Source organism: Bidens hawaiensis, unplaced genomic scaffold (assembly GCF_021521415.1).
Source record: "Bidens hawaiensis isolate Kalapana, Puna unplaced genomic scaffold, B.hawaiensis_p1.1 tig00029602_1, whole genome shotgun sequence".
In the NCBI taxonomy this organism is placed as follows: domain Eukaryota; kingdom Viridiplantae; phylum Streptophyta; class Magnoliopsida; order Asterales; family Asteraceae; genus Bidens; species Bidens hawaiensis.
The window spans coordinates 73,027-217,205 of record NW_027494900.1 but is presented as its reverse complement, the minus strand read 5'-3'; the positions used below and the strand labels follow the sequence as shown (position 1 = coordinate 217,205).

Here is a 144,179-nt window from a genome sequence, read left to right as displayed (position 1 = left end):
TACGGTACGGTATGGGTGCGTTATGTTGTGGTACTGTACGAAGAAATGTATGATATGATATGCTATGATTGGATATGACATGATAGGGTCGGGTTAATATAAGAAGTGGAGTGTGTCTAAAAAGTATAAGAAGTAATCTTGTGCGTTAAATATGTTGATCTGACGGTGGATATGGAAGGTATGTTTATTGTGCGGTGTGCTTTATTTTAGTTGTGGTGTGTTTATTGTGTGGTGTATTTTATTAGATCTAATGGTGAAAATACACTTCCTACACTTAGGAAAAATCTACTTTTTATTATAACCTTGCTCTGACATGATATTATGTGATATGATACGATACGATTATTATGTGATGCGATACGAGACGAGATTATTCGATGCAATATGATATATACAATATAATACTATATGATATGAAATGATGTAACATGCAATGACATTATATGATGGAATATAATACGATAATAACCAGGGCCGGCTCCGAGAAAGCTAAAAAAAATTGGGCCGAAGGCGAAATTTTTTTTTGGTCTCAAGTAAAAAAGATTTTTTTGGTGAGCTTAAATAATTTAATTTTTATATGGGTTTACTTGAATATAATTGAGTTGTGTAAAAAACCGAGCGAAAATTTTTTTTGGTCTCAAGTAAAAAAGAGTTTTTTTTGTGAGCTTAAATAATTTAATTTTTATGTGTGTTTACTTGGTTATAATTGAGTTGTGTAAAAAGCTTTTGTATAAAATTAAGATTAAGCATGCCTCAAATGAGAGTAGAACTTATGACCTTTAGGTTAAGAGTAATACCCATTTGCCACTAGACCAAGCTAGTGGTTATATAATTGACTATAAACACTAAATATATACATATTGTTTTAATATAAAAAATATATAATTTCTTATATAAAAAAAATCGGGCCTAGCGGGGTGTCAGGCCTGTGGCCGTCGACTACCCGGCCACACCTTATGGTCGGCTTGATAATAACATATGATGCGATAGCATTTATGACACAATATATAAAACATGGAGTACAACATTGCCTGTGTAATATTCTTAGTTACAATATAAAACATAATTTAAACAATTCAATGAAATTATAGAAGTAAATATACCTTAATCATCCATGTAATTCGTGTAACTTTCGAATTTCATCTATCATTTAACTATTTACATAATTGGTCTATATTTTTATTAGTGGCTTTCACGTTTTATCTCTCTGACTGACTTAAGGGTGAATTGTTTATGTAATAGTAACTGTAGGTCCCAAGCCGGACAAATGAACATATTTGTTCTTAATAAACGTTCGATACGGGTGCGGTGAAATCAAACGATCGAACGAACACAAATAAAGATAATATAAAATAATTATTTCGTGATTGGATAAAAGATTTATAATATTGAAAGAGCACCAACCCCACCATGGTGAACTCCCCATGGGTGGGTGATTTACACTATATAAACACACACATAAATAAAACAATAAGGTCCTATTTATAGCAAAAGACAAATAATATTCTAGAAGCCTTTTATTCGTCAAAGCTAACGTGTGAACCGAAGCTCTCGTCCCGTATCCGGATTTCTCGCCTACTTTAATTATTTGCTTGACCATAATATGATTAACAATCGTCATGGATCTACTGAAATATAAGCATTTTAACACCGGCTCTCGTCCCGTATATGATTAACAATCGTCATGGATCTACTGAAATCGTTTCCCGGATCTAATCAAATCAATCGTTGTTATCAAATAATGGACCATTCCTTTTATCGTCGATGGCCCTTATTTAGCCGAACTCCGGTGTCGATTGTATATGAAGGATCTAATGAAATCATTATCCGATTGACATCAAATAATGGCCGATTGAATGGAGGATTTCGTTGATTAGGTTAAAAGGTTGAGTATGAAGGAAAGTGTGTATTGAAGTTGAAACAATTGAAAGTTGGAAACCGAGTTTTGGTTAAATGCATACATTAACTATTTTAATTATTAGTAATTAAATTTATTTTTGGTTAAATGCATACGAGTTTTGGTTAAACCTCTCTATTCCTACGGGGTAGAGGTAAGGCTGTCTACATCTTACCCTCCTCAGACCCTACCATAGCTTTGCTATTGGTGGGATATACTGAGTACGATGATGATGATGATGATGATGAATTTATTTTTGATTTATTTAATTGGTAAGAAAAATAGAGAAGTGTAAGATATATTTGGAAAGAAAGGCAATCGTCCAATTGAAAAGGGCCATGCGGGGGCAATCTCATTTGTTTTAATAGTTTAGTAGAATGTATGTATTTGATGAACCTACTTGTGAATACCACATGTGCTATAAGATTATGTGAATTTTCCTATTTGAGGTGCAACTTTGAAAGGAAATTTGATTCCTATCTAAATCAAAATGAGCGATCTTTCAATCAGAAATATCTACCCATTATAATAAAGTAAAATAATGTAGACACATGTCAGTTTATGGTTAATCCTCACAATTGTTTTCCCTCCAAAACTAATTTAGGTTAAAGATTAATAATTATTCACTTTCCTTTTACACACTATATTTATATTATATCTATAACATGATTAAATTATTTATTTTTCTTTAAACTCTATTTATATTATGTCTATACACTTTTATAATAATAAATATTTACATATTATACCACTACTCATTGTTAAATATATTTCACAACATACAAAAATCAACAACAAATCGTTAAATATTGAAAAGAATATAATTTTAAATGTTATCATTAACATATTACACCATGTATATTGTTGAAGATTGTAAATAAAAAAACACTAATATGCTTTCAATTTACGAAGTAATTTTTTTAATTATTAAATTATAAATATATGTTTAAAAGTTTATCCATTTTTTATAAATAAATCCATTTATCTGTTGTTTTTTATACATTGTCATATAATTTTATAAATTATAAATATATGATTTAAATCAATCTATTTATTTTTCCTATTAATTTAGTAAACTATACATATATGTGTTAAATTGTAAGGAGAGTATATATATACCAACACTTTCAAATATATTAAAGTTTATCACATTTAGTTTCTTGTGTTTATTTAATCAATGATTGTTGCGGGTTTTTTGTGGAACTTAAGTTTGATTGTTACGGGTTAAAAGTTGGTTAATAGATCATTTGGTACAAATTAACTGCATCTGGCTGAAATTTGTTACGGGTAAAAGGGGTAATCTGAATATTTTAAAAATTTTGAGAATGCAAATAGATTTATTGTTAAATTTGTTACGTGTTCAAAGTTTTGACTTAAAAATGTAAAACAAATTAAAGTTAGAATTTTAAATGTGATTGGGTTTCGAATTTATTTTTAAGGACATTTTTGGAAATAGTCAAGATTCGGGATTTTACACGTTGGGTATTTTTCTCTTGACTATTAAATTTAAGAAAAAATGACAAGCACTTCCGACATGCCACCTCAAGGCCTGTAAATGCTTTTAACTTTTATCAAATTAGAAAAAAATTGTGTCAACACAGATTTTTCCTTGAATAGTGATCAGAATGTTTTATGTGAAGCATCATAAATTATGTTCAAGTGAATCAAAACATTCACAAAACTGAACGAGTTAACATATTTTTTTGTCAATTGCCAAAGTCGAGAAACCCCTCAAAATTATCAAAATCTTTATTATGATGTTACTCAAAACTATTATTATATGAGAAGTATTCTTCAAAATTGGTTCATATTTATTTCAATTATACATATATGATACTGAGAATAAATTTTCAATAGATGGAGTATTCTTTAGTATGTTTTTGCATGTGCATTATTTTTTTAATTAAGTTCATTTTTCTATTTTTTTTTTAAATTCATTTTGTGATATAAATAAAATCAATTTATGTATAATGATACAAACATAGATGTAATACATTTTTCTATGCACATTATGTATTGCTTTATTTGTAACTTAATTATTTGGATCATTCCGTGTGCTACACGGGCTTTAAAACTAGTTAATTTTATAGAAGAGCAAATGTGTAGATGCCAAAAAAAACTATGAAGAAAATAAGAGGGTAATCATTCAATTAAACATTTTATTTCAATTAATATCATTAATAAGTTTTCGTAAATGATAAGATTAGAAAGCCAGATGAACATAAGCGAATAAACAAATGTTCATGAACTTAATTGAACGAATAGTCGAATACAACATCTATTCGTGTTCGCTCATTTATTCATTTTTATTATATACAACCTGCCTTTCCACCTAAGCAGTTAATGTGGAAAAATATCAAATATCGGTCAAGAACCGATACTGAGATATCGGTTACGCAATGAGATATCGGTATTTTAATATCATGTAAAATTCATATATATAACAATTTAACGTTAATAATTCAGTATAGTTTCATACCGTTAACAAATTAACCTTTTGCAAATTGCAAAACACTAACAATCGTAGCAAGTAAGAATTGATTAAGACTTAAAAAACTAACATTGAACACTAAAAGTTGATAATTAAGACTTAAAACATTGATACCAGAAATACCGGCCAAATATTAGTCCTATATCGGTCATATCGTTGATATTATCGGTACTGATATTTTGAACCAATATTCTGATTTATATATCGCTAATGGACCGATAACCGATATATCAATGATATATCGGTGGGATCGACTAGCTTTTCAGTGAAAGAGTACAACATCGAGTGCACGCCGTACCACCACCTATATTACACTGTTTACTATTTAAGCTTAACATCATCGCTGCATTATTCTCCGTCTCCATTTCCGTAATAACCGCCAGTACTCGTCTGTTACGAATCGTTATAATAATAATACTGAAATCCGATACGTGCGTATTTGATCCGGAATCGTTATAATATTTATTACATTACACTGTTGTTGTTATATGTCATGATTATTTCGGATCTAAATATTGTTTAATTTCATAATAATGTTGTTGATACATTGTGCGATTATAGGTATCTAATCATCATGTCAAGGAAGATGATGATTGATGGTAAAGAAGAGAATAATAATGAGAAGTATGATTTTGATTTGTTTGTGATTGGTGCTGGTAGTGGTGGTGTTAGGGCTTCTAGGTTTTCAGCTCAGTATGGAGCTAAGGTATTACCATTTATTTATTTATTATTGCTGCTTTAATGTGTTTATGCTTAATTAGTTGTATGTTTGAATATTATATTGATTTCTGTAGTGTGTTCTGAGATTAGAAGTAGGGCTCTGTACACGAACCGAACGTTTGGCAAAAACTGTTCGTGAAGGCGGGAAGTTTGTTTATGATCAGGGCCGGCCCAACCATTTTGGTGGCCCAAAGCGAATAAAAAATCCAAGGCCTTGATAATTTATTGTGAATTCGTACCTGTCTATATATTATTCCTTTTGGTTTCACTATTATTTAAATGAATAGGTTAGATATAAAACTAAAATAGTCCCCTTTCTATTTAGTAGAGGTGCACAAATCGGGTTTTTTAAATACCCGGGTTCGGGTATGACCGGGTATTGGTAATAGTCAGGTCGGGTTCGGTCGGGTATTGTCTCTAAAAACCATACCCTATGCATCGGGTTCGGGTCGGGTATAGAAACGGGTATTCTAAAACCGGGTATTTGAATACCCTATTATCGGATATTGGAAAACCCCTATTTACGGGTTTTTTCGGGTTTTTTTCCGGTATTTTTTTGGTATAGATTGGATTTTTTAAAAGTTTACACTTTTTAGAGGTATTTTTAAGGTATTTTTCGGGTATACATTGGGTATTTGAAATACCCGGTTTCGGGTATTGGAAAACCCCGGTTCCGGGTATTACCGGGTACAAATCGGGTTTTCGGGTATTACCGGGTACAAATCGGGTCCGGTTCGGGATCGGGTTTTAGTGCCAAAATGCATACCCTATCCGTACCCTACGGGTAGGGTCGGGTACGGGTTCGGGTATTAGAAAAACCGGTTCCGGGTATTTATTTCGGGTCCGGTTCCGGGTTCGGGTTTTTTGTGCACCTCTACTATTTAGAGGCTTTACTTTATAACATAATTATTACATGACAAAATTAGATTTGTATCATAAACAAAACCAACCAGGTTGCAAACGTTTTAAGAACAAAACACAAAATTACTTGATTAGAGATGTTAAAAATATATATATTTGGACAACACCACACACTCAAACATATATTAACATGGATGTTTACAATTATAATGATCCCATATCATCATAATTGTTAGAAAAGAAAAATGAGCGTAAAGTTTGATTTTAATCTTTCAAACTTTGCCTACAACCGAATACAAATGTATATATTAAGGTTATAAATTAATATATTAATCATCATTTTAAGATAAATGAAATACACTTGAAATGCTGGAAATTAATATAGAAGGAATACTTTTATCTTGGATAAGATATAAAAAACAAAATTTCTGGGTGGGATGAGTCTCGATCTCAGGTCAAACAGAATAGCCCAGTTGCACTTTACCATCACGATACAGCAGCAACGTTTATGAAGTTCATTAACTTAATAATTATATATAAATGACAGTTTTTTTTTATTTTATAAATTGAGGCCCAAAAAATGTGGAGGCCCAAAGCCCTAGCTTGGGTTGCTTATACATACGGGCCGGCCCTGTTTATGATTGCTCGTTTAGTAAATGAATGGAAATGAATGAGGAATTTTGTTTGGTTAACTAAATGAACGAACACGGACAGAAGCTATGTCCATTCAATTGTATTCGTGAACGCTCGATAATGTGTCTGTTTTACGTTTGTTTATGTTCGTTAATGTTTGTTTGTTTATGTTTGTTCATTAAAGGTCTTTTAATACTTTTTAGTGACTTTTCTGATCTTATCATATAAATTTAAGCAAAATTATTTACTATAAAATAAAATTATATACGAGTTTTTTGTGATTAGTTTATGTGTAAAATTAACATACCAATATGACTGTTAAAATTACAAAAATATTTTGGGTAGACAAATCAAATAAAAGCATTGTTTGTGTTCATTTGTGTTTGTGAACTGTTCACGAACAAGCTCAGTTCCTTAATGAATGGACATAACTGTTTGTGAGCCGTTCATTTATCCAATAAAAGCTTAACGGAAGAATATGAGCAAAGCCTTGTTCGGTTCGGTTCGGTACAGGCTTACAGCCATAGTTACAAGGGTTTACCAGACAGAACATATTTACATTGAAGTTTTATCCAACCCTTCATTCAGCTTGCACTTGCATCATAAAATAGTGTATTAAACAACAGTGAACAGCCTATCGTTGGATAATTTCTGATACTTATGTTAAATTTTAGTGTTGTATCAAATATAAGACTTGTCATTAACCCTATTATTAATCTATTTCACAAATTTTATTGCAAGGTTGGGATTTGTGAGCTCCCATTTCATCCAGTCAGCTCAGAGGTTATTGGGGGTGTTGGAGGAACGTAAGTTGTCAGCTTTATGTTTAGAGTGGTACCTTTAGTAATATATCATTTATTATTTTTACATGTATTTCATATTTATCTGAATATTATTATGGGATGATTAAGGATCACACACTTTAGTGGTGCATGTATAATGTTTACATGTGGTGCAGGTGTGTGATTCGTGGGTGTGTTCCTAAAAAGATTCTGGTCTATGGAGCAAATTTTGGGCCTGAAATTCAGGTATTTTTTAGTTTCTTTAAGAAATCACTGAAATGGATTGTTTCTTATATGATGAAGTTTTGGTTTGATGTTATGTTGTGCTGTTACTTAATATACTTTATAATCTTTCTTTTTACAAATATTTTTTTATTTACCTCTGTTTCATCTTGTGTAGGATTCAAGGGAGTATGGATGGAAAGTGAATGAGAAGGTTGATTTTGATTGGAAAAAGTTACTGCACAAGAAGGTTTGTTCTGAAGAGTTTTTTTAAACCATTTTAAATTCTTTGCTAGTTTGTTATTCCTTTTCATCAAATTAAATGGATTAAGGTTATTAGCGAATTTTGCATTTCTACTATCATCAAATTTTAGCATTTATGTGTTTTTTTACAACATGAACTGACATGTGCTTGTTGAATAAAGTTTTCATCTACAACCCCTCAATATGTAAAAAGACAGAATCGTATGTGTTGAATATTTTTAAAAATTTATTGCAAGATGTAAATTGTAGAAGTTAGATAATGTTTTTAAACAACTTTTTCTCTTCTATCTTTATTCTGTCATTTGATGTCCTTTTTTCGAAGAAATGATCGTCAATATTTGTGTACTGATATTGTGATACTTTTGTCATCCTTACGCACTGGAACTTATTTGTTTTGGTGTTTGTATTAAGATTAATGAGCATTAAATACTCCATAATTTAAATTGTATTTATTTTATTCTTTTATCTACGCAATCTATCTTACACATATTTTAGTTGATTCAGTTTAATCCTAATTTTCTTCTATTTTAGTTTTTAAGTTTCTATAACATTAGCATAATTGATATTTCTACCAAGCTTTTAATCTTTACTTGCATGCTTGTTATCTGGCATTCTTTCCATCCCAAATTAAACGAGCCTTAAGACTTTGTTAATCCTATTAAGCAAGCTTTTTGGTTTTTGAAGACACAACTGCATCCTATATTATTAAGTGTTATAAAAATGTTATAAATAAGATCAACTACATGTACATTTATTGTTTTTCTTCTCGTGATCATCTTTAGCCAATCAAATGAGTGCCTTCAGTTGAGTAATCAAACCCAGGGCTGTGCAACGGTTCAGAACCGCGAGAACCGAACCGGAACCGAAAATGAGTGAAAAATAGAACCGGAACCTATTATAGTAAACCGGTTCGGTTCCAGAACCGCTAAAGCCGGTTCTCGCAAATCGGTTCTGGCTAGAACCGGTTTGATCGTTTATTTATCAAATGAGTTATGCAAACTTTGCAAATTGCAAAACAAGTTTATACAATTGTATGTTTTATTTCACGGTAAAACTAATTTAGATTACAACATTAACATCCGTTATATTTTTTATTAAAACATAATTGTTGAAGTTAAATAAATCATTAGAAACGATAGATTAATGGAAGATCATATCATTTTAGATTAAATTACCTTCATAGCTTAAATCAACATTGATCATGGTTGTTAGGTCTTGAATGCAAAGAAAGAAGATTTGAATGAAAAATAATTGAATGGATGCCGATTAATAAGTTACTCTATAAAAAATGGGGATTGGTAAATTTATTTAAAACGTTTTTAATATTCCGGTTCTTCGGTTCCAAGTCTAGAACCACCGGTTTTACCCGGAACCGAACCGGGAACTGTTTAATGCAAATTCTGAGAACCGAGAACCGTAAGGTAACACACATTAGCGGTTCTCAGGCACCGGTTCGGTTCCGGTTCCTCGGTTCTGACGGTTCCGAACCGTTTTTTGCTCACCCCTAATCAAACCTATAAAGTTTCGTTTATTATATATTTGGTAGCAAACGTGTTCCTGTTATTATATCATAGTATAGTGAGTTGTTTTCATTCTTTCATTTCCTTCCTTATTATAACCTGTAAAGTCAATTCAATTCAACCTAAAGAAAACAATTATACACATTGCAGCACACATGGGTTTTGCTAATCTTATAATAATAAAATTTTCCGTGTTAGTACCATTAATAGTGTTAGCTTTGTGCTTCTACATCGATCTTGACTTGTTATGTTAGTAGACATTGTATGCAACTACTTTATAAACCAACTTATGAGTAGTTCATATTATACTATTTCGATCTTCAATGATCTTCAATAAAATTTTAATCTTCTATTATTCTGTATATAATGAAAGTGATTAGAAAAGTTATATCATTTCAGAAGTGCATGGGCTGAAATTGCTACTTTTGCTTTTTCATCATCACATTTTTTCTGTTTTAGACTGAAGAAATACTGAGGCTAAATGGGATATACAAACGCTTACTTTCAAATGCTGGAGTCAAACTTTTTGAAGGTGAGGGAAGAATCGTGGGACCCAATGAGGTGGAAGTGATACAATTAGATGGGACCAAATTGTCCTACTCAGCAAAACATATACTGATAGCAACTGGTAGCAGGGCACAACGTCTAGATATCCCGGGACAGGTAAAGCAATAAAAAGTTCAGATAATTTTCACTTCAGTATTGGTTATATAACGTAATTATGTATAACATCTAATGATTTCCATACATAATATTGTATTTACTTTTTCCGTTTGTGATTTAGGAGTTAGCAATAACATCTGATGAGGCTTTGAGCTTGGATGAGTTACCAAAGCGTGTTGTTGTACTTGGTGGAGGGTATGCTGACTTATAAACAGTTTTCAGCTAAGGAATGTAATTTAGATGACGGATTCTTGTATCCAATCAGGTATATTGCGGTTGAGTTTGCTTCAATTTGGCGTGGAATGGGCGCCACAGTGAATCAATGTTTTAGAAAGGAACTTCCATTAAGGTTATAATCTATTTATAATATAAATAGTTTACTTCATCTTGATGAAGTTATCAAATTGACATCTTTAGTAAACATTTTGACTTTATCATTACAGGGGTTTTGATGATGAAATGAGAGCTTTGGTTGCAAGAAATCTTGAAGGAAGAGGAATAATTTTGCACCCACAGACAAATTTGAAGCAGGTCTTATTACTTCTTTTAGTTTAAATTTGTACCACTAATTTATTGAATCTTGAATTTATTTAAGTTAAATGCATGCGTTTCAGCTGGTGAAAACAGCGGATGGCATAAAAGTTACTACAGATCATGGTGAAGAATTAATGGCAGATGTTGTACTTTTCGCCACTGGTAATTTTATATTCTCATAAAAGAGTCATTATTGTTAAACGATGCAAAATTTAAATTTCAATCTTACATTTTGTCTTTGTATGGCTGCAGGGAGAATCCCTAATTCAAAGAGATTGAATTTACAAGCTGTAGGTGTTGAAGTTGACAGTATAGGAGCAGTGAAGGTTCTTCCAATAAATCCTTATACTTCATTTCCCTAATTTTTTATGATGTTTGGAATGTGCAAAGCTGAGCAAAAAAAAACGACAAATTAACAGACAAAACAAAATAACCGACTGTTTTGTTTTGTTTATTAACAAAAAATAATGGTTCGGGTTTGGTTATGCATCGTTCGGAAAATCAAATCACGTCGAACCGAACTTGGCAGTCGAATCACACTGAACCTGAGCATCACACCGAACTTGTTTGAATGTTTGTTTTTGGCTTTACGACTCAATTTCATTTTGTTGGGCCAAAATTTCAAGTCTGAATTTATTAATAAGCAGTTAACAAAAATATTAGGCTAAAAGTTGCAGGCGCATTTCATTATTTTGAACCAGAGTTTTCAAGCCCAAATTCATTAATAAGCAGTTAACAAAAAAATCTAAGCCCAAAGTTTCAGGCCCAGTTTCATTTTAGGCCAAACTTTTCAAGCCCAAATTCATTAATAAGATGCTAATAAAAAGTTTAGACCAAAATTTGGCCTCAAATGAAAAACCGAAACTGACCCATAGCCTAGCTAAACCATACGTAAAACCAAAATCTAAAACCAATCGGTTTCCTAAAACTGTATTTTCAGTTTTGGTTGGTTTTAGCCAAAACAGACCCAATCTGATCCATTCACACCCCTAAATGTGTGTAGCAAGATAACTGTTGGATCTGGATTAGCACTATGAAAATAGTTAATTGTGAATTTGAATTTTCAGGTTGATGAGTATTCTCACACCAATGTGCCTAGCATTTGGGCCATAGGTGATGTTACAAACCGTATGAATCTGACACCTGTCGCCTTGTTGGAGGGATCTTTGTTTGCTGTATGTGATTTCAGTCTTCTCTGTGGCTTCTTTATAAATGCAATTATATAATAAACAGTTGGTGATTATCTAAATTTCACTATTGTGTTACACAGAAAACTGTCTTTGGTAATGAACCTAGCAAGCCTGATTATAGCAATATCCCATGTGCCGTTTTTTGGTAACATATCATTTTTTTTTCTCTTTTTTAGGTGTCAAATGTAAAAATTTCACAATTTCAGAATTTATTTTTCATTTCAGCATACCACCGCTCTCTGTTGTTGGACTAAGTGAAGAACAGGCCATAGAGCAAGGTAATGGAGACATTTTGGTGTTCACATCAACATTTAATCCTATGAAGAACTCCATCTCTGGGTAAGTGAACATGTGCAACTTCTTTGTCATAAAGTGAATGGGGCCCATATACGCGTTGGTTTGGGTTGTGTTTTATTCATCCTCAATTTGGTCAAACGGGTTAAATCACAACATAAACGTATCTAAAATGGAACTGATGAAATCTGTCAAAAGTGTATTTTCTATGCATACCTTTAAATAACTTTCATTGAATGATTGATGTTATTGTTATCGTACTTTCACCTGTTCTATTTTTACCTATACCAAAACAGGTAGCTCATTTTGATCCATTTCCTGACTGACAGATGTTTTTGCCACTTCTAATGATATGTATCAACTTTAACTCGTAATCTGCATTTTTATATGTCTAGACGGCAAGAGAAGACACTCATGAAGCTTATTGTCAGTGCTGAGACCGATAAAGTTATCGGTGCATCTATGTGTGGGCCTGATGCACCAGAAATTATGCAGGTAAGTCTAATCACTCTTGTAGCTTTAAATGATCACAAGTACATAAAACATTTTAAATGTTCTTTTAGAAAAGTTTGACTATTATAGGAGTAACTAGCAGTGTAAACAAGCCCAAGCTCAGCTTTTAAATGCAGTACAGCTCGAGCTCAGCTCGTTTATATTAATTTATTTTATTATGAACAAATATAATTAATATATATTTATAACTATAATTTTATATAACAAATTAGATATTATTTAGGTATTTGTATTATAATTTCATGTCCAATAATGTTTGTTATACTATTTACTTGTTATAATAAAATAAAAGTTATTATACTTGTATAAAAAACAAGCTCGTTTAGGCTTGCGAGCTTAGCTGAGCCTCGGGTTGAGCTTGAGCTCGTTTAAGCTCGCTTCACTTTGAGATTTTAGCAAGCCGATTCGAGTAGCCCATGGATCTTTTAGCGAGCCGATCTCGAGTAGCCCACGAACGGCTCGACTCATTTACACCCTTAGAAGTAGTATAATCTTTCCAATCGTATGTGACTCACTAATTATAAATAAGTTTCTATAAATATTTTCACATAATGTATCTAGGTTCAACCGGTTTGTGTTGAACCATACCCATAGTTTCATATTTTAACCTTTTACTTAACCCACTCGGCCCGTCCAACTCAGCAAGACCGCTTTTATTGATGTTAATATTTCACAGGGAATTGCTATTGCACTCAAATGTGGAGCAACAAAAGCACAATTTGATAGCACGGTGAGCTTATACCAACTAGATAATTAAATATAAATTGTATGATCTTATTTTTATAAATTTGTAAAAAAAATGATTTTTTTTTGTCAGGTGGGGATACACCCGTCGTCTGCAGAGGAGTTTGTTACAATGCGATCTGTCACAAGGCGTATTGCTGCAGCTGGTAAACCGAAGACCAACCTTTAAACTTGTTTCAGTTCGTTGTTCCTCACAACTCACATCCATAGAGAAAGCGGGTAAACATTATTTTGTTTCTACAAAAATAGTTTTTCATGCCACTGCGATTTATGTTAGCATGTGATGATGCGGATTGTGTTTGTTTTCTCACATTTGATTTCTCGAGATTTTTAGATATTGATGTTAATAATGGAAAGGAATAGGAAAGGCAATGGAAATGAGTAATGGGGTTCTTTGTTCGATTATTAGATGGTACATTTTTTGTGTCCTTTTTTTCCACCAATTTTACCACCATGTCTCAAATGAGACTAGAACCCACACCTTTGCCATTAGATAGTGTGTTTGGTTTGCCTAATTTTTTTTATTTATTGTTTGTTAAGGAATTAAAATTTGCGAAAGAGTTGGAATAGGAAGTTGACAAAAAGATATGGAATTCAAAGTAATTTATAGGAATCCGAATCTATTAAAGGATTTTAAATTTGTAACAAGTTTGGGTGACAAAACAATCAAGTATTTGGAATAATATATCACTAGGACAACCACCTATTGGTCACAGTCACACCACTATTGATAAAACTGTTTCCCACCCTGCTCTTGCCACTTTAGACGCCATCACCACAACCATCTATCGGTCACCACTTCTATCATCGCCACCCCAACCTATTGAGTGCAACCTTAGCCCCATTTGCGCTCACACCTTGCTGTTATCAGTTGGGGACACCCTCATCATCCTGCCACCACCATTGATGATGGAGGCATGGGTGGTTTTTTTTGGCTTTAAAGCTGTTTTTAGTTTAAGTTTTAATAAATCATAAAAATTTTATATTTGTACTTAAGCATTTGATATTCCAAGTTGTCTTTGAAGTTAATTTAAGGTAAGGTTCGGTTTGGATCGAGATCATCAATAAGTAATTTACCGATATAATGCATAAAAAGAGTTCCTAGTACCCATAATCACAGGCTACCCAAGAACCCAATAGATAATAAGTAATTAGCCACGAGATTAGAATCATCAAAGCTCATCCTACGTACACGTTAATAAAACTGATCGGTTGCTACAACCTTTGCATTGTTGAATCTTATCTTCCCATCTACTCTATTGTCCATGGTATCAATGTCATCCCTTTATTTCTAGTGACAACTTTATGACACGATTTTAATTCATTATGAGTGCCCCTACACCATTAAAAGATATTTGCATCACACAAGAAACTTTAATTAATTTGAATGAGATATATGATAATATGATATGACATTTTATTGACAAAATCAACAAGTACATGAAACAAATGACACTAATCAAACATAAACCTTAGTTTGGGAAACATTTTAAACAATACAACTCTTAACTAGTACAAATGCAATCAAGGATTTTGTTGCAAATAATAGAATAGATTTCTAAATGTAGTTATTGACTCCATCATTACATGTAGTCATCTACCGTCCACCACCTCCAAAGCCTCCACCTGCTCCAAAACCTCCACCGGTACCACCACCTCCTCCAAAACCACCGCCACCACCACCGCCGCCTCCGAGACCTCCTCCACCACCAGCGCCTCCACCAGCTCCAAACCCACCACCAGAACCACCTCCAAAGCCACTACCACCACCTAGGCCTCCACCACCACCTCCACCAAGTCCGCCACCACCGCCTCCACCAAGTCCACCTCCACCGCCAAGTCCACCACCGCTGCCTCCACCAAGTCCACCACCACTACCTCCACCAAGTCCTCCACCTCCTCCAAGTCCGCCACCACCGCCTCCACCAAGTCCTCCACCACCGCCACCGCCTAGCCCTCCACCACCACCATATCCACCTCCAACGCCTCCCCCAAGACCTTTATGGTGGTGACCTAGGCCACCTCCAACACCTCCTCCAAAACCTTTATGGTGACCTAGTCCACCACCTCCACCATATCCACCTCCAACACCACCTCCTAAACCTTTATGGTGGCCTATCCCACCTCCACCTCCCAGTCCACCACCACCACCATAACCTCCACCACCACCTCCTGTACCTCCACCACCACCAATGCCACCACCTCCTCCATAATCTCCACCGCCACCAATGCCACCACCACCTCCTAAACCTCCACCACCACCTTTACCAAAATGCTTAAACCCCTTCTTATATATCCCATGACCTAAACCTTTCCTAAACCCGAATTTCGGCTTCCCAAACAAATTCTTCTCATCGTTCACACCCTCACCCGAATCACCCAAAACCACCCCAACAAAAGCAAACAAAACCACAAACAACACAAGCAAACCACGTACAGTACCCATCACTCAAAAACAACCAAGTAACCTATGAACCATGCATGCAGATAACACATGTATATATACACACAAAAAGCTAACTCACAAGCACATGGTGGGTCAAAACTAAACACCCCACAACTGTCATCTACAATCAATGCTGCCTTAAATTGAGCCATAGAAACACATACCACCACAAAGATTTGCTTTCTATTAATGTGACAGTGTTCGTTGGCTTCCTTTTTCACCTTTCCATTAATGGAACGTACATCATCATCTTCTTTAATAATTGATCACCTTTTATTAATCTTCACCTTTTTCGATCGTCCAGCCGCGTATAATTTGATGATCCTAGGGTGTGCATTATTGCCCTCGAGTACGAATTCAGTTAGGGGTTGTATGTTGACTTAAGTGGCAAAGAACGTGAACTTGTCACGAGCATTGAAGATGATAATAATATTGTTGTTGTTATAAGAGTTGTGATGAGCTGGCGTGAAGGGTTAGTTCTAGATGGATAGTTCTTTTTATAGAGTTAGGTTTGCTTATTTTCCATGGAGGACAATATACATAAGTACATAACATAGGTTATGTTGTTCCCTTCTTTTTTGTTTCTAAAGCTATGCGTAGTAGAGGGTCTATCGCGTTTTGCGCTGTGTGGCGCCCAGTCAGCAAATGATAGGAAGTGGTTTTTTAGGGTGTAATGGTGTAGGGGCTACAAATAGTTTTATATATATATATATAGGGAAAGTTTAAAATGAAAACCCACTCCAGTTGAGAAAACCATGTAAACCCTATGCTAGCCATTGATCTTGATAAATGGATGGTTGAGAATGGATTATTTAAAAAAGTCTTATTTTGTAATTAAATAAAACATAAAAAAGGTACAAAAGGGCAATTTGGACAATTTACAATTCTTGCTTTATGTCACTAGTCAAGAGATGTAGATGAAAGACCCCTCTCTCTCTCTCTCTTTTCATTATTCGAAACCAATAATTCAAAACCAAAACTCTCTCTCTCTCTCTCTCTCTCTCTCTCTCTCTCTCTTCCTTCATCTTTCATGTTCCATTTTTCTCTATCAAAACCACGATCCAAAGCATATCGGAGCCAAGATCCAAGGTGATGACGGCGGCGAAGGCCTTTGTGTATCGGAAGGTGATGACGGCGGCGAAGGCCTTGGTGTATCGAAAAGTTCCATGTAGCGGCGGTCGATCGTTTACCATTTGATCCGGTGGATTTTCTCTACAAAAGGTTCAGATCTGAAGATTTTATATTGACAATGTTCTGAACAAGATTTTATGGATGAAAGCTGCTGGGATCTCGTCGTTTTTAGTTTTTTTTTCTTCTATTTTTTAAGGTACTATGTCGACATAGTTCAGATCTGATCGTTTTAGTATTTTTGTTTTTTGAGATATTCTTTAAAATTTTGTTTGGATTTGAATCTTATTTTATATTTTTTGAAATTTGTTATTTTAGAGTAGAAAAATAGCTTCATTCTTCTGTTTATTGTTGGTCCTTAAAAAGATTCCAACTTTTTTGATTTTGTTGCAATTCTTGAAGAAATCTTGAATTTGGTAATAAATCTTCATCTTATTTTTTGCTGGAAAAATAAGACAGTGGGGTGGGGTGGTGTTTAGAGTTTGTACTGGAAAATATTATTATCCAGCTTTTTAAAAATATATACGTACATTTTTAAAACATATGTTACGCTTGTCTATACATGTATGTTTTAATATGCAAAACATATGTTACACTTTTCTATAAATGTATGTTTTTATATGAAAAAACGTATGTTTTTTTTGTATCGAAATATTATTATTTAAGTGGACCATTTACACACTTTATTTGTATCGAAATATTAATAAACATATGTTTTTTTGCATCGAAAACATATGTTACATTTGTCTATAAACGTATGTTTTAATATGCAAAACATATGTTACACTTTTCTATAAACGTATGTTTTAATATGAAAAAACATATGTTTTTTTGTATCGAAATATTAATACTTAGCACAGATATTAAAATATGGATTTCGATATTAAGTTTGTTGATACCATTATTTAATTCACACACTTTTTATGAATCTTCCTTAATTACTTAATAAACAATAAACATAATTTGATAAGACTAGATGAATAGTAGACCCTTAAAAGTGATGGTGACATAAATTAATAGAAAATAATATATTTTATTTGTTTAATAATAGTACACACTTAAAAATGATGAAAAGTACAACTTTTTTACTTTTGATACATTTTAATATTGAGTATTTAAATATTCAAATCCCTATCATCCAACAAGATATTTAATCCGGCCAAGATTTAAATTTATATAAATTATAAATAATAAATAAAATATAAAGAAAACATAAAATATAAATAAATAAATATAAAAAAAGGTAGTATGCCCTACATATTTTTTTCTCGTAACATACTCTTTTTCCTATGTGCTTTTTCTCTTTCTATATTTTTATTTCAAAAAAAAGATTGAATTTAAATCTTCATATATTCATGAAAACTTTTATGTCATTTATCAAGAAAACTTTTTTCATTGGTATGATTTAACAACTCATTCTTCATCTTCCAAAATATATATATTCGAGACAAACCAATTATTTGGATCTCGAACATCCTACCCCACCTTAAATTCTTCAAAATCAAGGATCTTGAACAACGAAATCGAGACATTCAATCGAGATCTCGACTCATGAGAGCTTGACTAGAAGACCGAAAGGGTTGCCAAAAACTAGTCACCATCATCGGAGGCGATATTTAGGCCTTTGAACTTCTAGTTAGCAAGGATAAATAAATTGATTGTTTGATTAATTAAAAAAGAAGATAGAGATAGATGAAGATGAAGAGAGATAGATAAAGAAGATATGAAAAGATTAAAAAAGAAAAGAGATAAATCTATATATTTGTTTGTCAGGAGAGAGAAACATTTGGGGTTAAAAAGACTAATTTGCCCTTACGAATTTTGAATTAAAATAACAAAAAGTATAGAAGTGGCATTCTTAGAACCACACAATCAAGTTTCTATGGTTTTCTCAACTCAACCAAGTTTTCTATCTATACTTTCCCTATATATATATGTATATATATAACACATAACACACACACACACATATGCATAAAATAATAATATATTCCCCCCCCTTCCGGTGACAAAAACATCCCGCCCCCGCCCCAATTCGCCCCAGTATCGCCCGGGAGGGCGGTGTTCCCCCCTAAAATCGCCCCCATCGCCCAAATTCGTCGCCCCATTACACTCAGCCTAAAGGAGTTAATGGGATTAATATAAAACAAATTTTCATTTCATTTTAAGAATTTTTTTGTTACTTAGTACAACATATGCATATTTCCTATGTATTATTTATTAAAATCAACTTGTGTATCATAGTTATTGTTTCTTTGTATTTGCGCTCTGAAATTGTATCATATGCTTTATCTAGTCTATTTCTAATTAAATATTAAAATACAAGTACCGATTTCTAAGCAGGTTTTGTACAAGCTTCTTATGCTAGATAACTTTATCTGCCACGAGTTCACACGTACAAGTCCATGTCTCTAGCAGAGCCGTTTTCAAGATTTCAGATGTCCCATACGAGCACAAAAAGGGGCTTATGTATAATATTTAAAATAAAAAGCATCTTGCAGCAAACCAAGCTTATATTTATACTTATAGAAAATAGGCTTAATTAACTTATAAATGATTATTAATGTTATAACAATAAACATGGCTTGAAATATAGTATTAAAATGGCATTAATGATTTAGGATTTTAACCCACTTTGCTAACCTCCACGAGATGTGTAGAGATACAAAGTGAACAAGGATCGTGGAGATGCTTCGATGATTTTTTTATAATCTACATCAACATCACTGGTTTACAATTTTTTGAGGATAACTTTTGAAGACCAAATGTGACCTATGCATTTATTCTCACCATACATGCAAATCCTAACAAAGCACATTTGAATCGTGTAACCTAAACACTATTTTATAACTCGTTCATCTAAACAAGTTGTAAACTAGTTAAATTGGTTGTAAATAATTGGTGGGGTACGTGATCATACAAAATATACATTTATTTATTTTTTATTTTAAACGGGTTAATAGGTTAACATGTTTTATTTAAGTGTAACGTGTAAATCCAAGTGCATGTTTAATTAAAAGAGTTAAACATGCCAACGTTAACATGACCGGTTTATTGATTAACTGGGTTAGAAATTACATACAAAACCTAATTATTTGCATAACCCATCTATGGTCGTGTAGGGAATTACTATTCTAATACAATCAAATTAGACCACTTAATGTAACATAAATATGTACTCACACAAAAATATAAAAACATATTGCAACGATAAATGAAAGGATTACCCTATAGATCATCCATAATCCGAGGTACAAGTACCTAAATGACACACAAGTCCATAACCGATGGCCTTAAAACTAATGGGAGACAATTCCCTTTACAAAGCACGAACTCCAGTCTCCGAGCAAAGCCTATGACACATGGTCGTACAAAATAGGTTGTTAGGCATATCCTATAAGAAGGAAACGTGACCAACTGACGTGGAAATCATGATCAATTCCCTAGCAAATAAAAGGTGAGTCATGTAAACACCAAAAGAAATTGTCTTGACATATCTACAAGAGATTTTTTTCGATTAACATCCTTCTATACAGAAAAAATAAATTAAAAATGAAGTACGTAATGGTCACTTTTATTTATTTTTCGTGATCAAGTATTCAAGATGACATAAATTCTTCGTTCAAAAAATAAATAAATACAAAAAGTATGCTATTTTTTTTCTAATGGTCATTGACTCACCCGATCATCTTCATTCCACTCTAATTAGAAAGCTCACCGGCCCAATCTGAAACTCCTCTATCTTTTGTCACATGTGACTATCTGAGACTTGAACCCAATACATCTCACTTTTTTACATGTAGTCTTTGGGTGCCTCACATCAATCACTTATGCTAGGGATCATTGACAATATAAATAACCATGGGCGGATCTACGGTAGTAACGGGTGGTTCCGCGGAACCACCCGAGTTTCGAAATTATAGTGTATTTATATATAGAAAATAATAAAGGAACCACCCTATAAATTATACAGGAACCATCTTAAAAACATATAAAGTGCTTGCCCGGATGGTAGTTTGTGGGTTTTGTAACCCGGAGGTCGCAGGTTCTATTCCCGTTTTTAACAGTTTTTTTTTTTTTTTTTTTTACTAAGTTACCCTAAGTCCTGTTAGGGTTTTTTATAACATAAGCTGATAAGCAAAGCAGGCAAACCCCTGAACCAATCCGTGTCCTCATGGTCCTCAGCAGCTGCAGCCGCCTCTGTCCTCTGTCCACCGCTCCACCCTCAGGCTCAGCTCAGCCACTCCGGCAGTGGCACACCGCCGTCCGCCTCCGCCTCTGATTGAATCAGTCACTGGTTTCAAACCCCTGAACCAATCCGGCAATCCTTGCCCCCATAAAAATCAATTCCAACAAAAACCTTTTTTTGCTTGCTCTGCTCACTAGTCCGGCAGTGGCACACCGCCGTCCGCCTCCTGTTAGGTATTTTTTTGCTTCTTGTATGATTCATTTTATTTAATCCATTCGAAATGATTATTGAAAGTAGTTTGCTTTGTGAAAATCTTTTTGAAAGAGAGTGTTGTATTCTAGTTATCCGATTCATGTTGATCCAACCCAGTCCTTCTTAATTCTTATGAGTTATGACGATTCCCGAATCCAGGGATGCCCTCCACCTGTTCGACGATTTGTCTGAGTGAAAATTTGTTTTGATATTTGTAATTGTAACTTTATTTTTTATTTATTTCACTAAATAAACTTATGTGAATACCTTTATTTTTTTTATTTATTTCAAATAAAGCCTTAATGATTATTGGTTTTAATTTGTTAGTTTGTTAGTTTTTGTTAGTTTCTTAGTTTTAAATTTGTTAGTTTGAAATTGTTGATTTGTAGGTATTTTGAATATGAAGAGAATGTTGACCCGAGATTTAAAAGAAAGAAGACCGGTATCACCAATCGTCATCATTATGTGGTTAATAATTTCAACACGGTTCTCGACATGCAAATTCAAGAGCTTGGAAGCCGCTTTAATGAGGTAACCACTAAATTGCTTACTAATATGAGTTCTTTGAGCCCGTCTTGTAATTTTAGTGCCTTTAGTAAAGTAAACTTGATAAACTTGGCCGAGATGTATCCATGTGATTTTGATTTTGATGAAAAGGAGAAGCTTGTATATGAACTTGGCCACTACATTACTAACGTGAAAGAAGATAAGCGGTTTGCCAACTTGAGTGGCTTAGGCGATCTTGCTAAAATGATGGTGAAAACAAGATTATGTAATGAACTTTTCCCGAACCATCGAACCGACCCGAACCTCAAACCGACCCGAAATTTTATATACCCGACTCGGTGAAATTGAAACATATAAAAGTAGTGAACCACCCAAAAAAAATTCCTGGATCCGCCACTGTAAATAACATGCTAATCAGATACAAAAATTAATAATAATTGCAGACGTTTTCAAACAGTTATCCTGAATTAAATTGATAACAATTTCATATGTTTTACACAATATAATTTGTAACCTTCAAGAGGTGGTACATTTGTGAAGATGATTTGATTACTTGTAAAGTTTTCATATCCAAATTCAGTGTTCAATTATTTTCTGTCTTTTAACCATGTTTGAGGATTGTTTGTTCTACTTGAGCTGCGTCTAGAGAAAAAAAATTGTAACAAATTATCTGTGTTAAAAATATCATTTGTAATGTTTTATTTGTTGCATTTATTTCCAAGAAAATATATTACTTATTGTATTATTAAATGATAATATTAAAAGTTATATGTCGTATATAGGGTTTAGATCGAATACAAATGAATTTAACGTGCTAAACATGATAATCAATTAGAGTAATTATATATACAAGTAGAGTAATGATGTAATTACATCATAATGTAATTACATCATTACTCTACTTGTATATATAATTACCCTACTTGATTATCATGTTTAGCACGTTAAATTCATTTGTACGTTAACCTTCCCCTGTCGTATATATTATTTATTGTATTATTAAGAAGAAAAGAAAGGACTTAAGACATGGGGTGGTAAAATTGGGGGGGGGGGGGGGGGGAGGGGGGAATATTTGCTGTTAATAATAAAAAAGAAATTAGTTGTCATGTTACTTTCGGTCATTAAAAGCTTGCTTTTGTTGCATTATTTGTTGGTTTGACCCAGACAAAAATGCATCAATCAATTATTGATGTTAGATTTATTAGATATATGTTTTAAAACAATGATAGAGAATTATTTTGGTAACCTTTATTGAAGTTTGGTTCGTTTGTTAGTATGCAAATAACGAAATCAAAAAACATTCTTTTAATTTTGTTTGGAGAGTTCCAAACATTGTTGGTTCATATTTTGTTTGAATTATGAAATGTCAATTTCGATTTGAATGTAAACTTATTACCTGGTGAAAATTTTGTGAAAGAAAAATAAATAAATAAATAAATAAATTATTGATATGAGTTTTAACTTAGGACTGAGTTTCAACGTAACTGATATGTTAATAAAATTATAAATAAGCAAGGAAGTGATTAGCGATTACATTAAAATGTAACTTAGATAGTCAAACGTCATTCAACTCGTTTATAGTTCGGAAAAAAAAACGTCTTTCAACTCAAGAATTAAATACTAGAATGACATTTCAGCATTTATTCCCTGTATATGCAAATGGTTCTTTGGTATCAAAACAAACCAAAACTAACACTTGCAAAACAAAAGGCATAATCTAGTATTCTTTTTCATTATCTTGATTTGAGGTTTAATTTCAGTGCTAGAGTCCCTTGAATGTAAATTCAATTAAATGTCCTCTCTTAAATTAACAAATCTAATTCAAATTAAGCCATGAGTTTCAAGATCAATTTCGAGAAGGCTTTCGACTCACTTAATGGGAATTCATAAATTCAATTCTATCTCACTTGAACTTTCCAATGAAATGGAAAGCCTGAATCTCGGTTTGCATTTCTTTGTTTGTGCACTTCGGTTCTCGTTAACGATGGTTCCCCAACATCGTAATTAATTTTGGTTGAGAAGGGTGTTAAACAAGGCGATCATCTCCGGTCTTACCTTTTTTTTTTATTTTAGATGGAGGCTCTTAACTCCATCCTCGAGAATGCTTCCATCTCGGTTTTATTATGTGGTGTTCAATTACCAAATGGGGGATCGTATATGGCAAACTTGTTATATTTTGCTTGGTGAATGGCTAATCACAAACCTCCGTCACATAGCTCATATTTTGAGATGCTTTTTATGGTGTTTGGCTTAAAAATCAACTACAACGAAAGCAGCTTATTCATACTCAATGTGTGTGGATTGGAACAATTGGCCAATTGGGTACCCATCAAAATAAACATTTTCAATTGAAGGGCTATTACATAAAATAAAAATTCCTACATGGGTTGCTTTGCTTAAGAGGAATATATATACATCGAATCTATGCACTTTAATACTTTATATGGTGATTCTGAAGAAACGTTTGATCATCTCTTTGTCTCATGCCAAGTTGCGCATTTGGTTTGGACCAAGTCAGTTGAACCCATATACACATTCTCACTTGAATACATTTTCAACTGTCACAAATTCATTTCAAGATGTAACAAGAAAAGAAAACTAATTGAGGCAATTATAAAGATAGCTTGTTGGTGTATTTTGAAAGCTCAAAATAACAAAATCTTTATCAACAAAGAATTTATCATTCAAATGATCATAGAAGATACTAAAATAGAAATGGAAATGGAATTGTAGAGAAAGAAAATTGGTACGGAGAATGAGAATCATTTATCTTGTTTGGTACACGAGAAAATAAACAGAGAACTCTACCATACCCAACCCCACCTCCACCCAACCTGACACCACTCACCACCGCAGCCCCACCACCACAGCCCCACCACCACCAGCACCACCACCACAGCACCACCACCACAGCCCCACCACCACCACCAGCCCCACCACCACAGCCCCACACCACCAGCACCACCACCACAGCCCTTTCTTCAACCACAGCCCACCACCACCGGCTGCCGCCACCAAACCCCTTTCTTCAACCACAGTACACAAGAAATTAAAAAGATTCAAATTTTTGGAACATAAGATATAGAAAAAGGAGGCTCAGATCTGTCATCACTGCCTCTTTGGAGATTTTGTGGTGGTGGTTGTGGTGGCGATGATGATGATAATCAGAAGCCACCTGCAACCACCGCTGATTTCCACCACCACTGTCACCCACCTGCGACCACAATCACCCGATCATCTGAAAACCCTAACCTACCACGAACCACCACTTGAAACCCTAATCTCCGTTCACCCGTACCACCTGCAACCTACAACCGGTTACCATCTCTGTGTTCACCACTGCGAACGGCGGAGACGGGGTGGTGGTTGCATACTTGGAGACGAGGTGGCGGTTGCAGACTTGGAGACGAGGTGGTGGCCGGAGACGGACGGGGTGGTGACATGCTATGAGGAGGCTGCTGAGAAATGGATTTCTCTTTGTTTTAAAGAGAAATGGAATTCTTTAGTTTTAGAGAAATAGAAATGAAAAGTGGAAAACAAACAAAAGAAATATTTCTAATTCCATTTCTCCCCAATCAAATCCCTCTACCAAACACCCCTAGGTTTCTCATGGGTGATGCGTATGGCAAAAGATGCTTCTATTAATCGGTCAAAATGGTGTGATTTTCATTTCTCTTAATAATTTCAATGTAATATTGTAAGTTGTTTTTGAGGCTTTGGCAATTGCTTTAGCTCTCCGTTTATATATATATACAAGATGTTATCATTCAAAACATAAAAAATAAACAAAACATAAAAAATAAATGATATTGCACATTGCTAATATTGATTATTAAGACTGAGTGTTGTGGAAGGGGTTAGTTAATGAAAAATGCCGTCACATCACTGCTACACATGTGAGAAGAATTAACTAACTAAGCTCTCAAAAGAGTGTAATGGCTTAACAAAAAAAAATAATTTTTAAGATTTTTTTTAATAAAAATATGAGTGGAGTGTTTTGATAATATAAACAAAAATCGTTAGCTAAACCCGAATTTTAATATTATAAACAAAACCGATTAATCATTCAATCATGGACAAAGAGGAGCGCCAACTGTGTTTACATCGTCATTTTTTGAGGCCAAACGCCATTACAATTGAAGCAATGTGGGAGTCAAAGGTAACGATGCACCTCTAGGTGCCATTGTAGTAACAAGATCACATCTAGGTGCCATTGTAGTAACAAGATGAAGACATTATGTTTTGAATCCCACCATTAATGTCTTCATCTTGTTACTACAATGGCACTTAAAGGTGCATCGTTACCTTTGGCTCCTACATTACATTAATTGTAATGGCGTTTGACCTTCAAAAAATGATGATATAAACACAGTTGACGCTCCTCTTTGTCTATAACACATGATCGAATGATTAATCGGTTTTTGTTTATATTATTAAAAACTCAGGTCTACCTAACGATAAATTGCTACCAAAGAAATGGATTTTGCAACTTGTTAAAATATTCTAAAACCTCTCTTTTAACTATATATATATGTTTCCTAAATCTAACATTTTATATTACAGATACGATGATACCTGAGTCACCAACTTTATTAATTTATGTAACATCCTAAAATTTATAATGTTGAATAAAGAAAGTTATGTTAGTGATTTCGCGTTTTTAATTATTAATATCGAGTAGGAGCGGGTCATGGACTTGGATTAATTGAGATAGGATAAATGAGAATGGGATTTCAGGGATATAAATACCCCCAAAATCCCAAAATATCTCATTTCTCACCAAACTCCACACACACTCCACACACTCCTCAAAACACACACATTCTAACCGATCAAGATTCGAAGCCGAGACCCGAGATTTTGTTGATAGATCTGAGTTGGTAAGGTAAGAACAAATCCACCAAAGCTAATATTACTGAAAATGGTTAGGATTGAATGGGTTAACCGGACCCGAAACCCAAACTGCCCAAATCGGACCCCTAAAACGTCGATTTTAGGCCGATTTGATGGTTGGGATTTGTAGGCGCCGATCATACGATTCCGTGGGTACCAAAATCGAGTTATTTGGCTAAGAAACGAAGGATTTATGGGCAAACAGATCTGCAGCGATAACTTCGCCTGCAAGATTAAGTTCGCCTGATGAACTTCGCCTTCAAGCGTAACTTCGCCTAAGGTATAACTTCGCCTGAAGCCAAGTTCGCCTAAGGTTTAACTTCGCCTGAAGCCAAGTTCGCCTAAGATTTAACTTCGCCTGAAGCCAAGTTCGCCTAAGGTATAACTTCGCCTGAAGCCAAGTTCGCCTAAGGTTTAACTTCGCCTGAAGCCAAGTTCGCCTAAGGTTTAACTTCGCCTGAAGTGAAGTTCGTTTATAAAATAAATTAAAAACCTAATGGAAAATGTGTTAAGGCATTTATCGAAAATAAAATTTTTCCAAGCTGACCTGGCAGCTTAACCCCAGCCAGGGGCTCTGCCCCTTGGACCCCGCTAGGGGCTGCCGCCCCTAGAACCCCGCTGCCAGGGGCGCTGCCCCCGGACCCCCGTTCGTTGTGGGTCATATATAGATAGAAATACAAAACGAGTAGTAGTAGTTAATTGATATGTGTAAATATTATACAGTTAGCCGAACCCAGTTAAAGAAAGGAATTACGATCAACGGCGAGCGTAACAGGATCCAGGTGAGTTTCTAGCCCCATTCCTTGTTATGTTTTCGGGGCTGTGTGCATACTTGATGTGTTGTTAATACATTTATCCTAAATGATAAGTGTATGCCATATGTGATATATGTGATATGTATGAATGATTGCTTGATGGTTCGTGAACGATCTTCGGATATTGCACGTACTGTCAGGTTGTAACGTTATAAAGCCATATGTGATATATGTGATATGTATGAATGATTGCTTGATGGTTCGTGAACGATCTTCGGATATTGCACGTACTGTCAGGTTGTAACGTTATAAATATGGCAAGTATGATATGTATGTTTATGTGTATGAACGTAATAAAGTTAATAAAAGAAGGAAATGACGGTTGTATGGTTGTATGGTTACGAAAAGGGTACCGAGCCCTAATAATACTCGAGGTATGATGCATGGTTGTATGGTAACGAAGAGGGAACTGAACCCTACTAATATTCGAAAGCAAGGGACCAGACCCTTATAATATCTGTGATGTTAGGGACCAGACCCTTATAATATCTGTGATGTTAGGGACCAGACCCTTACAATATCTGTGAGGATAGGGACCAGACCCTTCATAATATCTGTGATGTTAGGGACCAGACCCTTATAATATCTGTGATGTTAGGGACCAGACCCTTATAATATCTGTGAGGTTATAGGGCGAAAGGCTCTTTAAAACGTATGATTATGAATGTAAAGAAAGTATGTAAGTAAGAAAGAAAGTATGTAAGTAAGAATGAAGGTATGAGTACTTATGTGTGTATAAAAGAAAGTTATGAGGTTAAGTACGTATGTATGTAATAAGGTATTGTATGGTATTGTATGATTAACTAGAACTCACTCAGCGTAGCTGACTTTTAGTATGCACGCAGGTGAGTAGGATGAGACAGCTGGCTTGAGTGGAGGACACATGGCAGAAGACTAAAGCCTGGCATCTGAAGATCTGATATGTTTTATAAGTTATGTTTTAATTTTGAAAGACAAAAGGAATGTTTTAAGACATGATTATGAATTGATATGTAATGTTTTATGAAAGTTTTATATTCCGCGTAAAGTTTTTTAATTAACTCTGATATTTAGAACTGTGTTTATGAGTAAATCCAACACGAAAGTAGGGTTACCGGTGACGGGGCCTTACAAGTTATACAACTCACCTGATTACATTCAATTCCTTCAAAAAAATATTATAGTTTTCATTCCATTTTTTTTAAGTTCATAGTTTTCATTTCATAATTGAAGAAACACTAATTGACCCCGGCAGATTACGGATAATCTTAGGGTTAAGTAGATGTTTCCCACGAGGGTTAGGTCCGGCAAAGATGATTATTCTTCTGATGACCTGCAAAACAGACACCGTGAGCTCGTCACTGAGAAGGGGGGTACCTCCTTGTGACCACCATCCGGCGTGAGAATCAGACTAGATTGCTCTGAATATAAGTGTATATTAAGAGAAATAGCTAGATAAGGTAGTATCAGATAATATATGAGAGTATATGATAATGATACCGTTCCAAGGTGTTGGAGTATTTATAGCCGAAGGTAGGTTTCCAAGCAGGTACAGCCAGCTGTATAATATTCCTTTTCCACCAACTACAAGCTACGCACATGCCACGATGGGAGTTGGTGAGTAGGCAGCGGCTGATAGTGACATGGCCGGCTGTGTACTATTCCTTTTTCACCTACCATGGGCTGTGTACGTGCCACGATGGGAGTTGGTGGGTAGGCAGCGGCTGATAGTGACATTTTGTACTAGAGCATGCTCCTCCTCGTACTGTTGTCGGTGAGCTGTCACCCTGTGATTGGTTCATGGGCTGCTTTGGTCAGATCTTGTCTATTTTGTCCATACATTGGCAGGTATAGTACAAAAGATCTTCCAGAAGCGTACGAACTGGCTCATTTGGGCGGGAGTATTCCCGCCTTGCTCATTCCTTCTTCAGGTGACATTACTGAATTATTGAGAGTTAATGCCTTGTGCGTGTAGCCTTACTATTAGTGCGGGTAGCCTTCCCTGATGGCTTGTATCCGCAGCTGCGGGAACAGGCGGGGTACTTTACCATTGGGAGGCTTTTCCTGCGGGAACAGCTGGCGTACTGCGCGTAAGGTCTTCATCTCTCTGAGCATGGTGGGTCCTACAGATCCAGTTGGTCTTTGCGTAGACGTCCCTCTTCAAGGTGAGTCTTGCGGGTCCAACTGGGCTCTGCTGGGACCTACCTCTTCAATAATCCATATTCTTCCCAACGCAGCCTAAAATAATAATAAGAATAATAATATTCGTACACCTGTCTCATCGCACGTGACACTTCTAGTCCCTTCTTACGCTAACAATGAGTAAGCCGGAAAATAATCCCGCCGCCGCCGTGGCCGCCGGTGGAAACGACGACGTTGGTATCGATGATGAAATTGTGGAATATTCGGATGAGTTTAAATGCTGCGTCTGCTTGTAAGTATCCATTCGAATATTATTATTATTATTATTATTGATCTATTCTGATCGTGATTTAATTGAAACATGTTGTTAATTTATTTGGGTTTTTTGGAATTAAATTATTTTTGGGTTTTGATTGTTTTAGTTTAATTTGATTCGAATGAACTTGTTTACATGCATCACAACTGTCAATTTGTTGAATTTAACTTATTATTATTATTATTATTATTATTGTTGTTGTTGGACGTGATTCGGGTGTCGGGTTGGTTTCAGGTTATGGAATTAGGTCGATTAATTAAATCAAGTTATGGATAAATTAAACGGGTTGTGTTTAATTTTTATGATAGCTAATTAAATGAGTATGTTTCTAATTGTACTGAGTCATGGTCTATATTACGTAATCAAAGTTGTGAACTTGTGATTATGGTTAGGAGTTTGTAATCATTTTGAGAGTTATATTTTTCTGGTCAATAAGGTTGAGAGTTATTCAATTCAAATTGTTTGATTGTTGATCGGGACTTGAATTACATCTTTCGAAACATTTCGCCGTGTAGGTTAATATCATATCAACTTCACTTCTCTAAGTTTGTAGACAATTATAGTAAATCTGTAGGTTGAGGTGTGGTTTGGTTGGTTGCAAAAAGTTTGAATTCTATGTTTAATTTTTTAAAATGGTTCTCAAATACTTAAGGTTTTCATTTGTACCCGCCACTATACAGTATACATATATTAGCTATATGATATTTAAGAGGTGGTGAGGAAGGCCAAATATGAGTTATTATATGCTATTATTTAACTTAGCTTTGAATCTCTATTTGTGAATAATTCGTTTTATTCTGCAGGGATCTCATCTACAAGCCAGTTGTACTAGGTAAGAAGGGAATGCAAACTTCACAAGTTAAACGTTACCTGTATACCAACATTTAAGTTATCACGTCTTGTGTGCAGCTTGTGGCCATATATCATGTTTTTGGTGTGTCTTCGAAGCTATGGACATTTGGCAGGAATCTCGCTGCCCTGTTTGTCGGCACCCATATTATCATTTTCCTAGTATATGTTGGCTGCTTCACTCTGTCTTGCTGAAGCTGTACCCGGTAGCTTATATAATAAGGGAAACTCAAGTAACAAGTATGATAAAATTTTTAATGCATAATTAGATCATTTTGTAAACTTTATAATATTATCACTTTCTTGTGGCAGAGGTGGAAAAGACACATGGAACATCGTCACCGCAGTTTGAAAATTATTTGGCGGCGTCACAGTGTCATACCATGGAACCTGTTCATTCTGAAAATAATGGCACTAAAGATGTGGATGTAGCAGGAACCTGTACAGCTGGAAGGGATCATGCTGAAAGATGTAACAAGCAGATTTCGATCAATGATTTACTCTGTTCAATATGTAAAGAACTTCTTTGTCGACCTGTGGTGCTTAATTGTGGTCATGGTAAGGTTCAAAAAGTTGGGTCGATTTGGGTCTTGTTTTATGGGTCAAATGGGCCAGATGTAAAAACTTAGTTTCATAATGAAACGGGTCAACTGGGTTGAAACTTGTCCAACAGTTATTTGAATGTGATTAACCTCATTGATTTATTCATTTAAAGTTTAAACAAGTTACATGTTTAATGGTTTGATTTGGGTTATCTTTTAACCCGAATGGGTCACGGTTAAATGTAAAAATTTACATTTAAATGAAATGGGTCAAGCGGGTTGTATAAGTATTTATTACATTAAGTATATGTAAACTGAAAAAATGGACAAAGAAGTTATAAAACAGGTCAACCCAAACCGTATTAACAAATAACTGTTCTGGCCAAAGTTTAAAAAAATGACAAAATGATGCATTTTTCTCTTGCAGTATTTTGTGAAGCATGTATTGCCGTTTCAAACGAGTCATGTCGATGCCCAGTGTGTCAAAGTATGCATCCAAACGGGTTTCCAAAAGTTTGTTTGGTTCTAGAAGGCCTCTTGAAGCAACACTTTTCAGAAGAATACACTGCAAGAATAGACAAATTCAGAACTTGTGAGCCAGGAAACTCATCAACAGGTATCGCCATTTTTTTCATTAATAATCTATGCTAATGCTATGAGGTTTATTTAATGTGAGCTGCAATATTGTGTGACTGCAATTTATTAAAAGATATTTCATTGTTCATAGTTCACAGGTATAATTAATTTAATAGGTCACTTTGGGTTAAGTTATTAGCTAAAAAGCAAATAGGTTAGATGAGTCGAACGGGTCAAACTGTTCACAAGTTGCCCGAATTGTTTTGTTGATGCATACAGCCTTCTAAGTCACTGTGATGACAAATGTGGTCCTTGTATGCCTCGTTGAATTCTAGCAGTTACTGTTATTTACAATTTCTAAATTGTTGTATTATATTATTATGATCTAAAAAACTGACTAATTTTGTTTTAGCGGATTCAATGTCATTTCCACAAGGTTCTAAATGTTCATCTGTACCTATGGATGAACACTTGTGCAGTTCAGGCCACAAGGTTCACTTTGGAGTTGGTTGTGACTGCTGTGGGGTAATCTTTTCTCTTTTGCTAAACTTTAATTTATAGGTTGCATTTTCATATGAAACCGAGTCAACTCAGTGTATAAGTTTTTTATTGATAACAAGTCAACTTGGTAAAACCTACACAACTTGCTATAAAGGAACGGGTAAAATCTGTTGTGAACATTTTCAGCACAATAAAAACTTTTTTTAAATTTTATATTAAATATGTTTAAAAAACATTATTAGATTAATAGTCAATAACATGATTTACGAGGCCGTAGCATTTGAAAATACTTGTAACGGACCCGTCTGAAATTGATTCAAGTACTTAATTTTTCAGTAACAGTTTGACTAAATCCAGAGTTGGACTTTAAAGGTTACTTTTTAATTTTTAATTAATAATAATGGTTATTTAAAACAGATGTATCCACTCATGGGCAATCGGTACAAATGCAACGACTGCACAGAGGAAGTCGGCTTCGACTTATGTGAAAATTGCCACAACAGTTCCTCCACTCTTCCCGGAAGATTTAACCAACAGCACAAACCAGATCATAAGTTTGAGATTATAGAACCTAATCCTATAATAATCCTGGCTGGTGATTTCCCCGAAGATTATGATCCCGATCATCTTGAAAACCAAACTGATGATTCCACAGCTCCCGACTTGTCTCTCGACACTCAGCAAGACCCGGAAGGTGATGTGGCGGGCCTTGAGCATCCTGAAAACCAAACCGATGATTCCACATCTGTTGAGTTGTGCCTCCACGCTCAGGCAGATTCGGATGGGGAAGGTGACATGGCAGGCCGCAGCCATGCTAATGATGCATCAGGTAGTAATGACGGCTTTGGACCGACAATGTTACTCTAGCTGATCTGGAATCTTGATTTCTTTATACATTTGTTTACGATCTTTAGAACCGCAGGATTGATCGTTTTGTTTACATGAGATGAGTTTGTGCTCTAAAGATATATTGTATGAATGCGGGTTTTGGATGATTTTTTTTATTTAAAGACAAATGTTCACTCGCATGTATTTGTTTATGTTGGACTTGAACTCACAACCTAACCTGTTGGTTCATTCTTTGAAGTGTATCCTTGGCTACAAAGAGTTGTAAGAATCAACTTACTAGAACAAAAGGTTATTATATCTATATCTATATATATTTTGTGAGGATAGTTACCAGAAGTGGGAAAAGTTCTAGGAACATATATTGTTAGGAAATATAGTGCAAAATGTGTTTTTCACTTATTTTGGACACATACTAAGCTAAGATAAATGATATACCAATGCTCTAACTTGTTAAAGCTTGTAAACCGTGAAGGTAGAGTTTGCCCTATATTAATGGAAAGATAAATCATTATATATAATTTATAAGTGGGAGCTTCTACGAAAATGTGTTTTGTATAACAAATTAACTACACACCCAATCAGATTCAATTAGCAGAACAAAAACTTTTAATTGGGTTTATTACAAGATTACTCATCATCAACTTGTATTTAATATTTTGCCCATCGTCTTCGTCACATATCTACTCCAACTCCGCACATGTCATGATAACATTCCAACGAATCTTTTTTTTTTTTTCGTTTTTCATTTTTATTGTTTTACTCTGGCTTATCTTCGCTACTACTATTCTTTAACAAACAATCTATCTATACGGGTCTGTGAAACTTGTACCATCTTATGTATCACATTCCTACACTACCTACAAATTAATTATACACATCTCACATTTCTTAACATATTATCAATACCAATATGAACACCCCTCTTAAATTATTATATTACATACAATAACAAATATTTCAAAACCAATCACATATTAAGAACTCTAACAACCAAATAATACAATTACATATAATGCTTTGAATGTGATACATAAGACGTCTACGTAAGTATGTAACGTACGGCCTTACTCTCTTTTCCACTACTTTAATTATCTTTCCATGTTATATAAACAAAACACTTCCACATTTACATAAAATAAATAAATCTCTAACTCCCAATTTCAAAACATTTCCAAATAAACCATCAAAAACAGTAAAAAACAATAATGTTATGTCCACCACCAGAACATAACACTAAGTACAACACATCACACAACACAAAACAAAACAACACAACACAACACAACACAACACATCACTGTCTGCCTCTTTACCCTTAAATGCATGCACTTCATTTCATCATCAAATCTCTTTTAAAACATTAACCCACAAATGTTTCATCATCATCATCACTCCATTCCGTTAGAAGACTACCCACGGCCGTTAACCACCGCCACTGCCACCAATCTGGTCGGAGACCCATGTCTGGTGCTCACCACAGATCCCAAGCCGCGGCTCCGGTGGACGGCTGAGCTGCACGAGAGATTTGTTGACGCCGTCACTCAGCTCGGTGGCGCCGATAGTTAGTTTTCATTTTCATTTTCACTCACATTGTTAATTGTTTTATGATTAGGGTTTTGTTGGGGGTAATTTAGGGTTTTCACATTGTTATGGGTTTAAATTGGTAGCTAATTTGTGGTGGGTTGACTGTTAAGTCAAATTGTTGACTAAAGTGTTGTAAAGTTGACTTCTTGAGTAGAAGAATTTGTGTCCATGGTTAGGGTTTTATTGGGGGTAATTTAGGGTTTTCACATTGTGGTTTGAAGCTCTAAATTGGTAGCTAATTTGTGGTGGTTTTATGTTGGGAAATGGTGGGTTGACTGTTAAAGTCAAATTGTTGACTAAAGTGTTATGAAGTTGACTTGGGTAGCAAGTTGATTTAGAGTGATAAATGTTATTAAAGAGTTTTAAGTAGAGTTTGTTTGATATGGAACTTAATTTGAGTTGAAATTAGTCACTGTTGTAGAACTCGCTAGGCGCTAGTCGGTTGTAATTTCTAAATTTTTGAAATTATATATTTACATGTGGCATTTTTCAAGATTTTATATATAATTTTTCAAACTTATTAATCGGGTTGGATTAATAAGTATAAAATAAATTTTCAAATACTTTAGATTTTGACTGAAATTTGAATGATTTGGACCGGCTTTGACCGATCACTGATTATTGGGTCCGATTTGTTGATGCGGTTACACAGCTCGGTGGTGCCGATTGTTTTTTCGTTTGCACTGTTGTTGTATAGTTAGGGTCTTATTGGGGATAATTTAGGGTTTTTGCATTATGTTTTTTTTTTTAAGTTTAGTGATAGGTGGTGGTGAATTGCTGAATTGGGAGCTAATTTTTGGTGGTTTTATGCTGGAAAATGGTGGTGCTGACTATTAAAGTGAAATCGTTGACTAAAGTGTCGTAAAGTTGACTTCTTGAGTAGCAAGATTTGTTTCCATGGTTAGGGTTTTGCTTGTGGATTAGCAAGTTGACTTTAGAGTGATGAGTGTTGTTAAAGAGTTTTTTAAGTAGAGTTTGTTGGATATGAAACATAATTTGAGTTGAAATTAGTCGGTGTTGTAGAACTCACTAGGCGCTAATCGGTTGTTGTAATTTTATATCTAATTTAATTTTTTAAAATTATGTATATACATATGACATTTTTCAAGATCTTATAATATTATTTTTAAACTTTTTAATCAGATTGGATTAATAAGTATAATTTTTCAAAGAATTTGACAGATTTTGACCAAAACTTGAACGATTTGGGCCGATTTGGACCAACTTTGACTACCTCTGACCGGCTACTGATTATTGGGTCCGATTAGGTGAACTTTGAATTGGTCGCTCACCGATTACCAATTAATCGCCGACTAAAATGTTTTAAAGTTGACTTGAGTAGAAAGATTAGTTATTAAAGATTGTTAATTAGATTATGGCAGTTGGCATTTGAGTATCACTAATAATGCATTCATTCTTTTGGTTATTTAGCATGATAGAATCATAGAATGGTGAGTTTTAATTTTATCATACTTTTTTATACTAAAATTTAGTTATTTAGCGTGCTAGAATTGTGAATACCGAGTTTATTTTGCAGCTGGCAGTTAATATTGTGTTCATGTTTGATTACCCATATTTTATATTCTTCTTTAAGTTGAATCTTTTAGTTATTTGTCATGCTAGAATTGTGAATTTTAGTTTTGTTACACCCGTATGGATAGGCTATTATTTGTTGCTAGCTAGAGTCACCTTTTATCATTTTATGCACCTCTTTGACTTACTTTCTTAGATAATTTGTTAAAAATTTTAATTTAATTTTATGTATAATGGTTGCAGAAGCAACGCCAAAAATGATAATGAGAACAATGGGGGTTAAAGGCCTCACTCTCTATCATCTCAAGTCGCATCTGCAGGTTTGTTGTTTATTATCTACTGAAAACGGTATATTCAACTGTCATTACGTGTGACGGTAAAATAAAAGAATCGGTAAACACTAATTTATAGAAGATTGTTTTCATAATTGATAAAAAGTTGTTAGTCAGATATTAGTTTTAAGTACTCTTTAACAATATAAAAGAATGCCCTTTTTGGCATTTTATCATTAGTTCATTAAAATATTAATACAACTAATTATGTGACATGTTTCATTACATCTGATTTTCGGTTATGATCATTTAGTATCGCATAATCACTTCCAAAACGCACATCCAAACACCCTTACTTTTGAGATGTTCTTTTTTTAGATCTTTTTTTGTGAGTTTTCTTGTTTTAATTTACGCTGCGCGTGTATTTGCAGAAATTCCGAATGGGGAAACAATCATGCAAAGAGTTTTCAGAGAACTCTAAAGAAGGTACTGGCTTCTTATCATTGTAAATTAACAATACCAATTATGGTCTTTGGTATTAGATGAAAGACGTGTCACGTGTGACGGAAAATCATAAAAACTCGAGAAGTAAGTTGGGGAATATGATTTAGATGATAAATCTGAAAATCAAACAATAAGTTGATTTTTTTTACTCAATGTAAAGTAAAATCTGATTATATGATATTTTATTAGGATTTCTAATTTTTATATAAATTGTAACCGATTGTGCGTACGGTTTGATCTACAGTGTCTTGCATCGCTGAGAGCCAAGAAATGACCTCATCAACGTCATCTTCTGCAAGAATGATGCCACAAGACTTAAACGAGTAAGTTCCGTTTCTTAAATTCTTGATCCTTGTTACCAAATTTGCTCAGGGACTCGCGATCCCCGTATTGGATCGTGATGTACCAAATCGAAATTCGCTACGTTCCAAATCGCTTCGGTACGCCATTCCAATCGTTCCAGTCGATGTTGGTTCTGCAAATTAGGTCGAGCAATTCGATTAAGTGGTACGCTGCGTTCCATTGTACCAATTGGCCTTCAAATCGTTCAAATTTAGGTTTAATGAAATGATATAAGAGGGAGGTCATTAGGTAGTTTGAATTTAAAGGATTTGGTAATTTTCTATTTTGAGCTGGGTAAACTGATCCGGACTCTATGGGACACCGTACCGGATTTGTACCGAAATGAACCTACCCCCCCCCCCCCTCGTACTGAATTCGCTCCAAGAGCCTACTAGCGTACTCAAACCGCGTACCCGTACCGGAGCGAACCGTGAATTAGGTAACTATGTTCTTGATTGGATAAGGTGTGTTGTGTAACGGGCGAAAATTGGGTATTTATTTGGTATGTGTTGGGTTGGCCTGTAAACTATAAATTTGTGTAAATCATCCTTGGAGGTTTAGTATTGCTGAAAGTAAACTTTGGTGACTTTTTGACCCGTTTTGACACTTTGATCGTTCTACTCCCGTTTAAAATTAAACATATCTCGAAGCGTAACATTAATTAATTTGCTTTTTTTGGGTTTATGGAACAGTGGATTTGAGGTTACAGAAGCTTTGAGAGTGCAGATGGAAGTCCAAAGAAGACTACACGAACAACTAGAGGTTAGTGTGTGTCTTTGGTAATTTTGGTTAAAAGAAAGGGTAATTAGCAATATTTGGTTCAAAGAAAGGGTAGTTAGGTAATTTTGGTTAAAAGAAAGGGTAAATAGGTAATTTTGGTTTGCCCTTTATTACAAGCAATTTACCAGCCAGTACGATTTAGGGATGGTAGTCGGCCAGGTGCCACCTCTCAACCCAGCCAGTTCACTGGTACGGGTTTTGGTAATCCCAGTAATATACCCAATTATAAAATTGTATCACGTACACGTCGGGCATACGTTACTGTGAGATATAACCCTCTTATGGTGTTTTGTGGGAAGCATCCTTGTTGGATTAGGGGTATAAACAAGTCGGCTCGTTTATTATTTATTAATTAATGTATATACATCTGTAATTTTTTGCCTGTATATTTTAACTGTAGTTTTTATATATAATAATTAATATCATAAAAATATACATATTTAATATATTGTTTAAAGTTACATAAATAATAGGCTCATTTAAGCTCTGGAGCTCAATAAGTGAAGCCCGGTCTTAGGGTTGTTTATTAAACAAGCTTAGTTTTGGGCTCAAGCTTGTTAAGCTTGGCTCAATTCGAGCTTTCAGCGGGCCGATATCAAGTAGCTCACCTCACTAGTGGCTTGGCTCGTTTAACCCCTACTAGGCCGAAACCTATGTTAAATTCATGTCAGAAACCAACTTGAAATATAAAAAATTCAAATATATTTCTAGCAATTTTAAAAATTAATAATTTTATTAGAAGTTTCTAACAACTTCAACATACTGTTTATTATATTTTCAAAGTTATATAAAATATTAATATATTCAGTTTCTACATGGGTAAATAAGATCAGGTGATCTGGAAAATTTTAAAAACTACATTAGCATAGCCGGATCAATACCTGAACACCTGTTCTGAATGTCTCAGGTTTCCAGTTTGCTAGTCGGGTTCTGATTTTCTGATTATTCCAGGTTCAACAACGTCTCCAGCTGAGGATCGAGGCGCAAGGAAAGTATCTTCAATCGATATTGGAAAAAGCGTGTAAAGCGTTAAACGATCAAGCAATCGCAACTGCTGGACTGGATGCAGCTAGAGAGGAACTATCTGATCTGGCAATCAAGGTAACCAACGACTGTCTGCCACCTCTCAACCCGACTCCTTCACTCACTCAAGTTGATCATGGGCCCGCAAATGACAACTGTTTGAGCTCTCAGGCTGCAGCCCTGAACAAGAGGCAACGGGTCATGTTTATGCAAGCCGAGTGGAAAGCGGCTAATATAGGATAGGTTGTCGGGAACATGTTCTTGTTTGTCCGTTAACATTTTGTTGGATTTTCGGTAACGTTAGGGTAAAGTAGATGGATATTATTAAGTAGGGATTTTATTTTATTAACGTGTTTCCAGCGACGTTTAGTCGATGTTACCCATGCGCACACACAAACCCGATCACCAGCCACCTCCATTTCCTCAACTCAACTGCCACTAAGTAAACCAACAGCACCATCACCGTCGCAGCTTAACAAACACGCGTATTTAAATAAAAGGCAAATTGTATTTTAATAATCCCAACTTAATGCAATTGGCTGATAATAATCCTAACTTTAAAAATAGTTGTATACTGGTTGGTCCCAACTTTAACACTATTTGTTTTTATTGGGCCTCCGTTAAAAAAAACTTAACGACGTTAAGTTTTTTTCAAGTTCCAAACTGATATTGTTATGGCTTTTGATTGGAACGAGAATACGAGTCAATTGATGTAAACTTACCTCCAAGCGGTGGTCCAAACGACTAAAGGATGTTTCAATTCCGGTTTAATTAACAAAAATCAAGTTGTTTGAAGTGTCGTTTCGAGTTAAGTTTTTCATCAATCAATTCGTATTCTCATTCCGATCAAAAGCCCTAAAGCATCAATTTGAAATTTAGAAAAAAGCAATAACGCCGTCAAGTGCTTTTTAACAGAGGTCCAATGGAAACAAATAGTGTGAAAGTTGGGACCGGTGACATACATTTTCAAAGTTGGGATTATTATCGGTCAACTGCATTAAGTTAGAATTATTATAATCCAATTTCCGGAGCATTGATTCCCCATAACGAATAGGCTAGCTCTATCTCTCAATTACCTATCCTGTGCTCGAGAAGGCCCCTCAGTTTGCCTAAATGAAATATCAAATAGCTTATAGTCTAGCGGCATTAAAGTGTGTAGCAATTGTGTTCCTTCTTAAGTGGTTAAGGGTTTAGACGATATGAGGTTTTAAATTTTAATATCATAATTAACCAAGTCAAATAGTTACAAAGACCAAAGATATTTATTGCTTAATTATATAAATATTCCTTAATAACATCAAGAGTGTACAAAGTGATGTTCTCACTCAAGTATGAGGGTTTGGGTCCCACGGAGGACAAACTATAAATTTAGATTTAGTATCAATAGGTATGTGAGTTGGTCGTTCTAACATCTTAACAAGTAATATAAAGCATTGCATATACGCTTTTGGCGGTGGAATCGCAAATGTTGTGAGCAAGTGAATGAGTGATGCCATATTTTCTCCTTATTCCAACAATATCTCAGAAGTGACGATGTTAATAAGGATGTTTAGCTAAAAAGTATGGCATGATAAAATGGTCATATAACAAGAACTTACGTCGATGACCAAACAACATCAGAAGGCCCATCAGAATGTGATTCTACTAGACTCACTATTGTATCACATGTCATTGAGATAGTATTATTACTCATTATAAATTATAAATATGAAGTAGAATGAAGATAGTTTGTGTTTATCATAATGGAGAGCTAATTGAATTTATATGCACACTTTCCCATCATCACCAATGCATGATTACATATAACATTGGTGTATACGTCTATACACACATGCATGATGCATGTTGTGATTACCTAAACAAACATATAGTAAATTGAGTAGATGACCACATGGCATCCCAAGTAGCTCACCTCCTGAGCCGCTTGGCTCGTTTCAGTATCGATGTCAAGCTCATCCCTAATTTCTCATCAAAAGGATTAACAGTGGCGGACCCAGAAAATTTTCTCACAGGGGCTGGAAATTTTTTGGGTCATTCGGGTCGGGTCAAATCGGTATGTATTATTTCAATGGTCTAGTTTGGCCGTTCCTGTCAGACCGAGTCGGATCTGGTCATATGATCTTTTATTTACGTCAAAAGTAGAAGAGAAATCTGCATTTTGTCTCCCTGCTTTATATCGTCGCGAGATGGGTTAACTCCTGAAAAAGATTTTGCGAACTTTGTGCCCCTATGTTTCTCCGGCGGGTTCTTCTGACTCCTACCGTCAGTTGACCGTCCGTTGACCGTTGGTATTTTAGTAATAATACCAACACATTAAGGGTATTTTAGTAATCTTCTTTTAATAAATTATAAATATAATAATAATAGTAATAATATAATAATAATAAGAGATAATAATAATAATAATATTAATAATACAACAGCAGCTCATCATCATCATATTCATCATCATAGCACCATCTCCGGCGCTGACACTCGTTTCTCCGGCGACCCATAAGTCGTTCCGACCAAAACCCCTAATCTCCGGCACCATGTCGCCATGGATTCCGGCCATCTCGTTTTTCCGGTCATTCGGGTGAAAAGTTTACTAAAAAACGGTTCGTTTGGTTGTTTTCGGGTTAAAAGTTTACTAAAAAACGGTTCGTTTGGTTGTTTTCGAGTTAAAAGTTTACTAAAAAACGGTTCGTTTGGTTGTTTTCGGGTTAAAAGTTTACTAAAAAACAGTTCGTTTTGTTGTTTTCGGGTTAAAAGTTTACTAAAAAACGGTTCGTTTGGTTGTTTTCGGGTGAAAAGTTTACTAAAAAAACGGCTCGTTTTGGTTGTTTTCGGGTTAAAAGTTTACTAAAAAACGGTTCGTTTGTTTGTTTTCGGGTGAAAAGTTTACTAAAAAACGGCTCGTTTTGGTTGTTTTTGGGTTAAAAGTTTACTAAAAATCAGTTTGTTTGTTTGTTTTCGGGTGAAAAGTTTAATAAAAAACGGTTCGTTTCGGTTGTTTTCGGGTTAAAAGTTTACTAATAAACGGTTCGTTTGGTTGTTTTCGGGTGAAAATTTTACTAAAAAATGGTTCGTTTGGTTGTTTTCGGGTGAAAAGTTTACTAAAAAACGGCTCGTTTTGATTGTTTTCAGGTTAAAGTTTTACTAAAAAACGGTTCGTTTGGTTGTTTTCGGGTTAAAAGATTACTAAAAAACGGTTCGTTTGGTTGTTTTCGGGCGAAAAGTTTACTAAAAAACGGTTCGTTTGGTTGTTTTCGGGTGAAAAGTTTACTAAAAAAACGGTTCGTTTTGGTTGTTTTCGGGTTAAAAGTTTACTAAAAAACGGTTCGTTTGGTTGTTTTCGGGTGAAAAGTTTACTAAAAAACGGCTCGTTTTTGTTGTTTTCGGGTTAAAAGTTTACTAAAAAACGGTTCGTTTGTTTGTTTTCGGGTGAAAAGTTTACTAAAAAACGGTTCGTTTTGGTTGTTTTCGGGTTAAAAGTTTACTAAAAAACGGCTCGTTTTGGTTGTTTTCAGGTTAAAATTTTACTAAAAAACAGTTCGTTTGGTTGTTTTCGGGTTAAAAGATTACTAAAAAACGGTTCGTTTGGTTGTTTTCGGGCGAAAAGTTTACTAAAAAACGGTTCGTTTGGTTGTTTTCGGGTGAAAATTTTACTTAAAACGGCCCGTTTCGTTGTTTTCGGGCGAAAAGTTTACTAAAAAACGGCGCGTTTGGTTGTTTTCGGGCGAAAAGTTTACTAAAAAACGGCCCGTTTGGTTGTTTCGGGCGAAAAGTTTACTAAAAAACGGTTCGTTTTGGTTGTTTTCGGGGTAAAAGCTTACTAATAAACGGTTCGTTTGGTTGTTTTCGGGTGAAAATTTTACTAAAAAACGGTTCGTTTGTTTGTTTTCGGGTGAAAAGTTTACTAAAAAACGGTTCGTTTGGTTGTTTTCGGGCGAAAAGTTTACTAAAAAACGGCTCGTTTTGGTTGTTTTCAGGTTAAAATTTTACTAAAAAACGGTTCGTTTGGTTGTTTTCGGGCGAAAAGTTTACTAAAAAACGGAGCGTTTCGTTGTTTTTGGGCGAAAAGTATACTAAAAAACGGCCAGTTTGGTTGTTTTCGGGCGAAAAGTTTACTAAAAAACGACTCGTTTGGTTATTTTCGAGCGAAAAGTTTAGTAAAAAACGGTTCGTTTCGGGTGAAAAGTTTAAAAATATGATGATTTTGATGATATAGATATGATGATATATATGATGATTATGATGATAAAGATATGAAAATATGGATATATGGAGAAGATGATGATGAGGATGAGAAACTCTTTAAATTAATAAAGATTATATATTTCATATAATATAACTATAAACAAACACTTGTTTAGTTCAAACGGTAAGTTTTGCTTGTTGTTAACCCAAAGGTCGGGGGTTTGAACCCCGGCCGCTACACTATTTGAAAGAATTTTTTGATTTAGTTATAAACTCAGGGGTAAAATGGTCATTTCAACCTTTTTTGTTCAGTCAACTGACGGCAGGGGCACAGACTAACCCGCCGGAGAAACATAGTGGCCCAAAGTTCGAAAAAATCTTTTTCAGGGGTAAACCCATCAAATATGGATATAAATCAGGGAGACCAAATACAGATTTCTCAAAGTAGAATATGGTTTTCTTTTAACATTTGACAGGATCTGAAAAAAGATCATCCACTTCAATAAATCTAGGAGTCTTAGAAGATGATCCTTGATTATCTTCTACTTTGTTTTTTATTGAGAAATCCTTCCATTAAGAGATTCATTATTCTTTCTTCCTACAAACTATTATCAAACATAAATACAATCAAACTATCAAGTGATCAAACAAAAACTCTCAAAAATTAGACTTGGGTTGGGTAGTAAGCTAAAAAATGTGTATGGTTGAATGAATTGGGTTTTGGGCTTAAAGAAGTGGTTAAAGAATTGAGTTGAATATTGGACTGTTGGACTTAAAAATTGATATTAAATTCAATTTAATTAAAAAAATATTTATATTTTATATTACATTTAGATAATTATATTGGTAAAAGTTTCCATTTTATTTTATTTTTTATTAGGTTATTCTCAAACTTTTATGGGAATCTTCTCGAAATTTTACAAGGATCGATATCAAAATTTCACAGAAACTGATCGAAATTTTAAGACCATATTAATTAATACTAAAAAAGATTCAACAAAATCCGCGATGATTAACAACTAATAAACCACTCTTTGGTTGAAATAAACATAAACAAACAATATTCATGACCACAGTTGGACGAATATGGTCTCTGTTTATGTTCCTCTATCTAGTTAATTAAACAAAACTCTTTGTTCATGTTTGCTCATTTATTAACAAGAAAACATAAAAGAACTTCTCGTCAAACCGTTTAAAAACATTTCATCGGACGTTCGGTTCGTATACACCCCTTTAAAATAACTTTGTGATTACTATTACTTCTATATATGAACTAGAACTTTGGTGCCGAAAGTGCTCTATTGGGCCACTTGGCGGCACCGTATCAATCCTGTGAATTTTGTTTTGCTCTATTGGGCTACTTGGCGGCACCGTATATGAACTAGAACTTTGTGATTATTATTTAGTTCAGTTACCATAACAAATGCAATGGAAACCGACCAAATGTCAATTTTTCTTGTTTTAGTTTCAGTACAATAACGAAGCTGACGGAAACCGACCAAATTCGAGTAGACTCACCTCTTCAACGCCTGTGACTGACAACGCTCGGGTTTTACCAACGCGCGCACGTTTACCATCTGACCCCCCCCCCCAATTGGCCATTGGTCCACCTTCATATTTATACATTTTTTTCATTTTTTAACTCCAATACCGTATGAGTATAATCAAAACTGACCGAATTCGTGTCGAATTCCTGCCACAGTGACCGAGACCAACAAGGCGACAACGCTTATATGATGAATTAACTTTTTTGGAATTTAACGCTCAAACTTTACCAACAATGTCTATACCTAACAAACATAACCGATACTAAAACGAATTCACTTGTGCACATAACGCTCGGGTTTTATCGACAGCCGGCACGAAAGTTGACATATAAAAATAAGAGAAACTGTTTCATTCCATCACTTTTACAAGAACCTGATTCCTTACCAAAATGCTTCCATTAATTTCTTCCTTTCCACTAATACTCTCATTCTTATTCTCCTTCCATTTACGTGACCTAATAACAAGATCACTTCATTCAAACAATAATAATATCGTCAATGAGTAAGTTAACTTATATCAATTTATGTTACTTGATGCTGCTAATGTTTTCAGTATTCTAACACCTACTTTGCGTGATTTGATTGTGATCGTTATCAACTTATCGTTATCGCTTTGTTATTCACTTCGATCGTTACATGACTTAAGTTTACGAATTACGATCATGCTAGAATTAGAAGTTTAGGACGTTAACATATTTGAATTTTTAAGTTATCGGTTCGGAATGGTAGCCCGGCTCGTTTATTATTTATTAATTAGTTTTTATATGTTTTAATTTATTTTTATGTATTTTGAGAAAACCTTAAATGAGCCTAAACTTGGCTCGAGCTCGTGTAGTACTTTAAATGAGCTAAAACTCGGCTCGAGCTTGGTTGCGCAGTGTGGAATTAATACATATAAGTCCAAAAGAGGTTAAACTTTAAAATACAAAAGAATCTTTAAGGCTTGACGAGCCTAAACGAGCTTCCTGTCAAGGCTCGAGCTCAGGCTCAAAAAGGCTAGGCTCAATTCAAGTTTTTGATCATTCGATCTGAGTACCTAGCGAGCGGCTCGGCTCCCTTGATTAGAATGAAATTATTGCTTTAGAACTTTGCCCTAATCTGCATAAATCAACACAGAAAATACATGTTTAATTCATCTTGTAGTGATTTGAATTTTGATAGTAGAGAACTAGCTTGCCTAATATTATTGCTAATATGCTAAAATTAAAACGATAAAAATTTTGAATTTTTAAGTTATTGATTCTGAACGGTGCCAGAGCTCGGCTCGTTTATCATTTATTAATTACTTTTTATACATTGTATATATTTTGATAAAACCTTAAACGAGCCTAAGCTTGGATCGAGCTCGTGTAGTACTTTAAACGACCTAAAACTCAGCTCGATCTCGGCTGTGCAGTGTGAAATTAATGCATAGAAGTCTAAAAGTGGTTAAACTTAAAACTTAAAAATATATAGGCTCGGTAAGGCTCTACTAGCCTAAATGAGCTTCCCATAAAGACTCGAGCTTGATAAGTAAATGAGCTTTATCTGAGGTTCGGGCTTGGCTCGGGCTCGAAAAGGCTAGGGTTGATTCGAGCTTTCTATCGATCCGATCTTGAGCAGTTCGCGAGCAGCTCAGCTCGTTCGCATCCTTGATTAGAATGCAGTTTTTGGTATACAGCTTTGCTTCATTACAGAGAGTTTCATCAAACTGCATATATCAACACAGAAATTACATGTTTAATTCATCTTGTACTTATTGCTAGTGCTTTGAATTTTGATCGTAGGTTATGATTATGTTGGAGATAGAATGCTAAAATAATCTAATTTTACAATTATTGGTTTACATTTGTGCACTAATCTGATACATACCAGAGAATTCAGTTACTTTCAATATTATCACCAAAACAAGTAAATTACATGTTTAATATCTTTTGAAGGTACGTCTCGACTGTGCCCGTCTCTTAAGTCATTATCCAACAGATTTGGAGGCATTCTGCGTTGTTGCAATTCAACAGACAAGTATGAGAGGTTGGACAGTGAGCTTGAGAGGAAAATGATGGAGGCTAAACAAAGAAGTGCTCAAAGAGATAATAAAATTAAATCCATCAATAGCATTATTTTGAGGTTCCCTCAGTACCGAGAAGGTTTGGAAGAAATTAGGGGCGTTTTTCGACAGTTCGGTTAGTTTAACAGGATTTTAGTTTCAACCTTCTTATGCTTGTTTATTTGTTAATGCTTTTAATTTTGTGGATCCTCTTTATTTGGTGTGCAAAGAATTATAAATGTGATAGGCGTTATAGGTTGTTTATAGACTTATGAAGCAGATGGTGATTAGTAAATTAGAGTTAGCTAACTTTATTATATCTTAATAGTTTGTTTTCTTAAGGCAACTCCTTGTTTCTTTCTCAATGCATGACTATATTGACCCTATATAGTAAAAAATCAGATTAAACAAGTTTGTTTAATAAAGCACATAGAGGTCTCGGGTTCGAATCTAGCTTCCACTGTTTTCTGTAGGGGGGGTGCATGAAACCAAAATAACCGAACCGATATCGAAATAACCGAACCAAACAAAAATCGACAATTTGGTTTTATGCTTTTGTAAAAACCGAACTCCAGATTCGATTTTGTTTGTAATTAAAACCGAACCAAATTTACAGATTTTCACTATTTACTTTTAATATAAAGTAGTTTATAAGAATCTAATAAATAGTGGAACCCAAATGTATAATGATTGATTAATTATTAATAAACAGATATACCTTGGCGCAAATTCATTATTTTGGGCCAATCTTATTTTGGCCCAAAGTTTTATGCCCAAATGGCAAAATCGAAAAAGCCGAAAACTGGAAAAACCAAAACCATACCCTTTTCAAAAACTCAAAAACCGAAATCTCGATTTTTGGTTTGGTTGGAGCCCAAAGACGATGATTTAATTTTTATTCTCCTCACATAATTTCCTTTCTCATTCAGATGTTGATTCAAATGGAATTATTGACCGCGAGGAGCTAACAAAATGCTTACAAAAGCTGCAATTTGACTGCACAGAACAAGAAATTAATGACCTTTTTGAGTCTTGTGACTTGGGCAAGAACAAAGGCATGAAATTTAATGAGTTTGTAGTTGTATTGTGCCTTATTACCTCCTTGGTGGTACTCTATCATCAACCCACACGGTAACCACAACATTCTTCAATCTTTTAACTGTTTTCTTAGCAAAATCTAATAAAATAAATTCTTGTTTTAGGCAACAACAATGGGATCTCCAGAACTTAAAGCAACATTTGATTCCATTATCGACGCGTTCTTGTTTCTTGATAAAAATGGTGATGGGAAGCTGGACAAGAAGGACGTAATCAAATCTATGAATGATGATTTCCCTAAGGAGAAATCTCCTACTCACATTACCATGAGTCGATTCAGTAATCTCCTAACTTTTAACTGCTAAAATGAAAGGTTTAACGTTCTAAAGTCGTATGCAAAATGCATAAAATCTCCTATAGTTTCTGTAATCCTATTTGATACATTAACCATCTACAATATTAAATAAAAGCAAAAGTCAAACCGACCTGTTTTGACTCCGCTAAAACTTACCCATTTGACCTGAACTTGTTTTTAACATTGCCCGCCGCGCCCATTTTATTACCTTTTTGCTAAACATTTGTTGTGCTAAATGCCATTTGACCCATTTTGATCATATTAAATTTGCATTAATGCAGAAGAAATGGACTGGAACAAGGATGGCAAAGTCGGGTTCAGGGAATTCCTCTTCTCTCTGGTGAACTGGGTCGGAATTGACTCGAATGACGATGTCCACATCACAGCAATCTAAGATCAAAAATGGTAACGAAAAATGTAATGTATACTTAAATCTTTATATTTGCAGAATACAACTTTGTGACACTCTTATTATGTTCTATATCTGGCTGAAAAATGTGTAATTAAAATTATTGTATTCCTAAAGCTTGAACTCTCCTGACTATTGACAAAGATAACATATTTCTTTCTTTCCATTCTTCACTTTTCTCCTTCCTTATCATTCTCTCCTTGAGGCTGGCGCGTTTGTCTAGTATGCTAACAACATGACTCATGGTCGGTCTCGACTCCGGGTTTGACCGCGTGCAAGCCATACCTAACTTAACCAACCTGGTCAACTCTTCATGATCATACTCCCCATTTAATCTAGAATCCACCAATTCTTTATAATCCCTCTTTCGGGTTTCGAACTCATGCACCCGTTTCACCAATAACACATCGGGCGTTCGGAAATCCACCGCCATTTGTCCACTCACCACCTCAAGCACCACTACACCGAAGCTGTAAACATCCACCATTGTGGTGGCTACCCCTGACTCCATGTATTCAGGTGCCATATACCCAAAAATCCCGTTGACAGAAGTGTTGACTTCCACATGATGGTCATGTTCGTTTCTTGTTAGAAACTCGGCTAATGCAAATGACCCGAGCCTCGGGTTCATATCGAGCTCGATTCCTATGGCAGATGAGGTTATGTTTCTGTGAATTACTTGTTGTTCCCATTCATCATGGAGGTAATGAATCGCGTTTGCGAGTGATTTCAAAATGTTGTATCGGTGTGTCCATTTTAAGACCGGTTGTGACCGTTGGTAGTTATGGTGAAATAGAAGTTGGCTTAGCATACGGCTAGCTGAATAGTTGTAAACCACGAGCATCTCACCTTGCTCGGTGCACCAGCCATGGAGCTGGACTAGGTTTCTGTGACAAAGCCGGCCCAAATTCGAAAGCTCGTTTGAAAACCGAACCCGTAAAGCTGGGCATGTCTTCAAACCGAGCCGCTTCACTATTATGTCTTGGTTGTCAATGACACCATAGTACGCAGTCCCGAAGTCGAGCTCAGCTAGCCGGTTAGAGTCCGAGAAGTTGTCCGTGGCAGAGATGATCTCATTGTAGGTTATCTCGCGTGGCGGTCTAACCATTGGGAATATTTTCGATGGGCCGCGGTTCGAATTGATCGTGCTCGAGATCATGCTATCGTCGATACTGTATCCAGTTTCTGTAATATTGGACCCCGAGATCACGCTCGGGATCATGTCATTTCCGCCAGTGTATCCGACACTGGTGGTTACATACAAGCTGTCTCCCTTGGCGGTGACGAAGGTGATTGTGCTTGCTGAAATGGAACTACTAGCTGCATTGGTGGTTGATGATGGTGTGGTGGTGGTGTCAGTAACATTGCTACTGCTAACCGGTGGAGATACCGAGATGTACCGAGGGTAAGTTTTGAAAAATGGAAGATCAGGGAGGTCAAGATATGTGCCCGAAAGCGATTCAATGAGGCTTTCGAGGATCCATTTCATGTCGGGTCGGGATTTCGGGTCGTGGAGCGTGCATAACAACCCGAGTTTAATCAAACGCTCGACATCATGAACTTTGTATGACCCGTCTTTTAACTGACGATCAACGGCTTTTGAAGTCATGTTTTCATCAGATAGTTCTCTAACCCAGTCAAGTAGAATAATCTTGTCATCCGGGAATGTAAGATCGATTGCTTTTCGTCCTGAAACAATCTCGAGCAGCACGATCCCGAAGCTGAAAACATCTGACTTGGCAGTGGCAGTACCTGTGTGGAAGCTCTCGGGTGACAAGTAACCAATCGTGCCGCCAATCCTCGTGGTTTCTGCGGCCCTAAACCGACGATGGTTCGCTGATGGTGTACTAATATGGTACTTGAGTTCATGTTCTAGCCACCGAGCCAACCCGAAATCACCTAGTCTTGCATTGTAGCTTGAATCCAGCATCACGTTACTCGTTTTCACATCGCGGTGTATAATTTGACCCTCGAGCTGTTCGTGGATGTAAAACAAAGCCGCACCAAGACCGATCACAATTTTCAGCCTCCGGTCCCACTGGAGTTTCACCCCAGCTCGCCCGAAAAGCACCCGGTCAAGGCTGCGGTTCGGCATATACTCATAAACAAGCAAGAGCTGATCATCGTGAACGCACCATCCACGTAACGGGACTAGATTCCTATGTCGAAGATTAGCCACAGCCGACAGCTCCGCCACGAAAGTCTTCTCGAACCGCTCACCGGTCTCCATCAAACACTTCACCGCCACCACGGTCCCGTCCCGTGGCAAAACCGCTCTATAAACTCTCCCAAACCCGCCACTTCCAAGTATTTCATCTTTACTAAACCCTTTTGTGCCTATGTAAAGCTCGGAGTAGCTAAATGTTTTCGGGCTATGGCCCGCAAACGCCTTCTCGTTTGGGAAATGAACCCCTTCGGTGTCATGGAATACAATAGACGGGTTTCTGCCCCATGCACCATGGTGGCAGAACCCGCAAGAACGAATATTAATCCTTGTGTGATACAAGCGGGCCAGAGCCCGCCTGATCACATCAGGGATGTGAATATTACACAACCGGTGTTTATGTTTGTGTTTGTGTTTGTGTGAGCGGATATCTAGTTGTTTAAGATCGTGGTCGCGGCCATGGTCATGGTTAACCGGTTTATCGTCGTTGTCGGTCGGTAAGACGAAGCAAAGGCTAGTGATGGGCATGGTTATGTTTGTTCTAATGGCATGAGTTTGTTTAGGAGTTGTATGGTGAAGGATATAAGTTACATAACTATTGAAATGCATAAACACTTAAATAGTTAAATAAGACTGTGTGAATCCGTGTGTGTGTGCGTGTTTTCTGACGTTTAATTTGCTTACTTGTATGGTTGACTTTTCTTAAATGTATTTGTACACACTGCATGAAAAGTTGTACACTTTTATAGTCTTTATTAGACACCTTCTTTTCATGTTTTTAACTTTTTGTTCTTTCTGACTTGGCTCCCTTAGATCTAGAACCATATGGTTATTGGTCAAAATTTAAAATCTTTATTACATGAAAAAAATGTAAAAAAAGATATTCGAGAATTAAAGAATTGCAACTTTATTAAAAAAAATAATGAAGTGGTTGAAATATTCTTTTAAGAAATGCAAAAGATGACAACAAACTTCTGGTATTTTAAATCATGTGGCCAGATAAGAATTAGGATAAACAATATTGAATTATTGATCGATAATATTTATGGTTGATAATATTTGAATTATCCTATAGAGGATGTGTAGACCATTTTAAGAAAGAGTGGATTTAAATCGGCAAAGAGAATATGAAATCTAAAGAAGAAGCCAAACCGTGTGGAACAAGTAAAGTATACCCTTTTGTAGTTTTGTTCATCATCGAAAGCCAGTGGCGGGCTCGAGTTGGAGGCCCATCTCTGGACGGTGGGGGTAGAGGTGCATAAATCGGGTTTTTTTAAATACTCGGGTTCGGTATGAAACCGGGTTCGAGTATGACCATTTTTAAATACTCGGGTTTTGGGTTTTTCGGGTTTTTTTTCCGGGTATAGATTGGATTTTTTAAAAGTTTGCACTTTTTAGAGGTATTTTTTGGGTATTCTTAAGGTATTTTTCGGGTATACATCAGGTATTTGAAATACCCGTTTCGGGTATTGGAATTACCTGGTTTCGGGTTTGGAACCGGTTCGGGTTTTCGGGTATTACCAGGCACAAATCGGGTCCGGTTCGGGTTTTAGTATCGAAATGCATACCCTATCCGTACCCTATGGTTAGGGTCGGGTACGGGTTCGGGTAATAAAATCCCGGGTATTAAAAAAACCGGTTGCAGATTTTATTTCGGGGTTTTTTTGTGCACCTCTAGGTGAGGGTGAGGGTGAGGGTGAGGGTGAGGTGGGGATGGGTTGTTTTTTCGTTTTCTTCTATCAAATGAAAATTTTGGGTCTGTTTGATAATGAAATGAACGAGAGAATGTAATGAAATGGTTTATTATCACTATATCGTTTTGTTTGGTTAATCTATGAGAATGCAACGAATTACTATTTTATGTTTGGTTGCCAAAAAAACATTGGAATGAAATACAAATGTCAAAAAAATGTCTGTCTCAAAGAAAGAAAATTTGCCTAAACAAAACATGGCAATGGCGACGGTGGTGCCAGCGACAACGACGGTAGTGGTGGTCAGGCGGTTATGGTGGTTGTTAGGCGGGGGTAGTGGAGGTGAGAGTAACAATGGTGGTCGACAAGCGGAGGCGATGGTGGCAGCGGCGATAGTGTGGACACTGGTGGTCAGGTGGTGGCGGCAGTGCCGATGGCGGCGACTGTGATAGTGGCAGTGGTGGTCAAGCGGCAGAAGTGGTGGTGGCGACGGCGGTATTGACGATGATAGCTATCAGGTGGTGACGTTGGTGGTTAGGTGGTGGTGGCAGCGACAGTGTTGACGGTGGTAGCCACCAGGTGGTGGCGCTGGTGGTCAGGTGGTAGTGACAGCGTCGGTGGTGGTTGCGATAGTGACACTGGTGAAGGCGCTCAGGATAGAGAATCTGCTCGACCCAATTCACTATTAAATTTAATCTAGTTTTGAACCAAGTGTGTTTGTTAGAAGCATATTATGTGTTTTTTTATGTAAAATAAACATAGTATGCAAACGAAATCTGTCTAGGATACTATTGTTTATGAAACAAACCAACCCTCAAAGTAATTGGAATCAAACCGTTAGTAGTGGTTTGGTTTGGTTATAAATTTGAACAGTTTGGTTTCAGTTTTCGATACTTATAAACGTTGGTATTGATTTACCATTGTCTGACCTAAAAACAATCAAAATCGGGCCATGAACACCCTAGGCATAACATAGGTTGAGTCGGCTTGATCAATGGTGAAGGTATTGAGGTGGCGCTAAGGTAGCAAAGCATAGAGAATGGAGAATCATGAGTATAACATATGACCTTGAGCATTCTCAACCTACTCTCCATTCCTATCTCTATAATTATACTAAAAAACACGACATTTCTTTCTCATATTTAGTTAAATAATATTTTTTTTATACTTTTATCATTACAGTTTTCCATCTGCTCTACTCACAACCAATTCGACAAATATAAAAAAATACATAGGGTCAAACTTTGGTTCCCTAAATTTACAAAAATTTACTAACGTTTCTCTTCCCACCTCTATAATTTACACTCACAACATCACCATATAATTTGCAAACTTCTCTCACATAATTTTGGGAGATATGATGAGAATGCTCTAATACCATTCGTCATGCTTCATTATGCGTCACATCAGCGTCATCTCACGACTCACCGCCATTCTCCTTCAACAATATTCTCCATCACTCAACCTATATTATAACCATCATTATTTCTTCATACATTTTAAAATATTTTAATAATAAACAAGCCTAAACCGAAAATTTTTTACCACCTCAACTAATGGAAGAGAAAGGCGTGCGTGGTTAGGATCATTCTCAATTTCTCATCACGCAAAGTCGAAGGAGAGAATGGAGGGACATGGTATTATAGGGAAGTTGATCAAACACAACAAAGTTATTTAGTTCTATAGTTTATATAATGTTGTTTTCATTGCTTATGTTTGCTTAAGTTTCAATTTTAGTTTTAACTTTTTAACATGAATTTGTATAATATATATTTTTAAATTTAAAAAATATATTTTTATATTACAAAGTTTAAAAAGAACTTAGTGTAAATAGTTTGATTATAAATAAATATAAAAAATGTTAATTATGTAAAAGTGTAATACATCAATCATCTATAAATTTTTCATCATTAAACCTATTTTTAATATTTTATTATAAATTAAATAGTATTTATTAGTTGTAAATCTTTAATAAACTATTTTATAATTTTAAAATAAATTTATTATTTATAATTCAATACGATTTAAATTGTAACATTTCAAAGCCATCTATTTTACTATCATGTGAATTTTATTAACCTTAAAAATGTATATAGCATTATTATTATTTTTATTATTATTATTTTAAAAGTTGTCAAACAACACAATATTTTAGAAAGGGCTTGGTAGTAACAACCCTAAATTATTAAAAGAAGAATTAAACAATATTAAATAACAATCAGCAACATATCACAAAAAAAGCAATAATGATTTGTTCTTTTAGATAAATGTGATTTCTTCTTTTGATCAAATTTTATGTGTTTTACTTTACTAAAGTATTTACAAATGATGTCCTTTATGTTTTAGAAAGATTGTATGTTTCATCATTTTCGTTAAGGTTAGTTTCTTTTAGTAAGTGTGATCATGTGCCTTATACACGAGGGCGGTTTTTTCGTTAAGTCTAATTGTATACTACTATTGCAATATGTCAAAATCAACGTGTCTTGCACACATGGTAGTTTTTTCCATTAAGTACACTTCCATACTAACACTCCAATATGTCAATGTCGATTTCTTAAATAATGAAATATTCTTCAAAGCAAGTAGCAATCAGTTATGTAATTCATTTCACATTTTTAGTAAATTAACATGCATCCTCTTTTAACTAATGACTAAACCCAAATTCAAATAAATTTTCTTTGGAAAGAGATGTTTATTTCTCATCGTTACCACACAATTGTAATGCATATTTTTCTTTCTTCATAATATTTTTTAGGTTTTTTATTATGAAAACTATTAAATTCATCAACATAACTAGAGAGTATCCTTCATCCTTGTAATATTTTAACTAGTTAAGCCTAGTGTCACAAATCCATCACTCCCATACAATTTGGTTCCCATCATAAGGCTATGTTATGGTTGCCCAAGTGCAGCGCCACCAACAGCCACGCAAGCAGATGACAGCGACAAAGGAGGTTAAACACCGTTACGAGGGGGCACCAACGGCAGAGTCGTGAGTGGGTTGGCATGTGCGAGAGTGCATATGATTGTGTCATCTTCAAGGCCAATGAAAATCCTTCAAATGAAGGGTGGGAACGTCATTAAATCCCTCCATAACACGTGGTCTAGTCTTTTGCAAAATACTTCGTTTTCACACAATATTCTAACCAATTATCAAATCAAAATATTATTCCTTACCGATTTTCTTAAATATGACTACATGGTTACAACATCTTTCAAGTTATATTGTCTTTGTTTCATCTTTTGGTTGTTGTGATAACCCAAAATTCTCATCTCATAGGGATTTTAATCAAGACAATTCAAATCAACTTATTTTGACATCTAATAAGCAGAGTTGAGTAGGGGAAAAAATTGAACTGCGAGTTTCTATCATATATGGGACTTAAACCTTAGACCTCATGCTCTTGTTGTTTTAAAGGTTTTTTCATTATCAATGGACAACCATGTTACTAACAACGCATATCAAAATATATACTAACCACTATGAAATGGAGGGTAAGAGAAAGCACATTTTAATTTGAAGTACACAGAATGGTTATTTCTTATCCTTTAATAAATATAAAAACAGTTACATATAAAAGTATAAAACACTACCAAGCTCATTTTTTTTATTATTTTCATAAATATTTAACTACTCGTTATCCATAATTTCACATATACCATATCTTCCATTTTTTTAGTAAAATCATTCTTAAATATATAATAAAAACAATTAAAAAAAATTTGTTACTTCAAAAGTTTAATTGAAGATGCATTTAAGGAGGGAGTTATAATGCGGAGGAGAGATGAGATAGAGTCGTTTTGTAGAATATCATCCTCATTATCATGTACGGATGCAGGGAAGACGGAAACCGTGTATTCTCATATACTTTGGGTCGTGAGATGGATAGACTTTTAGGGTTTACAGCTACACATGTAAACTCGTTTTTGTTTTTTTAACAATAAATATTACTACTATCAAATAAACCTTTTATTACTCTTTGTAGTGAGCATATTTTCTTTGTTTATTATAACTTCATGCATAACTATCTTACTGTCTAGAATGCATGCGTCCTGAAGGTTCTAGATATCGACGAAGTCATTTTCACAAACAACTATTTAGAATGTTGAATAAAGTTTTAACATGTGCGAAGACTTGTTAATTTCCAAATTTCTTCTCGTCTTGTACGTGACTTGTAATTTGTACTTATCCAACCAAAAGTTTTCTTTTTATTTAATTTATAATCTACATCACTATTATATTTATATTATGTAAGGGAGGCCGAAACACAACATGATATTTTTCTAAACTATTAATTCATATGTTATTAGTAAGTAAAATTTAATGGTTTTGTTAATTATTTAAATAATTAACATACTAAGGAAAGTAAAACAAAAATTTTAAAAATAATTTTAACTTTTAATGAAATCTAATCTTACTTTGAGCATTCTCATACAACCTCATATCCCTAAATTCAAAATTACACTAAAACACAAAACATTTTCTCTTTTTTTTTTCAATTAAATAATACTTTTTTTTGTATCTTTATATATCATTACCATTTTCCTCTCATTCACTCACAATCACTTTTAAAATATATTAAAAAATTATATGGGTGAATAGTAGCTTTTCAAATATACAGAAAAATCACTATATTTTCTAAAATATAAAAATTATTCACTCACAACACCTTAAATCACTCTCTAAATTATAAAAGCACCCCTCTCATAATATAGGGCATTGGATGAGAATGCTCTTATACTTCATTAGACCATGCATAGTGGAAAATTTCCAAAACATCCCCACCTCCCTTTCCATTGGTTGATTTCTCTCTTTGACCCTACTTTTCTTTTCATGTAGCGTTTTGAACACAACGCTTGGAGATGCTCTAAAGCAGAAAACGCCCCAAAACGCAATGGGGACGGTGTTTCCCGGCTTTTTGGGCCAAAACTCATCCAAACGCCCATTATGAGTGGTGAAAACCGTTTCATTTTTATAATTATTAGTTGTACCGGGACATATCCAGGTTTTAATGATGGGAACCGTATCTTCAAGTTTTTGTTTCAGTATATAAGCGATTGAATCTTGGGCGGCCTCTAATAAATTTGGATACCGACTAATAATAAATTTTGAAATTGACCTATGAAATATGGACACCAACTCTGAAGAAAAAAAATACTTAGTTTTAAAGTTATGCAAATATATTATATAAACAAATTGTAAGAATAATATATAATAATATATATTTATATATGACCATTATAATCATTTATATTATAATAGATCAAAATATTTTAATTATACCTTATTATATATTAGTTTGGTAATTGTTGATGGACCATATTACCTATAATTAACTAATAAAGGGTTTCCCTTGGGTGTATATAAAGAGAGAGAAATGTTAACATCATAACTTAATCATACACGTATAACAATTTGTGTCCCTCTTCTCTCCTAAAACCGGGTTCCTCTCAAGAACCCTAACACCATCCTTAACTATACACCCTAAAGGGGAACTCGACCAAGATGACAACCATGTCGTCTACATCCTTCTCTGTTGCGGTTACTACTCTTCATGCTGTAACAGGTTCATAGGTTTATTTTTTATTCATGTTATTTATTACTTACATAAAGAACTGATCAACATGTGGCATCAGAGTGATGTTGATTAATCAGTTCTTTATGTTTCCATAAATCAGGATCTAAATCGGAATGCATGAACTAAAACTTGATAAACTCTAATAATATTAGGTTTTTATTGTTCTTTTATAAACTGTTTAAAATCATTAAACTCGTTAAAATCCATATAATAACCATAACGTTTTTTTAAAAATCTCTTAAAAAAACAAAACAAAACATGACTAAAGTTTTGATTTCAGAATACTAAGGTTAAGTTATTGTTGATGATGTTCTTGGTATTCATCAAGATCTTTGAAAAAATAAACATATTTTGGTTTGGAATTCAGATTATAAAATGTTTTTCTTAAATTATTGACTAAACTTTATCTCCAAGATATTTCGAAATTTGAATAATTAATAAAAGATTTGTATTCGAAAATAACTAAATCTTGGAAATAATAAAGTCAACCCCTTAGAATTTAGACCAAATCTTAAAATAGTTTAGTGAATAATACACGGGTGATCATACTCCATCTATTGTATTGTTACTATCTCATTTATTAAACACACATATATATAGTATATTTTGACCACCATTAATATATTAAGAATAATATGTTCACACTAAGGTAAATATACGAAACATTTAATTATATGAATATAATGGTATAATTAGATATATAATGTTCCTTATTAACGCCGAATGAACTTAACATAGTTTCAAAAGTCATAGTTGATATTAGATTTGAAACAGTAAGACGTTTGGGTTATTATTGTTCACGGATTACGGTTCATAAACAAGGTTTATAGATTATAATTGTTCGCGAGAACTAAAAATCATATAATTTTACGGGATTATATTCCGGAAACTATAAACTTATTGTTTCCGAACACCCAATCAATTCCCGATAACTCATATTTTCCCAATAACTAATTCTCGTAAACTGTTTACTATAAACTCATTAAAATGTTTTGTAGATACTTAAATATTATAAAATTTTACAAAACATAAAGGCTTAACTTGAATGAACTTTTGATGTATCACTTTTGCGCGAAGGTGATGAGTTACATTTACCATATCATTCAAGTCTAACTAAAAGCTTTTGTTAGTTTTTGCCTAACATAATATAAATGTCTCACTTCTGCCCAAAGGTGGTGTGTTACATTTTTATTCAGCAAAACTAGCATGTGCATAATTAAAATAATTGTCTCACTTCTGCCCAAAGGTGATGTGTTACAATTATTTTGCACACATACTTAAATAAAATTTAATTCTGCCCAAAAGTGATTTATTTTTTGTTTAAGTAGAACTTTTAATTATAGTCTATTAGTTTGATGTTAATAATAGACATATCACATCTTCAATAAAATATAATGATCCTCACATTAATGATCCTTAATTAATCTAATGATCATAAATTTTAATATGTATTATCTTAATATCCCATAACATTACTCACTATAATTTTATTCTATAAGTAGGTATCTCATCCAAATCATTCACTCTAATCTCAAAACACAATTAAATTTTGTCTCATAAAGAGTTTTAATAACATTTAGCTCTTCTCAATTTTAATTATCCATTAAGACATGATATGACTATCCTACTGCTCTTTCTAATAACAATTATTCCATTGAAATGTAGAGCCTAACAAATGGAATGAGTCAATCATAATGTCTAGAACATATAAAAAAATAAATGCTATCACTAGAGTTATTATAGATTTAGTTTTTTCTAAGACTAATCAAAATAACTCTCAAAATTCATGCACTCCTTAAAAATTCTAACTATAAGGTTGGATGCTATTATTGAATATATCATAATGTACAATCATGACCCATAAAATTAAGGGCTCACACATGATATTAAGTACAATATTCTAGTACATTGCATACTCAAATTTTTAATAGTACAATTTGGTTCCTTAAAAATCAACTATAATACTCATAAGTACCAAAGGAAAATGAGTGTGTTGATTAGCAACATATGTACAAGAAAGGAAGCATCCGGTACTGGAAAATAAGATGTTATTTAACTCACTGCCACTAAAACCTAAAAGAGGATTATTCTAAGGTTCATAGACAAAATACAAGTATTACTTCCAGCTTTAAGTTCTCTAAGGAGAAGTTTCATTGCAAAAATATACCATTAGATTAGGCATAGGCATTACAAGATTATCCATAATTCAAAAGAACAACTGGCTAAAATTGATAGTTATATATTAATGATATTTAAGTCCGCTAACCTAATATTCTCATTAACACATGATTGGTTGAGTCTAGTTATATATGTTTACCCAAAAATCAACAAATAACTAACATGAGGGTTAGTGACAAATTTAAATATTAAGGTTATTAAAACCATGATAAACTGTCTTCAAATTACGCTTTATGATACATTAAATATTCTGGAGATTAATCAGAATTTAGTATCAATACTTAAGCTACATTATGACAGCTATAAGGTTTGCATAGCCAACATAAAGTCACAATTACCTTAAACTCTCATATGATTTGTTATCAATATTTGGATTGAAACATTTATAAAATACAACTAGATGATACTATATATTTTCACAACTTTTGTTATCATACAAATAAAAATGTAACAAAAGACGAATGAGACTTATAAAATTCATCCATTAAAACCAAATTTCATGAGAAATCATGACATGGTTAATGAGGGTGATTTTTCATATAATCTCATTCTTAGTGATTTTAAATCATGTGATAGATGCCCTAAACATTGTTTGGCTTAAAATATAAGTATGGGTCCACCAGAAGTTATATTTCACTTACATTAGTGGAACTTATTCATACAGAATATTCAGACATAATTATTTTATCATTTAAAAAGCTATTTACTTGTATCTAGTCTGTCTTCTATCATTCATGGTCTTAAAGAGATCCATTCATATATAATTAATATGATTTCTTCTAAATATGTCCCTAAGTTTCTTATGACACATAAAGGAAATCAAATTAAGTCTAACTTATGTATGACAAATTCCCACATCACGTACATCATTGAAACTTCTCATGTAGTTTTTCCTAGAGATATCGAATATTAGTGGGAGCCTTAAGTGTCTCAATCATAACTTACAAGATTTGCAAGAGGTGGAGGAGTGAAAACTTGATATTATCTTAATTACACCTCTTGTACAAGACACTGCTTCATCACAACACTATTTCATCAAAACTTATCTATGTAGAATTTACTACAACTCTTAAAAAGTTTCGGTGTTTCTTAAATGTGGGCATACTCCGATTTCTTACTGAAATAATCCTCACAAGAGAAACTATGACGAGTTACATCATTAACTCTTTTTTTTTAGAATCTATTGGTCTTTAAATATTAACCCTAAGCATGCAAATTTTCCCAAAGGCTTCTAAGGTCAGTGAGAAAAGTAAAAGTCTTTATAATGACTTGTAAGAAATACAAGAGGGGGGGGGGGAGTCATTAAATTTAACTCCATATTTAAACTCCAATTACACCTCTTGTACACAATACTGCACCAACTCTTATATACTTAGAATCCTAAAACTGATAGCAACCTAACCAAGAGCTAATTCATAAAACCGAGACTTTTAAAATTACCCAATAATCAACTCAGGAGGCCATCTAGGTTTTAAAACCTACTAACATTGATGATTATATAACCTCCCTAACTAAAGTTGAAATGGATATTGGAAAGTTTAATGATCCTACCCCTTATATTTAAACCATTATCATCAATAATAATTGACTCCATAAGTCAGGCTAACGTTTTGAGATTTGGTTGAATCACCTAAGAGTGTTCATAACTAAACTAAATTCCAATACGAAACGTTAAGACAGTAAGAAGCACGATTGATTGTTAAATGTTATATTCAAGAATAAACTAATTATCAAAGAATCTTCTTACCTATATTACAAAAGATTTCTTTAAGGATCATTATTGTTCTAGTAGCTTATAATAGTTAAGAGCTACATTAGATGAACATTAAAACAACTTTCCCTAACAATCGGCTTACATACTTATTTGTTCATAAAACAACCTAAAAGTTATAAACTGAAGGTCAAAGAACATTTAGTTTATAAGTCAATAAAATTCATACATGGGTTAATGCAAACATCAAAGTTTGATGAAATCTTTATACAATTATTTTCATCAAAAATTAAGTGGATTAATGTACCTACCTCAAGATGAGTGGGAGCAACTAAAAACAAACTTGTCCTTATATAGACGACATTCTTTTGACAAGTATATGTTACATAAGTCAAAGTATTATTCACACACTTTGATATTATAGATCTTAGAGTTATTACTTATACATGTAACAAATAATATTGCTCTACTTTAGAAGATAATAGGAACACATAGATTATTTCCTTATGCTTCATTAAGTAGAAGCCTTATATAAGTTCAAGTCTATACTCGTTTAGATATTACTCAAAATTGCAACACACTAGATATGTCTAGATTAATGTGAAGCATCTAAAAGAGTACTAAGATATCTTTAAAATAAACGAAAGACTTAATTTAATAGAAGAAGTGAGAATTCAAACCGGTAGATTACTCTAAACTTTGTCATATTCAGAGATAAGAACATGTAATTTTCGGGATATATTTTTATGTCAGTAGACAAATCTATCTCATGGAGGAGTCATAATGAACTGATGACAACGACCCAAGTCATAACGACATAATATGTTGATTAATTGCAATGTTGTTGTCAATAAATGTTATTGAAAATTTATCAGTGGACTCATAAGTTTATTAACTCCATATAAATTATATATTAAAGACTTATTGTGATAAAGTCAGCTACTATGTTTTCTCAAACAGTAACAGTTCGAGAGGTGCTGCATTAAATTTCGATATGAAACTAATTATTCTTTTATGAACGAATTGAGGAATCTAAATTTTCGTATCGAATGCATTCATGGTATGCTTAAGGATCCGATAACTAAAATTCTCACCCATAAGTCTTATGAAAGCGCTTAATAATTAAGACGAAATTACTAATGACCATATATAATTGCATATCGTACTATGAATGACTAATTATAATTTTTCCTCGTCAGTTTTGATTTTGTACGTCTCTTAATATGTTCTGCATGCATAATGACATATAGACGAATTAATATACAAATCAAACGTTCTGAAGGGCTTACTTCAAAATTTTGATCATAATTACTTAGGTTTTAAATAAGGACTGCAGTATGATTAATGGGGGTCTTGAGCTGATGTTCAATTCAATGACTGTATTTCTCTGCTCCAGTTTAAGTTTAAAGCTAAGATGAGTGTTAACTCCTGATCAGTCTTATCTAATACTCATAATAAATGATTACTCGGCCAAGTGGGAGAATGTAAGAATAATATATAATAATATATATTTATATATGGCCATTATAATCATTTATATTATAATAGATCAAAATATTTTAATTATACCTTATTATATATTAGTTTGGTAATTGTTGATGGACCATATTACCTATAATTAACTAATAAAGGGTTTCCCCTTGGGTGTATATAAAGAGAGATAACTGTTAACATCATAACTTAATCATACACATATAACAATTTGTGTGCCTCATCTCTTCTAAAACCGGGTTCCTCTCAAGAACCCTAACACCATCATTAACTATACACCTTAAAGGGGAACTCAACCAAACCGACAACCATGTCGTCTACATCCTTCTCTGTTGCGGGTACTACTCTTCATGTTGTAACAGGTTCATAGGTTTATTTTTTATTCATGTTATTTATTACTTACATAAAGAACTGATCAACACAAATTATAAACTAATTAAAAAATATAAAACATAAGCTTGTTTTACATAATCAAACAAATAGCCCATTTTCATTAACCATTTAATTTAAACTAGCAATATAGAACCCCGCATGTTGCGGCAGGCATAAAATTTTTATGTTTTGACAACTCAAGTTAACCAAGGGGAAATCCAAATATACAGTCGTACTATAACCAAAATGGTATAAGAATGTGTTCGTTTACATTGTTCATTACCATACAAACTTGCACTACTAAAGCGCATGTTGTGACGGCTACCAAATAAAAGATAAAATCCAATTTATATAACGTGTTTGGTTAATTGAGTAGATTAATTAATAAATTAGTTAAAAAAGAAATAAAATAAATCAAAATGTTTAAAAAAACAAAAACACAAAGGATTATTAGAAAGATAAAAGAACATAAATAGTTGTACATATTCATACAATGTACAAGACCCTAACGGACAAAACATCAATGAAGTATAATGTACATAACCCTATTGCATAAGATAGTTGCTAATTGTAATATATATATAATATCTCACGACTATTTTAAACAATTAAACCCAAACACCATTTAACCATTGTTTTTAACAATTAAAAATTTAACCTAGTAAAGAAGATGAGATTAATGTTATCCTGAAGTATGTTGTTAAAATGTATGATGAATAGTAATACGATTGAGGGGGGGGGGGGGGGGTGTAATAAAACAACTCATCAAACCCCTCAATTGCTTTGACTATCTGTTAACTACCATTGATGATAAAATTTGAACTTCATATTCTTATAACTATATAATGTAAACATGATCAATATAGATATTCGTTTCTCTCTATAATCTAATAATAGCAGCATTTTTTTTATTAATTGCATGCCCTACCTAGAAATTGATTTTTCAATCTCTATTTGCTATCCACTACCATTCTACTAACGCAATATTATCTGTAACTCTATAAGAAGCATGCGCCATAGGATTGCTTTTTGAATTGACTCTTAAAAAAAAAGATTAACACGAATTACTAATAAAAATCCCACCTATCTTTACTGGCATACAAATACTTTTTTATACTTATATGAATGCCAAATCGTCAATTTAGATAATATTAACTTTAAATATTTTATCATGTGACAAAATCAAACATTATCTTTTGAGTGTTGAAAATATATTCTTAGTTCATGAATGATGAACAATCCCCAAGAGAAGAAAAAAAATAAAGACCCAAGTCATATTGTCACACGAAAAACGGTGAACGTTGAAAACGTACGTATGGTTTTTTCAACAAGTATCTGGAAGGATCATATTTTCAAATAATAATATTTTTCTTATTAGTTTCCAAATAAAAAAAAAATTATAAAAACAAACGAGTACGTATTGTTTTCCTGTTCGTGTTAGGCATGAATGTGATTTACGCCTTGTTCTTGAGTTTTTTAACCAAGGAAAGAAAATGAAAGGAGATGGAAGGGAAGGGAAAGAAATTTTTTTTAATATGTGTGTTCTTGAGTTGAAAGGAAATTTAAATAAAGGAAAGAATAACTTATTGGGAAAAAACTTATCCTTAGTAATTATCTCATTTTTGGGAGGATAATTTATTTGGAAAAAACATCAATTTAATCCATCCTAACTCCTCCTATTCCTTTCCTTTTCACCCTAAAAAAAATTCAAGAACACCCATTTTTTAATTATCCTTAGTTTTCCTTTTTTTTTCATACTTTAAAAAAACTCAAGAACAGACCCTTAAGGCATGGGATCATTTATGAGACTATCTCCATCAACAATCTCACAATCTCAATCTCAATTATAAAATTAATTTCTCTCTCTTCAATCTACAAAATTTAACCCACTCCAATCTTTTACTCCCATTAACAACCCAATCTCATCCTTTTTTTATTAAATAAATTCAATTTATAATTAGTTTTGATTAACTATATAAATATAATTAAGTAATTATATTTTTTTTAAATATAAAAAACTTTAAATAATTCAATAATGGTTAAAACTAAAATTTTATATAAAAAATACGATTTTTTAAACAAATTCCATTTTTAACGAAATTTATACAGGAATGCTCACAAAAAAAAACTAAATAAGACTGTGTTTTTAGTTTTTTTTTAAAAGTCAAATATAATAAGTTATAAAACAAAAACCAAAAAATATATATAAATAATTGTTATGAATTAAAAAGAAAAAATAAAATAAAAGCACATCCAATTACATGCTGACACGTGGCCATTATTGAGAAAAAGAAGGGATTGCAATCCCAATTGGTGGATCGATCGGTTTGCCCCTTTAATGCAATTTTTTCTTTTTTTTTTCTTAATTGTTAGGATTGCAATCATAGATCATGAATGAGAGTAGTCTGATACAACTCCTATAAAGTGTGATTAGATCTAGTTCGGATCTTGAAATCGCTAGAAGGGTAAAGTTGTTAAAGCTAGCTAGGGTTTCTTCACGATCTTCTGAGAGCTATAGGACTTGAACACTTACTCGTCTCTTTGTTTTTGTTTGACATCATGTTTTTTGCTTTCAAATACACAATGTCACAATCTATGAGGTAGTACTGTAGGAGTATATAATAGTTAATACATATATCTTTTTTGACAGCAATTTCTTCATGGTCAACGTGGGATGAAAGACTTTTCTTAATATTATAAATAAATCCACTAGAAGAAATTAATTACTACTTTTATCATAGCAAGTTATCTAAACTTTTTCATTTATAAGAGTAACTAAAATAAGTTGAGGCCACCGTTAAATTTGGGGTGACAAATTCCAACCGAAACATTTGATGAAAACCGTTTAGTTAACCCGTTCGATCTGACAACACATTTATGACCGGTTTAACTCATTTTTACAACTAACCCAATTAATATTAGTGTAATCTTGTGTAAATACATATGGAAACCTAGTTATCGTACTTACAAACATAGAAGATTTTAACTTAGTTTTTTTTCATATTCTTGTCTAATTGTATAGTTACAAATAAAGTTATTTATAATTAAGTAATCACAACAAACAACATTAATAATTAAGTAATCACAACAAACAACTTTAATAATTAATACAGTTAGGCTGAGGGGTGTGGGGCTTCAACGGGGGCGCTAGAGCCCCTCCGCTCGCGCCCCCAGGCGCTAGCACCACACCATCGGGGCGCGAGAGGGGCGCTATCGGGGCGCGAGCACGAAAAACAAAGCAGGCGCAAGCCTGTTAGCGGGTGAGGATGGGCGTAAAGAGACATGGGAAAGTGTGATCTAGCCGTTGGACATTTAAAATGAGCCGTTGGGCTCTTATTTAATAAAAAAAAAGTTTTTTCTTCCTATATATAACCCATTTCACATAAAACAATTACCACAACTTCAAAAAAAAAAACCCAAAATCAACCCATCTTCCAAACTTTTTTTTAAAAAAATGGCTGGAAATTGGTACCCAAACCTAGATTCAGATTATATTGACGACGATTTATGGTCGTCACCGCACCAACCGATGTTTTATTCGGAGCCGCAACAATCATCCGGCTTTCAACCATCCAACATACAACCGTCTCTTAACCATCCAACATAAAACCATGGAGGTGGTCTCTAATGACAAAAAGGAAAAAAGTCGAATGAGAGATTTGGACTTCCTTACTAGATACTTCAGTAACCTAAATCCGGTCGATCAAATGCTAATGGAAAAGCAAAAGGAACGTATCCGAAAGAGGTTGATCGAAGAAGACCAAGTCAAAGAATAAGAATAATGTTTTTTTAGTACTTTTATTTTTATTTTATTTTTAGATATTAATGTGTTTTTTCATTAATGTGTGTTTTTTTTAATAATTTATGAGTTTTTTTAATAATATGCTTTTTGAATATATTTATAAAAAAATAAAAAAAAATCCGCTGGAGCCCCTGCTGGAGCCCCTCCACACCAGGGCCAGGGGCTCCAACGGGGGCTCCAACACCCCCCTTATCCAGTTTCTCTCTCTGCCACACGTCATAATATTATTGGCTGGATCCCCCACTCGCGCCCCCATTAGAGCCCCCCACACCCCTCAGCCTTACAGCTTAGACTTTAAACCTTATTTTCTTCAATTAACACACTTGCACCAATGCACCTTGATTACTAGTCGCCAATTTGTTTGAAACTAGTTATACAATATATTATAAACCTTAAAGAAAAACACAAAACCAATAAACCATGTACGACCCTTACGAGTCAGAAACACTTTCGAACATAGATTTAAAGCCACTCTTGATGGCACTAAAGAACCCTCCATCATCCTCCACAACGCCAGCATCCGCACTAGCTGACGGAACCTCTCCTGGATCAGCTGCAGTGTCTTCACTAGAAACATGTGCATTCGAACCCGTTGAGGGATTCTCATCTTGTTCTCCTTTAAGCTTATCATAAATATAGTTAGTCGCCAATCCTACTCCAACCTGCTCACCTATTCCTTGACCAGCTTGAACCGAGCCTGAAGAAGGGTTAGGGACCGTGTGATCCTTATTATTATTATTATTAGTCGAAACACATAGGGGGTGAACCCAAAAGTTGCAATCCTTGCAATGATAGGCAAGACCTTTAACAGGGTTACGACAGTTTTGACAAGATTGTGCTTGGTTTGTGTCGGATTTGTGAACCAAAAGACTCATAGGGTGCAAGTGAATGCTGGTGGAGGTGAGTCTGTTAGGACACTTGGCGCAGTATTCGTGCAAGTCGAAACTGCATATGGTGCAAATGAAGCGTCGGCCGGTTCCAGGGACCTGGCAGCCATCGCAAAGGAAGCTCGTATTGGTGGTGAGATAATTGAGTTTGTGAGCAGGATGGGTGAAGTCAGTGGCGGATCCAGGAATTTTTTTTAGGTGGTGCACAACTTTTAGATTCTTCAATTTAATAGAGTCGAGTATAAAAAAATCCGGGTCGGTTTGAGATTCGGGTCGGTTCGATGGATCGGGCAAAGTTCATTACGTAATAAAAATACGATAAAATAATAAAAGGGACACCGTCATTAAAGTTCATCTATGTCATCTCATTATACTTTTAGTGGGCTAAATTTAATTGAAATCCGTGGATAATTTGAAATGATTTCATACACTATGACACTGAATTTATATATTTGATTAATAACATTATTTCTCCCTTTGTTGTTGAATTAGTCTATTCCATCAACATAACTTTTCAATCTGACACGTTTTTAAAATATCTCAACATAATGTTTACATACTACTTGGAACTTTGATGATGATGTATTATATGGATATTGTAAAAGTAAGGGAAGAGAGTGGTTGCAGGTTCAAGGCTTGATGATGATTGTCAACTTCTACCAAACTGTATGTCCTAATGTTACTAGGCTTTTCAACATAAGTATATTTTTTTTCTAATACTTCCATTGCGTTATCTACAACTTGTGGTACGGGTAAAAGAGCTCATGGTATGACTAGATTACCATTGCACTATCTAACACCTATGACCCCCTGCGTGTTGCGTGCGCGGGTAAAGAAACTTGTTAACAAACTAAAAACTAAGAAACTAACAAAAACTAACAAATTAAAACCAACAATCTAACAAACTAAAACTAAATTTAATAAATAACTTAGCAATTAAGTAGTTAACAATCAAGAACAATTAACATTTAACAATGAATGTAAACTTACCTTCAAAGTGGGAGGATTCGAGCAATCGAGCTTCGAGGAAGAGTAGAAGGCATGATGAGTGTATTGATCGGCTGGAAAAGTGGCGGCGGTGCCGCGGTGGTCGGAGAACGGCTGAATGGGGACGGCTAGTAGGTTTGAAGAGGGTCAGGGAGGGAGGCGCTGTTGTTTTGTGGTGTTTTTGTATTTTTATTATAAAAGCCTAATTATTATAAGGTTTGAGTTAGTAAAAAAAAGTCCAAAAATTTAAGCTGGAAACCAGAATTGAACCTGTGACCTCCAGGTTTCAAAACCACCTGTTTACCGGCTGGACCAAGGCTTTGATTATAAATTAAGTGGTTCCTTTCTAATTTATAAAGTGGTTCCTTTAATATTTTCTATATATAAATTCACTATTATTTCGAAACTCGGGTGGTTCCGGGGAACCACCCATTAACACTGTAGATCCGCCCCTGGGTGAAGTGTGTGATTGCATCGGCGGATAAGGGTGCCATATATTAATATATAGATGTGTGTTATTTGTGGAATCTTGTGTTGTGTAAGTGAGTGAGTTATTAATTTGTTAGTGATATTTATAGGCAAGCAAAACCGTTGACGAGCGAAGACTAAAACAATGTTGATTAGGTCCTTGGGAAGAAGCCAGGAATTAAGTATATGTATAAATGTAACAACAGTCCGCCACCTAAAAAGACTTTTTCTATATACAAGCCAATTGCATATCTATTATTATTTATTAAGCTTTAAAGTATTAAATATCAGGCCTCCATACTCGAAAATATTATTTTATGGTCATTATTTTGTTTCAAAAATGCCACTAGGACCACTACAATCAATTCACGTGTAGTTGCAGAAGCCATTTCCATTAGGGGTGAGCATAAAACCGAATTAACCGAACCGAAACTGAATAACCGAAAAAACCGAACTGAAAAAAACGAAACGAAGCATTAACCGACGGTTAACTTTTTAGTTTTTCGAAAAACCGATTTTTGGGTTTAGGTTAGGTTATCCATTTTAACAAAACCGAAAAAACCGAACCGAACCGATTAATCGAACATATGTTTTCTACGTGTTTTTTTTAGATGTTATGACCAGAAACAAAACACCAAAAGAATCTACCATTGATGGTGATGAAGATTATGAAGATGATCAAGAATGAATCTAAACTTTGAAGATGAATAAGACAATGAATGAAGATTCGGGAAACCTATAGTTTTTTTATTAACAATATTGTTGAATTTTAAACTCTACTACTCAAACAACTTTGTATTTGTTTGGTTCCACATAACACATGCTTATTTTTGTATTTTGAATTCAATATGTATTAGGTACTCTATTTTTTTTGAATTCTTTTTTTTTTTTAATGTCTACTCACAATAAAAAAACCGAAAATAACCTAAACCGAAACCGAAAATAACTGAAAAACGAATAACCGAATAATCGAATAACCAAAAACCGATTGGTTGATATTCTAAAATAACCGATAGCTTAGGTTTAGGTTTGGGTTTCACCCAATAACCAAACCGAACCGTGCTCACCCCTAATTTCCATGTCGATTAAGCTTTAAATTTATGTACATGTTGTGTTACAATGGTGAGGTTTGGACGTTTGGTTGATTAAATATAAAAAATTAAAATATATAAAACAACTTTAATTTATTCGATCCATTGCATGTCATCAAGCTTTAAATTTATGTACATTTCGTTTTAAAGTGGTGCATTAATGTAGGTTTGGTTGATTACAAATAAAATATTAAAATATTTAAAATATATATTTGATCGGTAAAATCTAGACGTTGGTAAAACTCTAGCGTTGGTAAATCCTGGGGTAAAAACCGAGAGTTATGACGGCAGTTCGACTCAAATTCGGCCAGCATCAGTTACGTTCGTTTATGGTATAAACAGTGTTCGTAAAACGCAAGCGTTAAAACCTAAAAAAATAAATCTGTCAAATTAGTATATAAAAAATAAAATATTTAAGACGACGTCGATTTGGTCCGCGTTGATAAAACACGAGCTTGTCAGTCCCAAGTGTTAGTAAAAAAACAAATAATAAGAAGCATCAAATCAATACGTTGACCCGTCGGATTCATGATTCGAACTTATGCACAAGAAGTGAAATAACATACATAAAAATTAAACAAAACCACGAAAGCCACTACACCACATACTCACATGGATCTTGTTTTGATCCCACAAACATATCACGTATACCAATAATACGGACTTAAAAAAATCTGTGGTGCCAACTTCCTCTTTTATATCTATCTATATATATAATGTATTAATGTGTTAAACGGATTGTGTTCTTGTCACAAATTTTAAGTGTATATGTACTAAGATTGACAATTTTTTACATAACAAAAATATGGGTTGTATAATCGTATTCAAATGTAAAAAGTCAACCGAAACCCGTCAACTCACCAACAGTCCAATAGTTGACTCATGCTTGCAATGGAGTATATGTATATGTATTTTGTGGTGTCCCTTTATAGATACATCATCCTATTTTTTTGTGAATGACAACGAGTAAACCCTTTTGTTTTATAGCTTCTCCAATCTTGACCCATGTTTTTCACACTTTGTTGTCTTTGTTTTAATTTGGTCGTTGTCAGCGTATAGAGAACAACCTTTTTGTTTACAACAACATGTTTTTCAGTGACCTCTTTAGTTCTTTGCATTCACCATCACATTTCAAAACCAACAAACTCGATCATTTTAATTTTCAAACGTAAGAGCCAAGTTAAACGAGCGGTGGGACGGGGACATTGTTGCAGTCCGGTGTCACCGCCAGGATCACACAACACCGGAAAACGTCGTCGTGCCATTTAAAATCCCAAAAGCCAAGTAAATACGGCACGTGGTGATATGGTATAGGCTTGTTAAAACCTTCGTCCGCCCGTTAAAACCGTCGCGGCGAAAGTGGACAATTTGGGAACTCATTCTAATGGACAATTTTTTTACCCTTTAACATAGAATGGACATTATGGGGATTTTGTCTTACTAATTTTTTTTTAAAAAATTGGCCATTTATTTTTCGAGGGAAATACTTTTTTTATTATATTTAAGAGTGAGGATGAGGTACAGGTTTCAATCAAACTGAGTTGCTAGGTAACATTGTTCAATCCGAACATGTAAATATATATGCATCAAAGCTTAGACAACCAACCCAAAATTTGTACAAATCCACAATATTCTATGACAAGATATGCCAAGAACACATATCAATAGTAACAAATTCCTATAATGGCATATTGGCATTGGCATAAAGAGACTCTAAAGAAAACATCATTATGTGAATTTTGACAAAACAGCAAGGATTCACACTCACAAACTCTCATGAAGTTATTGATCTAAACAGGGGAAAAACTTAAATGAACTTGATATACATCTAGGGTTTAAAATGTATGAAAATAAGAGTTCTAGAAACAACGAATGAACACATTGCATCCTCATTTTCTCATACTGTACGCTTTAAGTCCCTCAGTTTCCAAGCATTAACACACAAACAACTTCAGTCCCTTAGCTTTCTATTCATCCAGCTTGAGTCCCTTAGCTTAAAGCTTGATTTAATAAAAAACACTAACATCACCAAACACTTATGAAACATATCTCATAGCTCGCGAATCAGAAATGTACCCTTTAACAAAACACGACCCGTGTTTTATTTGTGTCAAAAACATCAATCCCAATTTACACAGTTAATATTGTGTAATTCAAACATAGCCCATTTATATAAACGTGTTAAATAAGATATTAATCATGTAAAAAACATGTTAATCCAATTGGTATGCTGTAACAATTGGATTAAACGGGCCGCCGGCCCTACCTGGTTTGAAACAACTTTACTCGAACACGATTTGTTTATTAAACATGATAAATCCTTTATTACAGTGACCAAATAATAGTTTTCACGTTAAAAAGTAAAGAAATATTATAATTTGTTATAATAGCATCTTCGTAGAAACTAATAATTATTCGTGTCCAAACATCCAAGCCTGTAACAAATTCACCTGGGCCGAACTCGGAAGTTTTTGGATCCAATATTGGGCCGAACACAAACAGGCCCTAGTTTGTAATATTTAACTATTTATTTGTTTATGCTTATTTTGCGCGTGTATTTCCAACCAAATAAACAAATAAAAGGTATTTGTTTATAGAGTTCGGTAGTTATTTACAAGAAATCAATTGGATGCTTAAGCAGGTCACCAAAATAAGTTAAATAACTAATTACCAACTGTTTGGACCAACATTAGAACCAAAATTATTTTTTTTAAACAATATATTTATAACATAGGACATTATTATAATCATCCAATAATTTTGTAATACGATTTAGTAAGTTGTAAATATTCAAATATAACCTTTTTAAGTGGTGGCGTTGTGATTCGATGGTAAGTGTTTGAATCGCTCTAACGGAGGTTTCATCTTTGCAATTAGTGGATTCAAATTTAGCTTTCCTATCTTTCACATTGTTTTAGTAACCAGACCATTCGATTAAACCAAATGTTTTATGATCAAACTGGTCAGACCAAATTCAAAAACTTGATGACAATAATTAATTTTAAAACTATATATGTAACTAATATAAAACAAAATATGCAATTACCTTATTATTTTGTATGAATATACAATTTTAACATATGAATCCTTTATTAAACAAAATATTAATTTTGTTTCAAATAAATTATGGAGTTCGATGTAGCAAATGAATTAGTAAATGAAATTTCAGAATATTTTTTTTCTTTTTGAAATCTGCTCAAATAATCTAGCGCATTAGCCATCTTAACATGTCCAACACTCCAACTAGTTTAAACAAAAGCGATTCAACTAGATCCTATATGTAGCTTGAACCCCACCAGTTTCACCGAGAAACTCGATCAGTGCTCTCAAACGCACATCATTCTAGGAATCATCACCTCTAGTAAAACTCCACATATCTTTTTTTTTATGCATTTGTTTTATATATAATCGTATTAACAACCATATTTCCTCAAATAATAATTATTTAATTCACTCAAAACTATATATTCTTGGATCAATGAAAATGACCACATACCATTTCAAACACTAGGCTTCAAAGGGTCGGTTGCAAGCCGGCCATATGCAAATCTTCGGTGGATATTATTATCATTAGCTAATAATGTCACAAAAGTATAAAATGTAGGTCACCAACACACCACCAACCTGAGTTAACTCAGTCACATATATTCCCCTATAAATTAAACCACAAACCTCAATACTCACAAGTCACAGCAATAACCTCGAACCATCTTCTTGAACCCAAATGGCACAATATAAAAAAACCACAATGTTGATGATTCTAGTGATCAAAATGGCAGCCATGTACCACGGTGTAACAGCCCAATCGTTAGTTTGTACGAGTGTGTTGATTAGTATGTCACCGTGCCTAAACTATATTCACACATCAACACCGTCGACAGCGTGTTGTAGCCAACTGGCTAGCGTGGTCCAGTCTCAACCGCAGTGCCTATGTCAAGTTCTTAACGGTGGTGGCTCATCTTTGGGGATTAATATTAACCAGACTCAGGCTCTTGAGTTGCCTAAAGCTTGCAATGTTCAAACACCACCAACTAGTCAATGCAATGGAAATGATCTAAACATTTACTTAGCAGCTATTAAATTCAAATTATTTTAAATGGATCAAACAGGTCGGGTTGAACCTAAATTATAAATAATAGTATTCAAGAAAAAGGTTAATAATTATGTTATTTTAAAAACATGTGACTTTTTATTAAAATGATTTAGAAAGGTTTATGAACTAAAAACACATAATTAACGACTTTTGACTCGTTTTCTTTTTTATATAGTGTTTCTCATTTTACTCTTTAGATATAAACATAAATCGAATCGATCCACTAGTATTAAGAAATTTCCAAAATTTTAATTTACAACATCTTTATTTCGTCAAAAGCATGAATCTTGAAAGAACTTTAAGGTCCATTGTGACATGTTTGACCCTTAAAAGTCAAAAGTTTATTTTTACCTAATACCTATATATAAACAAGACCTGAAAAATGTAACATTTTTAAAACTTATTCATTGTTCTATGTTTTTAAATTGGGCAGCTGCTTCTCCAACGGATTCTCCTTCAGAAACTCCACCATCTTCTACATCGGGTCCGGGACGTGAAACAAACAACGTGCCTTCAACAGAAAATGGTTCATCCGATGCAACTTCAATAAGATTCACAACCATTCCAATAATATTTTCACTACTTGTTGCCATATACACTATGGTGTTCTAAGTTTTCCATTTATTTTTCTTTAATTCTTACATGTTGAGAGACATGTTGACATGCGCTATGTATGAAATTCTTTTTATCGCCTATATTTGTATTGTTTGGATGAATATAAATTGATTTTTATGTAACTTTACGGGTTACGTATGATTCTAGGAGTAAAAAGGCCATCTTAGGTATTAACAATCAATGATGAATCAAGTTGAAATTAACATATCCTTAAGAGTAAGTTTACTTGGTCAAACCTTCTAATTACTTGTTACAAAGAGAAAGTTATTGAAGTCAAAACATAATACATTTGAACTACATATCTCATATACAATGTCAATTACAACACAGTCTTGTTGTTTTAGAAATGCCATATCATATGTTATAGGTGTTGGTCTATTTCCATATTTCGATGAATCGGTACTCAAGAAATATTGTGGTCACACCAATAAAAGTTATGTTTGTGTAAGTTAAGTTATACTATAGGATTTTTCGCTTATCTAATTAGTCCGTATAAGAGTTTGCAAGCTCTTAAATCAACTCTATTACATATGGTTAAGAAAGAAGTACATGTGAATTTCCTGACTGACTCGTTGGAAGGAAGATCATCTCTTTAACCAGCTGACATTCTGGTGTTTGGATTGATAGTTGGAAAACATGCGTGCGTGGATTTAGCATGGGTTTCCCCTCTGGTGGGTTTAGAGAGTAGTGGTTTCACAGTCGGTAAAGCTGCTTTAAAAACTGTTTCATACAAGGTGAGTAAAAACATGAGAAGGCGTGTCTTGACAACCAACATGTATTTATTCATTTTGCTTTTGACACTTTGGTTTCCTCGCACTTGAAGTTGTGGACTTACTTACCCGAGTTCAACAGGTCATGCATAGTAATGTTATGACTCCAAGATCAGCAAATGCAGTTTTTAAAAGATTGAGTCTTGCAATTCAAAAAGGAGTAGCGACGCAGCTTATTACCCGTTTGCCTTCAGTTTCGATGTAAACACTACTTTTCATTTATTTTACATTAACACATAAATAGCCAACATCACCCATAAGTTAAAGGACATCTTAGTAAAAACCACCACCATACATTTTCCCTTGAATGTTTTGTTACATTAGTTGTTAATTATTTCAAGATAGACAATTAAAAATACAACAAAAGTAGTATATTTCATTTACGAAAACAATATCCGAATTATGAAACCCTAATTAAACTGCAACATCTATCTTCCAACTTATAATTAGCTTGAGATCAAAGATCGCCACCAACTGCCAAAATCTGGCTACATTCCTTGTATCATACGACATTCGTTATAACACATCATCATCAGACTCAATAAATCTCACCAATAGCAAAGTTGTGGTAGGATCTGAGGAAGGTAAGATGTATGCAGTCTTACTCTACCCCGTAGAAATAGAGATGCTGCTTCCTGTGAGACCTCCGACTCGATAGTAGTTTTGCATCAAACCTTGAACATAAGACACATAACACTCAACCATCGGCCGATTAATGCATGCACCCTTGTGTTTCAGCTATCAACGCCACGACATGATGCCTGATTAACCTTCCGCCACTTTTAACGTTATTTTCACGAAATTAGTAAGATAACGTCAAAATTGGTGCAATTTCACTTTTGCCCCCCCCAAGGCCCACACATATATGCATTACATGCACACATCGCAAACAAGGTGTTATAAGTTATAATCACATGATCATGAATCCAATACAAGAAGAGCAACCCAAAACTCGATTACTTAATTTCTTCCAGTTACCGTACCCTTAACTTAATCCACGAGAGTCAGCCGTATCAAGTATGAATATTTATTCTCATATTGATAATTCAGCACTGTAATAATGTTTATATGTTTCAAAAAATAAAATATCACAAAATTGTATGACTGTGTATACTTAAGCATTCACAATGGGTTCTTCATTTTATGTGAGTGTGTTCTTTATTTTTTAGGGTGTTGTTGGAGTGGTTGTAAGTGAAAGAGATGGAAAATGTTACTGTTTATGGTTAAATTTGGAGAAATATTGTTCATATTGTTTAATTGAAAAGGAGAGACATAAATAGTGATTTATAGTGTAACTTTAGATTTGAAGATAAATAATCAATTGGAAATGTTAGACTATATTAAATTTGATGAAACTATATATTATGTATCCATGATCCATCATAGATTAACGAATTTGTGCCCACCAGCCCATGTGAGATTGGCTTGGCCCACTCAAACGCCAAAATAGCCCATGCATATTCACTTTCTTTTATCTTTTTATATTGATGCTATTTTATTTGCAAAAGTAATCCCCTTAAAAATTTCCTTCCTTGAATCAATTTATTTGAATCAATTTAAACTCACACCGACATGTTAACTTAACTACTTAATTAACATCGAACTTAATCAGCTATTTCTTAACTTCATATATGATGGTTCTCAGTTTGTACAAGTCTAAAGTCTAAACACTATCATTTTCCATTAATTAATTTATAAGTTCATAAATCAAATTAAAAGTTTAAACATATAACTATAAAGTAAAGTTGCAAGAAGCTTACCAACGAAATTTGTGGTATCTTAAGCATCTAGCATGCACAGAGATGAAAAGAAAAGAAATCTTGTTGGTTTCGCAATAGAAACTTGAATTTATTTGCTTTTGTTTCTTTTCATGGACCGACTTTAAAAATGCAAACATATCCAAAATGTATACAAGTCCTTTTAGAACAATTGGTCCCTAAAGTGTCATACTTTGGAACATTGAACATTCTAACTTCATATTTACACATTAAACCCTGTCTTTAACATTTTATGAGTACTGTTTTCATAATATTTAAACTAAATACAACATCTTATGAAACTTTATTATCATTGTTATATACAATAAAGTATTTTCTAATACAACATTGAAGGTTTAAGATGTTTATATTTAGGTTATGTGTTAATCGGTTAACATGATCCATAGACTATAACACCTCACCATCTTCCACACATGTACACCGTCCAGGCGTTTCATGATGAGGTCGTTGCTCTCCCTTCTAATACCGGGTCTACTCTCTACATTTTAATGGGGCGTTTTTCACCCAAAGCACTTCTCAATTAATCACTTGAGCAAGTGAAAACTTGATATGTCACTGCCTTTTTTTCTTCTTCTTTTTTTTTTATAATTGTGTTTGTTTGTCTAATTATAATATTATTTCAATAATATAATTAGGAAAAACACACTACCAGAAAATAAGTCATCTTCTCACAAAAAACTCATACAAATTTCCTACGACAAGTAGTTCCAACAGATTTCCAACAAAACAAACAAACTCCAACTTTACTACAGTATTATTTAATAAACATTAGGTTAAGTCAAAATAGTTTTTGTAGGAAAGTTGTTGGAAGTTAACAACCACATGTTTTTGTAGCAATTTTGTAAGAAAAGTTGTTGAAAGACGGTTGAAAAATGATTTTCAAGCATGTGTTTTTCCAACGTAACTTTTTGTTGAAAAATTGTTAGAAACTGGATTTTCCAACAAAATTTCCTACAAATTCAGCTGTAGAAAGCATCTATTTTTCTAGTAGTGACATTACACATATACTTTATTGAAAGTGGTTAGTAAAGTTACACCTGCTTACGTGACATAGCATTGTTTTTCACTTTGTAGTTAGAACATTACACGTTTTCAACTATGCACTCTTGTAACATACACACTGATGATCATGACATTGGTAACATTTGATCCTGTAATTTATTGCTAAAAATTCACATTCACCCATGAAGTCTAAAATAAATAGATTATTCGCTTAAAAATTTGCAATTAATAATATTGAAATATGACTTTTAAATTTTTTAATTTTAATTTTAATTTTAATTTGATAACACTTTTATGAAATTTTATTGTTTTGCTTGTCATGTATTTGTATTAGGTTGAACTCCATTTAACATATACTTACTGTTCAATTGTATGAGAAATAAGTTGAAGCTCGAGCCCTTTGTACGTTTTAAAGTTTAGCTTCATTTAATTTTTAGATTTTGGTAGACAGAGTAAATAATCAATATAAGAAGCTATTAATAATTATATAATCATCATACAAACATATATTCCCTCACAAAAGTCACTCCCATCCATCTTTAGCTTTACCAACACACGTTAGTGTGTGTAGTTGTCTTGCTTTACCTCACCCTCACTTTCTTCAAATGGAGATCATACTGTACCGGGCGGTAACCGCGGTGGTGCTAGTGGTTCTCTACAGCCGTATCACGGCTGCAACATGGTGTGTAGTCAGAAGTGAAGCCTCAAGAGTGGCATTACAGGCTGCACTTGACTATGCATGCGGTGCTGGAGCCGATTGTGTGCCCATACAACCCGACGACCTGTGTTTTCTTCCTAACACGATTCAAGCACACGCGTCGTATGCCTTTAACAGCTATTATATGCGCCGATCCATGGCTCCGGGATCATGTTATTTTGCTGGCACTGCCACCATTGCCAAAACTGATCCAAGTTAGTTTACTTATTACTTTTTGTAGTTTATTTATTGTTGCATGGATTCATTGTTAGGTGTGAATTTTTGACATGCATTAGATAGTATAAATGAGTTGGATTGAGTTTCGCGTTGAATCACCTATTTAGCTAAATGCGTTGTGTTCATGCCAACCGTGGGTAACATGTTTTGATATGGCATGTTTAACCTATTTTTTTATTTATTTTGAAACTTAAAAGGGAAATTGACATAAGATTATACAAATAAGATATAAATCTTTTGTATAAAGTGTAATTTTAAAGTATTAGTGTGCAAAAATAACAATAAAAAAGATTGGGTTAAGTGCGTCGTGCTCAATTGTTCATGTCAACATGTGAGTTTTCATTTATTGTATGGTTCATGTGTTTGTATGATTTTCTAATTCGTGTTAAATTAGAACCGTCAATTCATGGACACAAATAGTTTAGCACCCTTTATTTTCTTTATCATGTTTTTGAAGAAAATCAAACATTCGTTCTTTGTGGTCGACTGATGTTTAATGTTTTACATGTTTAAAGGTTATGGATCATGCAATTATCCGGCTTCCCCTAGGTTATGTAGCCTTTGTTATCCGTTGGTTTCAAATTTAAGAAATATATTTATTTTTTTTAGTTATTTAGAATAATTATAATGGATTAATTATATAAGTTAGATTATTTTGATATATTTCTTAAGATTATTGTGGTTATTTGAAATTTAAATTGAGTTATTATATGTTTATCTGTTAATAATAAGCATTGTCTATCCATCTCATAATGGGTTCAAAAGTTCACTTGACTTGTAAGTTAATTTAAAGAATCATGATGTATCTCACCTAGTATATTAATATAATTAGTTTTTATCCCCTGTATTACGGGGGTTGTTTTATATTATTTATTATAATATTTATTTATTTTTTGAATTTATATTTTTTTTATTGTATGAAAGTTAATAATATACTTATGATTTGGTGACAAATTGTTTCACAAATAAATGAGATGTTATAACCCGATTTAAAAACTATATGGTTTTGATGAAACCCAAGACCCGTTTATTTCTTTTACTATAAAATTGGTTTATTAGTTATAAATAATATTTATGAAAGTTAATAATATACTTATGGTTTGATGAGACCCAAGACCCGCTTATTTTTTTACTATAAAATTGGTTTTTTTTATTTAAATAATATATATACTTTTTTTAAAATAAATAAGATATTAATTTTTAGTATATCCTATTTTAAAGGATTTTTACATCAATAATTTAGTGAGAATAATTTAGTGAGAATAATTTTTAATTTAATGAGATGTTATAACCCGTTTAAGGAATATCTGGGTTTGGTAAGACCCATACCCATGAATTCGGTTCAAATGCATGAGAAGTCTTCATTTAAAAACCAAGCAAATCTGGTGACTCCAAAAAAAGGAAAAGCGACCACATCGCGACACCTAGGATTTTTGAGTTTTCGTTTATATATATTATAGATACAGTACATTTTTCACAACTAATATAGATTCAATACAATACAGTACTTATATATTATGTTTTATAGATATAATTAGAGTTAGAAAAGGAATAGAGAGAGAGTTATGTAATGGTATTTATTAAAGCTAAAGCTATACTCGATGATTGCTTCATTTTCTTTTCTTTTACTTTCCCGTGAAAAAAGAAAATAAAATAATTAAAGAATTGAAGTAAGGTGACGATTCAGGTGGCGATAAATGATAGTGTTGGGCGCAAGGTAGGCCCGCGTTATCTTTGACTAGTCAAATTATTACATTTTGTAGAATGTTCTTTTATCTTTATGGTTAGATCGGAAACCATTATGCGCCACGTGGCGATCATGAGTAGTCATAGAGCCTTATCTATGGGCGTTATGCGTCACGTGACGCCCAGCCAGAGTTATGACCTTTTACAAAAACAAGTGTAGTCATAAAACCTTCATAACTTTCCATAACTTTTTTTATTTGTTTTTTTTAATTCTCATGCCTATTAACTTTGTTTATTAGCGTTATCTACAAAACGCCATCCAAAAACAATTAGCCAAAAAGCCTCCATAAAGCCGGAGGGCAGTGTTCCCAGGCTTTATGACCCCATAAAGCCCTCATAAAGCCCCCACTACGGATAGTCTAAATAAGCTAGTTCATTTTTTAACCGAGTTTGAATCACCCACAATACTTAGGTGAGTCATTCTAAAACGATGTCAGCAGTTTAAATGTAGCAGTTTAAATGTTTAATCTTTTAATTTTAAATAGACCAAAACAATAAAAATAAAGACACATAACTAAAGAAAACAGTGAAAGCACATAATGATGATTAAATTGTCTTGTAACTTATTTATGGTGTATAAGACTACTTTATTTTGTAAAACTATTTGATGCTTTTATTAAAAAACGTATATTTACATGTGCTAAGATCTTAAGCATATTTTGGTTTGATTTGACTACTTGCATTGTTGTATATAAAGTCATATATCTAATATACATAATTATAGTTATACAAATGAATCACACAATTTTAAAATGTTCTTGTGTTTGATAGCACGGCGGGAGGCATTATTATTCCCGGAGGAGGTGCAACCATAACAGGAAGAGGTGCAACCACGACATTTTCAATTCAACTTCAAATATCACACCCCCACCACCATCCACCTTCACACCGCTATTTGCAAGTGGTGGTGGGCTAAATCCGTTTGGCATGGTACCTACATTAGCCACCCCGTCGAATGCTAGAGCTTTGTTTGAATTATCTATTTATAGATATCCGTTTTCAAGCATAATTTTCTTAGTCTTAACCGTGTGGATGTTTTTGTAGCATAATTTGTTCTACAAGTTAAAAAATTTAGGACAATTTTGCTGTAAGTTATGCAATTGCATTTTCATCACATGTATTTTAAGATACCTATTAATTAGTTGTTATGATGTTGATGGGTTTCATCATTCTTGCAAGTTCGTTGAGTACGATTTTGTTGATGTTTTGTAAAAGTATATTGCTATTTGTTGATATTAATGTTACTATACTTATTAGATTAATGATATAACACTTTTAACTTTATACATAATTTGACTTTTAATAAATAGGGATCCATGAAAAAATAAATTTTTAATTCAATATTCATATACCAAGAAAACATATCATCTATTGGCATTCTTAAGAAAATGGCAAGCTAAGAAAGTAAGAATAGGTAATGACGCCAATAAACTAACGATGATCTATGGTTAGTAAAAAGCACAATTATACACTAAGAACACGCAGAATGATGATGTGGTTACATAACTATATAAGGGTGGTGGGGGTGGTAGCGGGAATCATTGATTAGGAACTACGGGTGTCAGGGCAACACCGCCACCACCACCCACATTTCCTTTTGCAAGTTCCATTTCCGGGTGTTATACGACAACCAAAAGCAAAATATTGCCGTTACAAACGGCTATCTCCCCATTTAATACCTTATTTGTGATGACTGATGTATGGTTATAACATGATTTTTTAAATTAGCAAAAGTGCAAAACACTACGCACATGCATATGAATATTTAAACTAAGTTAGTGGTAAAGAACCATTTTTTCAAAAATCTAAGAGCTAAACAATAAACTTTAAATAAGTCATGCTTTATAATGACTTTTATGTTTGAAATAAATTGTTTTACTTATATTTAAAGTCTCCAAACAGTGAATAACAAAGTTTACCTACATGCTACCATGCAACTTTAGCTTGAATATCTTCAAGCTAAGAGATTTACAACATAAGCTTAAATCATACAATTAAAATGATAGGGAAATCAATCTACGCATTTATAATAAAATAGCTTTTTCCATACTAAGTTATAATAGCGAAACCTAGAAGCTAGTTTTAACGAGCCTTTTCTTTATTCATGTCAATATAATTCTTGTTTACGAACCTATGTATAAATTTACTGAAGAAACAAAGTGTCACATCCATAGAAGTGTCTGAAAGAAAAATAAATAATACATTAACAAACTTTGGAGAGAGAAAACTTTTTTTATATAATAGATAAATATAATTAATAGTATATCAGTTTGCACCACTCCGTGTTGAGAGCTTGACAACGAGTTAAGATGTGTATAACATGAAGATATAACGAAGAAGATATAAGATATTGATACCCAAAATGGTATGATTGAGTATCTTCACCTCCCTCCGGTGATGGATTCATGATTTTCCATTAGTGGGAGCAAAAATAGGTCAGGTTAGAATCGATTAGGTTAGAGCGGGTCAGATTGAAAACCATTAGTTATATCTGTTTTGAAAAACTAATTGTATCACATTTAGTTCATATAAATGTCAATAAAAATTGTCCAAGTTATTGAAGACATCCCGATAATTCAACTATGATAAGATGCTTCCTTCAAAAATTGAACACCAAAATAAACAGAGTACATACATAACATAAACATGAAGCTTCTTGATGAACATTCATAGAACAGGACTAGTGATGTTATGTGCATTACATGATGTATGATGTATGCATGGTGTATTATGGTTCTTCATGCAAAATCTAGTTTCACTCTCATTGTGTGGGCCTTCTAGAAAGTAGTAGGCTGGGTGCCCAATCTGACTATGAAAGAAATGGATTACATTTTACTACATATTATCCTAAGATACATGTACATGACACCTTAACTTTAACTTTCTAGCAGAACCTCACCTTATATCCAATTCAACCTTATACATTCACATGTCCATTTAAGCATTATTATAAAAATTTTAAAGGCCAAGAAAAAAAGAAGCAACTTACAAGCAGCAACGAATCCAAAAAAAAGAAAAATACAACAAACAAATTGAAAAAACAACATACTAAAGGGATAATTTATAAAGTTAAACTCGCATCAATCCTTCCGATGAAAGTTAAACCGGTATGTATGTACGGTGGAAGGGCATTATCGTAAAATCCTTTCCATGTGAAAAACTTTGACATATAGGTGGTGTTTGGCCTAGCTTGTATTTTTGTGCTTATGCTTATATCTTTTTGAAGCTTATAGCTTATTTTATATTATTTGATAAGCTGTTTTTAAGTGTTTAGATTAGCTTATATTCTACAAGTTGATTATACATCTTAATAAGTTGTTAAATACATCATTTTTAATTTGTTATAGTAATAAGCTACTTCAATATTATTAATCCATCACCATTTGAAGGCAAATGAGTAATTTACCCCCTTAAACAAACAAGCTTCTTTAAATAAGCTAAATAACCATATTCAAATAAGCTTCTACAAATTAGCTTATATAAGCTTATAAGCCTAAGTTAAAAAAGCTAAACCAAACACCAAATAAAACTTATTTTATAAAAAAAAAAAAAAAAGCTAAAAAAGCTAGGCCAAACACCCCATAGTCTATACACCCGTCACATTCAACGAAAGTCGCTGCTCAACCAAAACCCCCAAATCCACTATTTATTCTCTTCTTTCTTTTACGTTACTCACCAAACCAAAACCCGACCCGACCCGGTTACTGTCTCTTTGCATCAATCCGTTGGAGTATTTAACCAATTGATCTCATTTCCTCAGTGCATTTGATCTCACTGAGAAGAAGAAGAAGATGAATATATTCAGATTAGCAGGTGACATGACGCATTTGGCCAGTGTTCTAGTGCTACTGCTCAAAATTCACACCATCAAATCATGCGCTGGTACCCTAATTAATCGTTTCATTAGTTGATATTATTATTAATATCATCCAGTTTGTTCAATTAGGGTTTTGAGTTTACGAGTAGTTAATTTGTTAGTGTATGTGATTGTGTAGGTTATTATATTGATTGATGAAATTACTGACTGAAGAGGTATGCACCCGCCTTAACATCGAGCGGGGCGGGTCAACCCACAAGATATAGACACGAGGCTTGAAATCAGGATGTCATGAAGGCACAAAGCCAAAACCTATGCGCGTGGCGCATATCACATATACTCACGCATATCACATATGCTCACGCGTCACATATGCTCACGCATCATATATGCTCACGCATATCACATCTGCGTGTGGCGCATATCACATATGCTCACGCATCATATATGCTCACGCATATCACATCTACGCGTGGCGCATCTGCGCGTGGCGCATATCACATATGCTCACGCATATTACATATGCTTGCGCATATCACATCTGCGCATGAAACATCTGCGCGTGAGAATAAAGAGAAGACCTCGCGCATCCCCAGGATAGGCGCATATCACACATGCACATAATCAACCACGTCCTTATCCAAATCAGGATAAGGACAACCATGATTGTGCTCATCAGACAACCTTTCAGAAGGTATCCTTTAAGGAATAAAGAATATGCTGATGTTGACAGCTGCCAATGAAAGGTGGACAACTCAGCAAAACCCATGTGCTACCACGTGATTGCACATGGGTCAGGTAAAATACCTTGGTCAGAGAATAATCAATGAAAAAGCACCAGGTGTCCTAAGGACACGTGGCGCGAAGCAATAGAAGGAGGCCAAAAAGGCCCTAATTGGGTCTGAGCCCAATCATTGGAAACCCTAACACTATAAATACCACACCACCTCCACAAGGGGAGGTAAGCAAGAAAATACATTCTAAGTCCTTACTCACTTTCAGATTATTATTTTCTCCTACAATATCTTATTCTCACACCGGAGGGTTACCCCAAAGAGGACCCCTCTGTCCCTTTCTGAGGGGTAAGTTCACGGTGCTGCTCGTTTTGTAGGTGGAAGAATTCATATTCCGGAGAACCATCGGTGATATAGCACACTCATACCCGAGGAAAGTTGATCGTCTACTAGTAAGTCGATCCACGTTTCTTCACTGACTGATTTGTGAAGAGTTGAAGTGAATTTGTTAATGTTTTGGTGTGTAGAAAGCAGCGGTGTGAACGAGTCTGGCCGGCTCGTAAGCTACTCGAGATAGGCTTGTTAGAAGCTTAATCGAGCCGAGCTTAAACGGGCTCGAGCCTTAAATTTAGCTTGTTTGATAAACGAGACTGAGCTTGAGCTTCTCTTATCGAGCTCGAGTTGGTTCCCGAGCTTAAATGAGCCTATGATATATGTATTAATTTTATTTAATATATTAAATATATATTTATATTGTATGCAAAATTATGATAAAAATAACTTAATAATATATACATGTTATATACTTATATATTAGTATTATAAGTAAAAAATATATAAAAACAATTAAAATTATATAGAAATTAATTAACTAATAAATAACGAACAAGCCAAGCTCGAGCTCCCGTAAGTTAAAATGAGCTGATCTCGAGCTCTTGTAAGTTAAATGAGCCGAGCTCGAGCTTGAGCTCTTGTAAGTTAAAATGAGCTGAACTCGAGCTTGAGCTCTCATTAGTTAAAATGAGCCGAGCTCAAGCTTGGTTCGGCTCGTTTGCCTAAAAACAAATGAGACATTGGTGATTTGGTTTGTCGTTCAATGTCTTTTGTAATATTTATAAACTTGTAGGTTGAATACTTTACTATTTATAACACTATAGGCTATTGAGGTCGTTAGTTCATGAAACTGTGTTTGATCTTTTGTTACTTGTGTTACATGCAGGAGTATCATTGAAAACTCAAGAGCTCTATGCACTGGTGTTTGCTACTCGCTACTTGGATATATTTACTGATTTCATCTCAGTATACAACACTATCATGAAATTAATCTTTTTAGGTAGCTCGTTTTCTATTGTATGGTACATTAGACGTCATAGGGTCGTTCGTAGATCCTATGATAAAGATCAAGACACCTTTCGCCATTATTTCCTGGTGCTGCCTTGTTTGCTTTTGGCCTTGCTAATTCACGAGAAGTTTACTTTCAGAGAGGTATAACTATCTCACTATCCGTACTTTACTTATTATCTTCCACATAACTTAAATAAGCCACCGTATAAACCGTGTTATGTCCATTGACGCCGACTAGTGACTAGGCGTGTAGCCATTAGCCAAGCTCAAGCTCGACTCGTTTAGAGCTTTATTGTTCGGAGCTCGAGCTAGGCTCATTTACACCCTTAATCGGGGCACTTGGTTATGCCGAGCCAAATTATTTTTAGCTTTTATAATTTTATAATGTGTTTTATACAGATATTATGGACATTTTCTATATATTTGGAAGCAGTCGCGATACTTCCACAGCTGGTCTTGCTTCAAAGAACAAGAAATATTGATAACTTGACTGGTCAATACGTTTTTCTTCTTGGGTAATACACTTTTGTAATACTTTCTAAATCTGTTGTTATTACCAGGGGGGATTTTGATCCATAATACACTTCTGTATCTATGGGCCGATTCCGGTTAATGGGCAAAAAGGTATAGTTATCTGAAATGAATGTGATAAAGAGAATGAAGGTCACGCAAAGTGTAATTTTAATGCAAAAGAGTACAAAAAGTCAAGATTAGTACCGTAATAGTACAACTTTTGCAACCAAACGCGCACATATATAATATATTTATGTTAATTATGGAGACAAGTGTCTCTAAAATTATATATGTGTGTGGTTACAAAAGTTGTATTCTTATAGTTATAATTGAACTTTTGAATAAAAGGTTCTATATTTTTTTGTATTAATATAGATAACTATTTTTAGCCCATTAACTATTTGGAAATTCTTTACATCAATCCAAGTTGCATTATATATTCAGATACCGGTGCATAGTACATTCTTATTTGTAAGATTTAATGTTGGATATAAACTGATTTTTATTGGCATTCGACAGAGCATACCGAGCTTTATACATTTTGAACTGGATCTACCGTTACATGACTGAACCACATTATGTCCATTGGATCGGTATGTTCTTTATTTTCTCTATAAATTACTCAAAATTAGCCTTAAATACTCCCTTAATATTATATTTTTGGTGCTGTAGCTTGGATAGCGGGGGTAATTCAGACGTTGCTATATGCTGATTTCTTCTATTACTACTTTGAAAGGTAAATGATACTTGTTTTGTTAATTTTGATGTGGCAATTTTGACCTGTTTACTCATAAAATGGTTGATTTGGGTTGTGATGGATCTCAAATGGGACAAATACAAAGAAACTTACAAGAGGAAAACAAGTCAAACGTGTTGTATGGGTTGAAAGTTTCACAAGTCTATTTTTTAAGTCATACTATATCTTAAATCTTTATATAATAAGACTTAGTTTTTTATTGTAATAAATTTGTACCATTTGCCAAACTAGTGGTGTTTGTGGGTTGAACCCAACACGAACCTGAAATTGTGTCAGCCACATGAACTTGAATACACGACCTGTGTATTCTCAGGTTGACACAAACGTGACCCTCTAAACAAGTGGTATTTTTATTTTATTTATTCATTTATTTATTTTTTCATATTAATACTTTAGATTTGCATACTTCTTTTTTTTTTTCTTTTAGCAATTATGTTTTAAGTTATGCAAATTATTTTGAAATTTTAAATTTTGCCATACAAAATAGATTTGCATACTTCTTTTTTTTTTCTTTTAGCAATTATGTTTTAAGTTATGCAAATTATTTTGAAATTTTAAATTTTGCCATACAAAATACACAATTTAAAAAGTTATTTACAAATGGGCTAACAGGTCAATCCACGGAACACATTTGGCTTAAACCTGTTTAGACCAAACCCAAACCCGCAAATTTCATGTTATGTTCTCTCATGTGCTAGAACTTCGACTCTAAACTCTACCTGTTTACACTTTACCTTGACCCGTATGAAAAGTGACTCGTCCGTTTTTATACGTCTAGCTGTCGTAATACACCAATACCCCATCGATGATATTTTGTGTGTTGTTGACCTGGCGTTCACTTTTTTTATGAATGCAGCTGGAAGAACAATGCAAGGCTCCAGTTACCTGCTTAAACTTGTTTTTTTGAAATGATACTGCCGGGTGAGAGAGTTCATGTATGCTGCTTAATGGTCGTATGAAGATTTCGGCTCTTTTAGTTTTGTTATTAATGCCCATTTGGTTGTTATATACAGTTTTCGCTTTATGTGGACCGAAAATGTCATATGTTGAACATATATAATGTAAAAGCATTCTATTAACTAGAGGAGGTTGTTTAAACTTATGGTTAGATGGTTCTAATGGATTAAAGATGGAAGTTTTTAGGGTGTTTCCCTTAACGTGTTTTGTTGTGTAAGGCAGATCTAAGATCTGTTGCTTTATTTTTAAGATCTAGTTTAACTCGTTTATAACATAATTACATAATTATTCTACTTGCATATATAATTAGACGTGCACAAAATAACCGGTTCCGGAACCGAACCGGTGGAACCGACCCGGAACCGGTTCTAACCCATACCCGGAACCGGTTCCTGACCGGGTATAGGATTTCTCCTCGGAGCCGGTTCCGGAACCGGAACTGACCCGGAACCGGTGGAAAAAAACCGGAGGAACCGGTCAAAAACCCGAAAAAACCCGGAGGAACCGGTCAAAACCCGACCCGGAACTGGTCAAAACCCGGTCAAATACCCGACTATACCCGGAACCGGTTCCGGAACCGAACCTGGTTTGACTTTTGTTGACCATACCCGGAACCGGTTCCTACCCGGTTCCGGGTTTTTTAAATACCCGATTTGTGCACGTCTATATATAATTACTCTACTTGATTCTTATAATTATCACAAATGCTGGTTCTTGGGCTGCGCAAATCGTGCCAATGCACGAGGCCCAACAACTCAACGGGCCCAAAGGCTGTTCTCTTGTTATGCATATACCCATATTTACTTTTTATACTCTAATTTGTCGTTATTTTACAAATCTACACGTTCCCAAATTTGTCAGTGTGAATATTTTACAAGTAAACATCTACAACTTACCTCACCTTACTTTTTTATATTTTTATAATTGCACCCTCATTAAGTTATCTATAATTCACAAGACATTGAGACAATATATATTATATAAGACAAAAGTTATTTTGTGTATTTAAACATTGGACATGATTTTTCTTTATTGTTGACTTAGAAACTTCGATTAAGCCTTTCATATTACATAAATTACCATATAATAAATTAATATTAATGTAGCATAAGACATGTATATATATTGAATGGTAACATTCTAAAAAGTTATCAAACCCAATACAAGTGGATCCATACTGAAGCAAATACATCGAATTTATTGAAAACCACCTGACTACTTTTTTTTTGTTTATTTGATAACAATGTATTCGTATTGTGGTTTTTTGATATCTAATTGATGAGTTTATATTATATGAAAAGGGCCCAAATTTTATCTCGCACGAGGCCTAATTTTTTTTTATCGTTCTCGGGGACAGGCCTGATTATCACGTTAATTTCATGTTAATTTCATTTGTACGTTAACTTTCCCCTGTAACTTATAGTAGTTTTGGTGTTCGTTAAGCCATTCTTTTTGGTTAACATCACTGATGCATGGTATCCAATTTTCTTCTCCGTTGGTCCTATCATGTTCAAATCGTGTGACTGGTTTTATGTTCACTTCTACGCAAAAGGAGAGTTGTACTTGTTGAAAATGGAAATATATCACCTAATAGTAACTAAATTTAAGATGATTTTTTAATGGGCAATGAGTAGTTTTTAACAGTCGCAAGACCGTTGGACATTGGGAAGGCTTCGAGGAGTACTCACCCGAGGCATATTTTTGCGGTACCAAGGGAGATAGGGTACCATTCCCCTCAGTCCCGCCTGCCTCATGCATTCTGTGCACACTAAAGGGGTGTCTTAAAATACTTATCATTTTTTACTCATTGCTTGAAAGACCAAAATGATGGAAAAGGATAAATTATTTCCTGATAACTGAAAATTTTATATTTAAACCCAAGCGAAGATGTTTAGCGAAAATCTTAGGTTATTAACAAAAGCTTAATTGACTATAGCCACAAAACCGCTAACCGAATCGTAGTATAACCAAAACAGGAGGCTTCGGTTTTGGTTCAGTTTGGCTCCAAAGTCTGACCCATACACACCTCTAGCATAATATAGATGATAGTGACCGTTATTTAATAACATTATTACATCCTTGGTGGTACGACGTAGCTTGATTGTGTTGCATGTTTTCCCGAAAGAGGATATCAAATAGTTAGAAAGTTGGGTGTTGTATTGGCCTACATTGATTAAGTATGAAATGTGGTATAATGATTATTTACAGCACTTGTTTTCTCTGTTTGTAAAACATTTAGGGGGTGTTTGGTAGAGAGAATTGAGGGGTGAGAAATGGAATTGGAAACAATTCTCTTGTTTGTTTACGAAAGAAAGAGGTGAGAAATGGAAATAAGCACAATCAAGCAGTGAACTATATTGTTAACATCGGTCGCTGGTCTATGAAGGTTCAAACAACGTGTACCCACTTCTTCACCTACCATATTAAGATAATAAGTGAACATTTATGTCATTTATAGGGAAAAAGCTTAGAAATGTATGTTGGTTGGATTGGATGATTACATGTGTATAGCAAAACATGTGGCTTGTATTTTTGTCTCGCCATTCTTGCTATTTTTATATGTTGAGAATATCGACATACGAACAACACACGATTAGTAAGTCACCCGTAAGGGTCGTGAGACACAACCTTCCTAATACGACTCTGATAACACAAAATGGGCATGCCTTTTGTAATTCTAGTCATGAATGTGCGTTCGAACGTATTAGGCGCCCACTTTCAACCCTTTAACTAACACGTATCACGCCCTTTGAAATGACCAACATATGAAGCAGATCTTTCATTGAAGTTCTACTAGTCACACACCAATAAAAACTATTTGATGGTCATCAACATTCCTAACGCGTCCCCTAACAAGGCGATAGTTTGTAAAGGCCCGCCACCACTCAAATGTAGTTGACGTAGACACTACATGTTGTATAATTGCGTACCTGGAGAATGACAATGATGCAAACCTGTAATCTTTATTTCAATCTTGGTTAATTGAACAATTGCCTAGATTAATCTCTGAATCGTGAATTACTTTCAGATAAACCTATTTGCGGGTTACACGCAATGATTTATCGGATAAGACAGAGATTTTTTCTGTAGTTGGAATTGGATTTTGATGATTCTATGTGATGATGAAGAACCAGAGAGAAGTAACCGTCTTCTCTGTTCTTTGTATATTCGATGAGATGATATGTTATTATCCAGATAATGAAATCATCCACATATATAAATCAATTCCCATATCTCACATGAGCCCAAATGATTAATCATATATAAGCCCACTTATCATTATATTTAAGCCCAAGTATAAAACCAAATAACAAAGCCCAAATAACATTATTGTTAAATAAGCCCGCACTCCCGCATAGAGGTGTACAAAACCGGTTTAAAACCCAAACCGAACCGGTTTGGTCAACGGCTGGTCAAAACCGGTTTGACTCAAACCGGTTCGGTTTATAAACCGGTTTCGAAGAAAGATGGGCCGACCTGGTCACACCGGTTCGGTCCGGTTTATAAACTGGTTTGACCGGTTTTTCTCAAACCGGTTTGACATATTTGAAGGGGAACCGGTCCTGAAACCGGCGGTTTGGGTCGGTTTGGAAACCGGTTTTAAACCCAAACCGGTTCGGTTCGGTTTGCCTAAAACCGGTTCCAAACCGGTTTTTTTGTACACCTCTACTCCCGCGTCACCTAACTCATTTAATTTCTTAACGTTATTTCCTCCATCGACAAGTTAATCCAATAACACTAAAATAACCAACACTACAAATCAACCATAAGCAACTATTACTCTTATGATCATGAAACAAATATGATATTATTCTAGTTAATAGATCACCACTCTCACTTACCATTTTCATATATTTTTATTATATAGGCTGATGTAGTTTGGTTGCTCGCTTATCCATTATTCAGATGTAGTTTGGGTGATGTTAAATATTAATAAAAATAACAAAAGTTGATTTGGTTTAAAAAAAATATAGATCACATCTCGTTATACTACTTTTAAGGAGTTTATTTTGTCGATACTCAAAAGATTGAAATTTTTAACATTAAATAGTAAAAAGTAGTTATCATACTCCAATAATTGTTTCAATATCAAGTAATGATAATCGAATAATTATACATGAAGATAAAACCAATATGTGAATTATCTTTCGTCTTCCATCATTTATATGACTATAAAGTATCAACTAAATACACCTCATTTTATCTCATGACTACATATGTAACTAACTATATAATAATTTCCATAGTTTATAATTGTGATAGCCCAATAACTTTTCCCATTGAAGGTTGTAGTTTCGATCTCGCTCATGACAAAAATATAGTATGTGAGCTAGTGGTTTTATAACACTGAATCTTCAGATGGTAGATTTCTCCTGGAACTTGTGACAGATCGGGTGAGCAAATATCGATGGTAGGTCAACAACACTAACTACGACCACTGGACATGAATGACCTTTTGCCAATAGATGTACCCAGATGGCCAGACCATATCACTAAAAATAATCTAATCACATCTAACTATGGATGAGCAAATATTCATAGCAACCGACTGAAACACGTATTTCGGTACCGGTACTGAAACACATATTTCAGTACCGGTGAAATTCAGGATCAATATCAGTATTGTTAGTTACCGAATTTTTGCCTATAATACTATTACTGAACCGAAAATTTTTGATACCGCTATTGACACCAAGTTTTTGACAAACTTAAAATCAGATAATTCAAGATAATTCAGTACCGGTACCGCTCAATACCAGTTTAATACCGAGCTCGTCAACTAACTCTCAAATTAAACACCGTCACGTGACCGTGAAACCCAAAGCACAAAAACAATCATGTCTTCTCAGCCTGAACACGACGTAACCACGTGACTTCCTTCCACGAAGAAGACGATCACACAAACCCCCAATTCTCACATCTGTCAAACACACACACACACACACCAAACCCTAACAAACCACACCAAATCGATCAATCGAACCAACAATATGGTGAACAAACGAGTTCCGGAGTGGCTCAACAGCTCCATGTGGTCATCTCCGTCCACCACCACTCCTCCGCCACCTCCAAAACCTCAATCGTCATCTCAATCTCCGTCGAACGACGATCGCACCGGTACTAATCACACTTCCGTTACTAGTTCTTCTAATTCTAATTCCAATGCGTCTGTGAAGGAACCGCGTGAATCGCCTCCGTCTCCTGGTGTAATTAGAACGAAACCGCCGGCTGGACCGGTTTCCAAACCGGAGGTTAGAGATCCGGTGGTGAGTAGTGGTGGAAGTAGTGATAATGAGATTAGTCCGCGTGAAGATGCTTCGCGTCAGGCTCAGCTGTTACAGGAGGTTAGAATTTGTAGTTATTGTTATTATTATTATTATAATTATTTGATGTAATGGCAGTTAGATTAGGTTTATTATGTTTTGTTGTTGTTGAGATTGAATAATTGACTGAACATTAGATGTTGTAATATAAGTGTTTACATATGCGATTATAATTGGAATGTCGGTTTTGTATTATTGTTTGATGCAGTTGCGTTTATGTTAGGCTTAGTTTGTTTTGTTGTTGACTTGTTGTTGAGATTGAATAATTAATAGAATGTTAGTTGTGATTTAAGTGTGATTTTGTTGAAATTGTGAAGGAGCTAGAGAATTCAGGAGGTTCGAAATTGTTTACATACGCAGTTTTAATCAAAACGACGGTTCTATATTATTATTTGATGATGCAATTTTAGTTATGGTAGGTTTTTGTGGAGATCGAATAGTTAAGAGAATATTAATTGTGTGTTATTGTAATTTAAGTGTGATTGTTGAAATTAAGAAGGAATAAGAGAATTCAGGAGGTTTGAAGTTGTTTACATATGTAGTTATAATCAAAATGTCAGTTCTATATTATTATTTGATGCAATTGCAGTTATGATAGGTTTATTATGTTTTGTTAATGTTGAGATTGAATGATTGACAGACATTAGTTGTGTGCTATTGTAATTTGAGTGTGATTGTATTGAAATTATGAAGGAACAAGATAATAGTAATGGTAACACGCGAATCTGTTGAATTAGCCGTTAGTTTAGTTGATCTGTTTACTTCTTAGAAACTGGTGCAAATGGAGTTATTTTAGGTTTATTCTGTTTTATTGTTGTTGAGATTGAATAATTGACTGGCATTAGTTGTGTGTAATTGTAATTTGAGTGTGTTGAAATTATGAAGGAACGAGAGAATTTACTAATGGTAACATGCAAATCTGTTGAATTAGCAATTAATTCTGTTGATCTGTTTGCTTCTGTGTAATGTAGATTTCAAAGAAGACTATAAATATGGGAGAGCTGCAAAGACTTGCTTCACTTGGTATTCCAGATGGTGGTGGTATTCGTTCTACTGTGTGGAAGGTTTGATTCAACTTATATCTATGTTTCTGTTGAAGATATTGTTATAAAAGATAAGTTTTAGGATATCATGAAAATGAGTTTTCTGTAGTTGTGATTCACAACATTATTAACTTTTTTCATTTCTTGTTGCGTCTTGTTTAATTTGTAACATGTTCATGTTTACAGCTGTTGTTGGGATATCTCCCCCGAGACAAGGCGCTTTGGCCATCAGAATTGGCCAAGAAAAGGTCTCAGTACAAGAACTTTAAAGAGGATATATTGAAGAATCCAGTAAGTTTTAGTTAAAAGACTTTATTTCAAGATTGTTTTGTGTTATATATGAGCGATATATTAAGTGCATAACTAAATATAGGAATTAGTCATTGAATTTGTATTGCTTTTCAAAGTTTTATTTATTTTTTCAAATTCGGGATTATTAATATCTCTGTGGCTAGTCAGTCAGAAATCACTAGGAAAATGGAAGAGTCTACATCTTCTCAAAATGGTGAAGACAAGGGTTTACTCCCAAGGTCAGAGATACCTGAGGGGGAGCATCCTCTGAGTCTAGGGGAAACAAGTGTCTGGAATCAATTCTTTCAGGTATGTGCTTCAGCATAATATTCTGATTTTTTCAAGCTTAGTATTGAACTACTTTACTTGAATGATATCGAGTAAATAAAGAGGGTGTTAACTATAATTCCACACTTTATTATAACAATAACAATCTGAATTAATTAGGAAGTTGATTTAGAAGGTTTTATGCAATAATAATACAAGTGAAGCGACTTCCGATTTGTTCAACCTGTTTCCTTCTTAGTTAGATTTTTAAGTATTTGACATGTTAAGATAAACCATTACCTAAATTAACCCACTATAAGTAACCGGCTCAAAATGGCCATATATAATCATCCGGTTAATTTTTATTACTTGCATTAATTGTAGGACACTGAGATCATTGAACAGATAGACCGTGATGTGAAGCGCACACATCCAGACATGCATTTTTTCTCTGGTGACTCGGCTTCTGCTCAAGCTAATCAGGTAACCGATCAAATCTTTTACATTTTTGTGTTGACTTATCTCAAACGGGTTAAATAAAAGACGTTAGCTCACAGAGAACCATGTTAAACAGTTGGAAATAGCCCAAGCCCCAAAGTATATTTTCTAGGCTTGTAAACAAACTAAATCTTTAGTGAACAGTTCGTGAACCGTTTGGCAGGAAGTTTATTTAATAAACGAACGAACATGAACAAGACTTTTTGTTCATATAGTTGAATGAAGGAACATGAACACATTTCTGGTTCGTTTATTTATGTTCTTTAATTTATGTTTGTTCGTTTACGTTTGTTAATATCCTCATTTAAAATTTTTTGGCCCATTATAACTTAGTTTAGTTTTGATAACTTTTCATGCGGTTAAGCCCAACACACTGTTCTTCACATTATTTTTAACTGGTTTTAGCTCGGTCATGTTTGTTCATCTATGTTCAATTATGCTCGTTCGTGAACCGTTCGTTGATACTGTTAACGAACGAACACAACGAATGAGCACGAAAATGTTCATTTCTTAATGAACGAACATGAACAAGAAAAATAGTTCGTTTAATTGTTCTTGTTTGATCGTATGTTCAGTTAAAGTAAAACAAACGAACACGAATATGCGCTGTTTGTGTCCGTTTGGATCATCTACAAGGCTACTATATTCAGTACATACAACCTTGAACCTGCTAAATTGTTTTATTTAAAGTTTGAGATAAATATCGTAATAATATCATCTTTCCAGTCATAATGAACATATTACTCGTGAAACCAACTGACGCAGAACGTTCTTGACCCGTATGTTGTCTTGTACTTTCAGGAAGCTTTGAAAAATATTCTTATTATATACGCAAAGCTGAACCCAGGCATAAGATATGTGCAAGGAATGAATGAAGTTTTGGCTCCTTTATTCTATGTTTTCAAGAATGACCCCAACGAGGACTTTGCAGTAAGTTTATGTGTATAAGTGTATATTTTTCTTTTCACTTTTAAATGATTACCTATATTTTTAATTGTAAAACTTATACAGGCAAATGCTGAAGCAGATACATTCTTTTGTTTTGTGGAATTGTTAAGCGATTGTAGAGATAATTTCTGTAAGCAGCTTGATAATAGTGTCGTTGGCATTCGTTCAACCATTACAAAGATGTCACAGCTCTTGAAACATCATGATGAGGAGCTATGGCGGCATCTTGAACTCACAACCAAAGTAAGTAACTTTTATAATTCTCGGGTATTTGAAACTAGGGTGTAAGCGAGCTCGAGCCCAGATATATTTTTATTTATTAATTATATATATGTTTGTATGCGTATAATTATAATTGTATGCATATAATTTAGTTATTTTGTAATTACAGGTGAATCCGCAGTTCTATGCATTTAGATGGATCACACTTCTATTGACCCAAGAATTTAATTTTGCTGACATTCTTCACATATGGGACACACTCTTAAGTGACCCAGAAGGTCCTCAGGTTAGTTAATGCACTATTTTTTGACCCACTCATGCCAGCATAACTGGCTTACATTTACTGCTGATGGGCCAAGTGAATTAAATGAATTAATTGTTTTTCTTATAATGTTTAAACAGGCTGATGGTTTGATGTTATAACCTCCTATTAAAAATGTGCTTCAATATAATATCGGTTATTTGTGAAATTTAAGATGATTACCTGCCTAAAAAGGTTACCCGTTTTGGGGACATATAGTTAGGGGTGTTAAATGGGTTGTGTTCACGGGTTGATAGTTGGGACCCAACACGAATCCAAGAATCATGTCAGACACATGAACTCGAGCACGACATGTGTATTCATGGATTGACACAAACACGGTCTGTTTAACTCAATTTCTAGTGTTTATTTGCATTTTAATATTACAAATTTACAACTAAAGATACAAATATAATATAAAAAATTACATTTAAACTTTAAGTTATAAAACATAAATCTCAGTTCTCTTTCAACTGGGTTGGACCGAAAAGGTTAAAGGCATTTAGATTAAACTTATACTTGTGAATATCGTGTTAGAAATTTATACCCCTACCTATAGTTGAGTTGCCTTACTCGTCTGTTTTGCCACCTGAGATCTTAATTCATATTTTGTGATTTGATAATTGAAACAAGTGTGAAAATTTATAAATGTGGAAAATTGCAGGAAACGTTGCTTCGGGTATGTTGCACGATGCTGATTATTGTTAGGAGGCGTTTACTGGCAGGTGATTTCACTGCAAATCTCAAGTTGCTCCAAAGTTATCCGTCAACAAATATCAGTCATTTGCTTTATGTTGCCAACAAACTACGTTCTTGATTATATTATTGCATAATCCATGTTCTGTACATCTGTTAATAAGTATTAGCAGAGAAATTTTCGTATCTTATCACACGATTAATATGGGATAAAGTTGGGTTGTAAGTTTTTTTTTCTCAGTTGACTTGAGTTGTAAGTTTATTATATTTAAGTGGTACATGTAATGTGTTTGATTTTGATACTTTAATCCATTTGACAGATTATTTAAATATTGGTAGCAGTGTTGGAATCAGTCGGATTGAGCGACTCGCGCAATATTATTAAGATTGAAAACCATATAAAACACAATGACCCTACACCTCTATTTAGGCTAACCTTAATTCGTTTTCTCTCCCGACTCAAAACACATAATAAAATAAACATCTCAAACTTCGTATATTTTCGTTCTTGATTATCTTTATCACCAACTTTAAATCTTTAACCCTCTTCTTTCTTGATTTAACCATTTAACCCTTTCACTTGTTAACTATTAGGATTAACCCTTCAAATAGTCAGTTAGGATACAGTAACTATGTGTGGTGTAATGTCAAATTTTGGATACAAACTAGAAAAACAAAGAAATTCCATGCTGCTTTCTCCCATCCAAGAAGTGTATTATGCTCAGTAAGTTTTGTAATCATCCTATCATATGCACATGTTTTGCTGCCAGAACCTGATATCACATCATCCATAAATAACACCTTTCCATGTACATAAAATAATAAAGATATGGTGGAAAAACAATAACCGTTACATTTATACCAAAAACTTTAAAAAAAAAAACTGAATTGTTCATATTTGTTCACACAACAATCGTGTTCAGCCCATAAATATATAATTAATACAGTTGGACGAGTTGGTTTGGCCTGAAGAAAACACTTATCGGTCTGATTTTTAATAAATAATTTGGGTTAAATATGATTATGAAAAAATATATGTTTGTGAAACTAATGTTTTCTTTAATAAACAATATTGCTGTAACAAGAATACATTATAATGTTACTTACCTGTATCTTTCTTAACTTGATGTTTTAGTTTTACCCGTTTGATTCGTTAGATATAAACATAACCCAACCAAAATTCAAATCGACCCAGCAAAACAGGTAAATAAGTCATACAAGATTAAAAAGAAAAAGAAAAGCACTTACCTCAGATTCTATGGTAAATGTTAACAAACCCTCTTCATGGCAGCCTGGCATTATCATTTTCACTTGCAAAAGACATAAAACAACCGATTAAACCTTTAACCGTATCTATTATCTGACTAACGCTCCACTATTCATCACCAATGGAGGTCACATTCGTCGTTTCCCTCTCCAACCGACTTTCCAATATCTCCATCATATTATCAGGCGGGCACCTATCATCAGGATTCGACCCAGATACTTGACAAAAACACTCGGGCCAAGAATTCGTATAAAAAGATTCTGGCGGAACTCGCTTATGGGGCCCGCCAAAGTTTGTTTTCATCATCACACGCCTAACCGCCTCTTCAAAACCATCAACACGACCAGCTTCACGTTTAATAAAAATCGGGGCTAAACCTTTTCGATCAGGCCGGATATTGGTCCGGAACCCGTAGTAGAGGCGGTGCCCCAAAAGGTTATTAGCAAAGTTGCTTGGCCCGTCGTATGTTGGCATGAAAATGTCTGATAAAAGACAAACCATGTAGTCAACAGCTGAGCCCGTTAAGCCTTGTGTATTATCGGTTAAGTCAGCAGATGACTCAATGCTGCTGTGGTTCTCGAGCAGTGGGAACATGGCTCGGAATGGTTTCATGAACCGCTCACCGCCAAATAAGTCACCTGCTGCAAGGTATATTCGGGTCGAGTTGTTGAATCCCATTGCACGTAAAACAAGACCGACCTGTGAAAGCAGATGCAACATGTAAAAAAATTAATAAATATATGGAACAAAATTAGGGGTGCTAAAGGTCATGTTCACGGGTACAACCTGACACGGACCCAAATGTCATGTCAAACATATGAACCTGAACACAAAATGAATAATTGCGGGTTGACACAACATGACACGTTTAACACGATTTTTTTTTATTATTTACTTTTCCTGCATATTAATACTTTAAATTTACACTTTTACAACAAAAAGTAAAATTTTTTGAAAGTAATTATATTTTAATTTAAAATCTTAACAATTTCTGTTTTAAGTTTAAAAATATGTATAAGATGCTCAACCAATTTAATTTATAACATAAAACACGTTCTAAGAAATAAAAACTAAGAAATAAACAGGTCGACCCGTGATAAAACAATCCAAAAAATCATTTTTTTTAATAAAAGTGATTTAGGTTTTTTCTTTTATGGATTCGAATACACTTCAAATGACTTTTAACAGTTCATTTTAGTTAAATCTTTTAGCATAACCCGTTTGGCCCGTTAAAGATAAAACATAAAAAAACGTGCCCGGTATCCACATTTATAAATTTGTAGGGAAAATAAGAAACAAAATGTACCTCTTCTGGAGTTAAAGGACATTTTCCAATAGCCCTTCTTTCATTATAAACAAGCTTCTTGTCAGCAAAGTTTTCCTTCCGATATTTCATTAATATCTTTTGTTCATGAGGAGAAAATATGTCAAAACACCTGCAAAATAAACAAAGCAATATTACTACAAATCAAAATGGGTTCTTGATGAATGGATCATTCGTTGAACGGGTCGGGTTGGGTTCAAACGGGTTGAGCTGACAAGCAAATTTTTGTTGTTTTTTTTATGAACTTTTTGTAAATTTATTGTGTTCATTATGATTACAAAAATATTATTATTATTAGAATAATAATCTAAATGAATGAATAAAAACGCTTTAGGAGGTTGTAAGCATTAAGTATATACTATATAGCAGAGGTGCACAAATCGGTTTTTTTAAAAAAACCGGTTCGGTTATTAACCGGACCGGTTTTTTTTGGCCCGGAAAAAAACCGGTTCGGTTAATAACTGGACCGGATATTAACCGGTTTTTGTATCTGAAAACCCTAACCGGTCTAACCGGTTAGGACCGGTTTAGAAACCGGTTAGAACCGGTTACTAAACCGGTTTTTTTATTAACCGGTTTTCTAATAACCAGTCTAACCGGTTTTTTTTTTTTTTTTTTTTGGGTTTAGGGTTTAGGGTTTAGTTTGGAAGACCGAAGCCATTCTTTGCTTTCGTTGTTAGGGTTCTTTGCTTGGAAGATTAAAAACACATAACTTTCATTTATAGCTTTTACATAAAAAATACAAACATTAAATCGTTATCGCATATTCGTAACTCAAAAATACAAACATTAAATAATGCTTAGACACGATTACATTAACAACTTGCTGTTTCTTACTCATTATTTGCCTCCATGTTTGCTGTTTCTTTAACTAATTTTCTTCGCTACCCGATCCCGAGCTATTCCTTAGGTAATCGTCGTACGCGGCTTCTTCATCGGTCATTGGTTGAGTGTGTCCTTGATTGACCTCGTCTTCATACAAGGCCGCCTCATAGTCCATTTCCCCCTCGAGTGAGCGTTGATGTTGTGCCCTATCTAAAGAGTCCAAGTAATCCTTGTAGCAAATCGACATCTCTACAGCTGGTGGAGTGAGTCGAGTCCTCCTAATCGATATAACCCTGCCAGAAACAGAAAAAGCAGACTCCGAAGCTACCGTGGAAGCTTGGACCGTTAGTAAATCTTTGGCCATGGCGGCGAGGATCGGAAACTCATCCTCCTTACCTCTCCACCAAGCCAGCAAATCAAGACTTCTAAATTCATCCGGAGTCATGTGTTTCACAAAGTTGGTACCACCATACCTTCCAAGTTCACTGCTTGGGGTGTTTACCTTTTGACGTTTACCGGCGTCTTCCCAAATCATGTAGTACATCCCCATTTCAAGGTCGGTTTGGGATTGGGATTGGGCAACAGCTCTTAACGAGTCATGAATTTGGGAAGACGACCCGTATTTTGTAAGGTAAACATCATACATGTTTGACAAGGTGGTGTTGAAAGCATTCTTTAAAGTTTGGTTATAATATGGGTTTTGATCGTCGTTTAACTCTAGCTCATCACAAATTTTTTCTATTAAAGCTTCAACACCACCAACATTGATGCAAGGGTTTAACGCAGCAGCACATGTCAAAACAGCGGGTAGTTGTTGAAAATATTTTCTAAATTTTTCTTTCATTTTTACACCCATATCAAAATAAGGTGCACCCCTACAATGAAGTTCACTCAACTTTGTGCACATGACAGCAATTTTTGGTAAAGCAATGGGGCTTGTTGGATAGTAAACCCCGGATAAACTAGTTGTGCAAGATTTAAAAATTTGAAGGACCTCCGTAACGATCTCAATCAATAACCAGTTTCTAGGATCGTACGGTGCACATTTACCCCTATTTGACAAAATTTGATGAAACGCAATTAATGATTCTTTTTGTTGGATGGCTTTCTCAAACATATCACAAGTCGAGTTCCATCTTGTTGGACAATCCCAATTTGGCCCCAACCATTGACAATTAGCTTCTACACAAAATTTTTTGTATCTTGAAAATGTTGTATTGTTGCTAAAAACATCTCGTAACATTCTTTTAAAATTGTTTCTTTGCGTTTCGATCACGTTTAACCCATCTTGCACGGCCAAGTTGATAATATGTGCAATGCATCGGCTATGAAAAAACGCTCCATCACAAATAGGTTTATACTTTAATTTTAAATGGCCAACCGCGGCCGTATTGTTGGACGCGTTATCAAACGAAATTGAAAAGATTTTATGTTCAATCTTGTATTGTCGAATGACTTTATCCAAGAGTTTAAAAATATTTCTACCCGTGTGAGGGTAATCAAACAATTGAAACGCAACGGTTCGTTTCATCATTTGCCACGACTCGGGGTCAACCCAATGAGCCGTCACACAAATGTATGAGTCGGGCGAACCATTAGGTACCGACCACACATCCGTTGTTAAGTTTACACCAGTTTGTAAGTTTGAAAAGTATGAAATTAGTTCGGTTTTAGCTTTTTTCCATGATTTAAGACAATCTCTTCTAAGGGTCGAACGACTTACGTGTTGGTAGCGTGGTTGAACATACTTTTGCATCATCTCCGTGAATTGAGGGTTGTCGAAGTGGTTGAAATGAAGTGTTTGTTGAATCACAAAGTTTGAAAACTGTTGACGTACCGCTTCAAGGTCGTACGTAAACACCGTTCCTTGATTCGTCATCTCCGGCTGCGAACTACTTCCCGATTCGTCCTTCAAGGCCTTGCAAAAGGGCCTTTGTACATGCGCTTTTAAAGTGGAGTTTGCATCTTTGCCATAAAACTTCAGACAATGTTTGCATCGAGCTTTTTGGCTACCGTTAGACATTTCGCATAGGTCTAAATGTTGCCAAACATCTTGGTTTCGTTTCGTGGGGATGACCCGAACGGCCGTTTCTCCCGTGTTCGAGGCACCCATGTTGACGGATGAAGCAGCACTTTGGGAGGCCATGATAATCGACTACGAAATAAGAGCGTATGGAGTGGTAATGTGGTATAATTGAGCGTGAGATAACAAAATAATCGCGTATGTAATAAACGTTTAGAGCGTTTGGAGTTGTATAATCGAGTGTGATCTAACCAATACCCAACCTAAGCTATATATAGATGTTTGTGGGGGTAAAATGGGAAAAAAAAAAAAACGGTCAAAAATTAAAAAAAACGGCTATATACCCGTTACTCAACGGGAAAAAACCGATTTTTAACCGGTTAACCGGTTTTTTTATAACGGTCAAAAACCGGTTTATAAAAAAACCGGTTAACCGGTTTTTTTAATAACCGGTTATTAAAAAAAACCGGTTTTTTTTATAACCGGTTATAAAACCGGTTTTGGCTCCAAATTGTGTAACCGATATACAAACCGCCGGTTTGTAAACCGGTCAAACCGGTTTACAAAAAACCGGTTTTCTTAAAAACCGGTTTCTGGTTTAAACCGGCAAACCGGTTCGAGGACCGGTTTTTTTGACCACCTCTACTATATAGTATATACTCTAATCTCTATATGACTTTCAACCTGTTCCCAACTTTGGCCATAAAAAAATTATGACTCGTTTGGGATATAAAAACAACCCAAATCAACCCGTTTATAAATAAACGGCTTGAAATATTAAACAAAAACTTGATGACGGAATAGTGAACTTGCCCGGCAAATGCCAACATATCCTTTTCAAACCGGAGATGTATTGACATGAAGTGACCTTGTGAACGAAGCTTAGCAACTATTGATTGGCTTAATTGCATGATATGTGGCTTAAATCTAAGAGCATGATAGTTGACTCTGCATCTCAACCGTTGATATTCAGGGTTATCGATCTCTTCCGCTAATCGATGAGCAAACGGTGTCAGATAAATGGCACCATGTTCCTTCATTTTCTCCAAAGCAACCGTTGTATACCAACTTACAGGCGCGTCTCTAGGTGGCCTAAGCTACAAAAATAAATAATTGAAAATTTTAGTGTTCAAGTATTATGAAAAATTAAAAAATAACAAAAAAAAAGTATGATTAAAACCACAAAATGTGTGTATTGCGTGCGTATAAGGAGTGCGCATGAAACCAAAAAAACTGATCCGAAACCGAAAAAGTGAACCCAGAAAAAATACCGACGGTTTGGTTGTATGTTTTCGTAAGAACCAAAATTTTGATTCAGTTCTGGTTTTGCATGTAACTAAAACAAAAAAAAACGAACCAAACCGAATGCATGGATTTTCATTCATAATACTGAATGCTAAGTAAATTATAAGAATTTAATAAATATAATAATCTAAATACATTAGCCCAAATGTAAAATAATCAACTAATCAGTAACTAACAAAAAGATGTAGGCCCAAATTCATTATTTTGAGCCCTTTTTTTCCAGCCCAAAAATTTCAAGCCCAAATGATAAACCGAAAAGCAGAATCAAACCCAAAACCGGAAAAAAAAATTGGCTTTCAAAAACTTAAACACGAATTTTCAGTTTTTGGTTTGGATTGAGCCTAAAATCGACTCATGCACACCCATATTGAGTATGAATATCGAGGAAAAGAAAACAAGTAGAAAGTAAGAGCATGTTTGGGATTGAGTTTGAAAAATGCTTATTAGCTTATTGGTGTTTTTGAAAATCTAATAAGTTGAAAGGTGTTTGGCAATCACAAAAATCTTTTTATTTTAGCTTCTTGATAGGGTTAAAAAACAGTTTTTCAAAAGCCTCAAATCCTGGCTTTTCAAAATGGCTTTTTGAACAAGCCAATAAGCATTTTTCAAACTCAATCCCAAACATGCTCTTTTATATTTATGTGTGAAACAAAGATACCTGAAAAGCTTTTATCTTCTTTGTCCTTCCATGTTTCCTAATCTCGGGGATGCTTTCAACAACACGAACATCATACCGCAATGCCTTGATGAAATACTCAACATCATATATACCTTGAAAACCACTGTTCATATTGAAGAAATAGTAATTAAAATTTCTTGATTTTTTTAGCACGAGTATTAACCTGCCCCAAAGGCCCAAACAAAATGCAACTACTTTCTTTATTAGTACGAGTATGACTGTATGAGACACAAAATCTTCATTAAAGATACCTTTTTTGGTCCTAAAGATTACTCGGTTTTGCCATTATTGAAAGGTATTTTACATATTTGACTAACAGTCAAAACATTTTTATTAAACTATGCGGTCGGTCAATCAAATCAATGTCTGCATTTGTGTTAGGGGCGGAGTAACTAATAAAGATACCTGTCATCATGCCAATAGGAATTTGTATCAAGCTCGGGCAGTACAAGGGTGGCATTCATAATTCGGGCAGCAAGAACCGCATTACATATCTACATATAATCATATAATTCGTACATCATTAACTTCATATGAATTTAGTCACAATTAAACTATATAACATTACTAATCCCACAATTTGTCCATTTTATTATACTAGTTTATAAATAACTAATTACGTAAATATGACACCTAACTCTATATTGTTACACTTAATTAATCGGAATTTCTTTTATAAAAGTGGTTTAAAAGGTTGTATGCAGTGGAGATACACTTTATAAAACTTTTCACCCTTTATAGATAAAGCATAACCCAAATCGACTCGTTAATAAGTAAAGCGGTTAAAATTGCCACTTCTATATCTAATAATCACACAAACACACTTAATAATTGTGGGAGACAATAAACACAAAAGATTTTAGTAAGGCGTAATTATTTTATATAACATGAGAGTAATAAGCATACCGCGGTGCGCTGCTGATTTAAACCACCATTACAACGAACACGCAGAAACCCATTGCTCTCATTCGGAGGAGCTGGCCATAAATCAAAACGTCATTTAAGGTAACATGTTACAACAAATGCAGGCAAGTACATTAGGGTCTCCAAGAACACATACAATGCCAGTTAGATCTAGGAGTGGATGACGGCCTCCAACCGCCAGAATCAGCAGTATCCCATAGCTTTTGCACACTAATCTGCTGTAATAAAGTCAAACCCAAGTCAAACTATGAAGATTTACGAATAACTTTATACAGGGTTATATGAATCAATGATCTGTTTGCAATCCAAACAACCTTAAATAATCACATCCAAACTAGGGGTGGCATTTTCCGACACAACACGACAAGAAAACAATGATGTTTTGGGTTGGCATATCTAACTCGTTTAAAAATGGGTGGGTCGTGTTTGGGCCGGAATCTCGCCAGAACCCACCGATTTTGGCCAGAACCCCATCTGAAAAAGCCGATTAAGTCCGATTAATCCTGATTTTGGCCGGATTTGACCGTTAACCGATTAGCCCAAAATTAATCAATGAAATGGGGACTAGCGATTAATTGGTGCCTAGTCGGGATTTTTGCAACACTGGTATGCGGGCTAGGGCTAATGTATCAAACACAAATAAAGATATGGGTCGTGTTCAGTTTAAACAATACAACCTGGCAACCCTTTAGACACGTTTGGATAAATTGGTTAAACATGTACTGTACGGGGAACGCGACTTTAAGTGTGTCCGCACTAGGGTTGATGTTTTCAACCCAAATAAAAATACGGGTCATGTTCGGGGCAACCCGTCAACCTCAACCTGACGCGATTAACACCCAAATCCCCTAAAACCCACAATTAACAACTAAAAAAAAGCTTATAATTCATGATCCAACACAAACATTGGCACTAGAACAGTACAGAACACAAATTAAACATATAAAGGTTAAAACTTTAAAGTGAATGAATTAAAATAATAACTGACCTGAGATGGGGGTTGTGGTTGTACGTGTTTGATCTTACTAGAGAAGAACAACAAGTAGATGATTAAAACCACAATAAGAACAGCTGCAATCTTGAATCTGATCAACAACCCTTTAACTTTCTTGTTAAACTGGTGTCGATTATAATTGGGTCGCTTAAACATTATTCCTTCACCACCCCTGCTTCAGACCCAGTAAACCCACTAAAATTATTTATTAAAATAATAATAATAATAATTTTAATTAAGATCAGTTAGGGTTTAATCCAACCTCATTTGATTAATTACCTCCTCATTGAATCATGAGAAACATGAGTGGGTAAATTGGATAAGTGGGTGTGTAGTTGATTGGAACAAGATTAATAACCAAAACCCAGGTGAGAATTAAAATATAATTTTGGGTTTGTGATTTATTTATAATTAAGCTCCAAGATGATGATGAGACTTAAAAAGCAAGGTTGAAGGATCTGGCAGCACGTTGTCAGTCAGTCACCATCGACTTACCTACAAAAGTACGACCTGGAACATGGGGATCTACGAGGGTGTTAACAAAATTGTCATTATAAAGCAAGATTCAACCAAACTGAACACCAATCGGGCGTTCGAACCATAACCCTAACTTCTAGGCCTAACCATTCAAACCCTAGATTCCATAGAGTAAAAATCGAAGAAGGTGGGGGAACATAAGAGCATAATTCTAATAGGGAAAAAATCGTATCCGGTGAAACAAACATTTTCGGTACCAGTATCAAGTTTTTGAAAAATTTAGGGTCGATCCCAAGCTCATTTCTAATTTCTATACTATATATAATATATAAGACAAGAGCAATTTAAGACACTTGATTTTAAGTAAATTACAATCAATAATGCACAAAGTATATATATAAAAGAGACAAACTTGTCTTTTAAACACATAATTCATACGGTTTATTTTAACTCTTAAAACTATTTACATTTTTGCACACCCAACTTTTGTCAAATAAAAGAATAATTACATGTTTTTCAGTTAATCTTTAACCATATATTAACTTAAATTTTAGAACTTTCCCCCACAAATTTTAAACGATCATAACTTTTTCATACATTAATATTTTTTAAAAAAAGTTACACCATAAAAAGGAGCATTTTATTCAATTTAATTTGAGTATGATATTGCTAGAGTTTTATAAATTAAATAAATTACTACGTTGGGTGTTCACAGTCGGTTTTGACGGTCTTATGTTAACCCGTGAGTCCAACCGTTAGTAACATCTTTCTGACGTCGAAAACCAAGCACTGAAACCACACTAATAACCAGTTTTAATGGTTTCGACCGAACCATGAATACCAAATACCCGCCGAGCACCCGTCTAGTTTGTTTACATGAGTGAGATTGTAAAAATGAAAATTATAATATCATGTGTCACATTCTAAGCATGAACAATTAGTTTATGAATTTCGGATATTTTCACTTGGTAGCCTACATAATCAAAAACCGACCTTAGCTCAGTTGGTAGAGCGGAGGACTGTAGTGTGTTAACATAGCCATCCTTAGGTCGCTGGTTCGAATCCGGCAGGTCGGATTTATTTTTTTCTCAAACTTTAATAACTTTTTTGGCTTTATAATTGTGCTTCATTCTCTTTGAATTCGAGATCAAAACGTAGAACTCATCTCGACTACACGTTTCATATTAATTCCACCTATATGGTAAGCGTTACATCATCAATTTCACTCGCTTCAAACCCTAGGTTTATTTATTTTTTTTTATATTTCATATGTTCATCTGAATTCACGTCTGGTGTCGATCTAATTATTTTGAATTTAATATATTATACATATAGATATATGTTACCTATCAACTTAGTCATCGTTCATAAGCGTATTAAATTATTCAGGATAACCAATTAGATGAACAAAATGTAATATACTGTAGTGTAGTGTATTCATCAGTGTGTGCTGTTTCACTAACATTGAGCCTCCGATCACCGTAAATTGTTACAAAGGATGAACATTATGTTAATATACGTCTTCGATTTCACCAGAAATAGTCACTCCAACATTTTATACAACTTATCTATTATAAGCAGTGGCCGAGTGGCGGATCTAGAAGAAAAATTCAGGGCTATCCCCAAAAAAAATTGAGGGGTATCCCGGGCGCCCCTAGATCCGCCCGTGTCTGTAAAGTAGTTTCTGACTGTCAGAACATATTTTTTTGACCTGGTGCATGAACCTGATTTCGAACAATTGAGAATTTATATACTTTTGTTTTATACCATGTGATGTGAAAAATCATGGCATAAGTGACATGATTTATGGTTATCAGTTATGAGATAAGCTGGAACTTTTGTGTTTTGCTGTTGTTATCAGTAGTACTCTATGTCTTCATGTTTTGTTGTTTTGATTCCCTTAGCTGAACTTTATGTTATCTAGACTGCGTTACTTTACAAGTTAAAAAAACGTTTTTGGAGCCTGGGGTCTCTCACTGGTAGGGGTGTAAACGAGCCAAGCCAAGCCCGAGCTCTACTAGGCTCGAGCTCGGCTCGTTTGGACTTATGAGGGCTCAGGCTCAAGCTCGGCTCGTGAGTTGTTTTTTCAAGACCGGGCTTGACTCGTTTATTATTTGTTAATTAATTTATATACATTTTTTTGTTATATTTGTATATTTTGTGAAAAACCTTGAACGAGCTTAAGCTCGGCTCGAGCTCAGCTGTGAAGTGCTAACTTAATATATAGAAGTCAAAAGGAGGTAAAATTTAAAAAAGCACATGCCTCGTTAAGGCTCGACTAGCCTAAGCGAGCTTCTCATACAAGGCTAGAGCTCGGGCTTGATAACTAAACAAATTTAGTTGACGCTCGAGCTCGACTTGAGGTCTAAAAAGCTCAGCTCGTTTTGAGCTTTCTATCGATTCGAGTTCGAGTAGCTCGGCTCGTTTGCACCCCTACTCACTGGTAGCATCAAGCAGCCTCTGACCTCTCTGTCTCCTGGGATAGAGGAAAGATTTTCCATCATCCCACCCTCCCAAGACAGTACCAATAACTTTACTATGAGCGGGATTATTACTGTGTACACGTTTGCTTGTTGTTTTCAGAACTTTACTGCCAAATGTGGGATCATTTTGTATTTGTTTGTAGCAATTAACTTTTCATGTTTCACAGGCGAGTTCAGTGAGGTTGTATTTGACCTGCATACGCAACACTCTAGAGGCTGCCATGTGTTTACAGGTACATTTTGGTTATGCTAAATTCAAGTTAGATGAAAAGGTCGAACTTGTATCAAGATGTCCGTTAACATGTCTAAAACCCGAAAATAATCTTGGTGGTAGAAGTTTTTGGTTGGATAAGGCAAGTTTTTATAGAAAGTCTGGAAACTGGTTTCAGGGTTAAATAATTAATCAAATTTTCTGATTCAAGCCAACCCTATATCTTCAATTGATAATTTGATTCAACACATTTGGTGGCGTGGATCATGCACGCATATCATTTACAACATGAACCAACATATCATTTTAGCACTACTGCTGCTTAACCACTAGATTTAGGTTTGAATGTATACATTTTCAGTAATGTTTTATTCTTCTTGCAGAACTTTCCTTGTCAAGAAGTTGAAAGACACAACAAACCAGAAGTTGAGATGAAGTATGTATAGATGATACTTGAATTCGCCTTCTTTTTTTTATGCTGATTTTGTATATGCGTTGCCTTTGAGCACACGGTCGGTATAAAGAAAAAAAGTCAAAATGTTAATGTTTTCCATTCCATTTTCAGGACCAGCCCGGAACTTCTGCTTAATTCAGTAAGAACAAATCACTCATCCTTGCATATATTATTAATATAAATATTACTATTGCTGTTATTATTATTATTAATTTATTATAGTTTGGCATTTTCACAAGAATGATAGTTGGTTTGGGAGAGAAAGCCAAATATGACAATGTCAAAAGGTTAATGATTTTTAATCTTTTGCATATGAGAAACTTTAAGGGATAATCACTTGGAAGACATGTGCGCTTACAAGTAGATAAATAATCTCATTTTTTGAAAGATGATACTTTCTAGGATTAAGGAGTAATTTGTCATCATTTACTAATATCCTTATTTGTACCATCATTTTAATATTGATATTTCTTATTCAGGTTGTGATTTGTCGAAATGAAGCTGAAAAATGCTTGATTGAAACTTCTATCAATTCACTGCGCATAAGCCTCAAGGTAACTGCAGTGAATTTTTAATAATTTCTCTCTTTCACATGTCATAACTTTTGTTGATCACATGGTCATGAGAACAGAATTTCACAAATACACTCATTTCCATCGAAATTACCAACATTTTTGAAAAATAGATGTGATTAAGTGATGACACTACAAAGACTTTAAGTTACTAAACTAGATTATTGATTTTTGAAAATTTAAAGTTCAGTTAGAACAAACAAAGGTCCTCATGAGTCTTACAACGTTTTGTATCGTTTGTCTTTTCAGAAAGTCAATACTTGCTTCCATTTTTATTGGGTTGTCATTTTATTCGTGTTAAACTGGTTATATTTCGTTTTCTTTTCTTTTTATGATTTGTTTATAGGTAAAGCAGGCAGATGAGCTTGAAAACATTCTAACCAAAAAGTTCCTTAGATTTTTGTCAATGAGGGCGGAAGCTTTTCAAGTTTTGAGGAGAAAACCAGTACAGGTGTGTGTAAAAGCTACCAAATCTTTATTTGATATGATTGTCATTTAACTTTCATATATTTGTTTTTTCAATTTTTTTTTTAAATTTGCTGACTTGTCCACCCCCCCCCCCCCTCCAATTTTTTTTCAGGGTTATGATATTAGTTTTCTTATCACTAATTACCACTGTGAAGAGATGCAGAAGCATAAGCTTATTGACTTCATTGTGCAATTCATGGAAGTAAGATTTTATTTACTTATACTTATTAGTTATTATTGCCTTTTGACCTAATTAAAAAATGTTTTAGATTGTATTGAAAATTTATAATTTTAGCAGTTTGAAGTTTGAAGCGGCTTTTCATTTTATTTTTCAAAATCATTAGATTGCACTAAAATTTAGAATGTAAAAATTAAAATCTGGTTCGTTAGTATGATACATTTACACGACTGTATATTCCCAGGACAAAAAATAAATAAAAGAGGGTTAAACAATGGTTGGTTCCAAAGTTTCAACTGCCGACTTAATCATTGACTCTCAAAAACAGACCGTGAACCAAATTTTATAAATGCCAAGCCAGCTGAACGTTTTATAAACACCCCTGTTTATAAGTATATAAATGCCGAAAATTTTCGTTTTGCGGGCCATACTTATATTGATTCAACATACTTGATTTGCAGGATATTGATAAAGAGATAAGTGAACTGAAATTGTCCATGAACACAAGAGGAAGATTAGTGGCAACAGAATTTCTGAAGCAATTTATCTGAATTCCTCCCATCTGTATTTTGTTCATCGTTCTTACATTTAACAGATTTGAGATATTCTGCTTGTTAGATATATGCTATATTTCAACTTTTGTGGGTTTATCTGTTTCAAATCAGGGTCATTTTGGGAATACCATACTGTGTTAGCAATACAAAAATCAAATTATAATAATCGTAAAAGAAAAGCCAATATATTAGGGGTGTGCACGGTTCGGTTTGGCTATTAACCTCAACCAAATTAACCGATCGGTTTTCTGTTAATCGGTTTGGTTTGTTTACTAAATTTTTCAGCTCGCTTAATTTTAGTTAACAACCAAATCAAATTTAGGCTAAAATTTTTACTTAGAAATAAATTAAATGAAGATATAAATACATAAAATGGAGGCATTAAGCATGAAGTACTGTAGGTTCCCTGGACGGATCGCACGAGATATCTCGGTCTACCCAGGTGCGGAATCCCTGCGTAGATCGTTACGAGTATAGAACACGAATCACACGAACACACGTTATATATTATAACTCAAACACGTGACGTAATATCACTGTTACAGACTCTCGTCCTCACGTTACAATGAACTCGAACTACTGACACGAACTTAAACGACGATTGCAAACCAAGCCGTAACCTAGGACTATAAATACACGACAACTTCGCCTGGCATGTTCAGGCGAAGTTGTCCATAACTTCGCTTGACTAACAAGTTCGCCTGTTAAGCGAACTTGTCAGTAACTTCGCTTAAACATACAAAACATAATTAAACAATACAGACTCGATTACAGACACTAGACTATGAACTACTGACATTATGCACCAACAGACTCCCCCTTTGCAGTAGCTTCATATCTTGATCTTTAAGCACTTGTCTTGTAATCTTCAATCTTGTATCTTCACGCATGCACTCCTTCTCTAACACACACTGACACAATTCTTTGATACTTCCTCGCTTCGTCCTTCCAAGCAGGAATATAAAAGATTTTCTTCTCATTAAGTACCTTCAGATCAGCTTGCGATAAGTTTACCAAATGCATCGGATCGTAAACTCTTAGGAGCTCTTGTTCATCCTCGTCTTCCATCACCGCCTCTGCTGTCTCACAATCCACATACCACCACTTTAGGTCTTTAAGCACATCCTTGGGCATTAGCTTCATCGGTACTTCTTTAAGGCACCGGATCGGTTTATACTTCATGACCATCCAAGGTTTTCCATCAGCTCTCAAACCTCTATCCTTGTCTTCAACAAGTTTTCCCTTCTACGGTTTCAACAGCTCAAACTTCTTCTCTTTTGTACTCTCTCTCCATACAATTTTCTCAATGACTCTAGCCATATTATCGTCATTTCGATTGATTAACCCCAATCTGGCTAAGTCTTTCACTTCACATTCCGGCAGTGTATTCAACGACCTTAACATTCTTTTAAAATACTGAACGCCGTCATACCGTTTAATCACAAAGAGCTTCAACTGCTCATCATAGATCCAGCAAATAATCCCTTTCTTTGCTTCAGCATAGCCTTTAATATTGTAACTCTTCTTAAACATTTTAGGGACCGCTGGTTTCTTCGTTTTGACGAACCACTGAGCATAGCCTTCCTTCCACCTAGGCTGCTCTTCCCATTCAGTCTCATCGATTACTGTCTCATTACCCATATCTGCTTTCTCCACACCTGGAATGTCATGCTCTACATTCTCTTCTACTATTTCACCTTCTTCAACATCTTCTTCAATCACAATCTGTGCTCCAATCTTCTCAATCTCCTCAGTAGGCAGCACATCATCATCAAACATCACATCATCATCTAGCATATCATCATCTAATTCTTTCAAAGCATCAATCACATCATCTTCATCATCAACCATCACCACCTCATCACCACCAACTGCACCTGCAGACTCCCCCTGAGCTGTGGAAGTCCCAAGAGCTTGAGTAGTTCTTGGCAACTCACCACCTGCATCTTTCGATGCATTGGGATCATCGTCTTTGTCATTCCTCTTCTTTGTCCTTAACTCGTTGCCTTTACAGCCTGTCTCCCCCTGAGATGCCAAGAGCTCCTTCATAGCATCTATAATTCTCCCATGTTCAATCAGGAGGGACGACTGTAGTTGATTCTCTGCTACAAGGTGCTGAATAGCCTGGGTCTGGACAAAATTCACCCTTGATTGTTTAGCCACGACCCGCTCAAGTGCAGCTATTCTCTCCGAGTCTGAGAGGGTTGCATCGAAATCAAACCTCATGTTAGATGTGTCTTGAGTATACTCAGCAGGGATCTCGAATGTAACCGGGACATCAGAAGCAGTTGTGGACGTAACCGCAGGTGGTATCGTGACCGACAACCCTGCAGTTGCAACGACTGTCGACTCTACAAATTGTGCCACCACCTCTGAAGGAGTAAGCGTTGGAGGTGGTAAAGACACAATCTCCGGAGTCGTCGGCTGGATAGTAGTGATTGATGGGATGCCGACAGCTGATGTAGCCACCACGGGAACATCCGCGGCGCTTAAACCTGTGACCTGTAGTGATGTAGGAACAATCGACATACCTGACAGTGCGGATGGAGCAAAACGTACAACTCTTGAAGTCTCTCCAGCTCCCATACCTGCACCTGTCCTTTCACGTCTTGATCGTCTAATCAGCTTGTGAATATCCTCTTCTTCTTCTGACTCGCTATCATCAACTGTTCTCTTCCTCTTGCCAAATATTCTCTCTTGAGTCACCAACATCCTTTTCGCCTCATCCATAACATCATCAAGATCTGAGTCAGCCACCGTCGTAGCTGCTCTAGTAACACGCACACTCGAGACACGTTCAACTGGAATCTGAACGTTCTCCTCTGGATCCACCCGATCCATATCGAAGAACCCTTGACCTCCGAATTCTGCATCAAGGTCCACTTCCTCCTCCGGTGACACAACAGGAGCAGCAGGTATAGCATGAGTTGCTCCTGCCTGTTGTGGTGCCGGGTCTCTGAACTCATCCCCACGAGCTAGCACATACCCCGGGTTTATTAAGTACCCAAAGAGTGGAGCATGCCTTGGACGCAGTTCAGGCTTGCTCCTCGCACTGGATGTACGACATTGAGCGAAGATACGTTTGCTCACATTCTCCACGTATCTTATTGGGCGTCGTTGAGGCAACGTGGGAGCAACATGATTCAAGATCATCTGAATGAATCTTGGATACATGATGAACCTCTCACGGGCCATCGCTCTTCTCTGTCTATCAATTTCGTAAAAGACCATCTGACTGAAGCTATAACGTTTGTTATAAGTCAGAGCAGTCATTGCGGACTGCATGGTCGCACCCATCCCGTCAGTGCCCGCCTTCCTCCCAGACATGCAGACAATCATAACGTGCATGAGGAAGCGCCACTGATCAAGTAGGAAACCCTTCCTCCGTTGTGTATCGCCCAATGGACCAGAATAGCTTATTCTTAGAAATGCTCCATCATGGAATGGAGCCACAAACTCTGTAGGGTCATCTCTAGTCTCCTCACCGAACCGTAAAGCCACCCGTATTTGTTCAGATGAGAACTGAACCTCTTGATTGTTGACGGTTGCTCGCATAACCGGGGGCTCAACGCGGCAATCGTATTCCACAGTCTGCAGAAATCCTCGATATTGGGTAAGGATATCGGCAGAGTCGTAGTGATTGCGTGGAATATCCTCGAGCGAAGGAGGAATGTGATTATCTCTCGGTAATCCTCCACACCACTCGCTTCCGGGTCTAAAGTGATGAACATGTTGTGACCCGGGAAGAATTGTCTCTGATTATCTCCTTCGTCATCTCCTCCAGCACCTCCAGCACCGGCAACAGCAGCCATATCTGCAACAAACGAATCAAGCTAGATAAACGTTAAAGCATAACACAAGTTCGCTTGTTACCATGAGCGAAGTTGTGATTAAATCTGTATCGGCGAAGTTAAAGATGGGGCGAAGTTGAGAACAACTTCGCTTCAGCTTTAAGTTCGTCTGATAACTGAGAAGTTAAAAGGTCCAGGCGAAGTTAATGTTAACTTCGCCTCACCACAACATTGCCTCAGAACATCGCCTCTCAACAGCGCCTCAGAACATCGCCTCAAGCGAAGTTAAGCCTCAGGCAAAGTTACGGATAACTTCGCCCAAACCTTAAGTTCGCCTGAATCTGAAACGGCGACAGTAATGTCGATTACATTCCGGAAAATCTGGTGTTTCTGGTTAATGTGGAGATTAAGGACTCTGAAACACAAGTTTTTAAGGATAACTAGACGACCAGGTTGTACTTGACCACGTGAAAACAAGGTTTGAAATCGGGTTTAAGGATCGATCGGCCGAGGTTATTAACCGGTTATCGAAACAACCTTAGATTAACATCAAAGAACAGATAACACGATGTAATGACCCAACCAACCTTTAAATCGGTTTGAAATCGAAGAAAGAAAACAAAGATGATTGACAGATTGATCGATAAGTTCGCTGAAATTTCGGAGAGAATAAGTTCGCTGAGTTTGAAAATAATGAAACTGTTGACCTTAAGTATTCTTTATATAGGGGCGGAGTTACACAGGCGAAGTTACGGTTAACTTCGCCTAGGCGAAGTTATTCACAAGTTCGCCTGTTTAATAACATCGCCTATATTTACAAGATCAACCCTTATAATTCGAAAATTTGCAATTAAGTTCAAAAACTTCCCTTTAAGAATTAAATGACACGATCAAGTCCAAGTAACCAGATACAAAATTATAAAACTACCTAAGTACAAGAAACTTTTTTTTTAAAAAAAAATTAAAGTATAAGGGATCAAATTTCAGTCTCGATAGGGACTACTACGTTTTAGAAAAGATCCGAACAGGAATCATACTAATTACGTGACTGTCACATAGATCCGTGTTTAGCTGTATTATGACAGAAGGAAACAGGTTGTAGGCAGGTAAATAACTTAAGATGGTTTTCATCGTTTCTGTGATACGAGTTAAGTTCAATTAATCTCAAAAATTAAGTGGGCAACAACTCAGAGATTATGATGCCTCCTATCTATTCTCAAAGCATATTTGGCTTTCCCCAAGTCACCCCGAATTGACTTCGACCCATAGTGTCTGATTAAGTTTGTAAGTACTCTTCATCTGCTTCCCGTTCTCTTTCTTACTCCATGATTGAGAAGTCTTGATATTTTGAACTCTAGAATGTTTCAATAACTCATAAGTTAAGTTGCTATTTTTTTTTTTTCAATAAACATTTACATAGACTTCAGAGTAGTAAACAACTGCAAGTCCCGAATCTGGATCAATGCAGTTTCTTGAAACGCTATCTTCACGGGAATCAGAACACTTACGGGCTCGTGTATGACTGGGTAATCGCTTTTCTGCCTATCATTCGGAAAGATATATATGAATACATGCAAAACTCTTAAGGAGTTTCCACGTAAAATCGAGTAGATTTAGTTTGTATCACATCTACTTTTACGCACCATAAAAAGTTATCATGACATACAATGACTGTCCTAAAGCCTTTTAAGCCTAATAACTTCACTAGTTAAGCACACAGAATCAGTATATCCATCATTTTCCAAGGTTGGATCAATTTCCTGTTAAACATAGCAAACGAACTTCTTACGAAGTAGTAGACTTGAAAAATAATTTCATTTCCCTTTAAAAATTTTAACATAAATCGCCCCGACCAAAACAAAGTCTTCAGGTAAACGGCTATCCCGAAGATCCAATGGATCAGCTGGACCGACCACATACCAGTATGTGTCCTTCTAACTAAGTATGATCGACTAATTTTAAGCGAAAAAATGAAAACTCATCATAAACCGCCCCGGTCACTTTCAGTCATCTGGTTAATGGCTATCCTCAAAATCTACAAGTAGAAAATGATGACCAAAACATATCCGAAGACAAGTCCTTCAAACTGAGGTAACCGACATATTTTAAGCGATAGTGACGTTTTTTTTTTTAAATATAACATGAAAAGCATGGTTACTCGGGATTGATCATCCCATTCAGCTTGATAAGTTTTTGAAATCTTGTTTTGTCAAACGCTTTAGTATAAAGATCAGCGAAATTATCAAGCGTATCCACCTTTTCAAGCACAATCAGTTTCTTCTCAGCACAATCCCGTATAAAATGATGACGTATGTCAATATGTTTAGTTTTACTGTGCTTCACGGGATTGTTAGTTACTGAGATAGCATCTGTGTTATCAATGCAAATAGGTGTAAGTAAGAAATTCAGACCATAGTCGCGCAACTGTTGTTGAATCCAAAGAACCTGGGAGCAGCAGTTGGATGCTGCCATGTATTCTGCTTCACAGGTTGAAATTGCGACTGAAGTCTGCTTCTTGCATTGCCACGACACCAATCTGCCACCAAGAAACTGACATCCTCCAGTTGTTGACTTCCGACTCTGATTGCACCCTCCATAATCAGAATCTGTGTAAGCGACTAGCTCCAAGTCTCCTCCTCTCGGGTACCACAACCCCAGCTTCGGTTTGCCCTTGAGATACCGCAAGATCCTCTTCACACCCTTCATGTGAGATTCCTTTGGGTTTGCCTGAAAACGAGCACAAAGACAAACAGCAAACATTATATCAGGCCTAGAAGCAGTTAAGTACATTAAAGAACCTATAATAGCCCGATACTGAGTTGGGTCCACATCTGCATCACCGTCTGACTCAGCACCCAATTTGTGATTGACGCAGATTGGAGTGTCGAATGGAGTGTTGTCCTCCATCTTGAAGCGTTTAAGCACATCATGGACATATTTGGTCTGATGAATGAACATCCCATCCTTCTTCTGATCAACCTGCAATCCTAAAAAGAAAGTTAGTTCACCCATAGCACTCATTTCAAACCTTTTCTTCATGACGGCCTCAAACTCCTGACACATGGAGACTTTAGATGCAGCAAAGATAATGTCATCCACGTAGACTTGCACCAGCAGGAAGTCGCTTCCTTCTCTCTTAACGAACAACGTGCTATCAATCTTCCCTCTTTCAAACCCATTTTCAAGCAAGTAATCTGATAAAGTTGAATACCAGGCACGAGGTGCCTGGTGTAGTCCATACAATGCCTTGCTTAACTTGTACACGTGATCAGGAAAGTCTGGGTCAGGAAAACCCGGAGGTTGCTCAACATACACTACCTCATCAACTTTCCCATTCAGAAACGCACTCTTCACATCCAACTGAAATACCTTCATCTTCTTATAAGCAGCGAACGCCAAAAACAATCTAATGGCTTCCAACCTTGCGACAGGAGCGAACACTTCATTATAATCAATCCCCTCTTGTTGATTAAAACCTTTAACGACTAGCCTCGCCTTGTTTCTTATGATAATCCCTTTCTCATCTCTCTTGCACTTAAACACCCATTTTGTGCCTATCGCATGCACATGCTTTGGTTTTTCAACCAAAGTCCAAACTTCCATTTTCTTGAATTGAGCCAACTCTTCTTGCATGGCTTCGACCCACGAGCTGTCCTTGAGAGCCATTTGATAATTCTTCGGTTCAATCTGGCTGATAAAGCAGGTGTACAAGCATTCGTTGATTATCCCTGTCTCCTTGATGCTTGTGTAAACACATGTGTGCTCATTCAAACTACGTCTTGTTTGTACACCGGAGGACACATCACCAATCACATTCTCCAAAGGGTGATCTTTATGAATTCTCGTGGTCGGAACAGAACCGACATGCAAATTGTCTTCCAAGTTAGAAGAGAGCTCGTCAATGGTTGTTTCATGCTGAGAGTGAAACGGATTGAAAAATTCTTCTTCAGTCGAGGTAGCAGAGGTATCGACAGCATTTGATGAGGAAGGTTGACATTTATCGATCAGCTGTCTTTGCAATAGGTTTTCTTCCTCATCAAGGATCATCTTCGTAGCAACTCTCTCTTCTTCTTCAGCAATATCCAAATAAGGTATGTTAAAAGACTTAAAAAGTTTAACATAGTCGAAAAACTCAGCAGGTCCGTTGCTTGGTTTTGGTGGTTGGTAACTTGTGATATCGGTGTTACACACCACCTCAACCTTGCTGGTCGATGTATTAAAGACACGTCTGTTGGGAGTCCCAACAACATAACCGACTAAGATTCCTTCATCGGCTATTTCACCAAATTTAGAATTTGTCTTCAAAATCGAACAAGGGGACCCGAATGGTTCAAGACCACTCAAGTTGGGCTTTCTCCCATGCATTAGCTCATAACACGTTTTACCAAGTCTTTTAACAGTTAAGACTCTATCCAGAACATAACAGGCTGTAGCAACAGCTTCAGCCCAAAACACCACAGGAAGCTTCGAATCAGCCAGCATTGTTCTGGCTCCTTCAATTAATGTTCTGTTCTTCCTTTCAGCCACTCCATTCTGTTGCGGTGTATACGGAGCGCTGTATTGGTGTTCAATCCCTCTCTGAAGGCAGAAGATCTCCATATCAAAATTCTTGAACTCCGTTCCATTGTCACTCCTGATGAACTTAACCCTTTTATCCATAACATTCTCAACTTTGGTAATCAAATTCGTCACCATCTGAGCCGTTTCGTCTTTTGATTTTAGGAAATATACCCACGAATATCGTGAGTAGTCATCAGTGATCACCAAGCAGTAAGAAGTACCTCCTAGACTTTTTGCATTCACGGGACCGAAGAGATCCATGTGAAGCAATTCTAGGGTACTGGCAATTGAATTGACTTTCTTGGTGAGATGGGATTTCTTGTGCTGCTTTCCCTTCTTGCATGCTATACATTTATCTTCAAAATTGAAATTCTTCAAGGGAACGCCCAGCACAAGTCCATTCCTGACAATGTGGTTCATCTTCCGAAGATGAATGTGCCCCATTCTCCTATGCCACAATTCGGACTCTGATTCACTCGCTTTTGTCATAAGGCATGATTCTGCCGTGGCCATTTCAGTTGATCTCATATCCATAATATATGTATTTCTTTCACGTGGAGCCTTCATCACAATCCACTCCTCTGGTATCTGAAAACCAGGTTTCAACACAATCGCCTCACTCTTAGTAAAATGAACGGTGTACTCCTTATCACAGATTTGCGACACACTCAGCAGATTGTGCTTCAATTCTTCTACAAAGTTAACTTTCTCCAATGTCATCTTTCCGTTCGACACCGTTCCCATTCCTGTAATCTTGCCACCACTTTCACCGGCAAAGCTCACTCTCCCTCCTTGAACAGGTTTCAAATCGTGTAACAAGTATTTGTTACCCGTCATGTGCCGGGAACAGCCGCTATCTACAACCCAAAGATTGTTGGCAGCCCTGTTCAACTGCTCTGATACCAATTGTAGGTTCCCTGGACGGATCGCACGAGATATCTCGGTCTACCCAGGTGCGGAATCCCTGCGTAGATCGTTACGAGTATAGAACACGAATCACACGAACACACGTTATATATTATAACTCAAACACGTGACGTAATATCACTGTTACAGACTCTCGTCCTCACGTTACAATGAACTCGAACTACTGACACGAACTTAAACGACGATTGCAAACCAAGCCGTAACCTAGGACTATAAATACACGACAACTTCGCCTGGCATGTTCAGGCGAAGTTGTCCATAACTTCGCTTGACTAACAAGTTCGCCTGTTAAGCGAACTTGTCAGTAACTTCGCTTAAACATACAAAACATAATTAAACAATACAGACACTAGACTATGAACTACTGACATTATGCACCAACAAGTACCTAAAATGTGTTATAATTTTACCACTAAGCATAACAAGATTAATATATAAACTTGGAAGTATTGAAGATAATTGAGAGGAGAGTAAGAAATTTTTTGATAGAGATTGATATCTACTCTTTTACACAAATGCATATTTATACTAGATTGAAACACTATGCAAATACTATGCAGGGAACAATCCCATATCATTGGTTTGAAAATTTTCATCCATTCACATGCACATGTTTACGCACACGTTTATAACAAAATGAAAATAAAAAAGCTAGAAATATATGAAAATATGAATGGTTCGGTTTGGTTAATAGAGCATACAATAAATAATCGATAACCGATTTTAGGTTAATTTGATTGTCTGTTAATTTTGGTTCGGTTGTTATGAGTTCGGTTAATGGGTTTGGTTATGTAGGTGAATGAGGTGGCTGGGTCGGGTGATGGGTGAACCATCTAAACCAGCAAAGATACATTTGTGTTTGGCTGTCTGAAAACTTCATTATTATTTAAATATTGTTAAAAAGAGTTTATGAATATATATAAAAGTGCATATTCAAAAATGAAAAGAACAAGAAAATAATAAAGGTCAAAACGATTCTGTTTGGTTTACAGTGTGTCACATGTTGAATTCAAGATCCAAAAAGTTTATAAATTTATTGGGAATACAAAGAACAAACCGACCTTAGCTCAGTTGGTAGAGCGGAGGACTGTAGTATGTTAACATAGCCATCCTTAGGTCGCTGGTTCGAATCCGGCAGGTCGGATTTTTAATTTTGGTCCACAATTTTAGTTTTACTCAAGAAACACACATAATAAAGACATGAATGAATAATTGAATAATATCCTGATTCTTGCATTCCGGTATCACTTGGAAGATTTGTGCACTTACAAAGTAAATAAATTGTCTCATTTTAAAATGATGATAGCAAGAACAAACTTTGATAATCTACTCACGATAAAACTTACGTAACATCATCTATAGTAAAGCTATAAAGAATCTTGTGGACGGATAGACATGTGTATGTGTGTATCGTGTTTGTGTTGGACTAAGACGATTGAAATTCATTTTGTGTCATGATTTACACTTATGTGCTAATAAAATTCTAAACACGTGTTATGTTAAGGATATTAGTCGACTTGTGGTGTTAGCTTATTGGATCTTTAACCGCTTGGTAAGAGTATATATGTGCAATTTCAAACTGTTAAAAAATTTAATTGTCTAGACCCGTTAATCAATAGATGATGCTACCTATTTTGGTATGTTGCCTACTTTTAACTACCTATAGTTACAAGCAAGAACAATAATGTACAACTAAAACCAACAACAATATGCAACCACCTGAAAGCTTAAAGGGGTGTATTTAGCGGTCCGTAGGGTTGGTTGACCCTTCGGCCGACCAATGTATGTATAAATCGGTGTACTCGACGTGAGGTGTTATTTTGTGTTTTGACCCTCTAGATTGTCTCCATAGGCTATTTACAATTGAAAGAGAAGAGTGAGTTTTTATTTTTTTAAGTTTTTTCCGGCATGCCGGCGTTGAGGGAGGGTTTCCGAGTCGGAGTTGCAGAAAAAAAATGGAAGATAAAGTTTTGGTGTAGCAGCTATATTTCGATTTATCCTCTTTTTTCAAGGATTTCATAACTGGACATTGAACCCATTTCATATGATGGGAGTTGCCGGTGTATTGGGCGCTGCTTTGCTATGCGCTATTCATGGTGCTACCGTAGAAAATACTTTATTTGAAGATGGTGATGGCGCAAATACATTCCGTGCTTTTAACCCAACTCAAGCTGAAGAAACTTAATTCAATGGTCACTGCTAATCGCTTTTGGTCCCAAATCTTTGGGGTTGCTTTTTCCAATAAACGTTGGTTACATTTCTTTATGTTATTTGTACCAGTAACTGGTTTATGGATGAGTGCTCTTGGAGTAGTCAACATATGGTAAAAATGGATTTTAAATAAATTAATAATATATTTAGGTTATGCATGCTATCTTTTTAATTTACGGTTTTAATTAATGGATTCGTACTAAAGTAATATTTTTATATATTATTGTTTTCTTATCGTGTGCATCTTGACAAGCTATATTCAATTTGTTAAATATCTATTATGTTTTTTATTTTAACTTATATATATATTATTTATATAGACGAAAATTGAATTTGATTTGATTTATAATAAATTATTTACTTAAAATTTTTTATTTCCTCTAATTGTATATTACATATTACAATTCTTTTATTATTTTTATGGGTAGATTCATCTTATTTTAGAGATACTTTGGTTATCAAGAAAAAACACTTAAATCAAATATTAAGACAATAAAATCTGTTGAATTGTTAGATGATGAAATTATTGGTGACCAGGCCTTGCACAAATCAATTATTGATGTATACCGACAGACGACGTAAAACATTTCTATTACGACCCTACAGCCTAAAACCTCTAATTCCGCCGCCACTGGGTGTAGTGTATTTACCTTCTTGGTTCACATATTTGCTTGTGGTTGAGGATAAGCTCTTTCTTATATGGACACACACAAATAAAAATCAGTCCTTAAGAAAACTAAGTTGCATATCACCCTTCCTTCATGAATCACAACGACCATTTCCATAGAGGCTGGCAATTTAAGCCTTGCTCTTTAACCAAGTTATAAGTTAACATTTTTGACATAACCGTAACCAGAAAACTCAATGGACCCCACCAATATCATGTTAAATAATAGGATAAGGTAAATCGTAGCTTATGCTGGACATATAACCTTCAACGATGTTAAAAAAAGCCGGCTTTAAGACCCCTGCTTGAGGGACTCATGCATCAATATTCGATTGAATATGAACTTACACTATCATCAACATTAATACTCTGTATTTATACATGACAATGATTAAATCACCAAGAGCATCATTCTTTATATAATGAAAAACGGTGGTGGTGGTGGACCAACCCGGAGTCGAATTCCAAAATTCCAAATTTCAAACTGGTTTCTCAAATTCAGTCTCAGATATTTCAAACTTGCTAGAAATCAACTTGAGTCAAACTAACTCGGTACAAATTTCAAGCCAGGGTAAGCTTGCTCTTGGCTCGTAGAGAGTTTTCAAGCCGAGCCAAGCTGGCTCATATAGTTTTTAGTCCTAGTTGAGCCGGGTTTGGCTTGTGAACCGCCCAAGTTCAAATTAGACTTCAATGTAAAATTTAATAAGTGGAATTGCAGACACTTACAGACGTTGCAATGTGGCATGAAACAACATGCTCCCAATGGCAAGTATCATGTTTGAGACGTGAAGTATGCTAAATCTTTTCTCAAATCGCTGGCTTAAGGCGATCACGAGCCCAACAAATGACAAAATAATGCTTGGGATATTTGAAATTGTGTTGTAGAATTCAGCAATATAAGACGAGTACACGTAATTCTGTTCACACCATTCGGTGCTTGAAGTAACTGGACCCCAAAAACTTGATGTAGCAAATGCCATTTTAGGAGTAATGTGATCTAACTGAATTAACAGGTACCAGTCCACTGCATCTACCTGCAACATCATGTGTACATAATTACATTAACGATCAATATAGATCAATTTTACAGGTTTAACATCAGTACTTAGATCTATTTGCTATTAGCAGGTGTATAATGTAATATCCTAATCCTTTATCAACAAAAATTAAACAAATGCTACTAGTTTTGAAGTCAAGAAATTGATACTCATTACATGGCCCACGATTAAGACAATCAATCACACACAATTATACTCAAAGAGCATTGTAGCATCCGATCCTAATACCAGTCACTATTGTCCATTTTGCCTATAAACAATTCACAGATTTGATTATGATTACACAATTAGAACTCAGCCATATTGGATTGATCCCATCCAAGCACACTTAGCTGTGGAGATATACTCTCATTCACAGTCAATACATCCAAAACGCGTTAAGGTATTTGATCCAAAACATTCTTTATATCCTGTGTATATACACATGCTATACACAACCACACATAACGATATGAGATTTGTCTAAGGTGTCACAAGCATAGATGCATTAAACTACATGAGAATCATATCCTAACCACTACAAATTGAAAGTATTTTCTATACTATCTCCAATCTAAGTAAATCTCAACTGTAACAGTCCTACATCACATATATCTAGAACAACATTCTTCTAATCAATATCATAAATCACCTCCTTCCAAAAATCTCATCAACAGGCCTAAACATCACTTCACACAAACAAACTTACAGTTTTCATATAAAGCATTTCCTAAACACAAAACATCATTTCAAAACACGATTCAAAACAAAATAAACACACTCGCATAGATCTAGACCTACATACTTCACCACAATATCATCAAACCATCTCCTATCAACTTTCTTCACATTAAGCATTAAAATCACTACACGGTACCAAAATAACAACAATTCATGATCCAGAAACCTCCAAATCATCATTTCTATCATCAAATACACTTCAACAACAAAAACTTCATAAACCTAACGTATAAACAAACAAAATCACCTTCACCGTATAAACAATTAAGATCCGTATACTATTTATATCAACGAACATTAAAAATATTTAAAATCACTATACAGTACCAAAACAACAGCAATTCATGATCCAAAAACCTTCAAATTATCATATCTATAATCAACTACACTTCAACAACAAAAAATTCATAAACCTAACGTATAATCAACAAAATGACCTTCACCGAAAAACAATTATGATCCGTACACTATTTACATCAACGAGCATTAAAAACATTTAAAAACAATAATTCATGATCCAAAAACCTTCAAATTATTCATTCCACCATCAATTACACTTCAACAACAAAACTATTACAAAAAATAAACATATAATCAAACTAAAATTACCTAAACCGAATGAGCGATTAAGATCCGTACATTTTTACTACAACAACAAAATTATTTAAAAAACTAAACATATAACCGAACAAATTACCTTCAGCGAACGAGCAATTGAGATCTGAGCCCTAAATCGAACGCAAGAAGAGGAGATTGAGTAGGTTTTAATATGATATGATATTATTCGCAACGAAACGAAATCTCACTCGATTTTCAGGCGCACGGGATACGTGATGAACTCACACTTTTGAAATTATTATTATTTTGGGGAAAAAGATTCCTTTCACGCGGATTTTAAAGAATCTTTGGAACCGCTGGATGAAGCGCGTGAGTCTAAAGAGAAAATGCGCGTAGGGAATCGTGGACGTTGATTTGGTATTTGGCGGTTGAGATTAGCGCCACGGGATTTGGGTGATAGGAAATTTTGTCGTTTGTGTTTTGTTTGCCCGATCCAAATTTCATGAGTCGAGCCAGGGTTGGTTTATACTAAGGGTGCTGGGGCGTAAGTGAGAACCCGAATAAATTTGTGTGTCACCTGATGTACACGCAATTTAAGCAAACGGGCGTGGAAATCGATGAAGGTGTAGAAGACGATTGCACCTTCACGATCGGTTTCATCAAACCGAAACTACAAGATGATGTTGCCGAGAAACCTGATGAACCCGACACTCCATGGAAGAGATGCCACAAGTACCCTAACATAGGTAAAGAATTGAGTTCAAACTACTACGTATTTACAAACTAAGGCAACTCATGACTTGACGATTTGACTCCTTTTTTTCTTTTGATACATGACTTTAAACTAATAAAAGATTTATAGATGTTTTTATATTTTATTAGTGAACTAATAATTTCTATCTATTTTAATAAACATTTTTCCAGAAAAAAACTTATATTCTTATACATGTATGAGTTACTGTGCAATAATAATCTATTGTACATTAAATACGCGAATTACGCTTAGTCTATTTACAAATTACGCTAATTGTTAAAGTCCATTACACTCAAATACGTATTTGTTTTCATAATTACGCTCAAAGTCCATAATTACGATAAAAATGCTTTTCATTATTCGATGGACTATCAAGATCTAGTTGTTTGAATGAATTGATGATTAATTGGATATATACTAATGATTTCGAGATCAATTGATGTGATTCCATGAATATAGTCTCTCCTATACCTAATGTATTAATGTATGATAAGACCTTATTGTATTGTATCTTTTACCTTCTTGTATAATTGAGATCCTAATGGTTTTAATGTTTGCAATGATAAGGATCCACAACTATTTTTGTATAAGAAATTAACAGTTTTATAAAACAGGATTAACCAAAAAATAGTTTAAAAGCTAAACATATGAAGATATAATGCCTTTAAAAACAAAATACAAGTTTTTTGGATTTTAATAATATCAACTTTCAACTACTAGACAAGATTAATCTTAATGTTATAGACAGTCTCAGCTTTGAACATATTTTTTTTCAGAAATCAAATACGTATGTTTCACGTCATCAAAAGGCTAGCGGGGTTATTTTTTTCTCTAGCATGAGATTGCTGAAGGAAAATACATCTAAAGGTGGAATTGTCTGTAAACATGTTATAGGTTAGGATAATCCGGGTCAATAAATGAAAGTTGAGATTATTAAAACCAGTAATTCTAAAATTTAAGAGTACTTTATTCTTTCATTACTTTACCTTTAACTTAAAGCACATGTTATTGAATGTGCTTTAATCCCTCTTAATATCCCTACATAAGAATCTTGATAACATGCTTGTTTATGATATGCTTGGGTGCTTTAGACTCATATAGTTGGCTAACATGCTTATACCCAACTTTCACGAAAAACTTATCACATGGCATGACATTGACTTTGATTCGTCTTGTGTAAAAAATTATACAAAGTTGTATGACTAGTATCTCTATCGGGTTTGACATTTGGATGTTAAACTTTTAGCGGGTGAATCAAAAACACAAACACAAGATTTGATCAACACACGATCAACTCTTTTATTAAAAAAACGACTAACGAGAAAAACTTAATAATCAGCTAATATATTGGACCTAGGGTATATATAAGCCCACGGTTTCAATCCTATACTAACTCAAATACACAATTTGAATATAAAACAAATTGGATTAAATAAAATAAGACTAACTTATCTTATAATAATAAACAAATTATTATATTAAATATTCTTCGAGATATTAGGAGCCTTCAATTTGATTTGGTGTTGGACATGTTTAACACTCTCTCTCAACACCAAACTTCTTCTAACTGTGACACACACGAAGCACCTCGACTCAAAACAACTCGCGACTCGACACAAGTTGTCACGTCTTTCGGCTTCGACTTAAGTGTTGAATTCCAACACTCCCTCTAGATCCAAACTTATTCTTTTATGTTCTTTCACAGTCCGCAACACCTGTAGCTCTTTGATTCTCGGACTTGCCACACGCCTTCACACGAAGTGCGTCTCGGTCGGTTACTTCTTAATCCACACAGGATCTAGGACATATTCAACTCACCTCCAAACACCTTTGTTGCATGCCTTATCTCCGGTGGTCTCCTACGAACCCATTGTTCGTACAAACCGAAACCATTGAGCACGCTGCCTTCTATTTTGACAGCCAGAAAACCATAACAATATGACCATTTTTAGCCACCGGTTCTAGCTCCGTAACTCATCCCTTGCTGTTGTCAACAACCTAAATCGAAGCTTATCTGTACGTTACGAATCGGTCCCGAAACGGACCCAAACACCTGATGTTGTCTCGTTTAGGCAGTCCGATATCACTACCACTCGGACTGTTGGGTCATCGATTTAGCCCACTAAACTACCCCGACACATGGATATTTAACCATACTGACACACGATCATGGCACAACATCATTGCTCGACACACGAAGATTTAAACATCCCGACACACGGTGATGGCACATCATCACTCCTTGACACACGACGATGGAACAACATTACTGCCTAACACATGGAGTTTTAACCATCCCGACATACGGTGATGGCACACCATCGGTGAAACCTTCAACTCAACGAACACCAAAAACAAAGTTGACGCACAACCTTGTTACACCCCATTATACCGGCAGAACCGAACCACCTTGTAACTCCCTAGCTCGCCACTGAACCATTGTGAATCGTTTATACGTCGCCACGAAAACAACTTCAAATTTAACCCAAAACTTAGTCCGAAACGCTCGAACCTACGACGACCGCCACGAAAAATTTTACCGCCACCACGGAATGCATTGATTCTTGACCCGCCTTTGCTCAGTTTCACATTTATTCACCATTCAAATGTGTGATGGAACAACTGTTGCTTCATGATAAAGCTTCAACACTTTAAAACCAACATTACTATGCAACTCATGTTCACCTTCATTTCAAAGCTCACAGCACTCGAAACGTGGACACACCTTCGCTCCAAAACTCACCTCACCTCGATCGATTCAAAAACCTGGACACACCTACTGCGATCTGAACATGGACACACCTTTGATCGGAAGACGTGACCTTCGACTTTAATCGGTTCAATCACTAACCCGACAAACAGGTCGTAACTCATTTACGATCGAAACTAGGCACACCTTAAATCGGAAACTTACTCACCTCGATCAGAATCGGGACACACCTTAAATCGGAAACTTACTCACCTCGATCAGAAACGGAACACACCTTTGTTCGATCGGAAACTACCACAATCGAAACACGGACATACCTTCCTTCGATAGGTTTCTTAACTACAATAGGAATGGCGAAACAAGACACTAGGAAACTGCTTCCTTTGTTTTCTTAAACAGCGACACTAGCAATACCCAATAAAAGATTTTATTGTTACGATAAAATAAGACTCATATAATAAATATGGTTGTTTTCCTTCGACCTTCGACATAATCACAAGAATAACTTTGTAGATTATGGTTGACTTTTTGATCACCAATTCCAAGAAGATAAGTGACAAAACAAATTTGAATTGCAAACATAATAATTGCAATACCATATATTACTTCTAATAACCACGGACCTTGACGTTCATTACCGTATTCCCAAACGGCACTCCCGCACTACAACAATTGACCCAAAACAACTCACCATGTCCGCCTACAGTTGTTGTTAATCTTCTGGTTGCGACCCAAACCCTTTCTTTAGCGCATGCCCTCCACCGACGGACACACTCGCCGGTGGAGGCTGCCCCAATCTTCAAAACGCTTCCCGATACGAGCCCTAGGCTCTGATACCACTTGTTAAACTTTTAGCGGGTGAATCAAGAACACGAACACAAGATTTGATCAACACACAATCAACTCTTTTATTAAAAAAACGACTAACGGGAAAAAACTTAATAATCAACTAATATATTGAACCTAGGGTATATATAAGCCCACGGTTTCAATCCTGTACTAACTCAAATACACAATTTGAATCTAAAACAAATAGAATTAAATAAAATAAGACTAGCTTATCTTATAATAATAAACTAATTATTATATTAAATATTCTTCGAGACATTAGGAGCCTTCAATTTAATTTGGTGTTGGACACGTTTAACATTGGATCCATCATACAAACTATGGATGAACTAAGGGTGGCTCAACCATATTAGGTAGGAGCGTAAAAAGATTAGAATCATGTGTCAAACTAAACCTGAAATATCCGAAAATTTTATATATCTAAATTTTCAGTTTCGGATAGTCTTTTTTAAAAAACTTATGATAATTTGGATGCTAATCCATAAAAATGAATTATAAATTAATAAATACTAATATGTTTATTTTTAGTTTAGGCTTCGAACTTGTGAGTTATGTACCATGATTTTAGAAATATGAAATAGCTTTTCTATATAAAAAATATTAGTTAGCTTATTAGACTGTTTTTTAATTTGGATATCCGTTTCAGTATCCAAATTCGAAATTTCATATATCTGAAATTTTGTTTCGAGCATTATAATCTACTATCCGAAATTTTTGGATATTCGAAATTCGGATATCGAAGACTGGAGATATCCAAATTTGAACACTCCTAATCTTAAGGCCCAATGTAATAAAAAAATGGGGCCCTTTTACGAATGTTATCGTTATAAACCCTTATCTTTTAATCGTACTTGGGCGACAATAATAAATTAAAGGTTTATAGTTGATGAAACTAAATTATTGGGTTTTATATAATTTTGTGTCTAAATATGTTTAGAAATTAAGTTTAGTTTACAGATAATAAGAAGCAAACTTTCAAAATCAATTTCTTTTAACAAATCTTTTAAATTGAAAATGGTTAAGTAATTGAATTTTTTTGTGACAATGTAGATTAGAATAATTATTTATGCTATAGATCCATAGCGCGACACTCCCAAGTGGGCTTGGGAACAAACCAATGAACACGAACACTTAATCGAACACATATTTTGTGTTTGTGTTTGTTTATTTGAAAAAAATGAGATGTTCGTGTCCATTTATGTTCGTTTGTTCAAATTCTAAACAAACATAAATGAACAAAAATAAACATACATAAATGAACATATATGAACAAATGTAAATAAACACAAACATACATAAACGATAAATGAACACGCTTAAATAAACACAAATGACAAATACAAAACAAATAAATAAACGACTCTTCAAGATAATACTTAATTATTTTCTATTACTATGTAAACGAGCATATATAAAGGTACATAAATGAACGAACAAAACATGTGTTCATGTTCGTTCATTTAAATAAAAGAACACAAACTTTTTGTTCATGTTCATTCGTTTATTAAATATACGAACATAAACGAACTTCCCGCCAAACGGTTCACGAATAGTTTATCGCACGTTCGGTTAGTTAACGACCTACTCCCAAATGCATTATTTTTTATCCGGGAAAGATCATGGTACTCATATACATGTAAACACTACCTATTGTCTTAGGGTGGTCAGAGTTGTCATCCCATCCCTAACCATCTCTAACGCTTTTTCACCTCTACGTCAGCGTTACGCCATTCTGTCCTTATCCATCTTTCAACCACGAAAATGGTCATCTATCGTCTAAATCCATCTTTCAACCGTCAATTTATAGATAAAGAGAGAATTGTAGAGAGAGAGAGAAAAATAAAGAGAGAGGGGAACGGGAGAAGCAACATGTATACCCCGTGGTGTGGTGACTTTTTTTCGGGGCCGAGACAGTTGGGCCGGTGTTCCCGACGTAGCCATCACACCCCAATGCCTTCAGGGTGACTAAAGAAAAAGAGTTAAGTAGTAAAAGTAATGTATGTTGTAACACCCCGACCAAAGACGGCTGAACATGTCGGGGTGCAACGTGATTGGACAAATACACAAGACACTATTTAAAGTGACAATATTTATTCAACTCATTTTATTTCAACAAATCAGTAATCAACACATATCGTTCACACGAACAAATTGAATACAAGTAACAATTATATTATTCGTTTTACTAATACCCTGATAGTCTTGGTAACGTTTTCATCAAGTCCTCGAGACAACAAAAGTCAAACCTGTAACATTTCATAAAATAAAGTTTGTCAACACAAAGGTTGGTGAGCAATTCATAAGTTAGAGCATATAAGTATATAGTAATAAAGAGCCACAAAACTTATATACAAACAATAAATAAAAGCTATAAATTTGGATAAAATAGTTATTGCTAACAAGTTAGCGACACCCAACTATAAGGGGTTGCCAAATAGTTTAGGATTTTATAGACACCTCTTTATTCCTTTGGATAGAGGTACGGTGTGCCTACATCCCACCCTCCCCAGACCATACTTATAGTTTTGCTGTCGGTGGGATTTTACTGGGCATGATTGATTGATTGATTTTATAGACAGTTGCTAAACACATTAGCACCACCTAGCTACAAGGGGTTGTCAAGTAGTCTAGGATTTAATAGTTATCGTTAATTGCATTACGTTAACGACACCTTGCCATGAGGGGTTGCCAAATGGTCTAGGATTTATAGTTTCACCATCCAAAAGCGATAAACACATAAGCAAATAAGCATGTAAGCATAGAACACCAAATCAAGCAATTATTTAGGTAAAGTATACAATCACGTTTGTGGGTTTAAGATTCAAGTAAATAAAGCATTTAGTTTGATAGGTATGAAATGTCACCCCAAAACGAAAGACGGAAAAAGGGGTATGAAAGTACTCACCTCGATTGATGAACCGAGAAATAAATAGATAAATAAATGAAGCTCGAACGGTAAACGAACAGATCCGACTTGAAACGATAAACACCTTAGCTAAAATAAATAATGTAATATATACTAATGAACTTGAAACCAAAAAAACTATATTGAAAGACATTGGACGAGAAGGTTCGGTTGTTAAATCGGATTATCGGTTAATTTGTTAATGGTTATGGACTCGTACTTAAATGACAATTAAAATAAAATAATATTATTTTATTGAGCTTTTAAATAATTAATCAATATTAAATATAAGCAAGAAGGGTTTAAAACAAGGGTTCGGTTATTATAAAAATAAAGAATTGATAATAAAGTGTATAATAATATTATTAATGATAATAATAATTCTAAAAAGATATGATATATATATATATATATGTATATATATATATAAGATAAAAATGTTAATAATAATAACAATAATTATTTTTAATAATACTAATATAGTATAATAATAATAACAATAATTATTATTAATAATACTAATAATGATAGTTAAAGAATAAAATCTTGGTATTAATTTTAAGGCGTTGTTGATAAAAGTAGTAATAATAATAAGTAATGTTGATAGTAAATAATGTTACCATACACGATTGTTGATTCAATTTCTAAACGAGTTCACAAATAACTATAATGATATTATTGCTAATAATTAATGATAATAATATAAAGATAATAATAATATGATCCTTAATAATATTAATAACAACTTTAATATTTATAATAATAATGATAGTAATAATAGTTTTGTTAAAAGATAATAGTAATAATAATAATCACAAAAATAATAATAATATTAATAATAATAATAATAATCTTTACGTATTATGTTAATACTAGTAGTAATAATAAATTCATTAAGTATAACAAGAAACAATACCAAAAACCAATCTAGGATGACTCGAACCCGAGACCTCTAATTTAATAACTAACGTACCTACCAAACCGAACCAAGATAACAATTTGTTAAACAACTCAAAGTTAACCCACAATTGTTAATTTACCTATTAGTTGTTTGTGAGTCGTCGGAGATGAAGAAACGGAGGGTCGCCGGAGCGGCGGCCAGACAAAACGGTACAGAGAGAGAGAGACGAGGTGGAGAGAGAGACGAGGAGAGATAGAGAGAAGGAGATAGAAGAGAGAGAGTGAGATATGCAGTGGTACACCGATGGCCGGTTTTCCGGTCACCGGAAAAACGCGCAGTGAGGGGGGAGGGGCTACGGGCTGCCGGAAGCCGAAAAGAGAAAGGAGAGTGGTGGTGGTGGCTGCGGGTGATGGAGAGAGAAGTGAGAAGGGTAGCCGGAGCTGGCGTCGAGGTCGCCGGACATCGCCGGACTTCGGAAAAACGGCGCCGGAGTGCGAGAGAGGGTGCGGCTGTGTTGTGTGAGTGTGTTGGAGGTGGTGGCCGGAGGCGGGGTTGCTCGCCGGAGGCGGCGGCGGCGGCCGAGATTTGAGAGAAAGAGATGGTGGGTGGTGAGTTTATGATAGGGTTAGGGTTTGGTGTTGGGATATATTTATTGTATATTTTCAAAAACCACCCCTTAAGTTTCAATAAATGTTTGAAACAAGTTTAAAAGGTTTCTAAAGCTTATAACTAGTTTACGAAAATCATTTTAAACCCCTTAAGTTTTTCTTAACACATTATAATATGACAAAACATCGATTATTGATGATCGAAGTATATAATAATATTATATAATAATTAAATAAGGAAATAAAATGTTGAGTCGAGTTTGCAATACAGTACGGGTTCGACGTATAATTTATTAAAATAAAACGCGAAGGAAAATCCAAAACCCGAATTTGACGAATGTCACATATGTGATAAGGACGGACCTAGTTCACAACTATGGGTAACATTCACTACCCCTCAACTTTTTATCGGCAGTGCCAAAAAGTTTTTTTTTGTTGGTTTTCGTATGGCGCTACCCCTGGAAAAAAATTACGTTACCCCTGTTTGTTTAAACCCCAACCAATTTAAAAGTTCAAACAATTAAAACCCAAACAAAGTTTAAAGCCCCAAGCATATAAAACCCATTAACCCTTTTTTCTTTTGTTCGTGAACGAGATACATCAAACGGAAATATGCTCAATAGTCGCTTTAGCAATCTGTTTAAATGAAAATATAAAGAGAAATGATGATATCAATCCAACACCAAGTTCAAATATTCCAACTCCAAGTTCAAATATTGTTGATGATATGCAAGAAAATGAAAATATCGGTCCACGTTCAAATATTGAGAATGATATGCAAGGAAATGATAATATTGGTCTAAATATTCCTTCGGCTTCAAGCCCTTCAATACGAAATACAATCGATTTGAATGATCTTCCTTCGGATCCCTCTGATGTACCACCTATTTCTAGTTACATCCTAATCAAATAGATGACATAAGAAGAGCATATCTTGTTAAATAGGCCTTTCAACCATGAGGTCATGACTTTAATTATACAAACTATTCTAGTGGCCAGAGACGTTTTAATGTAAAATGGTTTGACAAACACGATTAGATGGAGTATAAAACTAAACAAGAAAAATCATATTTCTTATTGGTCTGCGTGTATAGGTATAGAAAAAAGGTGTTATATTTTTCAAAAGTTTGTTCACACAATGTCGAGTTTTAAATTTATAAAAATGATTTTTATCTTAACTAAACCATACGCAAATAGGCAAGCGTACATATCGTTTATGCAGAATAGTATAGGTAAGAACCAAGTATAGATCCACGGACACACTTGTTTGATTTTTACTACTAAATCGTTGTATTTGTTCTAACTGATAGGAAACTGTTGGTACATGATGTCAGTAGTTCAGTATATAGTGTCTATAATCGTGTTAGTTGGTTTTGATTTGTGTTTTAGTTAAGTTGTCTCACAAGTTCGCCTGATATAAGAGAACTTGTGGACAAGCGAAGTTATTGACAACTTCGCCTAGTCTGTTAGGCGAAGTTGTCGAAGGTTATAAGTGTTTAGGCTACGGCTTGTATTGGGAAAAAAAAGGTTTTTCAGAACGTGTAATAGTGATTTGCATATCACGTGTTAAAGGAGTTGCAATACAACGTGTCTTTTGAGTATTGTAACGTGTATTTGTGCTTGGGTTTAACGTATATCGCATCCTACGCTCGTATCGTCTTACGTAGGGATTCCGCACCTACGTAGTACGAGATACTTCCGTGTAGATCCGGCTTGGAACCTACAATTGGTATCAGAGCTTTTGCTCGTGATTGTGTGGTTCGGGATTATCACACGAGTGTAGAAATCGTTCCGTTCGACTATTCGCGGGACGAGTTTACGTTGAAATACCGAGTTTTTGTGTCCTACTCATCTACCACTATCAAATATAACCCATTACACCTTCGCATACCTCGCAATACATCAAATTAAAACCTGCAAAATCCTTGTGTTCATCAGGCGAAGTTGCCGTCACTGTTTGTAGGGTTTAGGCGAAGATATAAGTTTAAGCGAAGTTATCATTAACTTCGCTTGTCTCACAAGTTCGCTTGAATTAAGCGAAGTTGTCAAGAAGCGAAGTTAAACATCAAGCGAAGTTAAGGTTTAGCGAAGTTGTGTATCAGCGAAGTTAAGCTTAAGCGAAGTTAAGCATAACTTCGCCTACTGGGCACTGTTCAAAATAATAAAAAAAATTATTTTATACTTTCCTCGTGTTTTGAGTTGTGTTTCTTTCAACGATGACTTCGATAAACATCACAGAACTAGTGAAAATGGAAGTTGAAGCCGGTTCAGCAACTAAGGCTCCGAAAATGCTTATGGGTACCGATTTCGTTGCTTGGAAAGATTGGTTTGAACAGTATGTTAAATATCAGGATGCTAAGATGTGGGTGTGCATACAAGATGGATACATTCCACCAACGGCCTTGTTTGAGGGTCGTGATCAAATAAAGAAGTACAGTAAGATGGATGAGGAGGAGAGGAAAATGTATGAAGCAGAGAGTAAAGCTCATGCGGCGATCACCATGGCTCTTCCACAAGAGATTCTTCACACCTTCAGGAAATACAAAACCGCTAGAGAGCTATGGGAAGCGCTAGAAAATCGATATGAAGGTAATGTGGGGATACGTGCATCCAAAATTAAGCTACTAAAAACCCAATTCTCGGTGTTCAAATATTTGAAAAATGAATCACTTGATGATATCATCACAAGATATTATCACCTGATGACCGAACTCAGCAATTACTCCATTGTATACAAAGAAGAGGAAATAGTAGAGAAACTTCTTGATGCTCTTCCACCGAAATGGGAAATGTACACGGTGTTGATGAGAGAATGTGACAATCATCAATTTCAGGTTAACTCCGTTAACTCAACTCCGTCAATTCAAACTTAAAAGATTACTGAATCTATAACGCACACCTCATTACATTTAAACTAGGGTTTAAATGACGCTTAACACTTACTACATGTGTAGTCTTTCAGGAATTGCACCGAAACGCAAACGAGTTGACGCAAACAATTGGTGAATAAACGAAAAACGTCAAAACAATAATTATGTGATAATTATGTGTTAGACTTATGTGTTATGTGATAACATTCTTATAAACATTAACTTAATGTGCTAGAACTAGTTAATTAAGCTAGAAAAGTAACATTTGAAAGTGGAGGGACCTAGATGTAACATGATTATTATTAATAATATTATAAAACCCTAACTCTCCTCTCTCTTTCCCTCACAAAACCCGACGGCAGCCTCTAACCCCCCCCCCTCCTTGCGATCGGCCTTCACACACACACATAATACTTGATTTTGATCTTGTCTTTCACAATTGAAGCATCCTACATCCGTTTCTAGCCATCTTCTACCTTCCTATTGCTTGTGTTGGTGTTTTTGAAGGTATAATTGTGAACCCTAGGTTCCGAAAATCTTCATATAATGTGCTCATATGATTCGTTTGATTTGATGATGTATTGATGATGATTTGATAACTAGAATTGATATCATTACATGTTAATTGTTGTGTCTTTGATTTTGAGATCAAATAAAACCCTAACCATGTATGTATGGTGTAATTGATATGCATGGATAGTGGTTATGGTGTCTAGAATGTTATATGAATGAATTGTGGTCTATAGATGGTAAATATGTTGAGTTTTGTTGCAAACAGTTTCTGGACAGATTGTGTTGTTGATGTTCAATTGACTGTATCGGGGTGTAAATGTGAAAATTGGTTGAGAATATTGATACTACAGTAAACTAGGTTGAGTCTAGTTTCTAAAGAATATAAATTTGCAATTTTTGGACGTGTAAAAGTTAACCTTTATGATTTTACAAAAACGTTGTGAAAAGCTGAGTTGTTAGACCTGCTGTTAGGTTATCTTGTAAATATTATATCTCATGAACTACGAGACCAATTGGGTTGGTTCCACTTCTGGAAGTTGACTTGTTGAGTTAGGAATCTAACCCAAGTGGTCTTGCATTTGTTGGATTTTTCGTTTAACGGGAATTTCAAATAACATTCTGTTGCGCATAAATTTGATTGTTATGAGTTTGCTGTGGTAAATTGATCATTGTGAAAAATATATATGGAATAAAAATACAACAAAATATGTTCTGGAAACCTAACACATACATGCTTTTGTGATGATTTTTGGTAAATTAATTGAGATGCTATGATCGGTGGAATATACTAGTTTTTCAAGTAGAATTCTGTCGATAAGAAAACTAGTTGCTGAATTTCGTAAAAGTTGCATGAAACATGGTAAATGCTAATTGATTGTCGTGTTTTGACCAAATTGCCCTTGCGGGGAATAATTGCTAGTTAATTGTTATAATTTGACCAAATTTCCCCTGCGGGGAATAGTTTCTAGTGATGTACATTATTAATACATGACACGTAAATAATTGTTCACACATGTATCGTATCACAAATGTACTTGTTAAGTCACACACGATTCACAAACAAACACGAAACGTATCTTGTGCTTAGGAATTATGTGCCGGGTCTAGAGACTCGATATTAGTTCCGATACTTAGAAAATCTCCTTGAGTTTTAGAGAGTTTTCTGTGACGCGCATCACTTGGTGATTTATTTTGGGAATTCTTCGCAAACAGTGAGTTTCACTTACCCCTTTAAACTGTTTTAAACGCTTTTCACTTGGGGGAGATAACATACTCCGAAAACGCATTTAAGATTTTGTTAGTAAATTATATATCACTTGTAAAGGCTAAGTGGCAAACGAAACAATTGAAGTCCTACACATCGAACCGGTTAATATTTGGATAATAGCGAGTCACTGTTGAGTAGTACTACTGGGTTTGACAAACCCCACCCAACGCTAAACTCGACTGGAGGTCGAGCGGGTGTAATTTTGGCTAACACATACCATGGTCTGGATGACCTGGTGGCAAGGCACTTGATAAACAGTCAGCTTCGGTGTCGAACACTTAGTAATACTTGTTGTATAGGCTAGCTACCTATCGATATATAATTGATTTAACACTATCTGGTAACGCAAAACGCTAAACGCAAAACGCTGAACGCTGAACGCAAAACGCTAAACGCTTTATTTTATATAAACTTGTGAACTCACCAACCTCGTGTTGACACTTTTAGTATGTTATTCTCAGGTAGCCGAGGCGGGCGCGCGGTATAGGATCATGCATGGTTTTTGAACATTCTGATATGCAAACATGTTTTTAACTATTATTACTTGGGTTTTTAAGTCGTCCTGCGTGACGCAACTTTTGTCTTTTGGTTTTTACGCTTCCGCACTTAATTTCATTTAAACGTTTTTATGGTTTGATTATAACTAATGATTCCGATCCTGTTAGTTCACACCCTCTGACGGTAAAACTCCGTTAGTGGATTTTGAGGGTGTGACAGAGAAGATAAAGAGTTTGCCAATATCGATTTGGAAACAGCAGTCAATAAATTAAGAACTTTTGAACTTAACATGGTTCGGAAAGAGACACCAACTGATCAGGTTCAGGATCCGGGAATGTATGGTGCAAAAGTTACTTCAAGTTCAAGTTCAAAGTCAGAATCCTCTGCTTATTACTCAAAGGGAGACTCACACTTAAATTCAACACAGGATGGTCATGTGACTCTCAACATGGATGGTGATGTATGTTTCATAGCTGCTGGAAATAATTCTTCAAAACCTCAAGCCACAACTGGTAATTTTTCATCAAATGTTCCATCCAACAACTACTCACAGATACCCATGAGCGTTAAATCAGCTGAACAGCAGTTTGCTCTCTATGCATCTTTCATTGCATCTTATGAGAATTATATCAAAGGTAAAATAGTCGATCCCGCAACTTTGGATGAAGACTATGATCAGATTGATGCTGATGATCTAGAAGAGATGGATCTGCAGTGGCAGATGGCTATGATAGTAAGACTTAAAAGATTCATGAAGAAAACGGGTAGAAAGTTCGTTGGCGAAAGACCAGGTTTTGACAAATCAAAGGTTAGATGTTACAACTGTCAACAAAACGGTCACTTTGCCAATGAATGTACAAATGAGAGAGTCGAACGTAGCCAGAACAGGCCTGCACAACAGAATGGGGGAGGTAGTGAGAATAGGGCTATGGTATCTAGACAGAATGGGGGATACGACTGGAATCTGCAAGTTGAGGAAGTGTTCGAACAAGCTAACTTAGTTGACATCGAAACTGGAGGAAGCGAGAGGGAGACGGGTGAAAATCAAGCTTACATGGCAGAATTGAACGATCAGCTTTCAGAGGTAAGTTCTGAACTC

General features: G+C 34.9%; 9 protein-coding genes, 2 non-coding genes and 3 pseudogenes across 17 annotated transcripts; 11 read left to right on the top strand and 3 right to left on the bottom strand.

Moving 5' to 3' along the window:
• The first annotated feature begins 4,850 nt into the window (after positions 1 to 4,850).
• On the top strand, positions 4,851 to 13,618 carry LOC143579108 (glutathione reductase, cytosolic-like). Its single transcript, XM_077062499.1, has 16 exons — positions 4,851 to 5,094; positions 7,344 to 7,408; positions 7,561 to 7,630; positions 7,785 to 7,856; positions 9,850 to 10,053; positions 10,175 to 10,248; positions 10,319 to 10,402; positions 10,497 to 10,584; positions 10,668 to 10,749; positions 10,840 to 10,913; positions 11,655 to 11,762; positions 11,858 to 11,922; positions 12,003 to 12,116; positions 12,467 to 12,566; positions 13,261 to 13,314; positions 13,402 to 13,618. The coding sequence occupies exons 1-16, from the start codon at positions 4,963 to 4,965 to the stop codon at positions 13,495 to 13,497; spliced, it is 1,482 nt and encodes a 493-aa protein (XP_076918614.1). The 5' UTR covers positions 4,851 to 4,962; the 3' UTR covers positions 13,498 to 13,618.
• Positions 13,619 to 14,721: 1,103 nt separating this feature from the next.
• Positions 14,722 to 15,919, bottom strand: LOC143579119 (uncharacterized). 3 transcript variants are annotated; one of them, XM_077062509.1, is made up of 3 exons: positions 15,555 to 15,919; positions 15,393 to 15,497; positions 14,722 to 15,350 (listed from the first exon to the last, which is right to left on the bottom strand). In XM_077062509.1, the coding sequence occupies exons 1-3, from the start codon at positions 15,772 to 15,774 to the stop codon at positions 14,926 to 14,928; spliced, it is 750 nt and encodes a 249-aa protein (XP_076918624.1). In that variant the 5' UTR covers positions 15,775 to 15,919; the 3' UTR covers positions 14,722 to 14,925. The 3 variants fall into 3 exon arrangements, with proteins under 3 accessions (XP_076918624.1, XP_076918627.1, XP_076918623.1); XM_077062512.1 differs by having other exon boundaries at positions 15,396 to 15,497; XM_077062508.1 differs by having other exon boundaries at positions 14,722 to 15,497.
• Positions 15,920 to 29,855: 13,936 nt separating this feature from the next.
• Positions 29,856 to 33,443, top strand: LOC143579118 (E3 ubiquitin-protein ligase PRT1-like). The gene is made up of 7 exons (XM_077062507.1): positions 29,856 to 29,971; positions 30,799 to 30,827; positions 30,905 to 31,084; positions 31,157 to 31,402; positions 31,814 to 32,002; positions 32,375 to 32,487; positions 32,881 to 33,443. The coding sequence occupies exons 1-7, from the start codon at positions 29,856 to 29,858 to the stop codon at positions 33,328 to 33,330; spliced, it is 1,323 nt and encodes a 440-aa protein (XP_076918622.1). The 3' UTR covers positions 33,331 to 33,443.
• A 1,141-nt stretch (positions 33,444 to 34,584) lies between these two features.
• On the top strand, positions 34,585 to 39,702 carry LOC143579116 (protein PHR1-LIKE 3-like). Its single transcript, XM_077062506.1, has 6 exons — positions 34,585 to 34,873; positions 36,673 to 36,749; positions 37,133 to 37,187; positions 37,450 to 37,528; positions 38,240 to 38,309; positions 39,279 to 39,702. Exons 1-6 carry the CDS (start codon positions 34,684 to 34,686, stop codon positions 39,591 to 39,593), a joined length of 786 nt encoding a protein of 261 aa, XP_076918621.1. The 5' UTR covers positions 34,585 to 34,683; the 3' UTR covers positions 39,594 to 39,702.
• Positions 39,703 to 45,437: 5,735 nt separating this feature from the next.
• Positions 45,438 to 49,027, top strand: LOC143579107 (putative calcium-binding protein CML22; annotated as a pseudogene). The gene is made up of 5 exons (XR_013143399.1): positions 45,438 to 45,578; positions 46,996 to 47,238; positions 48,032 to 48,233; positions 48,305 to 48,479; positions 48,777 to 49,027. The product of XR_013143399.1 is annotated as a putative calcium-binding protein CML22 (transcript).
• LOC143579106 (receptor like protein kinase S.2 pseudogene) lies at positions 48,931 to 51,669 on the bottom strand (annotated as a pseudogene).
• A 23,345-nt stretch (positions 51,670 to 75,014) lies between these two features.
• Positions 75,015 to 76,105, top strand: LOC143579115 (non-specific lipid transfer protein GPI-anchored 26-like). The gene is made up of 2 exons (XM_077062505.1): positions 75,015 to 75,370; positions 75,851 to 76,105. The coding sequence occupies exons 1-2, from the start codon at positions 75,050 to 75,052 to the stop codon at positions 76,028 to 76,030; spliced, it is 501 nt and encodes a 166-aa protein (XP_076918620.1). The 5' UTR covers positions 75,015 to 75,049; the 3' UTR covers positions 76,031 to 76,105.
• Positions 76,106 to 80,078: 3,973 nt separating this feature from the next.
• LOC143579114 (PLASMODESMATA CALLOSE-BINDING PROTEIN 1-like) lies at positions 80,079 to 83,355 on the top strand (annotated as a pseudogene). Its single transcript, XR_013143401.1, has 3 exons — positions 80,079 to 80,495; positions 81,033 to 81,066; positions 83,035 to 83,355. The product of XR_013143401.1 is annotated as a PLASMODESMATA CALLOSE-BINDING PROTEIN 1-like (transcript).
• Positions 83,356 to 85,861: 2,506 nt separating this feature from the next.
• LOC143579113 (ER lumen protein-retaining receptor-like) lies at positions 85,862 to 90,591 on the top strand. Its single transcript, XM_077062504.1, has 6 exons — positions 85,862 to 86,145; positions 88,034 to 88,299; positions 88,558 to 88,673; positions 89,191 to 89,264; positions 89,344 to 89,407; positions 90,285 to 90,591. Exons 1-6 carry the CDS (start codon positions 86,055 to 86,057, stop codon positions 90,319 to 90,321), a joined length of 648 nt encoding a protein of 215 aa, XP_076918619.1. The 5' UTR covers positions 85,862 to 86,054; the 3' UTR covers positions 90,322 to 90,591.
• Positions 90,592 to 95,169: 4,578 nt separating this feature from the next.
• Positions 95,170 to 100,284, top strand: LOC143579104 (uncharacterized). Its single transcript, XM_077062498.1, has 9 exons — positions 95,170 to 95,730; positions 96,681 to 96,773; positions 96,939 to 97,043; positions 97,212 to 97,352; positions 97,695 to 97,793; positions 98,610 to 98,738; positions 98,820 to 98,999; positions 99,148 to 99,264; positions 99,944 to 100,284. Exons 1-9 carry the CDS (start codon positions 95,377 to 95,379, stop codon positions 100,094 to 100,096), a joined length of 1,371 nt encoding a protein of 456 aa, XP_076918613.1. The 5' UTR covers positions 95,170 to 95,376; the 3' UTR covers positions 100,097 to 100,284.
• A 263-nt stretch (positions 100,285 to 100,547) lies between these two features.
• On the bottom strand, positions 100,548 to 109,664 carry LOC143579103 (O-fucosyltransferase 1-like). Of its 3 annotated transcripts, none has more exons than XM_077062495.1 (10): positions 109,596 to 109,664; positions 109,311 to 109,491; positions 108,459 to 108,540; positions 108,305 to 108,375; positions 107,804 to 107,892; positions 107,378 to 107,501; positions 106,228 to 106,511; positions 102,549 to 102,678; positions 101,224 to 101,941; positions 100,548 to 100,748 (listed from the first exon to the last, which is right to left on the bottom strand). In XM_077062495.1, exons 1-9 carry the CDS (start codon positions 109,601 to 109,603, stop codon positions 101,351 to 101,353), a joined length of 1,560 nt encoding a protein of 519 aa, XP_076918610.1. In that variant the 5' UTR covers positions 109,604 to 109,664; the 3' UTR covers positions 100,548 to 100,748; positions 101,224 to 101,350. The 3 variants fall into 3 exon arrangements, with proteins under 3 accessions (XP_076918610.1, XP_076918612.1, XP_076918611.1); XM_077062497.1 differs by having other exon boundaries at positions 108,459 to 108,537; XM_077062496.1 differs by having other exon boundaries at positions 109,311 to 109,488; positions 109,596 to 109,648.
• Positions 109,665 to 110,781: 1,117 nt separating this feature from the next.
• TRNAY-GUA (transfer RNA tyrosine (anticodon GUA)) lies at positions 110,782 to 110,869 on the top strand. Its single transcript is given in 2 exon segments — positions 110,782 to 110,818; positions 110,834 to 110,869. It is a non-coding gene; the product is annotated as a tRNA-Tyr (tRNA).
• A 1,351-nt stretch (positions 110,870 to 112,220) lies between these two features.
• Positions 112,221 to 114,819, top strand: LOC143579112 (actin-related protein 2/3 complex subunit 4). The gene is made up of 7 exons (XM_077062503.1): positions 112,221 to 112,509; positions 112,871 to 112,923; positions 113,053 to 113,080; positions 113,421 to 113,495; positions 113,860 to 113,964; positions 114,094 to 114,183; positions 114,621 to 114,819. The coding sequence occupies exons 1-7, from the start codon at positions 112,498 to 112,500 to the stop codon at positions 114,708 to 114,710; spliced, it is 453 nt and encodes a 150-aa protein (XP_076918618.1). The 5' UTR covers positions 112,221 to 112,497; the 3' UTR covers positions 114,711 to 114,819.
• A 10,228-nt stretch (positions 114,820 to 125,047) lies between these two features.
• Positions 125,048 to 125,135, top strand: TRNAY-GUA (transfer RNA tyrosine (anticodon GUA)). The gene is given in 2 exon segments: positions 125,048 to 125,084; positions 125,100 to 125,135. It is a non-coding gene; the product is annotated as a tRNA-Tyr (tRNA).
• Positions 125,136 to 144,179: the final 19,044 nt, after the last annotated feature.

What these genes read in the sequence shown, in the direction of transcription:
- LOC143579108 (XM_077062499.1), top strand. Translation starts at nt 4,963, where the DNA reads ATGTCAAGGAAGATGATGATTGATGGTAAAGAAGAGAATAATAATGAG. An exon ending in ATGCACCAGAAATTATGCAG is followed by an intron (nt 12,567 to 13,260) that starts GTAAGTCTAATC and finishes AATATTTCACAG; the next exon opens with GGAATTGCTATTGCACTCAA. An exon ending in AAGCACAATTTGATAGCACG is followed by an intron (nt 13,315 to 13,401) that starts GTGAGCTTATAC and finishes TTTTTTTGTCAG; the next exon opens with GTGGGGATACACCCGTCGTC.
- LOC143579103 (XM_077062495.1), bottom strand. An exon ending in AACCACAACCCCCATCTCAG is followed by an intron (nt 108,541 to 109,310) that starts GTCAGTTATTAT and finishes ACTTTATTACAG; the next exon opens with CAGATTAGTGTGCAAAAGCT. An exon ending in TCCTATTGGCATGATGACAG is followed by an intron (nt 107,502 to 107,803) that starts GTATCTTTATTA and finishes CAATATGAACAG; the next exon opens with TGGTTTTCAAGGTATATATG.
- LOC143579115 (XM_077062505.1), top strand. Translation starts at nt 75,050, where the DNA reads ATGGCACAATATAAAAAAACCACAATGTTGATGATTCTAGTGATCAAA. An exon ending in CACCAACTAGTCAATGCAAT is followed by an intron (nt 75,371 to 75,850) that starts GGAAATGATCTA and finishes TTAAATTGGGCA; the next exon opens with GCTGCTTCTCCAACGGATTC.
- LOC143579113 (XM_077062504.1), top strand. Translation starts at nt 86,055, where the DNA reads ATGAATATATTCAGATTAGCAGGTGACATGACGCATTTGGCCAGTGTT. An exon ending in CACCATCAAATCATGCGCTG is followed by an intron (nt 86,146 to 88,033) that starts GTACCCTAATTA and finishes TGTTACATGCAG; the next exon opens with GAGTATCATTGAAAACTCAA. An exon ending in ACATTATGTCCATTGGATCG is followed by an intron (nt 89,265 to 89,343) that starts GTATGTTCTTTA and finishes TTGGTGCTGTAG; the next exon opens with CTTGGATAGCGGGGGTAATT.
- LOC143579116 (XM_077062506.1), top strand. Translation starts at nt 34,684, where the DNA reads ATGTTTCATCATCATCATCACTCCATTCCGTTAGAAGACTACCCACGG. An exon ending in TCAGCTCGGTGGCGCCGATA is followed by an intron (nt 34,874 to 36,672) that starts GTTAGTTTTCAT and finishes TAATGGTTGCAG; the next exon opens with AAGCAACGCCAAAAATGATA. An exon ending in ATCTCAAGTCGCATCTGCAG is followed by an intron (nt 36,750 to 37,132) that starts GTTTGTTGTTTA and finishes GTGTATTTGCAG; the next exon opens with AAATTCCGAATGGGGAAACA.
- LOC143579119 (XM_077062508.1), bottom strand. Translation starts at nt 15,774, where the DNA reads ATGGGTACTGTACGTGGTTTGCTTGTGTTGTTTGTGGTTTTGTTTGCT. An exon ending in AGGAGGTGGTGGTGGCATTG is followed by an intron (nt 15,498 to 15,554) that starts GTGGCGGTGGAG and finishes GAGGTACAGGAG; the next exon opens with GTGGTGGTGGAGGTTATGGT.
- LOC143579112 (XM_077062503.1), top strand. An exon ending in CACTGCGCATAAGCCTCAAG is followed by an intron (nt 113,496 to 113,859) that starts GTAACTGCAGTG and finishes ATTTGTTTATAG; the next exon opens with GTAAAGCAGGCAGATGAGCT. An exon ending in TGAGGAGAAAACCAGTACAG is followed by an intron (nt 113,965 to 114,093) that starts GTGTGTGTAAAA and finishes ATTTTTTTTCAG; the next exon opens with GGTTATGATATTAGTTTTCT.
- LOC143579118 (XM_077062507.1), top strand. Translation starts at nt 29,856, where the DNA reads ATGAGTAAGCCGGAAAATAATCCCGCCGCCGCCGTGGCCGCCGGTGGA. An exon ending in AAGGGAAACTCAAGTAACAA is followed by an intron (nt 31,085 to 31,156) that starts GTATGATAAAAT and finishes TTCTTGTGGCAG; the next exon opens with AGGTGGAAAAGACACATGGA. An exon ending in GCCAGGAAACTCATCAACAG is followed by an intron (nt 32,003 to 32,374) that starts GTATCGCCATTT and finishes ATTTTGTTTTAG; the next exon opens with CGGATTCAATGTCATTTCCA.
- LOC143579104 (XM_077062498.1), top strand. Translation starts at nt 95,377, where the DNA reads ATGGTGAACAAACGAGTTCCGGAGTGGCTCAACAGCTCCATGTGGTCA. An exon ending in TTCGTTCTACTGTGTGGAAG is followed by an intron (nt 96,774 to 96,938) that starts GTTTGATTCAAC and finishes TCATGTTTACAG; the next exon opens with CTGTTGTTGGGATATCTCCC. An exon ending in GTGACCCAGAAGGTCCTCAG is followed by an intron (nt 99,265 to 99,943) that starts GTTAGTTAATGC and finishes GGAAAATTGCAG; the next exon opens with GAAACGTTGCTTCGGGTATG.